Below are 144,179 nucleotides of genomic sequence, written 5' to 3'. Positions count from 1 at the left end.
AAAAGAAGGGCGCAGAGTTATTCCCCCAGTGGTATTTAAAGATGAACACCTTGTGGTAAGATCTTCCTGGTTTTGAAAACTGATCATTTTTACTTAATTGTGCTCTGATTGTGAAACTGCTTTTGGGCAGAGTAGCTCTAAATAAGCCAGCCTGCTCCTATGTTTTAAGCTGTTTGAATTTTGTGAACAATTGCTTGTCTTTGTAACTTTATTACAAGTATGTTAACTAAGTTCCAGGTTAGGGCTAGGTAAATCCTGGGTAAGCGTAAATATTCTATTGTACTAGAAATCCACGTTATTGGTCTGCATCAATGAAATTGTATGCTTAATCTGAAAATGTGAACTGGTGTTTCAGAAACAAAATCAAGAAACGTATTAATGTCATCAAGGCAGTTACTGTACTTTTATCCATTTTGTCTTGTGATTAAGGGGATGCTTACTGTAAGTGTTTCCCAGAACAGAAATGTTGTGGCTGCTGTTTTGATTCTGGAGAGTTGGAATGGTGTGATACAGAACCTATTCCTGAATTTGAACTGTTGTTTTAGACTGTGTTTCAGCAAGACCGTCATGAGGATATCCTTAACATGTGCATTGCTCAGTTTGAGCCAGATTCACCTGACTATATCAGAGTGAGTTCACTTTTCATTTTTCTGGTAAAAAAAAAAAAAGTATTAGCGAAGTACTTTAGGGTTCGTTTTGTGAACATAAGTATTATCTGGGGACCAAAGGTGTTATTCATGTGTTCTTTTTTTCCCCATATAGATTACCTGTTATCCTTGTGATGAGTTTTGGGTATTTTTCCTGCAGAAAAGTAAAACGGGGCTCTGTTTAAGTAATTTTCAACAGCATAGAAAGAACTGCAGATGCATAAAAATAGCCTTTATATAGGTATTTTTGGTATCAAACCAGAATTGATGATAATGCCCATAAGTGGCCACAACCAGAGTTGTGCTACTAAAGTCATGCTAACTAACTGCTATGTTAGGATTTGAAAGGACCGGGTAGATAACCGATGAAGTTAGATAACTGATGAAGTGCACCTGACAGCACTGTATGCAAAGTATTATTTTTGACAAAGACCAGGTACAAAAATATACTTCTAGCTGAAATATTTAAATTTAGTAACTGTAGTTACTGGTGAATAGGTTAGTCTACATTTGCCTTTAAAATGTTTAGTTCTCGTTAAGCTGTAATAATTTCTCAAATCACTGAGAATATAACTTCTGTTTGTTAGGCAATTTTTCAAGTACCTTTTCTTCAAAGTAAAATTTCACCTCTTTGCTCTAGCATTTTTCTCCTTAAAGAATAGATTACAACTTGACAGCAGTGAAATGAAGGTTCAGAGGTTACGTCCCTCCCTCCCTGAATTTTGAGTACAGAGCTAGTATTTAGCTTTCTCTTAACATAAAGATGTCTGTGTAAGCACCGAGAAGTGGGTTATCCCAATGTTACTCTGAATTATAACATGTATAAAGCTTTAAGGTAGCATGGTTCAGCCTGTGGCTTACTCCTGCACTTCAGGGAGGCCTGCAAATAGATTAAAGTGAGAGGGAGAGGAGAGAAACCGTCATCAAGCTCCAGTTATGCTAATGAAACATTTTCTGTGTCTAGGTTCATCATCGGACATATGATGACATTGAGAAACATGGCAAATATGATCTGCTCCGTTCAACAAGGCACTTTGGAGGAATGGTATGGTATCTAGTAAACAGAAAGAAAACGGATGGCTTACTAATAGATATGATCCATCGAGACTTGTAAGTGGTGTTTGTCACTTATTAATTCTGCTTATCTATCTAAACAAATAGAAAACAAGTACCATTGTTCAAAAATAAACCCAGTATTTCTGTAAGATGTACAAAAGTTTTCATTTGCATGAAATTTAGGCTAGCTGTAACTTTTACCTGTATAGATGCTGGATGGAGACACCAACTACAGTCCATGAAGTTGTAGGGTATTAAACTAGGTTTCTGCAGAAATTAGCGTTTGGAATTGTTGGGCTTTTCTTTCCCATGTAGTTGTTGGTACACTTCCAGCTCTGGGCAGCGCTGGTCTTAAAGCCTACCCATTTTATACTACTGAGCTCAATTTTGGCTTTTAAGATTGGCACGCTCACGTTTTAGAGCAATTCCTAACTAGCTTAGGAACAGATAGATACACTTTCATTTTAAATGGATGGATTTCTATAAGAGATGCTGTTAAACTTACTCAGAACTCCCTGACTCAAACACTACTTAATTGTGCAAATGTCACTAGAGCTAGGGGAAGTTTGTACAATTAGAACTGCAAGTTGCAGTGATGGTGGCATTCATTTCCTACTGTTGAAGTTAGAAACTTTTAAACCTGCGGATATGAAGAAATACAGGGAAGTTTCAGTTTTGGAATCAATTGTTAAAGGGAAAACTCTAGTAACTTCAGTTGTCCAGATATTTGAGTTTGGAACATCTTTACTTGCTACCCACCCACTTTTGGCTCATGCTTATGTATGTAAAACACCTGTTCGAGTATTAGATTCAGCTGAGGGCTAGGTATCACAAGATTTCCAATACTACTACTGTAAAACATGCTAGTTTCTCTTTGGCAGGGTTGTTCTGCTAAATACTTGCAATTGGGTAATTAATTGTATTTTAGAGAGACTTCAGCTTTATTACTGCTGAACAGTACATCAGGCTTCAGCTGCAGTAGGGATAAACTTGTGTACCCTGCCTGGTGCACCTTAGTGTTTGCAGGCTTCTGGTCTTCCTTCTCATGAAGAGGTTGCCATTGCAATAGATGATGGGATGCTTGGTTAACTGTATATTCTAATGACTGTATACTCAGTGAAAGCAGAAGTTCATGAAAGCCTGTGGTGTGCAAAGTATATGCTCCAACTATTAAGAGAAAGTAATTGCTACAATGGGGCTTTCGTTCGTTTAGGCTGGATGACACTACAAGCTTAATTACACTGTATCATATGCTTCATCCTGACTGTCAATCAGCAAAAGAAGCTAAAGAAGGGAAACTTCAAGGAGTTGATCTGATCAAGGTATGCTGTTCTACTTTAGGCTACTTAACTACAGAAGAGAAAGCCTATTTAGTAGTCTAAATTTCTCCTTACCTTTAGAAGCAGGTATTTAACTAGAACTGTTGTGCTTGCCAGTTTGTTTTTTTTTTTTCCTTTTAAACTATACAGCTGCACCAGGATTTCAGATCTACCACTGGAATGATGAAATCTCATTATGCAAGTATGCTCTTAATTGTACATTAATCTCTCCCTTGCCATGTTTGCAGGTATTTGTGAAAACTGAATCACAGAAAGAAGGCTATATACAACTGGCCCTCCAGGCTTATGAAGAAGCAATGGCTACTTCTACAGCATCATGAAATAAACCTTAGTTCATCTCAAGTTTTAAGTCTGTTTATAAACAGTCTCTGTACAGGATTCCACAATAAATACTTTAAACAAGTGACTGTCCTAGAACATTTTTTACTAAAATATGTAAGAATCTCTACAGCAGCTTGTTATTTTCAAAAGTTCTGTAAAAGCAGTCATCATGACTTTTGTTTTGAGGTGACAGTTTAATTTAGTTTAATTCCTTTACTGCTGCATCTTGAATGTAAATAATTGCCTACAATTCATTTTACTTACTGAAGTAAGTGTAGGGCGTGGACAGCTTCATTTAGGAAAGTGTCAAACACCACATCCATCCCTTAAGACATATTACTGTTCTCTTAGATGTTTTAGCTAAAAGTGTTGTCTGGAAGCATAACTGAGCTACTGCTGGTTAAACAGATAACAAGCAAAACAGCACAGTGAAAAAGTAACCACAGACATGCTGAGAAAAGTCAGGTTAAAATACTAATGCTTGGCTACTAAGCTCCTGTTTCAAATATTTGCAATACACACAACTGAAGCTTGGTTAAGAATAGTAGAATTACTAGTAAATGGAGAACTGAGGAATAGAATATTTAAAAGGGTTTATTCAATTGCTTGATAAATGGAAACACTTTTAGTATGCACTGGAGCACGCCTACATCTTGAATTTCAACATACTGGAAGCTGATTCTTTTTGTACAGTTGCTGGGTCTACCCTTCTTTCTACATATACATGGTCCACTTGCAGTATAAAAATCAAATTAACTTGGAGCACAGAGTCCATAGCACTTCATTCTTTTGTTTGGAGTAATTGATTTGGTCATCTAAAAAGTATGTTCACTCATCTAAGATATCTTCATCCAAATTGATATCCGTAGTATCAATATCCTCCAGATCCAAGTTATCTAAGTCATCTTCCAAGTCCAGCAGTGTCTAGGAAAAGAAAAGACTAGATTAAGGGGATACGAATATGGTCACACGCTAGCCAGCTTATATGATGTATGATTCTGTATGTTGTATTTGCACATTCTGCAAAACACCAAGCTGAGGCAGCCAGGTGGAACATAAGCATTCAAATAAGATGTAGCGAGAAGCTGCTGCTTTGGTAGGAAAGCATCTCGCAGAGTTGCAACTTTTTACCATGTTCTGACCAACTATGTTTGGACTTCACCCTTCATTCCTTGTAAATCCAGAATGCTGTAGGAACTGGTCTATATGACCGTGTACAGTTTCTGCGTACCACAGGAAGGGAACCATACGCTGTGCTGGTCCTAAGCTGTCTATTAATACAGAAAGTGACATTTTCCAGTAGCTTGGTTTAATCACATTATTAGTTGAAGTCTCTAACGTAAAGTGAATTTAGTGCTTGTACTTCCCTTCACAAAAATGTATTTCAATACCTTTTGATCTCTTGTTGGAAGTAGATCAGAATTCTGCAAAACTGTCTTCATCACTTCTTGTTTAGGAGATGGAACCGGTTCTTCAGCCTTCTTCTAATGAAAAAGAGATTCCTTAAGTTCTTTTGAATTTAAATTCTTTCAACAAAAGCATGTAAACAGCAGACCTATAATGCCCCTCTCCCGGTCGTTCTCTTTCAAAGTTTCCCTCAAGTAATTCTTGAGCCACATCTTCACAGCCGGTAAGCGCTCTAGTCCTCACTCCACTGGAGACTACTGTTTCCCCACCCAGTTTATTTAAAGCAGTTGATGGAACTGATACTTTCTGAAGGTTGTTTTCACTGTATCAGTTAATTTCAAATACTGAAGTACTGTTAGAAAGTAAGTGATTTTCAAGGTCCTCAGCAGGAAAGAGATTAGGTTACATGAGACTGTCACAGCAGTTTTAGCAGAGACAGTAAATCTCAGTACTGTTGCTGGGCTTTGTGTTCCATACCCTATTAATGGTTTAACACTTATCCTTCCCTCTTCACTGCTGCACAAGTTTTATATTAAGATAATTCATCAGTTAGTACCATTACTGAAGCAATGGTACTATTCAATTAACTGTATTTAGATTAATTATATAATTATCTCCTACAAAACTTCCTATATTCAGCCTCAGCTATAAGAGACAACTGTTGTTTAAGGACTTCTATGCAATCATTAACTGAATGCAGAGATCTGCTTCTAACATCAGTGGTCTTGTTTTCAGCTTCTAATGCAAGCTAGTTCTAATTTGTTTTAGATAACTTGCAATGCTATTTCTGTATCATCTTTAACAAATGTGCAAACAAGTTTGATTTTGCTTTTGTACACAAGAAGCAAACAGTTACTAAAGCTACTTGAAAGTAAGCTAACTTCTCTGAACTGTCAATGGAGTTTTGTAGTGCATCTCCTATGACGAAAAAATACAGAGACAGAATGGAGAGCTGTGACTTTCTGTTTCTCTCTCAGTTTCCACTGTAGTTCTTTCAGAAGTTTATAGCCTCAAAGAGCTGTGCCAACATTGTCGTCTTTAAGAAACTCTCACATTCCGATTTTCATGTTAAAATGTAAAGCATATTTGACATGAGCAAGAATTAGAAGTTGTCATCTTCTGTTTAAGCTCTGAAAAGCATTTTAAGTGTTTGTTTCAATCTGTATGCTTATACCTTATATTTAAGCCATGTGTTTTCTCCATAACACTTGGACAACTGAAGTGGTCAAAAAAAAAATTGGTTTGAGTTACATCAGATATTGATTAGAACATATTTTCAAGTAGTTGAGCAGGATTTCTAGTCAGTTATGGAATAGTCTTATTCCATAACCATGCACACTAGCTAAAAATATAAAGCATTTTTAATTGCTGTAATACGCAAGAGTTTCCAGGTTCCAACTACTGAGCTTTCACAAAACTAGCAGCAGTTGAGGCAGTGTTTGTATGTGCAATTGAAATTGTTTGTCTGCAGGATGAATTCAATGGTAAGGCTCTACAATTACTCACACTAACGAAAGACGATCCAAGATAAGTAACCACACAAAAGAAATAATTTCACAGTCAAGAAATCATTAGTAGTTACAGAAGTAAGAAGAGCCTGAGGCAAAAGAACATGCAACTCTGCTGCAGTGCTTACAGTCAAGCCAATAAGAGCAATCTTTCCATTACTGGTGACATATTCTCCAGGGTAGATGTTACCGTACAGTAGCAAGACTGCCTCTTTCTGAGAGTTCATCATTTAGTAGTAACACTGACCTGAGGTGCCATTACTGCAGAAGGCTCAAAGCCTTTTGCTTCTTCAAGTAAGTTTCTTTCTTCATTTGGCTAAAAGTAAAAAAAAACAACACCAAAACACATGTTCATGGAATGTTGAAGTGGTTGCACCAACTTGCTTAAAGCTGAATTTACACAGCACCAAATGTTTTTCTTCTAGAGACAGAGCTCCCACTTCTTACTTACAGTGACGAGGGGGTATTCCCTGGCTGGCCGCAAGTCAGCAAGACTTTGTTTAACATATTCTTCAGCAACAAAAGCTTCCTTTAATCCAGGGAAAAGATTTTCGTATTCTGTAGGATCAGCAAGGGACTCAGCAGCTTTTTGATTGACTTTAGAGAGATTCTCCCGCCACAGCTTAACAACCCTGGAGATGCAAACCATGTCTGTTATATACAGCTAATTTTGACAACACTAGTCACACTCTGCATATGCTTTGAAGTTACCTTGAAACTTGGCTTGGCAAATATGTCCGTGCAAGAAAAGCAGCTTCTGGGAGACGCCCGGTTTTAATCAGGAGTTCCAAACATGAATCAAGCCTAGAAGATTTTAAAATGCGATTTTAACCAGGAAGTTTAATAAAGACAAATTTTTGTATTAGATTAGCTGTTTATTCTATTACTTTAAGTGCTTTCATTTCAGATTTTAAAAGTAGCAGCCATCATAAAATAGCACCAGCTTTTCTGAAAAGGCACGTGCCACAATCTTTCTCCAGGAAGCTTTAAGTTAGCTGTAGTTAGCCATTTGAAGAACCTGAGGTTCTTTGCATTTTGGAAGGCAGAACAGAACAATCTGAATCTCACGCTTGCTACTTACTTTCCCTGCAGGAAGTAGCTCATAAAAGCAACGTTGTTCTTGCCATCTTTTTCTGCTCCCTCAGCTAACTTATTCACCATGTTAGCATTTCCTGAAGCTGTAGCCAGGAGCAGTAGTCCTCCGTAGTCTTGTGCATGGTGGAGACACTCCTGGGCTAAGCCAAACTGGCATTTACTGATGGCAAGCTCAGCAAGTTGCTTCCATTTCTGTTCTGACTAATGGTACAAAAAGGGGAGGGGGAGAGAAAGAAAAATAACACCCTCACATTTTTGAACACATTTTGAAAATCATTTTAATGATTTTTCAGAGCATTCAATATGAAAGTCTAAGTTTACTTGTACCGTATCCCATCATTACACTTGTCTTCCCTTTGAGATACTATTACTGCAGATTCACAGCATGACACAGTGAGTGTTATATGCAGATCATTACACAGCTATACCGTTACATAAACACTTTTTTATTTAAACAGTAAGGATCTCTTAAAGAAAGCTCCCAAGTTAGCCTTCAGAATGTAAGAAAGACATTTGTGTCTGTACTAAGGTAACATTCCTTATCACCAACTTCATTACTTTACAACAGGAACTGTGAAATCAATTCTCTGAATAACGGCTATGGGACAAATCACTGCCTGTCAGTCTTCCTAGTGCATCAGTCTAAGTTTGCCAAGGCTGGAACAAAGGCCCAGAGGCTTCAGTCCCACCAGTCTTCCTCTCACTGTCCAATACTGGAGATTAAGGCTCGATTCTTTGTTCAAGTTTTGTATTCTCCAGGAGTTCCTGTAGTTTTCTGAGCAGACAACATTTTTCTGTCCCCATCCCACAGCTTAGATTCCTTTGAATTACAGGCAGAACAGCTTCACCAAGGAAGTTGGAGGCATTTATATAGTGTTCAGGGAGCCATACTGAATTCCCACATACCATTGTCTTTTCTTACAGGGCCTCAGATTCAGGCTAATACTTGGAATTAGTACAAATCACCAAAAATTACATGTTTACCTCTGCTTCCATTGCAAGCTGATAGGCTATTTTTAATTCTCCAAGTTGAAGAGCAAGTTCAAAACGATGTTCTGGATCTGTAGATACTGCAAGAGCTTGTTGTTTGAAGCCCTAAAATAAAAATCTGAAAGTAAGACTGATCTGTCAGGTCACACAGCATCCTAGATGTTCTAACAAAACTCCTTTATACAGAAGGTTACAGTATTCTCAAGTAAATATGGATGATTAACAAGAGTTTATGCTTACAGATAAAATGATCTGGTTTTGCTTAGCAAATTCAATTAGAAATGTGAATAAACTGATTTACTAAGTTTTTGATAACTAAAAGTAGTTTTCTTGCCTGTTTTTCAAGAAAATGTGCAACTCTGGTTCTCTGTTCTTTTGGAATCGTGGGAAGAACTTTATCAGCCATACTGAAATCTCTTCTCATCACAGCAGTTTGATATTCAAGCACTGAGACCAGCAAAGAGTAGCTAACAATGTTTAGCTCTTTATCACCCAAATAAAGTCGGTTGTCCTTAGGGATATAACCCAAAAGATACATTGTCCTGAAACAAAACAAAGAATATTCATCTTGAATAGATCCACTACCAAATAGTCTATTAAAAAAGGTACAATAGTTCTTAGAGTAGCACAAATACTCACACGAAAAATTCTACTTTTACTATATATGCACTTCCACATAACACTGTTTATTCCCTCCAAGATCACATTACTGCCTCCGAACATACCTTGGCATGATATGCAAGAAAAAGCAGTAATGCAGGGCAAGCAGGCAACAAGGTTCAACCTTGTCCTAACTTCGTTTAAAGAACCTTTAATGCTTGCTTACAACCCAGTGCAGCAACTTACCTGTCTAAATGGGCAATAGTGACAATTTCTCCTCCAACATAGTAGTTGAGTCTGTTCACAGAACTGGTGTAAATGAAGCAGTCGCCTACCCACAAGCCTGTTTTCACAATCTCCTGAATCTCACCAAGAACCTGCACATTAAATTTGATTTAATTAGGTATGTAAAAAAGTACTTTTATATAGCAGTAGGACGATTGCATTTTCAAATTAATATTCTATACTTAAGTAAACAGTTGGGCAAGTTGCAAAAAAGTTTAGATACAGATTGGAATTACTTAAGTAATGCTTCTAGTTCTACAAAAATGCTGTAACATATGAAACCTCTCTTAACTAAACACATTACAAATCCAAGAAACAAGCACCAAACTAAGCGTTAAGATAATCAAAGCAAAATTTCACAAGGAAAGTTGTGTTTCTGGCATTGCACAGCATGAGGTTTTTTAGTTGGTTCTCAAATTTCAGTAACGTTTCAAAACTTGAAAATTGCAGAAAAAGTTTAAGCAACATGAACATACTATCTGAGTGTGTGCTTTAAAAATAACCTCTATAACCCTGTGAGAACAGTAAACAAGTATCTGAAGAGAAATGTAGTCATCAAGGTCTGTCATACTGGGATTCCAACAGGGATACTCTCCCCAGGGAACCCAAATAAAATGATTAACAGTGTTACTCAGGCGGATGTATACTGTATTCCAGTGTTCTGAAAACTAAAATTTAATAGGACTGTGTCAAGGACTAAATTTGCTATACTCTGGGAAGACTTGATTCAATGAGCTCTAATCCTATTCCATTTTTTAAATAGCAGGTACCTCAAAAGCGTCTTCAATTCCATCTTCAGTGACACCTTCATGTGTTTCTTGGGCTGCTGCAACTTTTTCTGATAGGTATTTCAGAATGAAGAATGACTCTTCCGTAGCAATGCAGACAAGCTCACCCGAGTCAGACCAGAAAATCTGTGTCATCAGAATCAATAATGGCACTGTTTTAGACACCCCCAAGTTAATAAAAGAGGATGTGTAAATTAAGGCTAACACACAGTAACAGAAGCTTTAGTATCTGAGAAGCCAACACATACAGGGATTTTTTTTCCCCTTCTGCAATAAGACTGAGATAAACTTAAGAAGTTATTACTTTATGATTGACAGCTTGGCTTCATTCAAGAAAATCGGCAGTCCAGTAAAAAAAAAAAAAAAAAATCAGTAAACACAGACAGGTAAATATCTTCAGTCGCATCTAGAAACTTACGTGTTTGGGCTGAATTTCAATTCTGCGAATCAGTTCTGTGTTTTCCCAATCATAGAATGCCAAACCATTAACAGATCTGACGCCCAACAGGAAGCCACCGTAGATGCCTGCAAGAAAATACAGGTGGAAGAAGTCTACATTGTGCAAAAATGCGCTGACATATCTATTTTAGAAGTAAATACTTACCTTCTGCTCCAAAATCAGGTTTGAATGACTTCTTCTCTTTGAAATTTTTAAATATCTTTACAACACTGTTGCTCTCCCTGATTGCGTATCTAAATAGAGATTGCATTGTAAAAAAATAAAAATTATTCAGCTTCCAAAGTAGCAAATTACTAAAATTGTAAGCTGCTACAGAACAAGTGCATTTCACTTATCTTCAAAAATTAGCAGGGTGCTACAAATGGAAAATTTTAAAGCAGGACAGTTACTGAAAGTTCGTTAGCCACCCAGGTTTTAGTCTTCAGGCCAGTTTACCGTTTGTACAGCCTGAAAATCAGCAGCAGCAAATTTAAGTTAATACAAAGGAAAAAAATCTGCAACACTTACTCTGAAGAATCATGTGCCCATACGAACTCCTGTGCAGAACCAAAGCTCTTGTTTCTCAAAGCCATAGCTGTATAAATGATGTATTCACCATCACCACACACTACCACAAACCTAGAGCAGGAGAAAGATGCATTTGTCAGACATCTGTGTTCAGTTCAATAGGCACGATCAAGTAGACAAACTATCTGAAAAGTTAAAGGCCCCTAGCCCAATATAATCACTGCAAACGCAGACAGAATAAGAGAGCTTCATATATTCAAAAAATGTCACAGAACTGGATTTTCCTCTGCACCGTGTTGCTAGCTACTTGCTATGCCCTCTTCCTTCTCGTATCTACTGAGCAGCTCTTGTACCTTGTATCCCTTGACCTTTTTTTTTTAATTTAGCTTATTTGTTAACAAAAAACCCCCCACAATTCAAGAGAAGTGATAAAAATGTGGTTTGCTGCCATTACCTTATAAATGTTGTTTGCATACTTCTTCCCTTACCTAGAAGGTCCAACTTGTCTGTTTAAGCAGCTCTTACAGGTGAAGCCCCTCTATTACTCTGATTTTACAGTGCCTGGCTCTGATACACCTGTTATCCACAGACTCTCAGCCACCAGCACACATGTAACTCTTTCATTTGAAAAGTTTTCCAATATATTTAAAAAGAAAAAAGGAAGAAATCGGACATGTTTCAGTATTTTGTTCTAAAATCTATTACCGTCCATTAGGGTTGTGCTGAATTGTCTGAGGATAGATTTCACAGCTCCCCATATCCTTTACAGCCAGCGGCAATCTTTCTCCATCTTTGATTTCAGCATCTCCCATAGCTTTCAAGTTAGCCTGTTGGACTTCTGAATGTTTAGCCCAAATAATTTTTCCATTTGCATCCATGGACATGGCAGGTTCTTCACGACCAAGCTAGGAAGTGTAGCAGAAGAATTTAGCAAATGGAGAAAACACAGTCTTGATTTTCTTTCAGTTGATCATATCTAGTGAAATACCCTGACTCTGTCTAAAAATGCCAGTTAAAATGCCAGATTTTCAGTATTGTACATATTATCACAGAATCAGAAATCAGTTGCTCTGTACACAGGACAGTGATGAATCACCATTTCTTATTTCAAATCATTAATTGTACCTTAACAATAATGCTGCCTTCATCATATCCCAAAGCCACATTATTGGATCCTCTTAAACTGGCCACACACCACACTCTCTCCATACCATAGTTGAGGGTACTTTCCAGGCGGTAAGTGCTTGAATGCCAAATGCGCACAGTTCCTAGATGAAAAAGAAATACACGCCTTTTATCTCTTCTCTCAATGCAAGGGCAGGAGGTGCGTAGCCTCACTACAAGAAGCGTTCTCCCGTAAGTTCTTCCCCTGTCCTTTACATATCAAAAAATACAAAATTACCGTCTTCTGAGCCTGTGATAATGATAGGCAATTCAGGATGGAAGCTGACACATGATACATTTTGAGCATGACCTTCCAGTGTTTGTACACATGTTTTATTCTGAAAAAAAAAAAGTCGGAAATACAGATAATAAACATGTTGATACATTTTCACCTTCATTTCTTAGAAAAATCTCCCCCCAAATCCAAAATTTATCTGAAAACATATTTCTCTAGATTTCTTCCAGTAACATCTATCTCCAAGATGCTCAAACAACAGCATTAGACATATTAAAAACGTATGATTGTATTGAGTTAATTTCTCCTCCCCAGAAGAAAATATTTGTTTCCCTTGACATAGTTGTTTTCTGCTATTTTCAGATGGGTTTCTGCCTAGAAGATGTGGTTTCTCAGAGCTATGTAGCACAACAGATTAAAGCAAGATAGAAAGCTGAGTTCACTGCAAAAAAATCAGAGCAAAACATCTATCTGAAACCAATTACAGGTGAGGACAGATCTAATATTGTCTTTAAGAATGTTCATTCACACAGTTGTGAAAGAAAAGTCTACTCTGCTTGAGCAACTAAGATTAGACTACATAACTGATGTATACAACTGTACGTGGTGGCAAAATTTCAAGCATTGTTATGTAACAGTCGCCACTGCAGTGCATATTTAAATTAACAGTGCTAGCTTTAACTTCTGAGCTTGGATTTGCTCTAGGGCAATATGCTTTAACAATCAGAAAGTACTACCTAACAAATTCTGTCTTGCCCTTCTGGCCATTCATACACCTGTACACAGGAAGAACTTATGAGCTCTAGGTTCCAGCAACACAATTGAATCCCTGGATTCAATCTTGCTTTCCTGCAGAGCATTTGAACAAGTCACCTCATGACCCCTGCAAACTGTCAAGCAGAAGCACATGCATGTGTGTGCATGCGCATACATGCCTGTGTAAATGTGTATAGGATAAAAAAAGAAGAGAAGGAAGGGAATAAAAAAAAAGGAAAAAATTAATGAGAAGTGAAATCACGGAAAAAGTTGATACATGAACAATATTTACATTTGAACATAGAAGAGGAGCACCTTAATCCACAAAAAAAAAAAAGGAGTCCAAAAGGCAGGGATTACTACATTACAAGAAAAAACCCTAGCGCTAATAATAGAAACCCTATGTCAAATTTAATTCTACAAATTAACTTCGAAGCTATTTAACCCTTGAGAAAACTTGCTGTGAATTTAACAAATTATTTTTTTTTTTTTAAGGAAAAACATGCCATGAAATATTCCACCCCCCCTTCCTTCTTTCCAATGAAAAATGACAGAAGTCTGTTGGTGTATTCAGGTCCTTGCCTTCTTTTTCTATTTCTTCATTAATGGTTTTGTTATGGCAGTCTGCACAAAAGTTTATGAAGAGTTGAACACATACCTGGTAGTCCCAGATCTTAACCAACCGGTCATCTGCACCTGAAATGAGATACGGCTTGTCTCCTCCACTGTAATAGTCAATGCAGTTTACTCCTTTCTCATGGCCTTCCAAAGTAAAGTTGGGTGAAGAAGAGCCAAGCTGCCATACCTTCCCAGAAAAAAAAAAAAAGTGGAAAAACCCAAATGCATGTAGTTATTGATCTTTTGCATCCAGGTCAATTTTGCCAAACAGAGTAGGTATTTAGATGTACTTTACAATTCCAAAGATATAGAATATGGAATTCCAAAGACACAGTTGTTTTCTTAGGTGAAGAACCTGAACAACTGCTTATCAAACTACCAGTACTCCCCCCACAATAAACAGAAATAAGATGCTGAGTTACACATGCTGTGCTCACACTTCAAAACAATGCAATTGGTTTCTTTCAACTTTTTTTTTTTTTTAAGGACATAAAACCATGTAAGACACTGTTTGTAAGAAGTAGTATCTGTTCATGAAATTAAGTAATAGACCTAGAAAAAGCAATCAACTATTTGTGCATACACGCTTTACCCCCAGCTGTGTCCTGAATTTTATTTTTCCCAGTTACATTAAATGAATGACAAATCTCATGCTAAATGAGGACTCAAAATGAATTGAGTCAAGTTGTAAATATACTATTTTCCCATGATTATCATATCAAATCAACATTTACACACACCTAATCTCAACATCTGAGGACACATGAAATCAAAACTGGCTTTTTACAGCCAATATACTGATAATTTACAGGGAATATGAGGAAGTCTCACTGCTCAGATAGCTGTAAATCTATAGTCCCACATATTTAGTAATAGTTTCACAGCAAATGAGACTCATCAGGTCTACCACGAGAAGGTTGAAGACACCTTTGGAAACAATTAGACAGCCAAGGACATGAAAATAACAGGAGAAACTTTCAAATAGCTTTTGCTATTTTTTTTTTTTAATGCACAGTTAAAGGCTTTACTCACTATATATATTATATATATATATGGTTTCATATATATATATATATGGTTTCAATTCTCCCAAACTACTCATTGATAGTATAACCATTACCCCTCCCCAATATTTCTGTGTAATCCAAATGGAAATGCAGTACTTAACGTTTAGAGGAACATTTCAATGATTAGAGGTGAGAAGTAATCTTGTAAATTTACTGAATTATTTAGTAGGTGCATCGTAACTCAACTGACGTTCAGGCCTTTGTTCTGTTAATTGCACCGGCTTCTAAGAATTCTCACCCACTGTCCACACAGTATTATTGGTCTGTGTACTCTGTCTGATAATTACTTAATGACTAAAAAAAACCCCACAATACAGTTTCTCTACCTTGATTGTCCTGTCCAAAGATGCACTTGCAAACTGATTATTGTCTTTTGGGTTTATGACAATCTGCATGACATAATGGGTGTGTCCTTCAAACACCTGAGAACAAGACCATTTTTTATCCCAGTCCCAGAGTTTAATGAGCATGTCATCTGAAAAAAAAAACAAACAAAAACCCAAAACAAGCTTCAGTTAGCTTAATATATTCTGATACCTACCTTCTTAAACTACATAATCCTTAATAACTTCAAGTTAAGGGCTCACTCATCCCTTCTCCCTTGAAAGGAGGCACTGCTAATACTCAATATATTTTTCATCTGTAAGATTACCAGTCCTTCCTTGCAGAAGGACCAGAGGGAGTGCAAGTTTCTCAAACAGATTGTCCAGTAAAATGGTGATAAAACTAAGTAAGAAATATATCTGTCTTAAAAAGGGAGATTAAGAATTGATATTAAGGTATTGAACTATTTATCTTAAAATACTGGGCAGATATTAAGGAGTTGGACCCATCCTTTCTTCTGCAGCACCTACTCTGATGAGCACCAAGGAATAGGAAGCACAGACAAACAAGCTGGCTTCCTAGTACCTTTATTTCAAGTGTAAGTGTATTAGCTTCAACAGCAAAACACAGAAATATATGGTGCCTCACAAGGCGCTCTGCATTCTTGCAGAGCTCTGACTGCATTAGTAAGGTTTCCAGGAATGACAAGGACTGACTAGCACAATGTAGATATTCTTGGGCAAGACCTGTTGGGATACTGTGATCTTCCAATCCTGAGTAACACAGATCGCCTCAAATAACAGAGAACACAGTAGTATTTTGGGAAAAAAAGATAAAAGTTAGCTGTTGCTTCAAGTTGTACTGCCAGCTGAAAACATACTCCAAACCATAATGTCATTTTTTTAAAAAAAACAGAACTTTAGTGTGGCAAACTCTCAAGTAACAGCTAATGAGAACCTTATGAACCTAATATGAACATTTCCTCTGGCAGATATTAAACAACAAGGTTCTTCGGTCTTCTCTGACAAGAACATAAGCTATCATATTTTAAATTGTAAGTACAGTTGATATTCCATTAAAAAAACATGAATGTACCTGGCAAAGGAATAACACAAAGTGACAACTGTGATGTGGGCTACTTACGCAAGGATTCCTGTTTCAGCAGAAAAAGGAAAAACATGCAATACTTCACTAGACAGAAAACAGAAGCCTAAAAATCGCTGGTTAATAAGTATAAAAATATACCAAAAGAACTCTTACCGCTGCTTGTCAGTATGAAAGGCTGTGTGGGATGCACAGCAATACAACGAATGTAATCTGAATGGGCTTCAAACATGTGAACTCTTTCCAAGGTGTTATAATTAAAAACTCTAATTTGCATGTCATCCTATGAAAGGGAAGAAAAGCCATCATTGAAATAGGTCTCTCTGTATAATATACCTTATATTCAACACCAAGTAGCTAGAAAAAACATTCCACTATTGAAGAGCCTCTAACAAAAAAATGTTTAAGAAAATATATTTTCTGTACATCACTAATGATACAAATTATACTTCAGTTCAGAAGTCTATGAATTACCCAATCCTATTCCAAGGCATTTATGAAATGGAAAAAACTTTAACTAAAATTTCCTTTTTAAAATATGTATTTAAAATAGTCTTCTGATTTAAAATTAAGGAAAGTGCAAAAATACTTTTAAAATTATTAATGCTTTATATGAAAATGAAAAGCAAGGTTGTCCAACATAAAATTTAGAATGACGTTAATGCTGTGGGGCCAGGAAGAAAGAAGTTGTAGCTTTAAGTCAAGTGGAAAGGTGACTTCAACTTTGTTTTTTACAATTGAGATGGGGGTGGGGTGGGGGGTGGGGAGGAAGATATTTTTATTTCAGACACAGTATTATTAAAAGCACTATTCCCAAATATTTAAAAAAAAAAAAAAAAGAACTATTTGACAAGGAATAAAACATCAGCTAAACTTTCAGAAGTGACCATGACTTACAAGACCATCAGAGTAAATGAAACTTAGTGATAAACTCTACTTGTTTTATCCAAAGCATTTACTTTTCCACTCTGTCTTTTCCTTTTTCACATTTGTGTCTGTTTAAGCAGCAACACCCACAGAAAACACTCTTCGGAATGGCAAAAAGGGCAAGCATGTTCTTTTGAGACCACCCTATCAGTGTAATGAACATGGCACACACAGAATAAGCAATGACTAATGTCACATTTTCATAGTCACTGACTCAAACTTGGCCCTGTTGCTGAAAGCAGCTGTCTTGCCCTTTCCTTACCATTTCTCACTACTGCATTGCAGCCTCCCTTGGGAAATACAGCTGCACACTGAATCAGATCAAGAAACTGATCCAGGTGAAATTAAGTTGATAAAAATAAAAACAGAGACTAACTTTCATCAGTTACTAATCCAGTTCCCATGCAGCTGTTTGAACTCTTGTGCTGCCAAAGAGGCAGTGTCGTACTTCTTGGGAAACAGTGCTAACTCATGAGTCGTTGAAGTAACTGGGTCACAGCAGCATAAGACAATGAAATGACAAGAAATTTTTTACTCTGTGTATAGGGCAGAAAGACTAGGAAAAAAAATTGAGACAAAAAATTTTAGGCATTACCTCAATTTAGACAGAAAATATTCATTCCATCAAGAAAAACATGTTACCAAGATTAGAATAAAACTATTCGTCTCAAAGTAGACTCATTGAATAACAGCAGAGTATTTTTCTAGATGTGAGTAAAACTAAAAAAATTTATTTTTAATATAACCAAGAACAAAAGTAGAAAGTAACTTCTAAGTCATCTTACCTAGGATAGTCAACAGTTTCATCTTAAAGTAGCACTACTAATATTTAGGCAAAATTGGGTGCTGAGTGTGTTCCAGTTGACAGTAAAAGTTGAATCTAGATATACCTTGCACTACATGCAGGATTAGCCACCATATTAGGTTGCTCCCCTTTGAAATGAAAAGTTTAAGTTTCTAAGCTTACTTAAAGGAGAAAATTTCTGGGAAACTGTAGTGAAGTATTCCTTTTCTTCTACAAATTGATATCAAATCATATTATTATGTGATGTACAAAGGAACAGCATGAAAATAAATTCGAGAAAGTATTACTGCATATGGAAATCATAAGATGACGATAACTTACAGCTCCTGTAACAACCCAGTTCTTTCTTGCCACGAATTTGGCAGCTCTCACTGGCAGGTCGCACACTTCAAAAGTCTTCACCAGAGTCTAAAAATAAAAATAATAAGTTTATAGCACTGGAGAAAATATCAGTTATGAAATCAGCTCTTTATCTTTTCTTAACAGTGTCCAGTATGTTGCCTTTGGCAACTCTCCCAAGAATCCTACAACACTACATGCACACTTTTTAAAAGGAACATACCTGTCCAAGAAGGGAGATACTTGCCTGTTCTGTTCTTTCAACGTCACCTTTATGTTCTCCCTTCATTCTTAACCCAACCCCACCTCCAAATGTTTTTGGTGCTGCTGCCCAATTTCAACTATACTCGATAGATGGGTAGAAGTCTAACAGTTCCTACAACCTTCACAAATATAGATGGCAAGTACAAGACAGAGGCATCTTATCTTTCAGAAGGAAAGGCATTAGTTTGCAAGGAATCCACAAAGGAGGTAATTCTTGAAAAATAAATTTCTAGAAGATGAAACATCATTAAAGTCCCAGCTGAAGATATTCCTTGCCTATTATAGTGACTTTTGTAATAAGATGGGGAGAGTGCAGTGAATTAGTGGCAGTGATTTAAGATTCTTCTTGTGTATCTAGTATTGAAAAATAGAATTTATACATCTGTCAGTTATGAAGACTTCATAATAAAGGAAAACCAAAATCATCACCTGTGTTTCATGGTTCCAAACACAGACACTGCCATTGTAAAGGCTAGCCAACATCCATGGTTCTGTGGGATGCAAGTCTACACTCTTCACCCGGTCTGACCGAGCTGTTAGTTTCCGTTTTATATCAAGTCGGAGAGGCTAGAGAGGAAAAGAATTGACAATATCAAGTTATTCAACATAAAACTGACACAGAAACATGATCGAAGAAGGAAAGCTGAAGTTAAACTTTGTAATAAATTGAGTCAATCCTGCTTTTCAGGCAGACAGAAGACTACTACTCTTCTCTATCCATCTGCTTATTAGTTTCTGTAGGGGTTTCTAGAAATATCACATCTCCACCAACAGCAATGGGTCCATTTAATTTACTTTTGTAAAATCCAGAATTTTTTCATACTGTAAAAAGTATCTCCAGCACAGTCAAAAAAAAAAAGATGCACTGTACATCTTCCTTGTATCCCTGAACTACTAAAGCAAAGCAAAGAGAATTTCCTTCTAATACAAGTGATAGAAAGTGAATCTTCCTGCTATTTCACCTGAAAAACCAGGTGGAAAAGCCAGTTATCACAACAGAACACAACAATATTTGCCTATTATAAATTTATTTCCATTCACAATTCCAACATTAAGTTTCAGAATGGAACACTTGTAAAAAATGAGGGGAGGGAAAAGTTTAGGTCTTTCCCTTATAAAGAGGGCTTTGACCTTCCACTTTCATCATTGGCAATGTAAAGCCAGAGTATTTAAGAGGCATGAAGTATAGCAAAGTGGTTTTCTAAAATACTTGAGGCATTATAGATTTGTTTAAACACTCAAAGACTGTTGAGCTCACTTAATGCTGCTGACATTTTGTATCAGAGAACTTAATGAGTCATATCTGATCAAAGAATCATGCATGTGTTTAGTAGCAGAATAAAATTAATAAAACCCGCAGTTACATATGTTAGACACTGCAAGGAGAAAAAGATACCTAGCTATCGTGTAGTACTCATAACTTATGGACACGACATCTGACAGTAGAGAATGAACTTGTGGTTTATTTCTCCTGCCATAAATACTAGAAAAGCAGGCAAGATAATTGCATATGATTCTGTGCTTATCCTTAGAACTGCTCTTATCTACTGCTACTAAGGACCAGACTATGGCTGATCTAAGAGGTTAACTGCAACGTGTACTCAAAACACTTCGATAACTGTTAGGTCTGTTTGATGAATACCACACTGGGAACACAGATCAAGGGATCTGCTCTGTGACTTCAGGCATAATCATGCTAGGGGTCTTTCCAGTGCTTGCTTCTTAAGTTATTTAACTTAAATCACAGAATAACACTCCGACTTCTTCAGGTAGCACAGGAACAGGGAAGCCCAGGGCAAACAGAGCAAGAAGACCCTGCACAGCCACCCCTGGCTTGTCCTGCCCCGAGCCAAACCCAGCAGTGCTCAGAAGGGCCCCGCGACACCCAGCCTGGCTCCCGGCTCGTCCTGGCGGGGCGGCTGCTCAGGCCCTCACCGCTGCGAGGCCTCCTGCTCCTCAGCGTCCAGCTGCGCCGTTTCTCTGCAGGCGCGGGGGGAGCCGGCCGGAGCAGCAGCTGCGCGGCGCAAGGCCGGGCTGCCTCACTGAGGCCACGTTAGAACAGCTCAGGATTGATTTTTCAAGCCTCCTGCACCGGGGGCTTGCGCGCAGCGCGCCCGGCCAGCCCCGCTGCCGCCGGTCACTAACGGCCGCGGCACCCACCGGGGCAGCCCCCCAACCCTCCCCACACGGGCCGCCGCCCGCTCTGGGCCGGGCTGCTGGGGCCGGACCACCGCCCCGCCGCGCTCCCCGGGCAGCAGGCCTCCTCCCCCGGACTCACCATGGCCCCGCGTCGCCCCGCGGCAGCGCCGACGGCTGAGGTGTCGCTGCGCCCCGGGCAGGCTCCGACCCTCCGACGTGGAGCTTCCGGACCCGCCGCTCTCGCGAGAGCGGCGCCGAAAGCTCCCGGACCTCGCGAGAGCGGGGCGGCGCCGCGGTGTGCCGGGATATGTAGTCGGCGGCGCCTCGGCGGCGCGGCGCGGGGCAGGCTGGGAGTTGTAGTGGCCGCCCCGTCACCGCAGGGCGGCTGTAACGGCCGCTGCGGTGCGCTTGGCGGCAGCCGACCTGAGGCCGTCCCTGTCCCCAGCCACAGTCCTTTGTGCCACCTTGGGCCTCTCAATGAGATGATGGTGGTGGAGAGCTCCCGGGCTCTGCCCAGTTGTGGGTGGCCCAGAGAAGAGAAGGGTCCTCTGACCCCCTTTGCCCGCTCAGTGTGGTCTCTCAGCGTGCATAATGGCGACGTCGCGCGTAGGGGCCAGGTCCTCAGTGGTGACAGGGTCCTGAAGCAAGGCCCTGGAAGGAGCCCAGCTTGCCTCTCTCTCTCAATGAAAGGTGAGAGCCTGGTCAGTCCTGCAGACCTTGTAGGTGTGAAAGGCTATGTGACACATTTCTTAATCTTTTTGTCAGCTAGAACTACAGATACTGCAACCCCAAACAGCATCTAGTAGAAACGTTACAGGGAATGTGAGATTTTGGGAAGCAGCAAAGCACAAGGAACCACTGTTGAGAAAACTTCTCCTAGCACTGCTGCCAGATTGAAGTTGCATCTTTAATTAAAAATTGCAACCCCCACGTTTCATTGTATAAAGGAGAGGAATAGCACGGAGAATATTGATATTCATTGGGATTCTGTTAAAGACAATACTCCTTTTGATACAAGTGTTCACCTGGGGATTAGGAGCCCTGTGTGCTCTATCCTACAATACCATAAGAAGGATTACATTGCCCTGGAGCGTTTACAGTTTGAAGGACATAAACAAACAAAAGGGTGACAGATTACTTCAACTCTTGCTATTTTCACTCTTGTTATTTTCACTCCAAGAGAGCAAAGACAGAAAAGACAGATACGTAAAAATAAAAAAAACCCACAAGCCTGATGAAAATAAGTAAGAGAAATGCCTAAGCAAGAAAAGGGGCACAATGTTGTCAACTGTTATGGGTGAGTTTAGACTTTCAGCTTTCTTTAAGGCTTTCTTTTCACTTTCAGTTCATTATATTAATGATTGTAGAATAACACTTCAAACATTTGGGTACAGAATTTCAGGATGTAGAACCTGGATAAGCTTGCTTAAAAGTAATGATTTGAGTAAAATTTATTACTTTTGAATCTAATTCATGATTTTTAGACAGCTGAGGTAGAGCACTGAAAGAAGAACAGGCTGGAACACTGAAAGAAGAGATGTAGGGGAAGGATACCCATATTAGAGAATGTAGGTAGCGGGGGACGAACAGCACACATTGTGTATTTTTCCTTGAAAAACTCAACAAGGCCCTGTCCAGAGAGAGACGAGGGTATTACAGGGGAATCAAAGACTGCAAGGAAGGTAAGTGAAAGATGAAGGAATAGAGCTTGTTAGTCAAGAAAATAACAGCAGGGAAAGGAAGAAATTACTTTGCTGTTAGCTTCTCCTGGGAAGTTGCAATAATAGAAAAACTAAAGTGCAGAACAGAGGCACAGGGTATAAGCCAAGGCTGACCTTACAGTAGGAGAGAAGCAATGAAATAAAGCAATGAAATTAAGAATAAAAAATAGCCCTCACAGCTGTTAGATGCAAGGGTACCAGTTCTGAGTCAAGAAGACCATGATCCACAAATTACTGGAAATTAAATGGGTACACAGAGGAAATATTATTATGTATTTTTTTCCCTTTCATATTCTTTCCTATATATCCTGCACTAGCTACTGTTTCCCCAGGGGTTATACACAAAGTAGCTGGAACCATGGGGGGTCTCTAAGAAGACTCTCAATACAGACATTAAATAAGAAAAAAATCTCTACTTTGGGTTCTTTTATGTGACCCAACAGCTATTCTTATGCCTATTTACTGAAAGATATTTTTCAGCTAAAAAAATCCCAACACAATGTTTTCTTCCATAGTAGTGGAACAGAGGAAACTTTGCTTCTTGTGGGCATTACCCTGTTCTGAAGTTCCTCATTGCCCCTTTCATACCCCTGCCTGCTTGGCTATGCAGTACCACTTGCTGCAGCTTACCTGGAGCAACATACATGCATGCTGGGCATTTGGCTATTTCCTCCTGGGCCTGAAAAAATCTAGCATTTTCTTTACCTTGGAGGAAGGGCACAAACTTGTCTATCTCCTGCTACTTTTGTGGCTACTTGATATCTTTAAGACCATAAACAGGGAAAGGGGGGAGGAGAGAATGATGCAGGGCAAATAATGAGACGGCTACAGATGAGTAGAGTGCAATCATAGGCCTTGCTTCCTTAAGAAACAAGAATAAAGCTGTACAGAATATTTACAATGCAGTGTCTTGTACTATTCTACAACTGTCGTCTTTTTAGAAACACAAACAGCATTTCTGTAAAGTGTGGATATGCGTGTATAGTGAAGTGTATAATAAAGGAACTGGTAATACGGTGTTGCAGGACACATTTCCTGTAGGTGAAAATCTACTTTTAAATCCCTTGAAAGTTCTCAACACAAAGCATTAAAAAGGACCTTTTTTATTACAAAAAAAGGTGCTCTAAACAACTGGTCAGCTAAGTGCTGGTAGTTGAAGCAATTGTATTCTGACACTTTAAATTTTGTAAAACTAAAAAATGGACTGGAGTTCTATAACAGAGAAATTTGCACATTTTTATCGTTGGTGATTTAGTTAGAAACACAGCAGCTGTAATGGGATTGCAACAAGAGATACAACGGTTGCAAGGAAGAAGCAACTATGGTACTGTTTCAACCTACTGATAATTTCTTCTTTACAAGGCTCTTGCTTCTCGGGATAGCCAATCCATTTGACCTTACTTTTCTGAGATTTCAGCTTAGATCCTATTGGCTATGAAATTATTGGCAGGTTTTGAATTGGTATGGCAATAAAAAGTTTTCTGGAAGCAGGATAGAGCATTTTAAGATAAAAAATAGTACAACATCGTTCTTCCAAAGAAAAAGGTTGAAGTCGTTTGTGATACCAATCCCAAGCACCTATAGTTTATCCTCAGTGTACCAAATGAATTTTAACAGAGAAGGGGAAGGCTAACAATAAAACACCAGTCCACTTTCTTTTTCTCTCTGGTAAAGACTAGAGGTCTGGAAATAAGAGCCATATCCATAGGGCTCATTCCATATGCTTGGAAATTCATATTCAGGCAAAAATCTAACAGATGCTCTTAGCTAGATCCATACCTGGTGTAATAAATATAGTGTGTCCTGCTGCTTGTTGCAGTCGGCAGCTCAGTCCGGAGGGTCCAAGATTTCTTCGCCTTGATTGTTCTACCCAGGACACTGCGCCTGTAATGTAAATTCCTTGTTTCTCCAGACTTCAGCCATTGCTTAGTTTCTTTACGGGGATATGTGGCACCTCCCAGGATCACTGCATTTCACTTTGGGCCTCCATTTGCCAGCATCTCTGAGCTTGACTAACTTTATTCCCTTGAGGTAGTATTATGGATGGCTTACTGATTCCCTAAGTATTTTGTGAGTTATCTTGTAACCTGAATTACTGTATTATTTTCATTAGATCCTTTCTTTTAGAATATACAGAGGGTTTTATATATTTAGGTCAACTCTATAGAATTGTAAAGTGTTTATTTCATATGCAAAATTAATGTGAAGTGCTGTTCATTGCCAGGAGTTAATACTTGCGGTGCAGTGAACAGAAGTAAAACTCATTGCAGCCTTAACTTGGAAGATAGTAAAGATTGATGGAACACAGTGGGTTTAAAGAAAGGTGTTATTAACATGTAGGTGGCAGAGCTGTGAGACAAACCCCACTGTAAATCTGAATTAAAAGCTCCCTTGAAACTATAGTATTTCACTTTGTTGCAGATCAGGGATACAGCGGTGTTGTGGAACGCAGTTTGTCTCCTTCAGTCTGAGATGCCCAGCCTTTGTCTTTTCTCACTCTCTTGGAAACATACTAACCTTGGATGCAATCCTGACTCATATACAGAGATAAGAGTATTAAACTCACTCGGATAATGAGGAATTAAAATGCCAGTAAATAAATCAGAACTTTTAGCAGAACTGTCAAAACCATGGAATTAATATTAGAAAAAAATAATCCCATCCTCTCCAAAACCTGCACCCTGCCAGTAGCAGCCTGACGGTGCATAAACTGATAGTTTCAAAAAATGGTTGTTGCTTCACAGACAATCATATATGTGGTGCATACAGAGAGAATAGATACTGCAGTATGTAAAGAAGTGATTGGAAGTTTTATATTTGAAGTCACCTAAAATAATATCACTTGACACTTTCATTATAGGCCTGCCTTTTCAACTTACAATTCTGCCGAACTTCAGCCGTGTGGGTTTTGATTTTTTTGTATTGGATGTCTTCATCTGAACAACAGACCTATGTCAGCTTGTATTTTCAAGTTTCAATAGAAAGGTTTAGTCATTTTTTAAAAGGTATTAAGGGAGCACAAAATGTCAGCTTCCTTAAAATTGGCAACAGGATAATCATCGATATTTTTAGCAGCATCTGATATGGACTTAATTTAAGCAGAAAATATAACATAAAGTATTAATCGTGGTAGCACAGTAAGTTACTTATATGCTAATAATGAGGAGAGAGATGTCCATAAACAGGGAACTCTGACAAAAAAAAGGTTATCAGTGAGAGTGAACGGAAGTGTTGTACATAATATGAAGACTCCAGTTCTTACCCTCTTGTGCTACAGCTTCTTTGAGAACATTTGATCCATTAGATAAGTGTTATCTTTATGTCATTTATGTAATCACTTAGCAGGAATGATCTTGATTGACCTGCTAGTGCTTCTGATTTATTAACACTTGCCTCTTCCCATTTTATTTTCTGGAGGCCATAGTCACAATTTTGGCATGATTCCACTTCCATTAAGAATGGTGGCAAAAGGGCAGGCCTTGAAACCACGGAAGTGCTTTGGAATGCAGCAGTATATATCCTCCCAGGTATTCCAAGTTTAGAGCATATAATATTTTTTTTATCAGATTTACAATGCCTTCCACTGTAGCTGAATGTTGGTATTAATGTTCTTTTATTGAGTTTTGAGGCTTCAGATAAACTTATTCCATTTTCTGTGCTCTTCTTTAAACCTATCTGTCAAACTGTTTCTAAGATCTGACTCAGCAAGCAGTTTAGTTTGCCCTGAATATAGTCTTGAGATAACATGAATGAGAAAACCTATACAATTATTTCTTCTTGTCTGAGGAATATCAGTCCAATAGCTACTTAAAAATTTCTATAGCGATATTCATGATTTCAGGACAAAAATATTCATTTATTTTCACTTTTAGTTGCTATTATGTATTATTACCCTATCACTGCTGACCACAGAGTTGGAGTGTGCTTGGGAAATGATTCAGCACAGGATTTTCCATGAGCTTGCAATAAATGTTTATTGAATAGTATTACCACTCATCAGCATGATTTGTTGCCAGCACTCTGGAAAACTGAAAATACTGCATTTGTTTTCTATTAATGTTAGACAAGATTGACATAGAGTTATTTTTTATCCGGATATAAAGCAGTAATAAAAGGAAGTTTAAGAACAGCACTATGGATGCTTAGTCAATGTGAAAGGTTAGTGGCCAGACTTTGATAATTGACTATAGCTTATGAATGAACAAAAAGTTGTTTGTTTTCTTTTGATCAGTTAGTTTTTGTTTTCCAGATGCAGAGATGAGGTTTCAGCCCCTGGTGTAACATCTGCATATACAATGTACATAACAATACAGAATCAAACTGTCAAAGCACATTTATTTAGTTAAAATGAACTGAGCTGTATTAGTATCTAAATATTCTACATTAGGATCTGTTTCAAAGAAACAGTAATGATGTTAAAACTACTTTTATGGGACTGCAGTGATATAAGACAGTATCTTTCAGTTGCATATTTTCTCAACAAGCAAAGGGAAGGAAATTGAGGTTAAAGAGTAGCTGTCACTCTTGTTACTAAGATCCTACTGCTTAGGCACTCATCCTGCACGACCTAATGCTCTGCTATGAGCAGTCTCTTGTTTTATAGTTTGATAGCAGTTGTTTCACCACAGGCTGAAATGCAGCTCAGGCTTGTGATGTGCGAGGCACATAAAACCAAAACCCTGCTGCTAAGTTTTGTTTTCAGGTCAGGCTAATTTATGCAGGGTGTCAGAAGAAGGTTTTAGAAACCCAAAATGTGTCTGTGATCCAGAACCATTCTCTCAAGATATGCCTGAAAAATGGAAAGTGGCTCTGTCAACAGGTTTGGGGCTTTTTTTTAAAATTTATTCGTATTTTTAAAATTTGTTTTCAGTTGTTGTAATATGTAGGGGTGTTTTTTGAAAGGTTAAAAGCATTCTATCTATCTTTGTGATTTGAGCTGCATAGTTACATGGTTTCTCAGTTTTCATTGTAGTTCAAACAATTAGCAATCACAGAATTGTATGGCTTTTCTGTAGCAGTGAATGTATGTCTTTGTATTTGAAGCTTTCTCTTCACAATGACACAGTGACAAGTTATTTATGTAGGAGAGCAGGCAGTGATGAAAGCTATATTAGATTTTATCCTTGCTCTTTTATAATAATCACCCATAAATAACATATTGCCAGAGGCAAATGTAACAATGTATTTATATATACAAGTCCTATACAAGCTCTGTTTCTTTTGTTTTCCCATTTCTAGTAGAACCTGAATCATTAGATTTTTCAGAGATACAGTCATATATGTAATTCAATAGTAACAGCGTGTGCTACGTACCCTCTTCATCTAGTCTGAAGACAGCAAGTTATCACAACCATCCCTGTCCAACATTTGAATTTTTAAACTCAGACTGTAGCAATTAATGCTTTTAGCTTTGAATGTCTCTTTTCAGTCTTTTGTCAATATATTACGTAAATGGAACCTGACACAGGACTTGCAGCATTCAGATCTTCTAGACAAATTCACTCTCAAAGATGAAGTATGTAATCTGTTGATGAGTGAGGATCAATATAAAATCTTAGTTCAAGCTAAAAAAGTTTAGGCATTTAATCCTAGATGTTTCTGGTCCAACTCCTCTAATGCTGCTATTCTTGAAAATGCTACCATTCTCTAATACATAGTCAACTTCCTCCCTCCCTCCAATTAGTAATAATAACTATCAATCACCTACACATGGTTTTATATCCTTTATGAAGAGGCACATTGAATTCTCCTATCAAAAATGGATATGTACTATTTTTATATGGCTATCTAAAATTAAAGCTGATGAATTTTAATAGTATGTAGCTAGTATGTAGTTGGAATTTAATCCCTTCAAAGTAAAAGCGCTTGTAAAGTTGTGATGTGGTTTAGACTACACACATTGTCTTAATAGTTCTGTTCTTAAAAAAATATAAGAATGTTATTCAGTTTACTATGGAGATCTAAAATTAAAATAATGACAGTATTTTTTGTTTTAAGTCTGTGAAGAGGACAGGAAACAGATAATACAACCGCAGGATGCCCCCTTAACTGTGTGTTTAAAAGATTAGCCACTAGATGACGCCTTAATTCTGTTAATCTTATTTTCTTTTTTTCTTGTTACTTAAGTAAATCCCGCTGGGAAAGAATGCTTTTCATATATTTTTAAACGGTAATTTTGAAGGGCTTCCACTGAAGTAAATAAAATTATTTCAGTTTTCACTGATGCTTTTAACTCCAGCCTGTTTTGGTTTTGGTTTTGGTTTTTATCATTGATTTTCTTCTTCTGTTATACTGATAATTTATTTGTCTTGGACAAAACCCCTTTTAAAAATAGTTTTTCTTCATACATTTTTTTTTTCTTTTTTTCATGTCCCTCTGCTTCACAACTGTAACTTAAAAGTAGAAGCAGGTCAGGATAGTGTCCTTTACACCACCTATTTAGCATGTGTGGATAAACACAAACATTTAGCATGTGTGGATAAACGCTTGTGTAAATGTGTTTCATTTGGTGCACGTTTTTCCTTACCAGGAGGGCAAGGGAAAATAAACTATATTTCTGTAAAGCATTTTAATACTGGCATAACTGTATCCATTTTATAATATGCACTCGTACATTTGTAAAAATTATCACTGATCCTGGTACTGACATGTTTATATCCACAAATAATTCCTGTGTGGACCAGGCTAGAGAGAGACTGAGATCTTGTGTTTAACCACAGATGAAGGTAAGCATTGTAGTTCCTACTCCTCATTCGTTAGTGTCTGTGCTAATAAACTTCAGGTCTGTAGTCTGGATTACACAAGCAGGTTACCATAGTATAACAAATTAGCATGGGTCAGCTGCTCCACAGTAAACTGCGTGCATGTTTCTATGTGGCAGTTTCTTGCCATTAATCTAAGGAAAATCACAACAGCCTCCCTTTCAATGAGAGATGGGGAATTTCTTCATTTTTGGTTAAGCAGTACTTCGATGTAGATGTTTGCAGGTGGACGGTTGCATGTGAGCAGTTCCTGGCATCGAGTTGACCAACAGGAACTATTTTCTGCACTAGGCCACCCTTTACAAAAAACTTACTGTAACAGATCTTGTATGATAGGACATTGCTTTGTTCCTATGCATACTTGGCTGTTTTGCTGACAAAATCCAGCCTCATTAGATGGGTTTGTAACTGGAAGAGATGCTATCCACTGTTTGAAACTTTTAAATTATTTAAAAATAGACTTTAACAAAAATGCTATCTGATTTTTTATGTGAACTGTTTCATGACAACTGGTGAATATTGTATGTTAAATGTAACAGAAATTAGTGATGCAGTTGTTTGAGGGGTTTCTCAGAGATGGGACTCAGAAGACTGCCTCTGACTGCAAATAGAAGCTGGGAGCTTATGTAAATGAACACTGGGACCCAGTGTTATTTTGTCAGCAGTATCTCTGGTGACTGTATGTCGGCTGAGAGAATTCTGTTGTTTGGGAAAGTAGATCTGATTTGGACAAGACAAAAATTGGGCTTTACTAGCTTACATCAGATTTGTATTTATACTTTTAGTGACAAAAGGAGGTTTCTGGCAACAAGGCTTTCCAGTGTAGACCAAACTTTTGAGGAAATTTTTCTATGCTGATGATGACAGTATAGAAAAGACTATATGCTTCTTGTATTACTCATTTTATTAAAAATATCATTATATAAATTCTCTTCTAAAAAATAATCACTAAAACATTTGTCTTCAGAGAAGATGCTGCAAATTCTTTTGTGGCTTCAAGCAACTTCATAAAGAGCCATGGAGCATACTAGTATTAAGTATCTAAGAAAACTTACCTATATCATGCACTAGATAGGACAGGCATGTTGTACTTTGCAGCTCATTTCATCATACAGTGACGTAGTTACAATCTTATACATTAAGGACAGCTACATAAACCAAGATTTATTTATTTTTCCCTCTCTAATTAATACTGCCAGATAATAAGACCTGGCATTGAACTAGATATAGAAGTTCTCAGACTGGATCCTCTCCTACCTAAAGATGTTCTCTGGCATCTTTTTTGATACATAATCATTATAATGCAGGGGAAAAAATGGTGATAAAAGCACCAGGCTACCTTTATGCTCTTCAGTCAGTGGAGGTTAATTACTGCTGATGCAGCTGACAGGAAAGGGTAGGAGTAGTAATGGTTTTCATTACCAAAACCTAATGGAGTGGTCAGGAAAGAAGGAGAAGTTGTAGTCTTTTAACAATCTGAGACCAATTGATTGAAATGTTTCCACATTTTGTTCTTTAGTCCAAGTGGAATCCAGAAAACAACTAAAACATGCAGCTCAAATGTTCTAGCATTGATCTAATATTTAAGAAAGTGATTTGGACCGTAAACTGCTTAAGGTGAAACTGAGTGTTCTGCGTGAATCTGTATACAGATGTGACTGCAGAACTATATCCAGAGTGTATATATTTAGAAGTCCTGATTGTTACTACTACTGGTAATTGAGGCAAAGGACTACAGACTTTTTAAATATTTTGCAGGCCCAGATTTTTACAGAAGTTGTTGCACTATTGCTATATCCAATAGAGTGATACTGTTTTATTCTATGAAAGAATTTTAATCTGTGTCTACTTCCATTAGGAAACAAACCTGCAGTGACAGGTGGATTATTTGGGCCTTTTTTAACCCTATTCCAAGGTGCCAAAATATGTTCTGCTTTTCATTGGAAGATTCCTAATATGTTCTAGGTCTCATTTTATTTAAATTACTTGCACTAGGGCAGCTACAGAGTTCTGTCATGTACTTTATAAATAAAAACACATATCTGAGAAGTTATTATAGTGTTTTCATGCACAGCCTTGCTTATAGTTTGTTTATAGTGAGATCTACAGTAAGCCAAACAGATTTTTTTTTCTTTATTTATGACTTTGGGAAGGATTGACTTTCTTCTTTGAAACAAAAGACAAACATAAACTGTATCAACAGAATATAGAGATTTATCCTTATGAAAAAACATTATGAAAACCTGTAAACCCAAGTCTGAGCTCAAGGGCCAGAATCTTCATTGCCTTGCACTTCATGCTGTGTCAGTGGAACATTACAGAGGTTTAAACTACTATACTAAAATATATTCTGCAGTTCGTTTGAGTTAACTTGTTCCATGGAAAGAGTTCAACCAGCTGGTATGAGATCATCTCCTGATAAATATTATCCTCTTGTAGTACTGCATTGCCCCTGTAGAATCTCATAGTACAGGTACAATACAAGCTAAGTGAGGTGAGTCAGGTAGGAAGAGGTGTAACAAAGTCAGTCTGATAACCCTATTGCTGTGAGCAGATGTTCTATCTGGAAGTCCAAACTGGGGCAAGGGCTGGAGCTGTCTAGACTTCCATTGGGGACCACACTGGATCCTGCAGCCTAATGGCCACCAGTTAATTTATTCCTGCCATTGTGATTTAGTCACAGTCAACGTTCATTTTGCTCTGCTGCAGAATGACTATGCAATCAGCATGGCAGTAGAAAGTCTGGTTCTGCTTCCCGTTTTAAATGGCACAAGTTCACTAAAACAGAAATAGTTCAATTATGATCATACAAAGCCCTTCTCTGGAAAACAGTTATTTTCCTTTAGTGACTTTTGATGTGCTAACATTTTAACTAAGTGTTCGTGTTTTCTGTGTATTCAGTTTATGCCATCAAGGAAAGCAATTTGCTGCAATGCTACTCAAGGCACCCATTAGTAGCAAACAGCAATCTGTGTTTTTAGAGAACCAAGGCTGTTATTTTACAAAGGGAGCCATTCAACTCTGCCTTAATCCTCTAACCAGTAAAGCTCATCTTCCAGGTGTTATTCCTGACTATTTTACTGATATTGGCTTCTCAAAAATGTTTAGAAAATGAAAGTCTAATTTAGATTAAGTTGTTGGTGATTTATTTAAAAAAATACAATGTGATATATATCTATATAAATAAATGTAAATTCTCAAATATTTGTTTGATATGACAGAAAAAAATGCCGTATGTCACATGCTTTTATTTTTAGTTGCATGTTTTGAACATCTTAGTGAATGTTTAACTTAAAACCTTGTTCCTAAACATTCGGGAAGTTTGTTGCATTCTTTTGTTGTTGAGACTTTGTAGCAGATCTCAATAACAGTGAATAGTAATACACATTTTTCTGTCTCTGGTAGTTCGAATGCATTAAATTCTGCAGTGTCAGAGTCTATAGTCTGTGTTATCAGTAGATGTGTATGACCTGACTCAGGATCTGATCTGGCTGAATGGAATAAATGACTCCACAGAATTGCTCTGACTTAAGTAGAACTACTTGCAAAACCATCTCCAATTACAGTTAGAGGCCCTTACAATTATTTCAAAAGTTGACATTTAATTAAAAAGGTGTAAAGAAGAGATAAAATTACATATTTTGAGAATATACTGTTGGCTCACTTGTCATGCCATCTGAATTTTAGTAAGACTTTACATGCTTTTGTGACAAAGGCTCAATAGCCTTTCTCTGATCAAGCTAGAATGTATGACCATGGAGTATGGTATTTTTCAGTCAATGAATCAATATGTGTTGAAAAGACATACTAAAGTATTCAGTTGGGTTTTAGGACTACTGCATCGGATGGCATGTTGGAAGACCATTGCTTTAGTCTGGCCGTGAGAAAATTTAAGTAATCTTTGACTTTAGGGCACCTCCAGGAAAAACATGTACTTATTCTTTAGTTATTAAAGTTCTTTTTCCCTACACACGTGTAGGAAGAGATGAACAAATTTTGAAAAAAACAAGTGATCAGATACTAGAGATAGATAGCCAGGAAAAGATAAATCAGAGAATTGAGTAAGTAGCAAAAATATTAACTGTTATAGGGTAGTCAATAAAACAAGTACTACTGTGAGCAGCAGAACTACTGAAGCTTGGTTTCCTATGGATTTTATCTCATGGTTGAATTCATTGGCATTGAGATATGAACTCCAGCTGAAGGTTTTCCATGGTTACAGGCATTTATCGTGTTTTTATCCTAAGTGATTTTTCTGGGACTTGATAAACATGAGTTCACCCTGTAGCCTGTCTTTTACTGAAGGCATTCTATCTGGCCATTAATTTTCATATAAAATTGTAGAACTGTTGTATCTTAGAGAGTCTTTATCCTTTGTCAGATTTGGTTGGTCAATCTGCACCAGGCAACTGATTCAAAAGCTGTGGGAGCGTGGGCAAACAAATATTGTGGACACCTAGGCCTCATTTTCTTAATAAATGAGGCTACCAAACCCGTCTCCCCCCCGAATGTAAATACATGTGTGTGTAAAGGTGCACATGTATAAATCCAAAAGTGAATTAAATAGAGGTGACAGAAAAAAAGAATTAAGAAACTATAGGAAAATGCTTGGCTTCAGGTGCAGTGACAAAAGGCAGCAAAGGGCTCTACGTATTAAAAGCAGTTCAAAGGAATGCCCTTTGCAGCTTTCACAGGGAGATGTCCTATTTAACTTTCATGCCATGGTTTAATTCTGAAGTCATAACTAAGTTTACAAGAAAAGGCTTTGTGAAGGGTTTATCAGATTTTTAGAAAGCCCTTCTGTGACAGACTGTTACCTAAACTAAAAACAGCAGGAACCCAAAGTATAGCAACATGAAAACATGGAAAGAGAATTTCCAATGGTTCTTAAGGCTTGTTTCTGGGTCTTGGTAAACATGAGTTTATGCTGTAGCCTTTCTCTTACTGCAGGTACTCTATTTGGACATTTTTTTTTCTCATAAAAATGGTAAGAATATAATATATTTGAGATCTTCCTGACAGTCTTTTTGTCAACTATTACTAGAGGTACAATGAAAGACTCAGCTTGATTTGCTGATGGAAGAAAGTGGATAGTATGCTTGGACCATAGAGACTCCACAAGGTTATCTGCCAGCCTCTTTCAGTCCTTCATTACCTTTTGAGTGCAGAGGTGTTGCCTAATGTCCACCTGAAGTGTCCATGCTGCAATTTCTGTTACTTCTTGTCCTATCTTTCTTTTCCTGTCTTTGGGTATGGATGATAGTGTGCCCTCATTCCTTTAGCAGCAGCCTTTCATGTTTGTGTTCTTATGCCAAGTGGCGTCTCTGTTTGCTGTCACATAAGGCAAAGCTCCTAATCTTTCCGTGGATTCCTCCACCTCTAAGAACTCTGGAATATGTACTATTATCTATTGCATTCCCATTTCTATTTAATGATGACTGAAGCACTGCAGTGTGAGATATAATTAAAGCAAGTGTGATATTTAGAGAATAACTGACAAAATTTTTGCAACTATTGAAAAGCTTGTCTGGTTAATTTTATTTTAAATCTCATTTTCACAAAATGATTTTTTCTAATCTTCACCATCTGCATAACAAGTGTAATCAGCAAGCTGAAATTAAAATATCTGCAACCTCTGCCCTTCAAATCAATCACAAATTAAACCTGAAAAGAATGTGTTCTAGTGGGAAAAACCTTCCAAAGAAGTCCTTTCTATTAATCTCTCCCCACTAAGGCAAAATATATACCCTTGCTTAAAAAGAATACAAATAAATGTAATTAAACAACTTTTTTTTAGAGAAATTTTATTTGTCTTCATCAGATCTTGAAGTAAAGGCTGTTTTAGAAACCTCAGAATTTTTGCCAGATGGCAGTGGAGTAGAAATCTTTCACAAGCAGCAAATCAGCAGAGTGTGTAGGATATTCATGGAAAATTGGAAAGCCATTCTGTGCACATAGTACGTAGGTGACCCTTCAGAGCTTAATAGAAAGATAGCATCTTAGGAACTAGCCACAGAACATTATTGCTAGGAGCATTTACAACATTATTCTATAGCGTTTGCCTGCAGTGTTACTTTCTACTTTTAACAGTTGATAAGAAAATGCTAGTCGACTTTTAGGGAGAAAAATTGGCTCAATGCAGAGCCAATGCAGAGCTACTCTTTGCCTAGTACTGTACTCACTAGGAAGTGCTTCTGTTATAGTACAGGCTTTTCTGTTTTCTGGATCAGAAGGTTGCTGGTAAATTCCCTTCCTGTTAGCTGTATTTGAGTAACATTCTCTACGAGGAAAAGAATCAATGCGAATGGTAATCCTTCAAAACAGCTGAGACAGCATCGCATGCCCGAGGGCTGAAAAAATGTGAATGAACATTCTCTGATTTACCACCGAGGTCCGTTCCTCCAGTGCAAGTATTTAATCTGCTGACAAGGAGATAAGGGACTTTGTACAGCTTAGAGACCAACCTAACATCACAAATATGATACAAACAACTATACTTTTGGAAGTAATTATAATGCAACATAATGAATATCTACTCTGTCTCCAGTTCTGTGCATACAGTTGTAAAGGATGCTGCAAGTTCTTGCATATCAGTATGTGCAGGAAGAAAGTGTTTTGGAGTGTAAAAAACCTTGCACATTTTCTCACTTCCTGTTAAAAAGTCTGGAATTTTCATTTCCAAAATTGGCAAAAAAATAGAGTCAGATCCAGTTTTCTCCTAATCAAAGTCTACTCAAGTGCCCAATTGCCTGCTTCATTTACTTCCCAACCATATCCATTAGATAAAACTAGTAAGCATAATAAGAAATCAATTGAAGAATGCTAGCGTTCCATCTTCAATCTCATAATTTGTGAATTAATGATAGTTCCTTGTGATATATGAAAGATTTTCCCTTGTTTTATGATTTGGTGTGAAGTTGTGAAGCCCTGCATTGTGCAGGCTTACTCCTGGCAAGAACCAACTATGAGAAATGTCACTGATTAAAACATGCACATTTTGTCTCCTAGTGATTACTTTGTTCTGATAGTATTTTAAAAGCTTAATGAACTGTGTTACTTCTTAGCCTAGTAACTGCCAGAGACTTAGAAATAGGAATTAAATATGTTTTTATTGGAAAGCCCAGGTCAGGGCTGAATAAGAAAAAATGAGTTTACCAATTCCGAGTGCAGTTTCTTCCATGCGAACTAACATTAGAGCATTGCTCAGTTGAAGTACACAGGAAGTTTGATACCAGGTCAACTTTTATCAGAAGCAGCAAAGTCCAATTCATAAAAATATCCCTACATACACACTTATATGCCCATGGCCATGTAAGTATTAGTGACATATTAACCAGATTTGGTTTTTTGCAGATGTAACTTTGTTTTCAGCTGGGAGACTGTCTCACTCCTTTCCTATCCTGAGCTATTGACAGTGAGTAGGCTAAGCAGCAGGTGGGGATGGGGAGAAAGCATATGTTCCTCCATTTCTGCAAAGTTTTTTTCAACATCTTTTCTCCAGTTCCCTACCACTGATCTGTTTAGTGAATTTCCACTCCTGCCGTATTAAATAGAAGATGGGGACCTATGGACAAGAGGGAATTGAAATGGTGATAAAGTTTATGTGAAAGTCTATATATCTGCAAGGCAAGGTTGTAGAAAAGACCGTATATTTTATTAGAATAATTTATATAATAGGGAAAAAAACAGATAAGCTTTTGGGCATACAAGCCTTTCTTCAGTTCTGTGGAACATGTGCACACATTTTGTTGAATAATTTCAATTTCCATCTACTGAAGTAGTGCTCACCATCCATGGTTAACTTAAACTTGCCTTTAGCAAAGAACATGAATTCTTTTGAAAAACCCTAAATAAAACTGAGAAGACTTGTATGGAAATTACTTTTCTTTTTAAAGCCTCTGAAAGGTAGGTACAAGGTGAAGACTGCAGCATGCTGGGTACTCCTTATGCACAGGGTACATGCAGTCTGTGTATACTCTGCAGTTTTCCTCTTATAGCCATAAGTATGCCTTAGTTTTCACATCACAGAGCAACTCTTGAACGTAGATTTTGCTTCAAACAGCAGACTTCTCCACTGGGTTTATTAGTAGGATGCCAGTTCTAACTGGAAGTTAGGAGCATTGTCAGTGATCCACACTAGGACTGTATTAAGGAGCTACAGCATTTCTCATAGGCCAGGAGACATTTATCGGGTGATAACTATGAGCAGCATAAGACCTGGGCCAAATTCAAATGAATAACCTAGATGTGAAAGGCCATGTATCGTGTTCAGTGAGCCATTCTGTTGCCTGAAACTGTGGACTTAGTGATCCAGGACTAAATTAAATAGAAACAGTCCAATGAATGTCCAATTTTACTCAGTCATCCAAATATACTATGATATTACAGCACTGTGGAGAGATATACTGTGGTTGAGATAATTGTGACTGTTAATTTTCAGCCTTGTTGCTAAAGGACACTCCTCTGGAAATGATTACAAAGATGTAGGAAAGCATTATTTGAAAGACAATTACTTTTATTTAAATCCAGACTGAAAGGCAAAGGAATTTATGATGTTTGTAACTGATGTTATTTCTATAAAATGTGTTTGTTTCTATAAACAGGCATAAAATATATTCACATAGCAGTGTCAAAGAATTATTGCAAATCTGGCTTGGTTCCTCTTTTTAGACAAAACATAACAGCAGATTAGTGTGGTGAAGATCTGGGTGGTTTTCTGGTCAATTTTAGTTTTTCTTCTTAAATGTCTGATGGCACACCTGGTCTTCACATGTCAGTTCCTACAGTATTAAAACAATTAGTAAGTATATAGTGGTACAAGTTGTATTTTGCATACACAGCAGATCCCACCAGAAATTACAACTGAGCCACTGCATTAAAAAGATGATAGGCTTATGAAAAAGAGAACAGAAATAATAATGTATTATATGTAACTGATCAGCAGGCATGCACCACATGTTGCAGTAATTAGATTTTGACACTTGAATTGAGCTGTAAGAAGAATAAACATGAAAAATGCATAAAAATTGCTCTTTAATGCAAGGCTTTTTCATGCTCTGTTATTAAAACAATATACTGTAATAGTTTATAATTCACGTTACCTCATAATTCATGAGAAGCAATGAAACAAGAAAATTAAAAAAAAAATGGAGGATGCTTTAAAAAGATGAGGACATTTGCTTCAGAGATGCACCCAGCCATTTTTCAGGGGCCAGAACAATACACCGTTTTTGCCCAGTGTTGCAGCTGACCTCTTAAAGGTTGCCACACCTGCACATTGCAATGGAGTCAGTTTGGTTAGTCTCCTGATTAGCCAGCATTCCTGTGCCAAATAAGACACTGAAGTGAGCTCAAGCTGGCTTTTTGGCCAGTAATCGGCCAAACCCGCAATAGAGTTTCTGAAGACTGTTGTAAGAATCTACTTGGTCTCTCTGTTTCCATCAGTCTTAGCCTGAATCATGGTGCCAGCATATAGAACCTTTGCTACGTCAGTTTTTGAATATGTGTTAAAATAGAGTTGAAAAAGCATACTGGACAGTTGGCTTTTAGTTAGGTGGCAGATAGTGGGTTTTAATTCATTACTTTGACCTTTCAAGCATACAGACTTGAGGCAATGTGGTTGGCCATACCAAATATCTGTAGGGTAAACTTGTGAAGGAGTAGATATATAGCTGCAAACCGCGACAGAACAATGAGCTCTCCTCCATAATCTTTCTGCACCCACCTATTGCACCATCCAACATTACCATGCCTGTTTCTTGACTGCTCTCCCAAGAAACTCTGGAATCATTATTATTATATATCTATTATATAGGTATAATATCTATATCTATAGAAATCTTTCTGGACTTCACTGCCTGCTTATTTCCTGCGCAGGCTCTTCTGTCCTCTCTTGGACTCACCTCATTTACCTTTGGGCTCCAGCTTACTAACTCAGATGTATGAATGTTTTGACTTTTTTTATTGTACTGGCAAAAAATAATTGCAGTCTACGTTGTTTGCAGGATCCTCTTGAGTATCCAGAGTTTTCTGATCTGTATTACAGCAGAGTATGCTAAAATTTCATAGTGCTTCTTTCAGAACAAGAAATAATATTTTTCTTGCAATCTGTCCCATACATTTTTTTTTTCCTACCAGTGATTATATAAGAACGAGATGATAGAGGTGCAATGTAACAAGAAGCGTTAATAGCTGGAGGGCAGTGGACTGGAGCAAAAAAACCACTGCAGGGTTATGACTTAATTGGGAGCAGGTGGAAAGAAATTGGGAGCAGGTGAAAAGAAATTGAGCATTCCTGAGTTGTAGCAGAGGGGGGATTTCCTTAGAGTTCAGAGATCAGAGCTGTCTAAATAAAGACCATTCTAACCAGAACAAATAACAAACCCTTCGAAATGGAAAACCATACTTTGTTGCAGTCTCAGTTATGTGCTATGTATCTGTATAGCAGCCCTTACCAGATGCAGTATGTCTCCTTCAATCCAGTGCTTCCAGCCCCTGTTTTTCTTTTCACCTTTCTGAACACATACCAGTTTGTCACCATCCCAGGTCACTAGTGTCTGCGTGAATCAGATAATTAACTCAGATTTGTTAACAAGAAGTTTATGAATACACGAAAATAATCTCAATAAAACAACAAGAAAATGCAATTACAGTTGCTTCCTACTATTCCCCATCTTCCTCCTAAAAAAACCCCAAATCAATCATTCAACCAAAACCCGAATGTATTCAAAATGACAACAGTGTTTTGATGTGAAGCTTTTACAGTGCTTGGTTGTCATTTCCATGTATTTCTTCACATACACGAATATAAAGTGTTCATACTAACTAGTGAATTGCCGAGTGAATTAACAGATACTTGTGCAACATATGCAAATTGTATTTTTCTTTTGTTGCTGTTTAAAGCCATTAATAAAAAGATTATAAGGTTTCATGAGTGAAGACCTGGGGGCTTATACCAACTAGTGCCGTGCTAACACCTTTTCTAGCTCTGCATAAAATAACAAGAGGAAGTGTATGTTAATATCATCTCATACAATACATTTATTTATGTATTTTCATGCACTTTCACAAAAGACCTTTAAGGAGAGATGATCATGAGCTGGACAATGTGCTCTAGCTGACCCTGCTTGAGCAGAGGGGTTGGACTAGGTGATCTCAAAAGGTCCCTTCCATCCTCAACCATTTCATGATGTGGTGTGATTCAGAAGTCTATTGCTAATAAACAGGGTATTGGATATGCTGATTCTTGTCCAGAAGCAGGATGACCATATCTGTAAGGAAGAGTTGTCTTTACAGGCTAAGTTCTCTACGCAGATACACGAGAGTACATTCAAAGCAACTTTGTTTGAATTGTTCTAGATTTGAACCATTGTACTTTAGGGAGACATTTAACCATGTATCATAGGCAAATCCTCATCAGAGACCAGTTACAGTCAGTGGAAGTTCGGTTATTAAAAAGCTCCAAGACTATTGGGAGCTTAATTAATTTTTTAATTCAGCACTGGATGATTTATTTCTCTTATGAGGGAGCTTTCTATTAATAATGAGACAAAACATTTCAGTTAACTTCTTTCTTATTTATGGAATTTTTAAGATATATGCTCTTTAAATTATCTATGCCCTCTTTACATTTAAATGTTGCCTAGCAGTTTTATTACCTTCATCTAACTTCAATGTGTTTGAGGCATTGTTTTGTTAATAAAATGACCGGAAAATTCTTTTAGAGCAGTCCAGAGAATAATGGCATGACGTGCTTCCTTTTTCCTTCTCCTTGTGTTAGAAACAAATAATATAACTTGTTTGGAAAAGAATATTAGGCAAAAATGATTAAACCAGGTAGAGTTATAATTGTACAATGTGTGTTTCCTTCCTTCCTTTCAAATAATTGATAACGAAGAGGAGAGTCAGCAAGTGAAATGATTTTGCACAGAAAGGCAATGGCTTTGATAGTGGTGAAGAGCACTAGAGGAGCAGTAGTTTATGGATTTAAGGAGTGATGTAACTAATGAGTCCTTAGATCCTTAGTAATGCCTTCAAGTGATCTGAAGAGATGTGGGAGCGATGTTTTAAAGCATGAATTCTGTCACAGGAATATGTCCCACCCAGTGCTCACTGAAAAAAAGGGATAGGAAGAAAATTTAGAGACAGGATTATTCAGGATATTGGAAAAAAATAGGTCTTGTTATTTGATGGCTTGCAGTGCTGTGAATGAGAAATAATTTGGAAGAAGTCCTAGGAATTACACTGCACAAAGTTAGTTTGAGAATGAAAAGTGATCCATAGTGAATAAACAATGTCTTCTGTTAAATTTGTGCCACTCCAGTGAAGGATGATGAATTCAAATGGAAACATGTCCTTTATGCTGCCGAATTCCTGTGGCAATTGCCAAAACAAAACAGGTCTTGTTGACAGTGAGCTTTGATCTCAGCTTCTCAGAGTTTGGCAACAAATTTTGAAAGCTTGTTTATTGAGAAGATACTGATGGAAATGACAGCGTATGGTTTGGAGAAGAGCAAGAGAACTGAGAGCTGAGTGGAAGAATAAAACTGGTAATTGGCAGAAGAATTGATATGGCTAGATTCAGTGAATGATGACAAAGACAGGCAGGTGATGCAAGATTAGCAAGACTCTGAAGGGGCCAGTTAATGGAAATTTAAGATCTGCTGGCCTTTCTACCTTTGAAAATCTTGCTTAACTGTTTTAGGGGTGAGAAGAGAGTAAATCAGAAGCAGTATTGATACAGAAACATGAAGCTGAATTCACTAAGTGAATTTAGTTAGTGCTCATATGTATTCTTTTCCTCACTGACTTCCCTGATACAGTCTTGTTTGAATGCCTCAGTTGACTCTGTCATAGGAGGTAGGGCGTGGGCTAACACACAATATGGTCCTTGATCTAAATGTTACTTGTCCCCGTATCTCACTGAAAGGTATCTGAAGATATGCCCACAGTTCCCTAGGGGAATTTTGAGCTCAGGTTGGTCCTATAAGCCTAAAGATATTAAGGCATGCACTGCTGGGTCTCCTTGCCTGTCTACCACTGCCAGTAGGCCTGCCACCCGTATCAGTGGTAGCTTTGGCTCACATTTTTTTCTTGTCCCTTCCCAAAGCTCCCTTAAGGTTAATAGCTGAGTGCAGGATTATTTTTAACAGTGTCCGACAGTTAAACTGTCCAACTGAGGCTGAGCAGGCTCAGATTAAAAATACAGTGTGAACCTAGCCATTCAGAACTGAAAATTTATATTGACACAGAGAAAGTCCTAAATTCAAAGGGATGAATTTACAGTTTCAGTAAGGAAGATACATAGGTAAAAATACAGTTTTGCTACTTTCTGAATACGTAAAGGTGTATCATAGAAAAGCTGGAAAAATCCCCTACTAGAAAAACATGTAATTAATGATTGTCCTCATGTATCTGATGATTAACCATCCTGATTTGCATTTATAATAAGTGCTTGTAGCAGGAAAGAAAACTGTCTCAAGATGCCAATTATTTCTACTTTATAAAAATCCTCTGATGTCTGTAAAATATTGTTTGGTTTTTGTTTTGGTTTTGTTTTTTTTTTTTCCCCATGTATTCAGCTGATCTTTGGAACTTCTCACTCTTGGTGCTGACTGTAGTGTAAACAGATAACAGGTACCAAATTTTTACCTTTACCACTCGGTTATCCAGTCCTTTGGTATGTTCTTCAAACTCCACTCCCACAGTGTAATTCAGGTCATAGTTTCTGAAAGTACTGAGTGTTTTTGTTTTAAAATTATCTCCATCTTGAATAATCTCCTTTGTTTGTTTCAAGTGTTTTGCAATCTTACGAGTCGCAAAATCAATATCTGCCAAAAACCAGAAGAGAGTATCATGATGAAAATTCCAATATTTGTTACCAAAAATAAAAAACCACAGCACTTATGTTCACACATAATAAAAAAAGCCATTTTATGTGGAACATAGTTCCACAAATCATGCATTTACCTCCAACATGTTGGAGAGAAAAAGATCATTTCAAATAAAAATAATCTTGTGTTTGCAAATAGACTTTTAATTTGAGGATCTGCCACTGATTATAAATTTATTTATTAACAGGATATCTGTGGGAATGTTGTGAGCAGAGCTACAACATACAACCAGTAATGAACAGATGCTGGCATGTTAAATCACCCAAATCTCCAGTTTTTCTTCAGAATGTGAAACAACGGGGGCTATTAAGACTGACATTGCCTTTTTGGCCTCACTCACACACGAAGCTGTGGGATGCCAGGAGTGCTATTCTTATGCCTGGGAGCCATTCCCTATCCTAAGCATGCAGTGTAAATCATGTAGCTCTTTTAGGCATATGAGGGTACTGGTATGTGTCCTGCAGGGTTACAAATGTTGGCCACCTCCAAAAGAAGGATCTCAGAATAATGTTCCTTTTCAGAAAATAAGCATGTTAGAAGAAGTATGTAATCAAGGGGATATTGGCATGTTACTTTTATGATGAACCTATAGTCTGTGGGAGTGTACAAGAGGTTAATTAATTAATTTTTAAAAATAATTTAAATTATACTAATAAATAAAAAAGAAACAATCAAATAAAAGCCTGACTTATCCATTATTGTTAGACAACAGACACATAAATAAATTGTAGTTTCGAAGTTAAAGGGAGACAAATTCAAAGTCAAGTCAAAAAGGTATCAAACTACAGCATTTGACAGTTCCTGTTTAATATTCTCTCAACATTTTATGCAGTACTGATCTCCTTAACATCCTTATTCTGTTCATGATGAAGACTAACATTATAATGTAAACAACTGCTTGCAACTGAATGCATTGAAAGTTACCAAAAGGAGAATATATATTACCATGATGACAGTTTGCCCCAGACAATCCACCTAATGCCAACTGCATTACCATCTGCAATAAATATTTCTGACCAGCTGGCAGTGAATCTTATTATGGTGCTATATGCAAATGAAATAATCTCACATGCTCCTGCAAAAGATTGAAAAATGGTTTTGGTTTGTTAGCCAACCTTTAGTGGTTTCGCATGTGAGTTAATCATTGTCATCTCAGCAATACCACATACTAATGGAGCCCTTTTTCTTTTGGTAGATTCATTATACTACTTGTGAAGTACTAATCGAGTTGATTAAGAGGATTGGCTTGAAAAAAATTGTGACTTTTTAACATGGAGAATAATGTTCTTGTTCAGTATTTATATTCAAGACTTCTTGAGTATATTTTATCTGCTGTGGTATCTCTGGGTCTGATTTATAGCCAGGTAACATAAAATTTAGTTCTCTCTGAGGAAAAAAAAAGTCTAGACTTCTAAAGAAATGCTGCTTCTGACTAATATATTAGTCTTGTAGCTCCTGGAGAAAAATCAGGGGAGGTTTTATTAAAGCATGGTTTTCATAACTGCATTTTGAACAATACAAGCAATAAAAATGATATATTGTTCTATTATAGTAGGTTAAAATACTTTGTAACATGTTTATGAGAAAATCAAAGTTTCTGGCTTAAAGGGCAAAACTATTCTTTAATTAAAGTTTAGAAATGCGTATACATTAATTAAAAGGATGGATGAATTTTAAAAAAAAAAAAAATCTCGGTGTGCTTTGAACCTGAGCACTTTAATACTTAAAATATCAACCACATGTAAAATTGTGAGAAACAGAGACGAAGAATATCTTTTCACCCTTTCCACGTAATTTCTGTCCAATCTGAGAATCACCTATAGCCATATGCATCTTCGCATTGGTTTTGGTGTTGTTTTTTTTTTGCTAATTCATTGGCAGTTTTTGATTAGTATAACTTACAGTATATATATGCCTGTATACACAAAAAAATCACGATGTACTTATGAAAGGCCAGATCCAGACAACTGGTGCAAATAGCTCCTTCATCCCAACCAGTTGCTGGCATTCTTATTTGGAAAGTAGTTTGAAAATTTTATCAGAAAGTTCAGTGAGTACCACTCCAGTACAGTCTGCCCAGGGTAGGCAATGAATCGAAGTATCTCCCAGGAAAAATACATCTATATTGCATTCCTTATTCTAACGCATTCTTCCTCTTGCTTTGTTTCAGGCTATTGAGTGAGTGAAGTTCTTTTATAGTCATGAACTGTTACTATCTCTTTTTAAGCAGTCTTCCCAGTATTGGATGCCTGTAGTCCAGAACCCATTGTAGGCTGCATCCATCCATTTTTCTCCCCATTTCTGCTGGGATATATAAGATCAGAAAGGGATCAAAAATCCACTTGATTTAATAATAATAAAGTCATAATTTATCCACTGACTGAAATGGTTCTAAGGATGCCACTGAGATGCAATGAGGAACTGCTGTAGACCAGCTCATGCTAGCATATATGGTATAAAAAGAATTATAAAATTGGAAAATGGATTACTTATTATAAAAGGATTAGAATATAAGGATGATAATTAGTAAAGTTTAGTTTAAAGCTGATGTAATTAATATTTGTATTATGACAGTTAGACATTAAATTATTACTGAATTTGAGTGAAAATCACAGTTTAAATTCTACAGTGGATCACAGTTTAAATTCTACAGTGGGTAAATTAAAATTCAAAGAAATGCATGTTATTAGCAGCTGGTATCCTTTTCCCTGTCATTTTTTCCTGAATTTTAAGACAAACGCAAGTGAAATGTTATAGCTCAACTGAAATAAGCAGTACAAGACTCTCATCCAATGATACCCTGGAAGGGAAGAAAGGAACAATAATGAGATGGCCACTACAACCAAAGTAAAAGATATCACCATAATTACAAATCCTTTTGGAAAGCAAATATGCACACCACAAGTGTTTAATTTGCATCCTAAAAAATAAGGAAGGAATAAACCTAAAAAGCAAAGAGATCTTTATCAAGATAATCATCAAAAGAGAGTTCTCAAATATGATGAAATTTATCACTACAAAGCAAGGCAGAACTAGAGCAGGATGACCATCATGATTAGTGGTTAGAGTAACACCCCACAAAAATAAGTCAGGTCTTGGAGCAAAGAAAGAGCTGAGACAGGACTGAATCAGACCCAAAGCAGAGAGAACTGGGCTAGAAGCAAGAATTGTAGGTAAGACCAGAAGCTGAGGCAGGCAGTGAGAGAAGCCTGAGGTAGATGAAGACGTCCTGGAATAGTCAATTTGTGACAACTAGGAGTTGACTTAAGTATCATCCAGACCAACAGGCCCCATGGCTCACTTGCAGTTGGCGTATTGAATGCTGAAATCACATTTCAGTTGCATATAAAGTAGTAATTATTCTTTATGCATAACTGTCAAACCCTGGCAGTCAAATCACTTCAGTTACTGTGTATCTTTCTCCTGAAATTCATGATATTGGCTTAACCATTCTTATTTTTTAAAAATGAATTTTTTTGTACCTTGCAGGTGTATGTGTATAGTATTTACAGACTTCCCTACAGTTATTGAGCTCTTCTTCATAAATGCAAAGGCTAAAAACTGGGTAGTGAAACTTGCCTTTCTCTCTTAAAAGAGTTGAAGCTTTGAGGAAATTATAACTATTTTCAATTGTTATCGAATAATGATAAGAGTTTATTTTTATGTGTTTATGTGTATTTCTTCTCATTCAACCTGAATAGGTAAATAAGTTAGGGTTAAGATTCTCTGATGAGAGTAAAACTAGTCGAAAATCAGTTAAAGCATCAAATTTTTCATCTCAGTTAAGGATTTTGTGGTAGTTAATCCCTAAGTCAGTCAGTAGTGTAGACATTGAGAATTACTTGAAAATTGCTAGATTTAATTACCTGATTACCTTCCATGTGTTAGACTCTTCTTCCTAACAAATACATTTTCTTAGCTTGTGGAAGATAGCTATACAGTGTACTCATTGATTTCAAACCACTGAATTGTTTTTATAATCTACATCTTTACAAGTAAATATTTTGGAATCTGAGCAAACAAGTTCTAGATCTCCATTAACTTGACTCAATACCGTTTGAACAAAGCACGAGAAGCCACAAGTCTGATCTTGACTTCTGATGAAAAGTGCAAGGTACTTTGAACTGAAAAAGCTCCTGTTTATCAGCATCACTCTTACAGTGGTGTCAGCTACCGTAGAAAGGCAGAGAAATAAGAAGAACAAATGCTGAACAGAAGATAGATAGAAATCAATGACCACTAGATAGAAAACAATGAGACATCTGGGAATGAGAAGTGCATGGCCCCAGTTGGGCCCCTGAGGACTATCAATTGTAAGCATAAAAATAAAATACAGGTTTGATTTTTGCCACATGCCAATTTATGATTCAGAGCCAGACAGACTCCTCCACTCTAGGTTAAATTAGCCAACTCTAATGACTACTTTTCTTGTAGAAGTTTTATAGACATTTTGTATGGTAAGGAAAAAACGGTCCTTTATGCCCTTCTTCTGTGATGTAGTAGAGCTGGAGAAGATTCCCGACACTAAAGATTACACTTCTCATGCATGTATAAATCTAACTCCTATATTTTTTTGTGGTTTTTCGAATGCAGCTGTATTACTGCAGTGGCAGAAAGGTGATAACTGTTCTTTCAATGCCAATCCAGAGTGTACTGCAAAAATTCTTGAGAAATGTTGAGGTCTTCTATTGTTTTGTCTTTTCAGCAAATTAAGGATCTACATCTCTGCGAAGCTAAGTAGAGGAAGGATTTCCTGCACACTACTTGCATAATCATAATGACCTGGAGCAAAAAGTTTATGCCTTTACAAGAACAAAAATACTTGAAAGGCAATTTATATTGAAAATAATAGTTGCAGCAAAAGAAGACATTTCTCTCGTAAAATTATCTCCAGTCATTACAAAAGTTGAATCTTATCAGTGTGGGGAAAAATAAATCTACAAACAACATAAACTTATCTTGATATATGAATCAAGGATATTGCTTGCATTCAGTTAGCAGTCTTTTGGTATTCTAGCATCTACAAAGAGTGTCCTTAATATCCCATATGTTGGATAGACAAACTGTAGCTATCAGGTCTCTAATGATAAAGAGGCTAACAAAGTAGTAAATGAAAGTTGCCTAAAGAGCAGAACATCTCTTTTTGCATGTATAAACATATTGTCGTCATCGATGATGGTCGTAACCAAGTGAAATTAAGCTTAGTTAACCATGTAAATATATGTTTAAGAACTCCTGTGACCTAAGTAAGTCTCCTTGCTGTGTAAGGATGACTCGCACAAAAATTGTCAGAAATATCTGCCCATTTATCTTTAAATGCTTTTAAAGGCTTTTATTGCTTTTACCATGCAACTGGTACATAAAATTTCTAATAGTTCAAAGCACTAATTAAGTACTAAACACTACTGTTGCTTTAGCGATATAGAATATCCTATTCCTCTTTAACAGAGCCAATCAGGTTGTGGTCTGACTGTTACAGTAAGTATATACCAGGAGTAAAAAAGAGCTTCTCTATCTGAAAGCCTATTTTTTTTTTTCCATCTGTATCTGTTTTTTCATTTATCTAAATAAAGGCTAATATCTTTGGCTACAAGTCTTCCTTTGCTTATATACTTAGATCATTGCAATTATAAGTACATTACAATTACTTGATTTTTAATGTGATTGGCAGAAACCCTTATGCCACAACAGACATTACAGAAAGTCACATCAATTTTTAGAAGGATTTTACTTATAATTGAAACATTTTCTCTTTATGTCTACATAGTTAATATTTTTTCATTTACCTAAAGCAACCATGTAGCCTTCAAAGTTTTCATTGGTCTCCATTTCCCACGTCCCATTGTAATCAGCAGGCATGGTGGCAAGAGCTTAAAACCAACTTCAGATCAAAAGGTGAGGCTGGAAACAGGGTCTGCTAAGAGAATGTTTTATAAACCTTTTCATATCTTTTTTAATAAGGTTTATGGTTTTCTAGATAATACAGTTTAAGGGTCAGAGTGATAACCCTGGAAAACTTCGCCTTCATTAACAAAGTTCAGTTGAACAGCTGGCAGACAAGGAACACTTTCTGAAATATGTAGTAATACAGGATATGATTTTACAGTGACCTTTGTAAAGAACTACTAGCTATTATGGGATAACTTTGAAATATATTGAACACAGTGGCAAATTGTACAACCCAGTTAAAGTTTCCAAGGTGAATTCTCTTTTTCAGTTCCTTTCTGTGTGTCACATATCCCTGTGAAGAACCAGTCTTACAGAGCTGGCACACCCAGAACTCCCATTTAAAATTGATGGAAGTCTTGAATGTGCAACAAATGCAAGGCATGGCAGAAAAGGGAATATTTCTGTTGAAAATATTTTTATTTTCCTTTGATTTTCAAAATATCTATATACCAATAGCTGCACTTATACCAACTGCACTTTCATATTTCTGTTTTAATTTAACAGCAAGCTGAGCAAATGTAAAGTAAATAAAAACCAATCATAATTAGTATCAATCCTACCCTAAGATTATTTTTTAATTACTCTGAAACATAGCAGTTTGTGTTAGAAAGGTATTTTTCATCCAGCAGTGTTACATTGTTGCGGGGAAAAGCACAGATTTCAGTTGTGCACATTCAGAATGTGTCTGAATGGAGAATTTGAATGTGCAGTAGAACTTTATCAGAATTTAAAGTAAGCGCTAAAAGCAAATTAATATAAGTTAAGGTTTTAAATTCTTTAGCTTTAATTAGTCAAGATAACTTACAGATGGCTCTACAGATAGAATAACTGAAGCGATGTGGAGTCCAAAATTCCTCGCTTTTCTTTCTCTCTTGTTTCTTTCTTTCTCTTTTTTCTTTCCCCCCCCCCCCCCCATCTTTTTTATGGGAATATTATTAAAAATTTTACTAGAAAAGTATTAAGGTCTAGAACTCCAACTCAGAAATAAGTAAATTGAAGAGTTACTGATCTTATGTTGTCTTCTGTATGCTTTCACTTTATTAAAATGTAATGTAGAATTCCACAAGTGCTGAAAAATTATACAGGGATTAAAAAAGAAAAAAACTAAAAAAAGCCAAGAGTTTCTAGGAGCTGAGTTCTTAAAATGCCTTAGTATGATACTTAAGGAGCTAATTTACGAGAAGGAAAAGAAGTATCTTAATCTATACCTCCAGGAGATATTAAGAGGGTTTTCAGTCAGACATCAGACAAAGGCTTGAGCAACTGCAATGACAGAGAGTTGAAGTTGGGTGAATTCCTATGTGAATGCACATAGGAAGATATCTGCATTCTTAACTGTAGGGTATAGTTTGTCTATAGACCAGTTTACCCAGGGAAACTGGTAATTGCTGTTTGAAATCTTTAAATAGGCAGAGGGTGGCTTTCTGAAACATATGCCTCATTTCAAGTACAATTTATTGGGCTGAACACATCTATTTATGTATTTGCTTCCACTATAAGAATTTCTAGATGAAACACTATGAATGATGTTATGTTGAAAGTGAAATTTGAAAATCTTTGTGCTTAAAACATTGTTCTGTAGTGATATTATGTAATACTTATGCAATAGGTTTGATTTTACATATCTTTGTGTACTTTCTTTCTTAGCCTCCAAATTGCATCAACATCAACAAATACATTATTATTATTTATACATTTTATGTATGTACTAAAAGATTCTATAAAAACAAGAAAAAGAAAAGGTTATCATTCCCAAGCCGACTGCTCACAACCACTCAAAATCAGCTGTGTAAGCAACATCAGTTCCCTTGAGCACACGCATAATAATCTTTAAGTGCATTATCACACTGTTTTTTCAACTGGAAGTTATTCTCTCCTTCAGTGTACTAAAGAGATGATGTCCAATGTATAAACAGGTACTCAGTTATAGCTTATATCTCCAAATGCCTAGTGGTGGATTTATGAGGAATGAATCAGACTGAATGTCTACAATCACCTTCTAAAATCAGAGCATATGCTAGAAGCTCATGGTGAGAGATTTTATATGCTCACTGATTTTAGTTCTGAAGTAGTTTGCTTCCTATATAACAGTCATTTTGGTAAGATGCAGAAGCGACTGAAACTGTATCATGTGATGATCAACAATTAACATCCATTAAGAACTAATAAAGAAATAGACAGTTCTATTGCTGTAGATAGGCAGAGCTAGGCACATTCAGAGAAAGTAATTATGAGATGAGAACATCCGTTACATATAAGGCCATAATTAATTAACAACATACCCATATAATTGTACAGGTTTTCACCATGATGCTTTGTTTCTGCTCATCCATTATTATTTGTTTAAATAACTTTTTTTTCAGTGTGTGTATTACATAAACTCCATATTAGGTATTCACTAAGCATGTGTTTATCCATCAGCCTGAAATAGCTCCTTTGAGCCTTTTCAGGTAAATATGCAACTAGGAGGTTTACAGACACTAAATGTAACCAATCAAAGAACTGGCTAAGTAGGGAATTAATAAAACATGAAATATTGACTTGACAGAGTTCTGTGATGCTTCATGAGCTTTTACAGAGTGCTGTGTTAAGGTCCACAAAGAGAATTTTCAGTTTACGAATCAGTATCTTGATAGGCAGTAAAACCTGTACCACATTCAAATGCCTGCCTAAATCGTTCAGAGCCAAGAGACAGTACAGATGCTGTTAACACAATTTTTTTTAAAGCCCTGTGTGGACAATTGTAAGTCTGCAGATCACTGACCCACTATATCCTCAGCATTCTCTTGAGTCTGTCCCTTGCTAGTTATACTGACCTGCCTCTCACCACATTTCAGCTTTAAAATTTTGACTTATTATCTACTTCAAATCTTAGAAATTATTCTATTTGCTCTGTGTTTATTGTTTATATACTACATACATAGAGACAAACTCTCAAAATGGCAAAACAATATTTCCTTCCTATGCCACGAGTGCAAGTTTGGGGAAATGAAGAAAAAGTGCCTTCTCCTAATCGTCATGATTATTTTGTTCTCAGCATCCTTTCCTTGCAAGACCACCAGTAAAATCACTAGGGGTGCCATGTATAGCATGTATTGAACCCTGGGAATGGGGGGAGGGAGGTGTCTTCTTCAGGTTTTCCAATATGCATGTTAAAAACCAAAGCTCTGAGCTCATGGCTTGAGTGTCGGGTTTCAACCCGGGGAGAAGTTTCATGGCTGAGTAGTAAGACCTTGGAAATAAAGCAAAGTCATGAAAAATCGAAAAATTTTTGTTAAAAGCCTAAGTAACTTTTTCAGTCTTTATTTGTGTGTGGAGAAACAAAGATGGCTTTTCCTGCCTCCGTCCTACAAATCAATATTGATTAGTGGCAGTTTGAAACAAAACATCTCATAAAAAGAGCCTAGACTGACAAGATTGAAAAGTGAGGCCCAAATGTTGTTTCTGTGGAATGAGTCAGCAGTCATGGATGCTACTTCTAACACTCGCCTCCAGGTCCTCTCACTGTATCTGAGACCTGCCTGGAAGAGAAATCCTATATGGGTAGCTGAACGAAGTTCAGCCTTCTTGCTATCTGAAAGAGCTGGTAATGCACTCTCCTTGGGAAAGACTATGCTGTAAAGCACTGTCAGGAGCACTATATACAGAACAGAGCTACTGGTCAAACAGAATTTTTTCTGTAAACTTTTGGACATGGTAGTTTGAAGAGACAGTAGCATGATTCCCACTCTGTCCTTGCCTCATTTCATTTTCCTTTTAAATTATCTAATATGCATATATAACACAGGAGAAAAATGCCTTGTACTCCCCCAATCAGCCCCTGCACTCCTCATGCTTGACAGCTGGGACTTTTGCCTATAGTTATTTGGTTGTTGTTTAACACATAGAAATATGGCAAGCTGTGTAAGTTGTTCTTAGCAACTGAATTCCCCTGAAGGATTCAGACAGAAGCAGCATGGTCACAGACACCGATTATTATTTTTAACTTGTTAGCACATGTGCACTCACTAGGTTTATTTTTATTTTTAAGAAAATTAATCACTTGAAATGTATTCAGTGGTGGCTGCTACTGCAAAGACTGTCAGAGGTGCTATCTCACCAGGCTTGGGGCTCTGTTCAGCACAAACACGAGTAGTCACATTATGACAACTAAAAGTAAGTTGGAGGGAGGCAATCCACTTCTTGTCAGTGTGTAAGATGGCTTGCAGGCCTTGGGGATTCAGCTGGGTGAAGATAGCTGTCAGCTGCTGGGCAGAGAGTTTACTAAGGAGTGGCGGGAGCGGTAGGAGAGACGTGTACAGCAGGAGAGTACAGAATCAAAAGGTGTTGTTTGCAAAATGGGATCAGCAAATAGTGTTTGATTGCCCAGTTGTTAATGGTTGCCCTCCCCCAGTATCAAATGGCACTAAACTATCTTAGCTATCCCTAGCTTATCAGCTTTCTTGCCAGGTCAGATACAACTAAGTATAACCAAGCCTACCTCAGTGTCTTGGAGTTAGAGTTTTAGCTTCTGACTCTTAAGCTTGCTTGCTTGCTCAGGTCTGGACCCTACAGAGAAGGAATGGAAGTTTGACCAGTTGTACATATGGTTGTTGGCTAAACACTTATTATTTAATGTTAGTTCTTAGCTGATCATGCCAAAACAGAAATCTGCGGGAACAAACGTTTTGTCAACACCTAAGAGAAGGGAGAATTCCTTCGTTCACATCTCAGTAGAGGAACATGTCTGACATCTTGTTGACAGAACAGTGGGGACAGGTTGCAAATGCTGTGGTAGGGTGAGGACGCACACATAGCTTCCAGTTATGCCAGTTTGGCACATTTTGTGTTTACCTTCAATTTAAACAAAGATGCACAAAAATATGGTTTTAATCACTCTTTTAAAAATAAAATAATTGGCTTTCTGCCATTGGATATTTTTTCTGGGTTTTTTTTTTTTTGACCAATGACTGTCTGTCTTCAGTCATTCTTATCTCTCTTACTCCATCTGCTTTTGCTGATGGAGTTGGATGCGGGTGTTACACACTTTATTAATTAGAAGTCATCCTCCTCCCTAACTAAGGAATTTGGCTTAGCTCTTAGAGACTTCATAATGTCACTAGTGATCATGTTACTGAGTTTGATAATAATGAAAAATCATCCAGTGGATCTTACTGTCTTGAGAACTCACTTTTATTAAATTATGAAAAACTGTGCTGTAGAGAAATAATAGCCAATGGATAAAGCTGACCTTGATTTTCAAAAGAAATGGAGAATACTGAATTTATTCATTCCTTAATTCTCCTGAGCACTTATTCAATGCTCTTTATCCACAGGCTTCAAGGAAGCAGGTAAAAATCATTAGCCTTTGTAAAATCAGAAAAACTTAGGGAGCGACATGGTTTGGCCAAGGTCATGAAATAAGCCACTAGTCAGAGCAAGTTAGCGAATATAACCCTTTATGTTATCCACTAAAGCATGCTTCCTCCTGGGCTAACTTTAATGTGGATTGAAAACCTGAATCCAGTTTAAATGCTTTGTCATTGCCATTAAGGCTGCCTAAGTTTTCCCTTCAAAGATTTTTTCAGGATCTGAATTCCCTGCATGAGCTATGCATTAATATCTGTAACTGTAATCTATAACTTAATTGTATTTATTCTGTGGCAAAGTTCTGTAATTGCAACTGCCATTTCTTATCTTCATCAGATAAAGGTTGCATTACTCAGACATTGAACTGGAATACTGATAGATCATTTTTGAATTAAAAGAATCTATAGAAAGCAGTGTGAGTTTTTTTCTTTGATGTTTCTATGACAAGCAGAATTTAGCTAAGAAAATGTGTATCTCCTTTAGCTTGTTCATGCCTGACCATAAAAGCTGAAATGTCATTTTAATGCAGGGTCTCATCCATTAGAATAACATTTTAAAGAATCAATTTGTCAAACAGAAATAGTCCTTTTACTTCATTGAGACAACACTTTACAGGGATACTTTCAAATACCTTAGACCTCAAGTTTTCACGTACCTCATAAGTGGTATAATTTGATGATGGAAAGATTTTGCTTAAAGTTCTAGGATCCAGATGAAGAGAAAAAGTCATATCAGTTGTTGCAATTAGTGCACAATTTTGAATTCACTGTAGCCATTTAGAAAAAGATTAAAACCATTCTTGTGATTAAGGACCTAAAGGTGCTGTCCCACAAGGACTGTAAATTAGGTCCAGATATATTGATAAAAACCCACAATAATATTCTGACTGCTTGTTTTCTTTCACTATGTTGCTACCAGTGTAGAGCAGTTACAGAACTGTTATCCTAGTCCTAGGAAAATTCCTAGATAGGTGAGTGTATCTGTTTCCTGAATGCTTTCTTTTTGCCATAAATCAGTTTTACTGCTTCAGCTAGAAAAAATTACTAGCTCAGTAATCCAGAAGCAAAATCTTCTAGCTAACTGAATGCTATCATCCTGGGTTGTTGCATATCTCTTAGAACATAGGCATAAGTCTCTATTTGCTGTTGATTAAGGGATGCTCTGTGTTGTAAATCTCATAAATTTATTCCTCTCACAGTGCTGTACGGTTATTCTTTTCTGCCTGCATCTCCAGCTCCACAACAGCACTCCTGCTGTGGGAAAGGCCCTGGCTTCATTCTACCATATCCTGTTCAAGAAACGAAGCCAGTGTTTTATTCTCCAGTGCATCCTGGAACCTTTTAGAAAAGAATTTGTTGTAGTAACAGTGGCGTTTAGATGTCTGTCTGTCCTTGTGGTGAATTTCTGGCTTTAAGTTGGCAGTTATTTGATAGAAATAGCATTTAAGACGGAAATTTATAGTCATGTTTAAAAAAATGTAATTTGAAAAATCCAATTATTGTCTGATGCAGTTAAATGAATCGGTATACTCTGTGTTACTAAAATGCAAATGCAACATACTTGTCACTGCAAGATGGCTCTTTAAGCATGTATATAATCAGTCAATTTAAGAATCATTGGTGGTGGGCCAAGCAATATAACTCAGGATGCATTGCTGAAGTTAAGATTTCTCCCAGACATCTGACAGGATAGGTTCTTATTGGCAGTGCTGATACCATGTGGTTTCAGGAACTGGATGCAGATGCATGCAAAGCAGGGGGAAGGATCATTTATACCTGATTTATTGATGTTGCCACTGGATGTCTGAATTGAAATAGGGAATTGATAAATATGGTAATTTCAGTTTTCAATGAAAAGTACCAAGTACATTTAATATTGAAGAAGATACAAATGAAAATAAAGTTTCTTAAAATGTGTATTTTAGAAGAAAATTTATAGATGTAGATGTAGATGTAGATGTAGATGTAGATGTAGATGTAGATGTAGATGTAGATGTAGATATACATATACATATACATATACATATACATATACATATACATATACATATACATATACATATACTAGAATGGCAGACTGTCTTTCACTAGAAGAGTAAAAGAAAAGAGAAAAAGAATTGAACTAGGTGATATCCAAATTGAAAAACTGAGGCCTAAATGTAATCTCAGATTAGGAAAGGATTCCCCAGAAATTCAGTCATGATCATGATGATATGTTTCTCTAGTTTATATGTGAAAAGCAAGTTAACCAACTGATTAAGGGAGTACTTTTAAGAGAGCATTTGAAAGCTACTTTTCCAAATTTCCATTAAAAGCTTCCTAGAAATGGTGAGAATTATACCAGTGAGTTTTTTCATATACTAACTGGGTTTAATCTGGAAGGAAGGAAGGAAGGAAGGAAGGAAGGAAGGAAGGAAGGAAGGAAGGAAAGAAGGAAGGAAAATGGAAGGAAAGAAGGAAAGAAGGAAAGAAGGAAAGAAGGAAAGAAAGAAAGAAAGAAAGAAAGAAAGAAAGAAAGAAAGAAAGAAAGAGAAAGAAAGAAGGAAGGAAGGAAGAATCCTTATTGATGGATGTAAAAGTATATTTTTATCTGTAATCCACTATGAAATTAGTAAAACCGCCTGCCTAGAATGCTGCCAAAAAGAACTTAAGGAAGCTGAATGAACAAGGCAGAACAACCATGTTTATCTCTGTCTTGCTAAAACTATTTGGTACTTAGTGCAAAATGAAAGTATCTACTCTAGTCGCTAGAGATTTTTCCCACTTGCTCCTTCCAGACTGTATTTGAAGTTATAGTTACTAGTTGTTTGGTTTCACCTTGATTGTGTGGGAATTTCCAGATGATCTGAGGTTTGAGCACAGAAAAAAACCAATATGGAAACAAGTATCTCCTTTTTATGAACATAGACACAGAATGTCATGTGTGTGAAAGCTGTGCAAGTGAAGCATCACCTTTGGCCCCTTTGATAGCAACAATGAAAAAAGAGCTTGAGCTGAGAAGTATTTCTTCAGTACCATTAGACTGCTTATGAGGAGTCTTCCTTCATGACAGTGGGAAAACAAATTCCTGTGCTGAAATGAAATGTGTTACTTGTAAAAATATAGATATCTGGGTAGTTTTTTCTAACTTGCCAAACATAAACAGAAGTCTTTGTAGTAAGCTATATATCTGTTAGAATGATGTGTATCATTGCCTTTGTTGCTAGTAAAAGACAACCCTGTCAGGGAAGAGGAAGCGTAGTGGTTATCAGGGTATTGTGCTCCATTGCTTCCCAGTTGAAAGATGAACTTTTTGCGGAGAGGACTGCTCCCTGTATTAGCTCTGTTATCAAGAGATTGCAATTAATGGGCATTTAATGGTAGGAAAAAAAAGTCTGTTAGAACAATATTCAGCATGAGAGGGGAAAAAATAATCCCTTTTCCTCCTTGTGACTAATACAGCTACATCTTCTGCCAGCAGTCATAAGGATTCAAATAGCACCATGTTGTAACAGTGATAGTGACAAAGTACAACATGGTTGGAAGGTATCTGAGCCCTACTAATGGACAGTTGTGAAATTGCTTTATGCCTGCCATTCAGTGGAATATGCTCATTGCCTTTGAAGGCTGATTTGCTATCTCTGTTCAATAACATATCCTTCACTTGTGAGTAAAGTTTATATTACTGCGTGGCAATCAGAGATATCTGAAGTTTCAAAGAAGACATCATATCATTATTATAACCTTTTATATTGTGTGTATTAAACAAACACTCATTGGACTGAGTCTCTAATGGGATGCTTTGAAAGTTCAGATTTATCAAAAGCAGCCCAAAACTCTTTGTTTTCCCCCCATTAATACATTTTTCATTAATGTCTGACCATGCAGGCTGCTGAGTAATCTGCCTTTTATCTAGCAAGCACATCTACATAACTTTTTGCTTTCTGTCAGTGGATAGCATTATGTTTTAATAGTTTTTGTATCAAGGTAGAGATCTCAGTACCTTGCAGAATGCCATTCAAACACATTTGCAATGCAGACAGTAGATTGAATTTAGAGATCTAATTACAAGTAAAAATATTTGCATTAATCTTAAACATGGAAATACCCACTTTGAAATCCTTGGTGCGATTACAGGTAGTTTTGCTATCCTTTCAAGGAAAAAAATAATGAAAAAAATGATTATTTCAGCAAATGCTTTCATTGCGAAGAGATCAAATTATTAGCAAATAAGCACTGAAATGACCCATAGTACAGCTTTACGAGGCTGAATCTTCTAAAAATAAGGAGCACTTGCTCCAGAAGGGAAAGGAATATGAAGAAAGGGAAATCTTCTTGCTTTGCCCAAGCCGTTTCATGAACACTTTTTTTTGTCCTATGGAATGCACGTGTTGCACAACACCACATAATGTGCTCCAAAAAAGCTGTAACGAGTCCAGGAAGAGCTTTGCTTCACAAAGAAATACTTCTTATGACAAGTGCTCTTTTCTGTGGATACCTATTACCTTTTTTTTTCTCTTGACTTATACAGACATTTTTAGGAAGAGGAATTACCAGGCAAGATAAGAAGTCTGCCATCCTGTATTTAGGCATATGATCCAGTGTCTTGAGGTTTTATGCTTCAGAGATGAACTGTAGTGAACCTTTGGTCAGCTCTGTTATTGAAAGCTGTGTTTATTTTGCTATTGATGATTTTGGTGTGGTGGGGCTTTTTAAATTTTCATTGTGTAGGGGGTACTTAAAAGAACAGTGTTATTTGTTTAATTGGGGATGTACTCTACATCTGCCTCCACTTCACTAAGATTTAGGCATTCCTTCTTCAAATCTTTAGTGTCTGATGAGAGAATCTGATTAATCTGAACCGATCTGTTTTTTTTTTCACTGAAAACCATTCACTTACTTCAGGAGAATATGTGACTGAGGAGGCAACTAGATATTCCTGAAGTTACACAAGCTGGAGTGGGAAGTGCTGCATGACACTAGGCCAGCTTTTCAAAGCATTTCTGTGGCTGGAGAGGGAAAAAGGCTCTCCTAAAAAAATCCACATGATGTTCAAGCAAATTAGGTACTTATTACCTGTTAGTTTTAACTAACAGTTAAGCACCTGGTAAGGTTTTTGAATGACCTTCAGCAGTTTAAGTGCCTGTCTGTTTCTTTGGTCACCAAAATACATTTGGAATTATAGTAAAAAATATATGCCATCCTGCTGGGTGTTGGAAACAGAAATGGAATTTTGTGTAATGTGATACTTCAAATGCCTACAAGGCAGATTTGCTGTGTGAGAAAAATACATTATAAAAGATTGTGCATATGTTGCAAATACATTCTCTGAAATAATCCTGCATATGTTTTTGGGAGACATTTGCCTTGTGTTCCATTGCACAAAAGATGACAAGGAAAGTTTCTAATGGAAATTTGGGGTTTTTTGGTCCTTAAGGAGCTGGAACCAGACTGTTTGGAGACTATTTTGCTGTGGAACTCTGGTGGTGTTCTACTTATTTTCTGTTTTGTTTGATAGGGAATGAGTCATCTGTTTCTGCGTCATTTAGGATAGTGTGAAATCTAGTTTACAGTTCCTGTTTGTCTAGCTCCTAAGTCAGCCCCCGTGTCTGAGATTGGTTGAAGCCGATCTCAGACAAAGTTGGTATCACGTGTTAACTGCTGCAGAGTGTTGTGAAAGTCTGTTCTGTGCTTTCAGCTGTTTCTTAGGTATAATAGGTTTCAAACTCACAAGTAATTCTTTCAGAATTCTTTCAGAGTAATCTGTGAGCAGCTCTTAGGAACTGTGAAAGTATCTGTGTTTATATCTGAAATAATGGAACATATGTGTTGGAATAAAGGAGTAGTGATGACTAGCTTTCTAGCTAACGGTATTTTAGACCATATGTTGCCCTTAAGGATTGTCCTGAGTAACTAAGTGTCTCTGATGAACACTGGTATCAGCGATATGGTGGAGAGAACTGACTGCATTACAGTGAACGGCATTGTTGTACCTAAAAATGAGTGTTTGGAGGAGCTGCTTGGTAGTGTATTTGAGTAAGTTAGTTCTTTGCTGTGTTGCTGTAACATATATAAAATGGCGCTTTTCACCCCTTTTCCTCTCCAAAAATAAACTTGGAAATGTCAGCATCAAGAATGGCAGCATGTTTCTTGACAGGATGAGTGAAAGATCACACAGTCATTTCACAGAAGTACTACTGAAATGTGTTAACTTCTGCATGCCCTTAACATGCCCAGCTGGAGAGAAGTGTTGGAAATGTAACGGTTATGGATAATAAGCATCAGTGTCTTGGTAAGAAAAGATAAATTGAATCATGCTGATTTAGAATTAGAGAAGGGGAGCGATGAAATGCTCTGAGTCTTGTTGCACTTGACTGAATGTTAAATTTCAGTGAGCTCGCCCCATATGCTATGGTTCTAAGCCCTAACAAATTATAATGGTGACTGCATTGCATTATAAATACCTCCTTTTTGTAGTAAGTGCACTGACTAGCACTTGAGAAAAATTTGGTGGGAACATCAGGACGGAGAGGCATCTTTCAGTGTAAGTGTAACTTCAAATTCCAGTACAATTTTACACTAGCTCTTTCTTTACCTTTTCTTGTATTTCAGCTCTGCACTTCTGTGCTGTTACTTTGTGTAGCTGAAAGGGGAGGGGAAAGAAAGGCCAGCCAAACAGTTACAGGAAAGCTCTTCAGGTGATTCCGCAATGTTGATAAAAGCATTTTTAAGAAGTGCACATCTTTGCAGTTTAGTGCTGATAATCATGCTCTGTATATTTCTGCACATGCACAAACAAGTTCTAAATGTTAGCTACTCTATATTGCCTATGCACCCATAACTAACTGCTCATGCTTCTCCTCCGGTCTTGAACTGTCAAATAGCCGAACATTTAAGTAAAATATTTTAAATTTGAAATGCTCTTGTCACAATATTGACCTTTTAATTTGCTCAGCATTAGAATAGTGTCATACCATGAGATAAATGGTCTCTTGTTATGTAAATAGCTGTAGAGTCAACAACCAGACCGTTTCCCATCCTTCTTTCCTGCCCTCCTTTAATAAAAATGTGGCCCTTGAAAGAGGGAATTTTATTTTGCCTCCATGGGGTAGAAACTTAATCTTCAGGCAGTCCTATTGAAGGGATGGGTGAAGAACTGAAATGCCATTCTGCTTAAGTGTTTCGTGTGGATACTTATTATTAGCTATTAATATAGAGAAAGTGCTTGCCCTGGTAATAAAACACACGGTAGTGAAGGGACTCTACTTTTGTGTGCACTTTTGCTAGACAGGAGTAAATTACTTAAATAAATATTTGCTTGGAGGTTAAAAAAACTCCTTAAAATAAAAATAGCAATATGACATAGGTAGTATTCCAAGACAAATGTGTTACTAATAGAGGATGAAAGGATGAATAGACGTGAATCTGTTATGCGATTACAGATGAGACTGTCCAAAAAAGAATATAATACAATATGATACATACTAGGAAGTTTTATTAATGTTGTACTGGCGAACTCTTCCTTTTTACTGTCCACTTAAATTTGATATAGTAGAGTCAACCAAACGATAGACGCTGATGAAAGTGGATGCATCTAGTGGAGCACATCATTCATGACATGCCAGTAGACTATTACCCTCTACTGCTCAGTCCCATAAGAGACTCCTTAGGAATCCAATGCACCTTCTTGTTATAAGGTATTTGCCATTCAGCCTGCTCATGCTTATTTTACAATAACACTGATACATAGATCGCACTAAGCAACTCTTTCCCATCTTTAATAGCTAGACTGTTGCAGAAATGTAGACTGCAACCCTAACTCTTATTTCAATTCTGGTTTCCAGGGATTAGATAGTAAGAGTTGCTCCTAGTCCATGTATTTCCATGGAGTATTTCAGTGGTGTGGACTGAAATGGGAACACTGGTGTTTTAAACAAAAGCCTCTGGGAATGAAAACAGTCAAGTTTATACACTGGAATCAGCCTAGTGACTCTGATTCTGTTAGAACACGTCTTACTGAGATACTAGGGGTAAAGAAAATCTGAGTGGCATGGACAAAATAGAGAATGGCTGTTTGCTATCTCTTGCAGTACAAGATTTAGGAGGAATTACATTATAATAGCAGGTAGCAGGTTCAAGCAAACAAAAAGAGGTGTTTTCTCAACAACTGACAGAGGTTGGCTGTTGTGTTTGTTAAAAGTTTACATTGATCCCAAAAGTGACTGGAGAGTTTTATGAAAGAAAAATATGGTGAAGGCTATTAAATACAGAGAGAACATCTTCTGGCTTGAGCTACAGATCAGTAAAGGCTGGGAGAACATTGTGGTACAATGTTAGTCGTATTATGTGTAAATCACAAAGGGTGGTGTTCTGCATACATGGCACTGCAAAATATATCTGAAAGAGAAATACTCTAGCAACATTAAAGGCATTTTCACAAGGTTAATTAATACCATTCATTTAATAATATTAATTAATATTAAAATACCTCTTTAGGTAATGGAATCTGGTTTAATTTGTGTACTTTTGTGCCAGCAAAATATTTTGGTATCTGTTAAAAAATCCTGTATTTCTAGAATACAGAAACAAAAGATTAACAGTCCTTAGACATACATGTATTTTGTATAGATTAGATTAGATTTGCACTCATATCAAATATCCAGTCTTCAAGTACTGAGATAAATGATTTATAATCTTATTTGCCCCACTAAAATTAATATGAATTATTCATATAAAACAGAAAACAAATCATTTTCCAAATGAAAATATCATCTGTACAGATTATGCTATTGGATCAAACATAATCAACTTGTTAAAAAATTAGTGCTGCTAATTTTTCTTCTCTCTTTCTCACCCTTCCCTCTGCTCCTACTCTTAAAAGACCATCCTGTTTTCTTTACAGATCATGCCACTACAAAGGGTTTCATTTCTGTACCTGATCCTTTGCATTTGCAGATACTTTATGCTTTTCAAATCCGACTGAAACCTCTTTTATGTTCTACTCTGTGAAAGCCTTATTTCTTAATCATTGCATGTTCTAAGCACACAACCTGAATTAATCCTTTTCCTGGTTTTGTTATGTAATGACATGGATAGATCAGATGGTGAACAATCACAAATACCATGGAAAAGGCAGCTGAGGGTCACGCTAAATGTTTAATCTTTATTGCTAAATTAGGTTGGAAAACAGGTGAAGAGAGGAGGAAGCATAGGACTCAGAATTGTCCTTTATGTGAGGAGACTCTTAAACTGCTATTCATCTGCTTAATCTGCCATCCACTGTGAAACTGTGGACATTTTACTACTTAAATCTGTAAGAATGTTTAGTACTACTAATGAAGTATGTTTAGAACTCACTAAAGTGACTGGAACCTTGGATTAGTACAATGAAGTTTAAAATAAATGTTTGTGTAATTCTGGCAAGTAGGGAATTTGATATTTCCTAATTTTCATGCTATAAAAAGGGTCTTAGTAGTTTTCTTACCCCTAAAAAAGTAAGAAGTGTTGTGAAGTAGGAGAGACAGAAATGTAATCTGAAAATGTGAAGGGGATCTCAAGACACTCATCTCGGCATTATCTTTTCCCCCCTCCAATGCTAACAAAGATTTTCATAAACTCAGTTAACTTCCTAGGTCCTCCAGTATATTCCAGTTGTTTCTGTTGGTTTCTCAACAAGTATCCTCTTTGGACTTGTCCTTATTACGCTTTAAATACCTTGTTGGATGATGTTGGCTACCATCTGCTACCTTAAGTACTAGAACAGAGGGCAGTGTGTTGCCATGCATTAAGATCGTTGACTTCAAGGTTAGGCAGTTCCTCTAATCTTACTTACATTTCGTACCTGATTTGCACAGAGATGGTAGCATATGCACAGTGATGGACTGCACTTTTCCACCAGTATTCTAGAGCAGTAACACATTAACTTCTAAATTGGCTGGGATCTTAGAACCGTAACTTTAAGTAACTTGGAGAACTCTAAAATAATAATTAATAGTAAATCAGTAATTAGGCTTGGTGCTCAATATATTTTACATGAAATGTTACATTCAGAGTGGAAACTAGCAGTTTCCTATGCCTCATGCTTTAGGAAAGTTTCTAATGAATAGCAGATTAAGTTAAGCCACAAATTCAGTACATTTATGATTGTACTGCCAGGCTTTTTTTTCCAAACTTGGTCTCTGCTTTGATGAAAACTATCCAGTTTCATGTGTATGCCTGTGCCTCACAGTATACTGTGAATACTTGCTAAGAGCCATGCAGCTTAAGGACTCCTACTATTTATATCAGTGGAGCCATCCTAAGAATTGGATAGTAGAAAACTGTCACCAAGCTTATCTGGCCTCTGTGGTCTGAATACTGAAAATGGAGTTTTAGCTAAACAAACGAAGTCTTGCTGCAAGAGGTGGAAGTAACATAATGCTGCAACTACACTTACAGAAGTGAAACTTTAGCAAATATAATTCTTGACAGATCAGTGCTTGAGATATTTCTTTTTAATTTCCAACTGCTATAAAAAAACTTAATGACTGGTTTGTGTTCCTCTGTTCTGCCTAGAGGCCAATTCTAAATGTGTACAACCAAGGATCTGAGATCAAGCAAGCGGTCTTTTGCATTGATCTTGTCTTTAACTACAACTGAATGTACAAAACTTGTGCTTAATAGGTACTGCACTGGACATAAGCCAGGAAGCCCCTTTTCGCAAATTTATACCAAAAACTTGGTTTTATTTTTGAACACCTCCATGTGCCTTGCTTCGACTCTATAGGAAAGACTTTTGTAAAAACAAGGAAGTTAGTGCTTCTAAGCACATACCTCCATGGAGCTCCCTGTTTGGGGACTTTCCCCGGTCCAAGTGGCCTCCAGCCTAGAGTCGTAGGCTTTTGGTAGAGCTGTTAGGGTACTTGGCCCAGTTCTGGCACTGGAACTTGGTGCTATGGAGTGTGCCGCTAATGCAGCACCGTCTGCTCCTCTTGGAAGTCATGTGGGAAATCATGGTGGGGATAAGCCCCAATTTGTATGTTGTCCAAACGAGGAGAATGGCCTCTGCTGGACAGGGCAGAGCAGTAAAGTCATGATCTAATTACTGGGAGCATTCCCTGGGGACAAGAAAGCCTTGTGTACAGTAAGGCAGTTTCCAGAGAAAACAATTATAGAAATGTATGGAACAATCATGAAATTTGGGGGGGGAGGGAGAGGGGAAGGAAGGAATTATGAGAAAGCCAGTGGAAAACTAGCTGTATTCCGGACTTTCTTACTCAGACTATGCAACATTGTTGGACAGTGAGTGAGCTGAAAGGAAAGAGGGAAGAGGAACAGGAGGAAGGTAGGGGAACAGTAAGTTAACGGTAGGTTGAATACCCAGGACTGGAACAAATTTGAACATCTAAGCTGTAGCTACTATGATCTGCAAAGAAAGGACTGAATTTATGAGGAAGGAATAAAGTAGCAGGATAAGAGAGAGATGCAAATCCAAACTTATGGATGCATTTCAGAAGTAGACATATCTTAAGTATAGGGGGCTTATAATAAAAACATCTGCACAAAATATTTCAACAATGTTGCAGAAGGTTGAAGTTGACATTATCAAACCAAAATTATTTTTTTTCCTGGAAAAATCAAGTGAATGCTTGAGAAATTCTGGATGAGCTTATAGCTCTTACTGTTACATACCCCAGGTAGATTTTTTTGGTTTATCCCTAATGTTTGTTTAATTCTCTGTATCTTTAGCAAAGTTAAGCAGGTTGCTCATAGCTGTATTACAAATTGCTGCTTCTGTTTTCCCAGTAAGTTTGGCCATCCTGAACTTTCAGGCTCTGAATTTTGCTCTGTTGCACCATGCTTGGTAAAAACACGGTTCTCTCTCTACTTCTTCCATAAAGCTGAAACTTCATATGCACAACATGCCTTCATGTGCTATAAAGACAGCAAGTATGTATTCTTTCTGTGTGCACCCTTCACTGAAAAGCCACAGAACTATAAAACATGGCAGTGAGCTCTTCAGAAGATCATACCTACCTAGAAGATGAACATAAAAGCCCAAACTGTGGGAACTGAAGAAGTAGAACAATCATGCTTATGGAACACATTGGCCTTAATTTACTTTTCAGCTTTTGTCACCTGGAGTTTTCTGGATTGAGCATAATATCAAGATTGGATTTAACTTTTATAAATGGTGAAATAAACCTTTTTTGCCTTTACATTCACACTGCTGCTGTAAGCACTGGTCTTTCCTTACAAAATTAAACATGTCCATTATCTGGAAGTAATGCAGTTGTGCAGAAATACAGGGTTGGTTTTGGCAAACGATTGCTGAAATTCTGTGGAAGATCAATAAAATTAATATGAAGTTTGATTCCTGAGTGGTAAACAGATCTGGGTATGAATTCACTGTGAAGGTCTTGGCTACTAAGTAGCTTTGAAAGTAGTCATGAAGGCTGATGTTTGTCAAGTAATTGTTGAATGTTATGCATTCAGTTAGCAGCTATTTTATGGAGGAAGTTTTAAATTACATTTTATGATAACAAGTTGTTAAAGGTTTATGGGAACAGCATGGCTAATTTTATACACATTATTTGGAGAACATCATCATGGAAGCAACAAATGAACATAATTTCCTTTTCCAAGGGAGATGGTGGCTGCAGTAGAGATAAGACGTTACAATTATAATGAAAAGCAATTGAGATGATTTGAAGAGAACGCATTCAAAGTTAAATGTTTCTGAAGTTTCTGAATTTTACATATGTGAACTGTGGAAGTACTTCCTGAGCTTGCCTTTTCTCCATAATTAGAAGCAGGTTACATTGCTTCTGGTTGATAAGCCATTAGTTATTAGTAGAGTGCTAAATTTGCCCTTGTACTAAATGACCCAAAGGGGAAAAGCTGTCTGTTTGATTACAATAATAATAGTTTTAACAATTGGATTTACTTAGCTAGATGTTAATTGATCCACTTACAACCTTCTGCAAAAAGAGTTTGTGAATGTTACACAAGACTGCAGGGAGCTGCAGGCAAAAATTAGAAGACATCAGGTGAATTAAGGGTTATGAACTGCCAAGTTCTATTGAAGGAAAACTACATTTCAAAAAAGGTCTCAGTCAGTGCTGAACATTAAAAAGAATTATGCAAAGTTTAATTGTGGATAGTGGTGTGAACCATCTCTTTATTGGGTAGTTTCAGTTTTCACATGAGAAGGAAAATACAGGTGGTCTGAAAAAATTAAGATGTTATAAATGAGAAGTTGGAGTTCATTCCTTATTTTCCATTGTTCTCTTGCTTTCCTTGGGGCTGAAGAGTGGAGAGATATCTGGAGGGGGTGCATGGTTATGAAATCAATAACTTAGAAACTTGAAGGCAAGAAGTTTCTGTGTCCAATAATCTTTCAAGATAAACAAATGACTGATGCACGGAAATTTGGCAACTGGGATATCCCCAACCTTGTGTAAAATGATAAATAACACTTTAAGTAGACAGCTATTTGCAATTTCACTTAAGCAGAGCAGTATTTTTAACCTGAAATACACAGGTTTCTGAGCCTTTTCGCTCCCCCACAACCTTTCTATCTTATTTAACTGTAACCAGTTTTGACCTGTTCCACTCCAAGTACAAGAAAACTTAATCACCATTAACTGCTGGTCTGTATGTCGGTCAGGAGGGATATCCATTTAGCTATGGAAACATACATGGCTAACACACTCTTCCATGAGAGAAAAACCAGCTTCTGCATATATCTGGTTGACTAGGCTCAAGTATAACTCCCAGAGTCTTCCTTAGGCATGAGTATTATGTATTGCCAAGAAAAAAATTACAAGGGAACTTAAAGTAAACAATTGCATTACATATGTCTGTAATTCTAAGGAGTATGAGCCACAGCTGTTGCAATAGTAACACATGAATTTAAATGGAAGGGAGTATTTTTCACCTGTTTATCACATGGGGATGCTTAAGGCTTCATGGATAATATTTTCTGTGTACTTTCTGATGTAAAGTAAAAACCAAAACTTTACAAAATTGAATTAGATGTCCATTGCAGCACATCTGGTGCTACACTCACAATATATATAGTATGGCTGAAATACCATAGTTCAGAAAGTTTATCATCCCTGCTCTACTAACTTTGTAGTTTACAATGACTGTTTCTGAATCTCCATTTCTTCATGTTACATCAGGCTGCTAGCTTTTCTAAACAGGTTTAATAATAGTGCATATTTTAAAACTGTCTCTGATCAGTAGAGAATGGCGGCATTTGTTCCCATTTACGTGTCTAAAATTTCTCTCAGCCTTAGCGCAGGGTTCCAAAGAAGGCAAAAGCAATGCTATGCACAGGAGTTGCAGCAGAGTAGGGAAAGGTATATTCCCGCTTTAGAACACCTCAGACTCTGCCATAGCAACTTCCCCACTGATTTAAGTCCCTGAAAATGGCTAATAACTGTTGTTACAAGAGACAGTTTTAATACTGTGTCATGTCCTAAAGGTCTGATCCAACCAGGCACACTGTATCCTTGTGCCTTTCTGAACTTGATGTGAAGTGGTGGTGCTAATTATATATACGGTGTGTTTACAGACTGAAAATACAACAATTGCTATTACTATAACTAGTGATTAAATCAGCATTGGAAACTGCTGATTTAAGAAAAGATTTTAAGAAAAAAAAAAAAAGAATGGGCAGATATTGGCTAAAGTGTTTAGAAAAGAATTGTCCCTTGGCCATGCTTCTATAAGTACTGTTTTTCCAGACTATTGATCCATACCTTCACTTATTTTGAGAAATCAGATTTTTATTTTTGGTGGAATACTTTCAGTGAAGTACTGCTCCATTGGAGCTGATGGTAAAATTCTCACTGGCTTCAGTGAAATCAGGATTTAAGTGTAAGCCACATAGTACAGCTCTCATTTGCTTCCCTACAACTACAATTCAGCATTTGAAAACAAGACTACCTGAAGGCCCCCTGCTAAGGCTATGGAAGGGTGATTTCCATTTTAAGTAAAAAGTTAGTTTGCAAGGTCTTAAACTCCAGTATCTTGTTTTATACCGAACAGTCCTATTTTGGCGTAGTCAAGAATTGTGGTACACACACATTTATAGTGTTTAGTATCTTTATTTGGCATTTCTAAAAATAGTTTTATTTGCAGTTATTACTTTAAAATGATTTGTTTAAAATATTTTATTCTAACTGTATAGTTCTAATGTGATCTTCATTTCTGTGTTTGCTCTCATCACTGATGATATTCATAACTAGCACTTGGAGATTTGGTGGTAACTCTGTAAATTCTACTGTTCTTCACTTTGGTAGCAGCAGTAGGCTCACTGTACCTTCTTAAAGACCTGCTTACACTTGACTCCACACACTCTTATTTCCTAGGAAGAGAAAATAATTAAAAATTACAACTTTTACATAGGACACATGCATTATACATTCATGTGTATGTCCAGCTTAATTTGAATCCACAATTTTCTATCAAATTAGATTGGGTAGCTTGTATATATTTTAGCCTATTTTTAATCCTAAAAGAAACCAGCTAGTTTGGGTTTGTTTTCTGGTGAAAGGTAGAGTAAGAGAAGTTATTTTGGGATCTCAGATCTTAAAGGGCCAAATATGTTCCTGGTGCATTATTCTCTATTTGCAGTGTGTGCAACTGCTTAGGTCTTTGAAATGGGCATTCTCTATTTTGGACACATAAAGAAGTTATTTGGGGATGGATTTGAATAACCAGTTCTGAATCTGTATGTTGATGACTAGTATTTCAAACCTACAAACCCAGAAATCAGCTGAAAGCCCATTCTAGCAACACAATGATCATGGCTAGAAAAGGATAGGTAGTTGTGTACAGATCTAGGTCTATAAATCACAGCACAGCAGTGAGTTTTGACTGAACTTGACTACACTGGAGGCCTATTTCAAGACAAGACTTTTAATAAAGCTGTCAGAATATTTTGAGGAAACAGGAGGCAGAGTTTGCTGGGAAGTTATGCACATTTTCTTATGGGGGACTTTGATAAAAGGACTTATTAAAAAAACCGTACACTGAGTCAATAACCTTATTGGCATATGTTGCTAGTCCTTAGTAAGAGAAAGTGCTTCATGATGAATTGATGAAACAAGCAGACTGATACAGTGATTTTAGTTAGGACCTGTTTTGTTCACTTCTATATAGGTAACTGGGAAGAAGGAGTGTGCAATAAGGGCTAAGAGATCTGCTGACAATGACAAAAACCTACAGAGCAGAAGCAATCAATACAATAGAAAAGGGCAATAAAACTCAAAAGGAAATGGAGAATGGTCAAATAAGACAATCACATAAAATAGAATCTAAGGAGGAAAAAGAACTAAAAAGTATAGACCATAGAATGAAATGGAGAAAATAGGAGGTGATAAACTACTGAAGGATATGGTTCTACTCTCTACAGAACTGTGGAAAGAATTAAATTAACACTTGGCTTATTGTGTAAAGTTCAATAGGATCATAAAGCTATCGAAGTATCAATTTTTTAGAGGTAACTGCCCATTGTATCAAAGGACTCTCAAGAGTACAGGACCTAGTAATCTTAGCTGGTCAAAAATAAGATATTAAATGGGACTCTTTTACTGTATGTTTAATGGAGAGGGTTACATTATCAAGGATTCAGAGAAATATAGAAGACATCTTTTGAAGTTCATGAAATATCAAAAGTGATAAAATTGAGATATTAGGGACTGACCTCTAAAATACTTGGTTACTTCCTTTACATGAAGTAATTTTGTACTGACTGTTGTGTACATGAGAGACAGATTGTGATAAATTGTACAAGTGCCAATGAGTGCACGGATGCCTGGGAGAGCTGGCAGGTGTGACACAGAACTCTTCGCAGCCTTCTGAAAAAGCAGCCTCTGATCAGTCAGGTTACCTTGGGGTACCGAAAGTGGCACTAGACACATAGGTTTGAGCAACTGAATCTGAACTTATGACTTCTAAAATCAAACTCTTGATGGGGTCAAGTATAGAAAGTGGTCTGGCCTGGAGGTCCATGGCTCGGTTGTAAGGCTAGAGCACGAATCAGAGTAAGGATAGCACAAATCGGGGCTAAAGAAACTGGTGTGGGGGACAGGAAATGGGAAGAGATAATGATTGCAGAGCTGGCAAGGGACCAAAACCAGGTTGCCAATACAGAGAAATCCAAGAGCAACTAGTGCTATTGCTTCATATATGTGCAGATGAGTCCACATGTGCGTATGAATGAGTGCAGCAAGGTGTTACGTTGAACTTCTAGGCCAGACATTGTACAGCTAATTGCAACCTGTTTGCCAGCAGAGAATCTTAAAGGGCTGATGCCTAGTGTCATGGCACCAACTGTTGTGAAGCTGGGAGGTAGTGTGGAAATACTGTAGTGTGTTTGTGTATAGGTAGAGGTAATATGTATACATAGGAAATTCTGGAGTCTCCTTTTCATTGCTTCCCCCCTACTTTCAATGAGAGCATGACCTCAGCTATAAAGTGATCACTTACACAGTAACTTTCTCCCTGCCTGCTTTATATCAAGTATGTAGTCCAGATGGTAAAATCTGTCGTATACATTCCTTTCCCGAACTGGTTTCTGGGACTTCCAGTACTTCCTGAAAATTGTGTTTAGTAATAAGGGGTTTGGGGTACTTTTGCAAAGATTTCATAACTCTGTTACTGATTTGAATATTAAGAGAACATCCATTTAGACTGCTGAATGCTAATAGTACTGAACGGTGAACAGAAATGGAGGTTGGATTTTATTATCTCAGCGGGATGACTGCCTTTTACCCACATTGATGAGAGAGTGAGGATGCTATAAAGAGCTATGTGAGAAAAGAATAGGCATCTTCTTTCAGGTCCTGTTAACTTAGAAAGATAAAAATGATGATCTGAAAGAACATGACATTTCAAATACTTAATTGCTGTTTTAGTTCTCTAGGCTATAATGCAGTCTGGCCTGTAATTATTTTAAAAGAACAATGGTGTATTTTCCCCTTACGGCTTTTTGTTGGATGCATAATTTCACTAGCTCCCATACTGCGTATTTCACAGGCTGTGTGAAGGACATTCTGTTAAATGCCTTCCTCAGTGTAAATGTTTCAAACTGGTATGTCTGGACAGGCAGTTAACACAGAAAGAGTGCTGCTTTGAAATCAGGCAGTCTTTGTAAGGGACATAAAAGCATAATGGCTCCGAATGAAATTGTTGCTTTAGAAACAAGTCAAATGCTGCACTGATACAAAATTATGTCAAAGTAAGCCAAGATAACATAGCACACAGCCTGCTGCATTACATCTAACCATTTTAATTGAGTGGCATTTAAAACCTGTTACATGATCTTACCAGGTGCATTTCATCTCCTTCAATCCACTGGGTCCAACCACGACCTTCTTTTTCTCCATTCTGTACACAAAGAAGTTTATCTCCATCCCAAGATACGGTGGTCTAACAAAATAGACATGTTCAGTGTTACTGTAGTATTCTCTCATATCATGTTTAGTTTCCTTAAAGCAAAACTTCTCTCTAATATAATAAATGATTAATGTATCTCATAAGGAGAATAATTGTAGAGTGTTGTAGCACTTAGGATAATTACAAAAGAAATGAGTTTAAATAGAAAGTCGCCGCCCAACTGCCTGTCAAAACCTGGAAGGATGAGATAAAGCTGTTTAAATGCAAGAAAAAATATCATAAAAATCACGGTGTAAGAGCGCACTCCTCTCTCCGTGCTGACAAATACAGCAGCAGAAGGGATGTGCAGCCTAACCCTGTATTTGCAAAAGGAGATGAAAACTTTAGATTCAGTTTGTTTTTCCACTATAAGGAGGATTCCTGAGCTGCTCTACCTGAAAAAAGTACCCACCTACTGGCAGCTATGGATGAACAAGGCCTTTAAATCCTGAGCTGTTTTTTCCCCATGTCTTAATCTGCCTTCCGTCACCGAGCAGAGTGGTTTGGAAGTATCAGCAAATTGGTAACTTTGTAAGCATCCTGCTTTGTGTGTAACTGTGGCTGGAGAACTACTTGAGCCAGGACTGGCAGAGTAAGACTGAGAGTAAGATGTTGCAGGATTCAACATAGCACTTTTGTGAATATTGGTGCTGTCTTGAGTAGTTCATTAGAACTTGATTCATAAAACTACTTAAAGGTATGAAGGTGCATCCTACAGCTTGTTACTCTGGTTAGTCTTTACTGACAATTTGCCTTTCATGTCTCCTTAAGATATGGAGAAGCAATACTCTGTAAAGCATTTAAAGAGGGAAGGGGTAGAACAGTGACAATTTGTACTCCATGAGGACAGTTTAACATCAATATTAGCACATGGCTTTTAAACCAGCTTGTTTGAAGTGAATCTGAGGACTAAATATGGAATTACTGTCTACCTTGTAAAAGTCTTCAGCCACGGCCTGTATGAGTAGTCAAATATGGAGAGAAGATGAATTCTGATCTGTCATTAAAGGAAAACTTACTGCATCCATCCTGTGTAGTTTCTAAGAAGCCAGCCTACATTTGTCATTCTGAGAATGAACACCACCAGTTCAACATTCAAGAACTACACAGCCCTATTTATTTAATTTGTGTATGTCACAAACAATTAATTCTTAAATGATAACCATGATAGCCACTATGTTTAAATGAGTACAGCCAGCAGTCTCCACCCCTGGGAAGCTTTAGACTAAACAAGCATGGAGAATGAATCACTAGAAAGAGTGCCAGCATAGATAATCATAGGCAAGGCATTGTTATTGATCCCATATAGTCTGTTTGCGCCATATGGGGTCTCTGAAAGACAAACTCATGTATCCTTGCTAAAAATCTCTCCTATTTGGAAAATGCATTCATGAATTCTTCTGTTCGCTCTTGTAAAATGACGTATTTAAACCAAGTAGTAGCTAACATTTTTAAAAAGCCGTATCTTTTTAATGTATAAAATGCCAATGCAGGATGGAACAACACATTTGGGTAAAGCTGTAGTTAATGTGGTCATCATAGTTTAAATCCTCTTCCATATCTGTTTTGAATCTGTAGACATCCAGTTGGAGATAGAAGATGACAATAACACTAGTCAAAGTGAAAAATGTTTAATTTATAAGTTAACATATCTAAGAACTTCTGATGATTCTAAAAAATGAATATATCTAAAAATGAACATTATTTCTACTGGTGACTTGTAGATGTGAGGGATACTGTGGAATGAAGCATTTGTATATGCAGCTTTGCTTAGTAACCACACTTATTTTTATCCATTGAGTATTAGCTCAACATAGTTTAATCATTAGACTAGCTTAATAGTTAAATTTTGTGGGTTTATATGTGAATTCAAAGGCAATATACCACTATAAAGTAAGATCCCACTTTATTAGTACTACTAATGTTCAAAGTCAGTTGTGGAAGTTATTTGTCTTGATAATATTCACTAGCTTAGTACACTTGGGGGCAATTGAGAAACGTTTGTAGCAGTGCAAGGGAAATGTTAACTTTTTCAGCCTCCAAGGGTGATTGAAATTGTTTCATCTCGGAAAACAACACACTTTTTTCTCTGGCTTTCTTGTTTTTCAGTCAAGATTAGATATTGCTTTTGGCAATTTGGTGATAACCACAAAGAGTCTAATACCACAGACCGTTAACCAAGCTGTTTTATCAGCCAATATTCTTGGTTATCATCCTCTGCCTTCCCTTTAAGAAATAAAAATACTGAAGGGATATGAGTAAACCATACAGTTTCTGATTTTTGTATGTGGCTATTTTGCTATGAAGGTTATAAAGGACAGAATATATTGCAGGAGAACATAATGTCCTCTTCTTTGTTAGCAGGAACAACCACTTTATGACAGTAAGATTAATCAGTAGCATTTTTATCTTTTCTTTCTTTAGGTCAAACTGTAATATGTCTCATATAATAAAAGACACAACTAATACAGAAGATGACAGAAACTTCACTTTTAACTCAGACTGCAATAAGTTCTTCCGTTTCAAATATCTCTATTGAGACACACATTGAGTATTAGTTGAGGTTGGAGTTGCTATGGCTGTTACATATGAACTGGCTGCTGTCCACCCTTTACCAACAGCTAAGATACAGCAAGGCTTGCCTTAGAACATTTCCAAATATTTGAGTCAGAACATAATAATAATATTCAAAAAATGCCACTGTAGAGCAAACGTTGGTAAATATGATCTCTTTTGTTGTATATAAGAGCAAAGATTTATTTTTAAAGATTGGATCAGGATATCACCATTGTATAATTAGGACTCAAGCACTTGAATAGACTAGTAAGGCAGTTCCATATGAACCTTTAGTTGCTGGTGTTTTCCTCCCCTGGCACACACTTAATATCAAGATAAAGAAATGCTTTATCTTTTATGTAAAGCAACTTAGAAAAGTAGGCTTTTATAATTAACCTTGTTTGCTGCTGTTTTGATAATAGCATTACCTAAGGTTTGCCTCATTACAGAGACTGAGCAACTGTCTCCTATCTGGAATGACTGAAAATCTTTCCCAGGGTTTGGTGAGCACAGCATCCCCGGGCAGACAGTTCTTATTCTTCATCTTCCTCCACAAACAAGAGGAGGAGAAGTAGACAAACTTTGAGGACACTGGAAAGCTGCAGTTTCCTGATGGTAACAGAACAAACTAGATGAAAATGTAGTATTTCTCTAAAACGGAAGGCTCCTGCCTTTCTGAGCATCTTGTACTACTTGTAGGATAAATGGAAGACTTCATTTATTCCTTTCAACTAGGTAGTACATAATGTAGTTCATCATAAGCAAGCTTACGTTTTGCTTACTTACTACCTGATCATACTTAAACCTAAGATGAATACTTCTTAGGTCTAATGCATATAATCCCGTAGGAAACTTCAACAGAAAATAATGATTAATGCAATTAGTCAATAGTGTCATTAAAAATACTGAGGGAGCACAAGAAAAGTTAATGGAGTGAGATAAATAAGAGTGAGTCTTGCCTCAGTTCAACTTTTCTCAAAAATTCTAACCACCAATATTGCACATCTTTCGGATTATATACTCTTTATTCTTGAGGTGGAATAATAGAGAATGGAGCTCCTCTGGGAGGTGAAGAAGCCTTTGAAGCCTGAGAACACAAAAAATGTTCAGTTTTCTTTAGTTTTATGATATGATTTCTGTAGTCTTACACTTCTTTTGTGTACTTAGGTATTTTCCTTTTATTACTTGGCCATTCACAAACTTTTGTTAGTGATTTTATCTCTTCGTGTTATGAAGATTTAAATACATGCGCATAGCAACACCATCTTCCTGAAAATTAAAGCTAGAACAAATGATAACTGAAGTATTCTCGTTAGTGTTTTCAGTTATGAGACAAGGTAGATTTATTAAATGAAATATTTAGTAAAAACAAATCTATTGACTGTGTATTTGCATTTTCTCTAGTAGCAGTAATAGTAGTGAAGTCTTTCAGAATTACAATAGATACTACTTCCAGCTTCTAGTTGCACGTCATAGTGACCCACAGCCAAAGATACTGACTTTTGTAATTTACTGAAATATTCATCAAACTATTTTATCAAAGAACTCTGCATTTCCCAGTGAGGTCTAAGTGCAAAAACATTCAATTCTGGTTCTGCACAATGTTTCTCATTCCCGTGTTGGCTATTCCTACTGTGCTTGCTTGTGCCATGTGCTCTGCAGTTGAAGATACATAATGTATTTTACAGGTGAATGAAAGAAAATAACATTTTTTTTAAGAGTAGTCCATGAACATTTTTTTTAATGCTACATAGATTTTTGACACATTGCATTTACAAATACGAATTACAGCTACCACCTTCCATCAAAAATATGTTATTGATTTCCCATCTGTAGGAGAAACACAACAGTACCAGTTCTGTTTTTCTTCCCTTCAGAGTGTTGTCTCTCTACTATGGTGCAGCAAATGACTGCAATGTTCTAAAACTGCATGACACACTTCATGCTCCATCTCAGCCCAGTAATTCTCTGCTTATGAGAATGACCAGTCATTTTACAACTGCTATTATGATTTAAGAAGGATTAAACAATGGAAAGTAATTGTTTAGGTCAGATGACACAGGAAAATCCAATTTGAGCTGTGTCCTGCATTGTGTTTACAAATAACACCGAAGAAAATATCCTAGAATTTTTGGTCAAACATGGCAATATATCCAACAAGATATTTAATAGCTTCTCAGGATAAAGCATTTTCATCTGTACTAAGTATCAAAGTGATATAAAAACCTCTGGTAAGCAGTCTGCGCAGGAAATTTTCATCACATGAAGTGCTGATGGAATACACTAATGGTGGTATCACAGAAAAAACCTAATGTAACTGTGAAGGGGCATTCTGTAATGTTGCAGTCACTAGGTATGACCTTCTGTGTAGGAAGCATGTGGCACACTGCTAGCACGAGGGCTACAACCATGTTCAGGGTTTGTCATCTCTCCATCCTGTAACTCTTATATCATCAAATCTGCATCTGGCAGGTTGGTGACAGACAGATAAACTACTGAGAAAACAGCAACAAACCCAACAGAAAAATTAGTGGTAGGATTCCTGGACTTTATGTCCAGATACTGTTGCTGGACAAAGGCTATACATATTTAGCCATCCTGTAGCTAGGTCGAATGATAAAGTCTATACCAACCTTTTCTTTCCTTACTAACTTCAGTTCAACCCTGTAGAAGCACTTACAAATCTAACCTCCCGTTTCATCATTCCTGTTTTTAGCCATGCAGCAACAGAACTCCCAAAGTTAACTGATAGGAAATGGCTGGTAGTACAATACAACACATTTCTCAGCTGCTTGTGGGGCTGGCAGATGTGATGTCTCATAATAGGTATCTAAACCTACAGGACTCTGAAATGTGTTCATGCCATTACAAACTTGCTCAGACTGTTATTGAAAGACAAGCTGGGTATAATGTGGGCATTCTATACCTGACTGATAAGCTTTACTGAAGTTCACTTCAGTCAAAAGATGAGATACTTCTAGAAGCAGTATTTGGCTTCTGTGATTGTCAGCATCTCTGTTGCTAGCAACGGGGCTTAGGACTGGATTGACAGATTTTACATCGAAAGGTAAGCTGCTGTCAGATAGAATCAGATCTTAAATGGTCAAATTCCTTATTTTGAATCCTTGCTCATAAGAGCAATGAAGGAAAGCAATGACTAAAGACATGTCCAGGGAGTAGGAAAGTAAATGTGCCAAAGCTCCAGGGTATGCAGGTGACAATATGTGAGTGGAGGAGTAGAATCAGTATTTTGGACTGTGCATAATGTTTTATTTCTTAGGAATGGTGGAATTTTTTTCCTACTGAAATAAAATTGTATACAAATAATACAAAAATAGGAAGACTTCTGTATATCCTATGCCAGAAAAGAAAGTACAAAACAGCACATCCAATTCACTTTGTACAAGGATCAGAATCGATTCTAAGATACTTATAGTTTAAATTAATGTGTGTAATTGATTTATCCTCTGTGTAATTTTAGCAAGATGCAATTGTACAGAACACTAATGGTTTGTCATTCAAAATTGGATTTGCTAAATCTGGTTCTCAGATTTTCAGCTGATTCCTTCTGATTGCACTTTCTGCATTCATAACTCTCTGAGCTTTTTAGGATTCGCAAAAAACTGAAATGCTAAGCCCATCCAAATCCACCTCCCCTACAAAGCTTCAGTATGTTAGCAGTGGTTTTCTGAATAGCTAGCTCAAAGCTTCTGATCAGTCTTGGGTTATAGACATGAATCCAGCAGTGCAAAATTTGAAGTTAATGACATCTTAAATTACATGGCAAAGGATTCTAGAGATCTCATTTGATATCACTAGGCAAATGTGCTGAGCATATCACTTACAGGTAATAAGCAGTAATGCAGCATGAAACAAGGCAGAAAAAAGGAAACAGCTCCTCTTTACTGAGGCACAGAGACTGAATGAACCAGAGTTTTAGAGAGCCTGAGACAGATTCAAGAGTGGACCTCTGTTCTCTGGAGTTTCAGAGGGGTTGACTGGAGGACTGTTCTTCCTCACTTGTGGACAGCAGTTTGAAAAAGGTCAAGTATCAACAGAAAACTACGTAAGACTACGTCCTTTAAATTACGCCCCCCGAAAGTCAGAGATTATTCCAGTGAGGAGCTAGGGAATTTACAGTACTGCAGAGAGAGAGGGCACTAGATTTGAGAGAAGACTATATTTATATACACAGAGGCAATGACATAAAAACACCTCCTAGCAACAGTCATTCTAGAACAATGCTTGTTCCAACAAAGTATATGAGAAAATACTTACACGACAAAAAGAAAAGGACAGCATTTAAAGAGGTAAAGAAACAAAGCAGTTGAATCAGAAGGATCAAGTAAAGACATATTGCTGATCTTGCATCTTTTGCATCTTACTAGACAGACACAATTTATTCTGAGTCTTCTCACCCTGTGGGGGATCCCTACTGAAATTCCAAGTATTGTTGTTTTTCTGGCAGCAAAGTCTTCATTCCAATGCCTACTCTTAACTAGATTAACAGCTGTGAATTCCATTTGTGGAACAGAGGAACCCTGCTTAAATAGTTAAATAAGCTTCACGAGCCCTGTGATTTTATAACAGGGCTTTATTCTGACCTTGCAGCAGTATAAATCAAATTATATCCAGAACAACTAAACTTCATTGCATTTTTCCTGAATACAAACCAGAGAGGAATCAGTTTCACATCAGGCATGTTTGTTATTTAAAATGTGATCAGTTTCAAACAACTTTCCTCCTTTCACTAGGAAAAGGCACAAGTAACTAGCACTGGTTTGTGTGACAGAAGGATTGGTCAGGTGTCTATGAACAATTCTTATGTGGCTGTCTTAAATGTTAAATGACTATATGTTTTCAGGAAGATACTTCATACGGTAAGATGTATGATAGATCTGATGAGTGAATTCTACAACTTCCAAATCCCCCTCACCCTACCCCACCCCACCCCAGCAACTCTTAGCTATGACTAAAAGTTATATTAGTTCCCATAATGGAACCCTAAACACCAATTTGATAACTTATCCATGGTTATGTTCTGCTTGTATTCTGTTTTGGTTAACTAAATGATTAATATGTACAATTTCCCACCTTCAGTTTCAAATTCTTGCTGTTTTATCTGTTTAGCAATCCCCAGTCATTGTCATTTCCTTTCCTTCTTCAATGTAAGAAGAAAATTACTATGCCAAAGAGCACAAGGCTCTGAACTACTGAAGCATCCTTCACTTGCTTAGCCAAATATTCAATTCTAATGCAACTAACACTGTTCTCAGTTATCCAAGAAATTCTGCTGTTCTATATTTAGAACATAGAATATTCCTTGATTTTTTAAACAGATCACTTGCTTTTAGTCTCTGTCAAAAGATAGATAGGTTCATTCTGGATAGTGCGAGCTAAAGCAATTCAGCCTCATTCAAATGCTTGAGCAGCAGACAAAAATTATACTGCAAAAACCTTCTCTGAGTTTAGCAGCAAAATGATTAGAAAAGTACAAATTTTAGGGAAGTAATTTTTGCATCTGAGCTACCCCATTTTCAATATGCTTTGACTCATTGGGTGCAAAGACTTGGAACACGAAACTTCAGCCTTTGTTTCAGCCTTTAAGTTTTTACAGGTAACTTTTTAATAAACTGTTGAGTGATGTACTAAGCAAACACACTGTGAAGGTACATAAGGCTAACTTCTCTGCTTAGTGTCAGATCCTGCCCCGTTCTTATGTTTACTGGTACATATTTCACATTGCAGTTGCTTCCTCAGCTTCACTGTTTGTTACTGATGGTGAAAAAGGGAGGCAAAACTATTTGGTGATGAATGATACATACTTTTGGAGATGGTTTTCAATTAATTGTTGTTTCAATAAGGTCTTGCCTCTTTGTGCACAGTTAATTTTTTCCACAGCAAAGTTTATGTGCATGAAACAAGGTGCAGTATCTGAGATGCTCACTAAATTAATCACCACTAGAGATTATAGAATTTATCTTTAAAATTGAGGAAATTTCATTATGAGACTGGAGCTTCACTGAGAATGAAGATAGCAGGATCAAATACTCAGTTCAGGAAATACCAAAGCCATAGTTATCTATTTAACTTTAAATTTCTGTCTTTGTACACTATACATCTGATATATGCTACCAATTAAAACCATGAACAAACTCTGCAAAGTAGTAGAAACTTTATCACATGGTCCAATTCAAATTTCACACCGTATGAGAAATAATGTAATACAATAGTAATGTTCTAAACTTCTTTCTACACCATCTAATGTGCACCTTGTAACATTTGTAAAGAATAAAAGATGCTCCTGAATACATAAACTTTCATTTTACCTTTGTAGTTCAAACTACCGAGTTTTTAACAACCCTAAATATTAAGTATGATTAAACTTGCAGAAACACATCTTTCATGAAATTGCCAAACAAATAGAGAAACTCTTATTGAACTTTTATCTAGGAGATAAAATCTCTGGGGAAAAGCTCCAGGAGAAGCACAAGAGCATGATGGAGCTAAGTGAATGCAGATGTCTTGTCTGCATTTTAGAGACCAGGTTGTGCTGCAGCTTGCTCCATACACGGTTTCAGTAATGCTCAGAATGCATCGAGTATCAGCTGTCTTCTTGGAAGTACCTTGCACTGTGATTAGTGATCTCTCCTGCGTCCACACATCTGTGTGGTCAACTACCCTAATCTTTGGTTTTACAGAACAGAGAAATTGCATCTTTAACTAAACTAGTAGGGCTTCTGAGTTTCTCGAGATTCCAAAGCAGCAGATTTTCACTTCCCAACAGAAACAAAATCTTAAAGGAACCGATGTCACCAACCGTTGTTACCTATATCCCTTAAGAAAACAGAACCACCTAAAAACATGTTGCATACAAGAAAGCGACAGTTAAAGGCCAAAAAAAGGACAAACTGAAACTGCTAAGGTTTATCCAGCTCAATTAACTCACTGTTCCAGAAAGTTCAGACAGGCTTCCAGGAGTGACCAACTATAAAAATGAAAAAATCCTAACTGAAATGAAGGAGGGGGCCTATACTATCACAGGAGTATCAATTCCTACTGTCAAACCTTCAACTTACTTCTGAAATAAGTATCAGCAAAACTTTTTAGCCTTTACTCATCACAGACAGTATCGATTTGGAATTATTGTACTTATACTCTACCCTGACTGACTCAAAAGACGTGTTTTACAACTGAAAGGTGAACACAATTTCAGTGAATTATACACAAGATCTAACCTGTTCACCATGCTAATATTATTTTTACTGATATGTTCTCTAGTTAGATGATATATTCTTCAGTAAAAGAAAAAAATATCTCTGCCTATTGGATGAATTACTTCTCAGGTTATTTTTGCTAGTCTCCTGATGATTGCTCTGCTATATAGATTAATGTTTAATGTGTAATTTGCCTTATCTATGTTACTTTGTACTTCTCATACACTGAGCTACTTGGATAAAACTTGCCCAGTGGTCTGCTCAGTCCACTATATAAATAACAGTAATTGATTCACAATCTCTCCCATTACACAGGTTAACTATTAATGATTAAGCCATTTATGGCATGCAGTTTCACAAGCTACAGATGAGCAAAGGCAACACCAAGAATGAGATTCAACCTTTGCTTTTATGGTGGTTTTCTTCATAACACTACTCAGGGAGTGGTCCAGTATCTCTTATACCACCTCCATGACCCTTCTCTCACCAGACTCTTTCTGCACCATTGGAGTTATTTTGTTGCTTAACAACTGCAAGTTTTGCCTGACATGAGACATGATGGTTATCAATCAGATTTGGGCTGAAGTGGCTTCAGAAAAGACAGCTTCTTACGCTGTTTTGCCTTTGAGAAAACTGAGGTCTCATGTAGAAAAGAAATCTTGAAAATTGAACTATGAAGTATGATACATTGCTACAAAGCAAACAGGGAAGCAGTGATCAGTGACCTTAACTGCAGTTGGTACCTGTTGTTGGAGGCCATAAAGGGATATGGAGGATTTCTGAAAGTTTTTATGGAGTTATGTGCCTAAGTCATTCTTAACAAAACAAACAGTCAGGGTTAGTGAGTACCCCTTGGGTTTTTTTGGAAAAGGCAAGATGCTGGTACCTTCTGTTTCCAAGGCTGAGTAAGCATTTTGCTCTAAACAGCCAAGAGATAAAATGTTTAAGCAACCCTTGGAAGTAGGGTGAACTAGGTTCCACTCCAAATCAAATAGCTGTTGCAGTGACTAGAATAATCTTTCTCTAATTCTTTCTGGTTCAACATTTTCAATTCTTCCCCATCACTCAATTTAGCAAAACAGGGTAGAGAATTTTGGCCTGTTACAAATAATGAAATATTTAGGGTATTTGTCAGGAAATTAAGAGTTGTGTGCTAAATCTATTCAGCATTTCAAAAGCAGGACTAGGCAAGGGCCACATTTCCATGTCTTCTGAATCTGATTTTTCAGCACAGTGGTTGTCTCACACATTTTATAAGTACTCATTGCAGGTCCATGCTAGACAGCCTCAGAGCACAATTACTTCTTTCCGCCGTGTAGAGGATGTTTTAGTTCTCCTTTAGATGGAGTTGAATGGTATTTAAGTACAGTTAATGCTTAGATGGAGACAGTTCTGTACACACACAAACCTGTACTTCACTGACTCAAACACTGAGGACTTCACACATTTTTAGCATTTGAGCAGATGTTTTGAACATTGCTATCTTTAACAGTATTTTAGCCACCTAAGTCTAAGTCTTTCTTTGGGCTCGTAACTGTTCAGTGGATCTGGACCTCATTATCCTGATTAAGAGCCTTCCACCAGTCAAAAATGCATTATGACATTGGGGCACTTTCCTATACGCAAATACACATTGCTTCTCCTTTTGGTGAATTTTGTATTCTGTGTTCTGTCATGCTTCTACCTTCTGTAAAGGTAAAAGTAGAGAAGGATTAGTTGAGGCACTCGCTAGCTAGCCATTTTTTTCTGATCTTCATGATCTTTCCCTTTCCTGCCATCAGCAGAGCAAAAGCAAATTTGCACATCCTAGTGTTAGAGAATAGTATCGTCTTTAAATGGCACTATCTTTCTAAGAATGGAAACCTATTAGTTCTCTTTTATGTGATTTCTCCTCTATAGTCCCTCCTGAGACAATTTCCTTTTGCTTATCAACGTCTTCACTGTAGGATATTGCAGGTGTCATGCTTTCAAACTAACAGGAAAGGACTTGGTATTCTCAAGTTTTTCTCCTGTTAATTGGTATTTATCAGTCGTAAGTCAGAAAATATTGTCTCTCTGGCAAGCAAAAAGAGCTCGTAAGGCAGAGTCCTCAGTGTTTGCTTATTGATTGCAATAAGATTTGTTCCAGTAGGCTAATTAACGCGTCTGCACTAATAAATACACCCAGGAAGGAAGGAGCACAGGAAGAAGAACAAGAAAAGCTGCGATTTCTAAGCACTTGCCCATTCTTACACATGGGGAATAGTGCCTGACCCTGCAATCAGTGGATTTCGTTTACTGTAAAACATTACTTAGTGAAGAGATTCTGAAAGTCTGAACCTGAATGTCTTTTTGACTAACAAATATCCCAGTATAATTGAGTAACGGTTCATTGAAGTTACTATTCATTCATTGATAAAATTGTTCTGTGCTCCTGATTAAAATTAGCATTCCTTTAATGTAAAGGCACGCTAAAAACTGTGTGCATCTCGGCAAACCGAGAAGTACAGGTAATTTTAGGGATAGCCACAGAAAATGGTTAATAGATGTGGTCTGCAAAAGGCCTCAGATTATTAGTATTCTTTTTTTTTTTTTTCCCGTTGTTACAGTTCTAATTCTTACCATGCATTTGCGATCATCCACCCCAGCTAAATCCTCCTCAAACTCCTTTCCTACATCAAATTCCATGATGTAGTTTCTAAAAGTGCTTAGCGTTTTAATGATCATATGATCCCCATTCTGAAGGATTTCTTTGTCAGGTTTTAGCAAGTTTGCTATTTTTCTTACAGCAACATTTACATCTGAAAAAGAAAAAGAATTATTTTAATCCAGAGAAGTCCACCACAAAAAGAAGCTTGTAGCTCTTGGGAGAACTAAAATGAACAAAGATAAATAAATGCCCAGATCTTTCAGGCCAGCTGTCTCATCAGGAAAAAGTCCATAACCTAATTCTTTTAACTTAAATAAGGTAATGTTTTGATTTTCTGATTATATGGAATCCTAAAAAATACCATTTGTATTTGACAGTTAATAAAGCCTTCAATATTTTTATAGAAATACTAGCACTTTACAGCAAATGCAAACACACAAAATTCCATTACGTACATTATTGTCTCTTTATTATACATTAAAAATTTACTCTTTTTTAAATTATGTTTGTTTTTTTAAGTTTGAAATCTGCCACTTACCTCTTCAAGCTATGTAGTTTAATCTCTGTTAATGTAAGCTTCAAGATGGTAAAAAGTAGAGGCTGCTTAAGACAAAACAATAAATGCATTTCTGAAAAAAAAATTTCTCACAAAAATGATTTATGACTGTACAAGAAAAAAACAGATTCATGTAAAGACTAAGGTTGCATTCACTGATTATTTATTAAAGAAACATGAAGGGAACCTTACCCAGGGCTTTCAGATACTCCTCAAAATTGTCATTGCTGACCATTTTCCAGTAACCATTGAAATCTGCAGGCATCCCTACTTTAGTAATTGTCAAAATCAAAGTCTCAGAACAGTGTGTTGATTCTGCACCACACAGCTCACTGCCTTTATTTGTGGCGAGTTTGAACTCTGGTTTCTTTTATCTCTTTTTTAGACCATGTAGCTATGCAAGTCCTTCTAATCCGATTATTGCTGAAGTGTTGCCTTTAAATCCTTCCACAAGACTGAACCCCTGAGATTTCCAATGACAGCAGGATGACTCGATTTAAACAGAATGAAACATTCACCTTCCGTATAACTTCTGTAAGGGTACTGATTATCTGGAGATCCATTTTAACCATATTACTCTTCATCTTCCATGGACTCAGAAAAAAAACTTTTAAATAGCTTTAGTTTAGGATATTAGCCAAAGCTATGCAAGTGCTTATCTTTTGTGTTTTTCTGAGGCAAATCCTTCTTCCTTGAATATGTTCCAGCTACTTTATGCCTTCTTTTCAGAAAACGATCATACAGACTCTTTCAGTGAAAGCAATTTGTGTCTGGCATTACTTTAACTTGTTCCACAAGCTCCTTAATTCTAGAGAACTACCAGTGGAAGCTATTTGTCCAACTGAGGGCTCAAAAAGGGCCAGTTAGGTGCACACTTGTATTAAGAAGCAGTGGTTAATTCTGTACATTGATAAATGCTACATCACTACTGAATGCATGCTTTCAGTTAATTTAAGCAACACTGAAACACAGAAGTAGCAGTTTATGGAGACTCTATATTCTTCGAAGGTGTCTTCTGTCAAAAATGTGAGACTGAACCAGCAGAATAGGCAAACAACATACAAAAGAATGGATTTTTCTGGCTAACATTAGGTCTCAAATACTGAGACAGCCTCTTAGCTATTTTCATTTATTTTCCACTGTGTATTTTCAAATGGTAGAGCTGAAGTTCCTCTTGGATATGTTAGCTACTCCAGGGCCTTGGCACGTATTTACTCTTATAGAAGACTCTGGATCAGAGAAGCAAAGAAACCCACTGTCCTGGTTTCATCTGGGATAGAGTTAATTTTTTTTTTTCCTAGTAGCTGGTATACTGCTATGGTTTGGATTTAGGATGAGAACAATGTTGATAACACACTGATGTTTTAGTTGTTGCTAAGTAGTGCTTACACTAGTTGATGACTTTTTCAGCTTCCCATGTTCTGCCGGTGAGAAGCTGGGAGGGGGCACAGCCAGGACAGCTGACCCAGACTGGCCAAAGGGCTAGGCCACCCCGTATGCCGTCATGCTCAGTATAGAAACTGGGGGGAGTTGGCCAGGGGGGACCGCTGCTTGGGAACTGGTTGGGCATTGGTCTGCAGGTGGTGAGAAACTGCATTGTGCATTACTTGTTTTGTATATTCTTTTATTATTATTATTCCTTCCTTTTCTGTCCTATTAAAGCGTCTTTATCTCAACCCATGAATTTTACTTCCCCCCCCCCTTTTTTTTTTCTGATTTTCTCTCCCATCCCACTCGGGGGGGCAGAGTGAGCGAATGGCTGTGTGGTGTTTAGCTGCCTGCTGGGTTAAACCACAACACTCACCTTAAATCTGGGGATGAGGACTGTCTGCCATTTGTGAATCTGGAGGATTAAAAGTGACACGAATGGTGCATGCTTTTTTAAGTGCTTGCATGAAAGAAAGATTTATTTCCATCTCTTGTCCAAACTGCCAGAACACAAAAAGTTATTCAGGGTCCCAAAAAGGTAAAGTTTAGCAGTAATATATATTTAAAAATATATACACAAAGAAAGCTTTGGTTCTTTTTATTTTACTGCTTCAGAACAGTAAGGCATCTTCATGCTAAAACTGTCTGTAGGATTACAGAATTACAATTCAGGAAAGTAAGGGAGGGAACTGGGGTTGTTTAGTCCGGAGAAGAGGAGGCTCAGGGGAGACCTTATCGCTCTCTACACGTACCTGAAAGGAGGCTGTAGCGAGGTGGGGGTCGGTCTCTTCACCCTAGTAACAAGTGACAGGATGAGAGGAAACAGCCTCAAGCTGCGCCAGGGGAAGTTTAGGTTGGATATTAGGAAAAACTACCGAAAGGGCAGTCAGGCATTGGAACAGGCTGCCCGGGGAAGTGGTTGAGTCTCCATCCCTGGAGGTATTTAAAAGACGGGTAGACGTGGTGCTTGAGGACATGGTTTAGTGGTGGACTTGGCAGTGATGGGTTAACGTTTGGACTCGATCTTAAGGGTCTCTTCCAACCTTAACGATTCTATGATTCTATGAAAGTACTGTTTGACCCTTAAGTATCACTGGAGATTAATATTTATTGTTAAGATCTTATTTCTTTTACTTTCACAAGGAAGCTGTTCTTTATATATTTTAAGCTATGCAGCTGAGCATCCCAATTTGCTTAAGCACTACCACACACAAAAAAAAGAATTTAAAACACCACATGAATTCAAGACATTTTGGACTGATGTACTCATCAGTCCTCATCAACAAGAAACAACTTTCTCTAGAACTTTACATGAAAAAACGTCAGGCCTGTCCACTTCACACGCTACAGACATCAGTCATTTAGTGGGTTTACTGTTGTGTTATGCAACTTAAGAGGCTGAAGCAAGTCACCTTCATTCTTCCGCTCACTCTCTTCGGTGTAGATATTATGGTGTGCAATGTAGGATATAACAGAATCTGGTACGAGGTATTTTACACTTAATCCCCTGCACAAGGCATAGCGTATCTGTGTTGCACTGATTTCATTCTGAATCCATTCTTTCACCAGAAAGATATTGTGCTGAAATTTAGTTAAAAGGTCTGATTCATTGATATACTGAGCAGGATCAGAGCCAGCACGGCTAATACAGACCAAACCAAACTTTTCCACTATTTCTTTGATGTGTTCTTCCTTCCAGAGATTGGGTGTCTTAAATGTCTGTAGAAAATCAGCCCCACAGAGCAGCTTTAATTCTGGTAGAACTGGAAAGACAAAAGGAAATGAGAGATATCTATACTTGTTCGGTTTTCTAGGAAGTTTATACTTAAAATTGGTTTTAACTCATCACTTTATTTTCCTTTTCTTTTTAAATCATTTACCTTTACTCTAGTTTTCTTTCAAAAGGTTGCAAGAAAAATTCAGCTTGGATTTTATGTGGCTGGTCACAATTACTTTATCACATACTTCATTATCACTCACAGCATATCAAATATTATCTGTACAATGTTAAAGAATTATTCCTCCACTCAAGCAAGCCAAAAAGGGAAAGAAGCAAATAAAGAAGAGAATTATTTTAGCACAAAGACCAGACTTGGTTGAACCTGGCTACTACACCCCAGCCTGCCCTGCTCGCTGTGCTCAGGTACTGTGGTACCAACCCCAGCTAGCGAGGCCCTTGCCTGCCACTGTGTTACCACATATGGCTCCCCATCCCTTAGGGAGCGGCTGCCCTACTGCGCTCTGGCACACAGACACGTTTGCATACTGTCACATTAGCCAGAGAACAACCTAGAATTTCGCCTGGGTTTGTGCACCTATATCATCCAAAACATGACGGACTGTATCTAATCTAACTACCCTTACTGGTACAATAAGTTAGTTAGTTGACCTACTAAGTTTTATTTTATTTTTAGAGAAATTTGAACCAGCAGAATATTATACAGATAATATTTTGTGTCACGTAGCCATGGCATTTTCGTTCTAGAGAACGAAGAGATCTAAAGCCAAATTTGCTGTACCTTGAATAATGACCAAGAATGATACTTCACTAGCACACTTTTTTTGTTTTCTCTCCATTTATTTGCTGCCCACTGCCTAAGCCCCAGTACAGAACTATCTATCTCTTTCCTCAAAGTCTATTCTACAGCACTCATCATTATACCGTCTGAGTATTCTACAAACATTGACTAGGTATTTTCACAGCCTTGCATTCATGTGAAATGAAGGGGAAGAATGGAGGTATTGGCTGCATTTTACATTTATTTGTGGTTGTAGATGGTTAGCACATCTGCAAGTCTTATACAAACAACACCTTAAATAAGCGATTCGAAAAATAAGAAACATACCAGTCATGATGCATGAAAAGCATACCTTAAGTGACTTAAGATACACTCACTTTTGCAGAGGTTTAGTACGTACCATTGAGTTAACTACAGCAAGCATTTCTTCTCTTCTCACACCCCTCACTACATACCTTCTGACTCCTACAACAAAGGTGGCAGGGGTACTGCACTGCACTTCCCTGTACTCTGAATGCAGCATTACTACAGAAAGAGGACTGTATGAGACAAGGCTATCTTGAAACATTCATGCCTGACAGAATCACCGTAGACTGTCCACATACTCAAAAATATAATTCTGGGGTTTTTAGAGTTTATAATTAGTGTATTTGGTAGGAATGTGAAATTTTTGTAACAGCACCCTCCTCCACAAACCACCCAGTAAATTTTATTTTGATACCCACACCTGCAAGGTTGGAACGTTCAGATTCAATGCTCTCATCTCCGACACTTGAGCTAGTGCAGAAGTACCTGCAAAAGTTGTCTGTGATCCCTGTGTCGACCAGGGCTACAAGAGTATGAAACTCTGAAAGAATGACCCGGATACTTCTGACAGATGATGAACACAGACACCAAGACCCTTAGGATTCACACAACCCTGGAAGCTCTGTCATGATAAAGCTGATCTTTTCTGCTTCATCCCTTCTGAGCTGTCCTCTGCCCATCTATCTCCTCCTGCCACTTCCAATCTTCTTGTCTTTCCATTCACAGACTCTACTCTTCTTTTCCAGTTCCCTGTCCTCAGTTCCACGTTTAGACTGTTTACAGTCCCCTGCTTTCCAGAACCTTACCTGGGTTTTATGTCACAGCTTGCTTTTTACTTAACAGCAACCTCCACAATTAAACAGTACTCTGTCCCAAGCTGTATTAGAGCTAATATCACACCAGAGCTTTTATAGTGTTAATGGGTTTTCTCTGAATGTAAATGCATTGCAGTTCTAGGTTACTAGAAGCTAAATTAACAGATTGCAGGCTTTACAAAAAGGCTGTCAATTTTACAAATATGTCTCTGCATATCCCCACATCTTCTGCGCCAATGAGAAAAATCTGTCTTGGGCCTTTCAAAGGCACTTTGCTAAATGATGATCTGCAGCTTCCACTATAGATAATGGTATAAAACCCAAACGCTCCATTTTTTGCTAAGTACAACAGCCTTTATTTCAGGCCATGGTATGTCTGGATCAGGGAAATTTTTCCTTGTTTTGGATTAGCGCAGCTCAGTCAATGATGGTGGAGGGAAATGAACTGCAGTTCTTTGAAGTGTTGATGAGGGAAAAAGGAGCGGGTAAGCTAAAGGAGAAATAACTATTAACACAAAGGAAGTAGCTGGATTTAAGGTCTGATTAAGGGAGACTGCTGTTGGAATATGCCAGGGAAAAGTGTTCAAGAGGTGACAACAAAGTTGTTCATGTAAGGCAACTGAGACACTAGAAGCGCAGGGGATTCAATGAAAAATGAAATGACAATCAACCATCTCTTGCAAGCAGGAGAAGAAATATTGCAGGTAAAGCTATATTTGGTGAATCAAGGAGGGATGGCAAATCCCTGGACACTGAAAAACAGAGAAAAAGAACTCCATAATCTTGTTGTTTTCATCTTTGTCCTGAATGATTAGCACCAATAAGCTATTCGAAGTTTATTAAAACTGCAATCATTTATCTATACCTGTCCTCAGTGAACCTTTTTATTTGCAATATATATAAAAGTGACCTGATAATTTCATGTGGAACAAAATCATGAGGTTCAGCAACATGCAAAGAAGTCTTACAGTTTAGCAGGCATACCTTTAATAGAAAAGTAGTATATTATGGAATTTTGCCACTGCTAAATTCAGCCATCAAGCTGATCTTTGTGAAAGCTTCCATTAGGTGACTGAGCCTTTCTACAAACTTCACAGAAAACCCCAGTTCAACAGATTTCACTGTCGGGAGGTTTTTTTTTTGGGGGGGGGGAGGGCAGAGGAATTGGGTAACGGTTGCCTGCCATTAGAAAGTTTGTACTAACTAACATTTATTTATGAGAAATGGGAGGAACTGTACTCTGCTCTGGAGTTCTCAGTAGCTCTTGATCATTCCCTATGCCCCAAACCCTATCATGCGAGTGACCAAAGGAAGTGGGGGAAAAAAACATTCTGTTCCTTCTGGGTGGGCCACCTGTTTAATATAGCCAAATCCATATCACTGCCCAGTCAGTCAAAGCACCGAAGGCAGAAAAAGTAAGTAACAACACGATACTAGCCCTTCTCTGTTCAAACTAATGGATTGTTCTTTGCAGATAGCTGCCAGATAGAATTAAAAAAAAAACAAAACACCAAAAAAATCCCCCAGCCACTATGTATGAGACAGAGAGACTTATTTCTTGCCTGTCCTCCTTCTCACCTAGTTTTTGCTATGCCTTTTGTTTTTGACTGTATAGGAATCCTGTGATGATGACTGATGAATTCTAAACTGAGAATCTTTATTGGGAAAGAAAGACTAGTTTTAACATTTGTTTTCTTGACCATTTTTACATAAAATGCCATAGAGTTTGAAATAACTACAGAAAGAATTTTTTGTCAAAAGAATTTTTTGTAATGGAAAATTATAATAGTCTTTACTACTTCCACACTAATTTTCCTTACTGTGGCAATGTGGAATAATCTGACTTGTCATTTGCCAGCAGTCATTAACCCCATCAGACACAATTCCACTGCAGTTCAAACACCTTGAGACTTTTTTTCCTCTACCATCTATAAAGATACAACAACTCATATTTTGGAAACTTTTGTATAACCACGAACAACTTAAATGTATTATTCATGTCCAAGAAGTGCTGCAATACTACAGGAAAAATGTAATGTTTCAAAAATGTAGCAGCATCCTAGCAAGTCGTAGGGCTAGGGAATACGATAAAATAGAAAACTCAAAACTGGGTGTTTCCAGAACCTGCCATACTTCTAATGTCAACAGAAGCTTTTCTGTCTGGAAATGCTTTAAACACGAATGCATCAGCATCACTGGTGTGGTATCCATATACTTTGTCTGTTGTCTAACACTAGAATTACAATTCTAAGTAATTCCTATATTTTTGGATATTTTTTATTCATATATTCTATGCTTTGCAAAACCAGCAGGGCCACAACACAGCTGAAGAGATACTTATAAACCCAAGAATTAATACAAATCCAAAATAAGTCTCCTGTCTATGTGGGACTTAGTTAATACAAAATAAGTGCGCCAGCAGTCATGCTGGCATTTGGCATGGATTGTTTTTGTCAGGCAGCTCCAACCCTCAAAACTTACCAGCTACTATGTTCAACTTTTTCATCAATTAGTCTAGTCTGGTAAAGCTGTATTGTTTTTAATAGTAAACAAACAGTTGTGTTTACAGTTATGAACAAACCTGAGTGCTGGTAAGAAAGGGAATCCTCTGTAGATCTTTCTATGGGCCGTTTGTTTTTCATGAGTTCATTCTTGGACTGGAGCAATCTGAGTGATTCATTGTAATGGTGCCTGCATTTAAAATAAAGGCTTCTGTGTGAGGTAATCCTCTCAGAGATGCACAAAGCGATTACCTGGCACTTTCAGATTCAAGAACACAGTCTGCTTTTATGCACTTTGCATTTGAATACAATTTGTTAAGAATTTAGCATATTCATTCTACCATGAGATTAGTATCAATGCAGTTAACATTTCGCGGAATTCACAAGCAATCTCCATAATGGCATTCTGGTTTTCAATTCCTTTGTGAAATTCTACCATTATGGCAATTTTGGCAGCAACATTACATTTAAAATGTTGTGGAGGTTTTTGCTTGAAACAGGATTAAATCACACTGCAGTCACTAGATTTAATTTCTTAATTAAATACAACTCCTCATGATGATGTTTCTACAATGTGTTTTCAGGATGAGACATTCTTGTTCCCTCTCATCCTCTTCTCCATAAAAACATGTTCCCTGAGTTTTCACCTTGCAGTTTTCCCTTTCATTTTAATTAAAAGAATCACAATCCTGAGAAACTCAAAATATACAATTCTCATGAATTTTTTGACATCTGCTATGCTTCTAATTTTACTGAGTTCAGATCCATGAAGGCGGGCAAGGATCCTTTTGTCCATTTTTCCAGGTTTCTATCACTTTGTTCTTTTACTGCTCCTGGTCACTGGTGCCCCACTGCAATACTGGTACTATTACCTCATGGTTGTGGCCCCTTCTTTGATCATGAAGGCAAGTGCCAATCTTAGATCCAAACATCCTTCCGAATCAGCATGGCCTTCCCTGTTTAGAATAGTCCCTGACTTGCACCATCCTGAGCCATGCTTAGGCATTGCTCATATTGGCACAAGCCAAAATCATTTCAGGAAACAAGCTCAGGGTTAAACAGGACAGGTAGACACAGACTCAAGGCAATGTCCCATCTCTGTCTAGTACAGATATAGCCAAAGTGACCATCAGGTCTTATATAACTGTATCAAAGCAAATATTATGAGTTACAAGGTACAGTCCGAATTCAGTATGTGTACAAAGCAATACGTAACCCTTTGAATGTCTGGCCTAAGGAATGAATTTATAGTTTAGTGACTTAAATGTACACTCTTCAACTCATGCAAATACTTTTAGCCACAGGAATAAGTTGCACAAGTGTCAAGAACCTACACTTAGACAGGCTGCATAACTATCTCCAGTAATTTTTGATGCTCAGCCATTGGCTCAAGAAACTGCATAGACAAGAGGTGAGGGACATATGGTAGTAGAGAGTAGGTAGCAGTAGATTGGCCTGTGCCTTCCTACATTTCTATTTTTAATCCTCCCTTGTTGTAAACAGGCTGATGCTATGTATAGTCAAGTACACTAACTTTGTATCATGGACTGACATTCTTGGGCCACGATTCAAAAATAAGAGCTCTTGGCAAAGAGCTCACTGCAGGACTAACGTTACAAGTACTGCAAAATCTTAACTGCCAAAAGGCCTGTTCAGCAGGCATTTCAAGTGCTGGGGCAGGGAGGTTTACATTATTTTAAAGATACACCAAAAAAGACAAACCAATCTGTCAGTTTATCAAGCATTTTCTGAACTGCGTATGAAGCTTTGAATAACTATATAATTAAATCACAAGCACAATTCAATGGAAGTTGGGTAAAAGATAGATCTTTGCCAATTCTAAGTTAATTCATAGTATTTCTGCATCACAATCAAATCTACATTAAAAGAGGAATGAAGGTAGTTCTTTGGTTACTGACAATACTGTTTTCTTGTCTAGGAAGAATATTCAGGAATAGCAGCTAAGAGGGAAATAGCTCTGTCATGTTCCCTCCTCCTCTCTAAAAAAAACCTTGGGATAGTCTCCAAAATTTCCATACTCACTTAATGTAACAGGCAACTTACAGCACCGCCACAAGTGAGATACGAGCTTTGTTGCTTAAAACTCTTTTATGTCGTAACTATTTGGGAGCCTCTGCAAAATCCACAGATTTTGATGGAATATGACATTTTCATTGCACTCAGGTAAAACAAGTACTGTAGGAAAAGGCCATTCATGTGTCTCAGGACACAATGTTGTACTGCAGTTAAGTGTGCAATTCAAAATACTGATAAGAAGAGACATTTAGGTACAAAAATATTTTTTTCCTTTGCCTTGCAATAGCAAAATCTCTTTCTATTGGTATAAAGTTTCCTACCTGAGGGAGCTTATAGCAAAGGCAGCAATTGGTTCTTGATTCTTTGACCAGGGAAGAATCTATAGATTAACCTTCAACACTTGTGAAGAAGCACAACTCCACAATAAACCATTGCCTGTTTATACTTGGTAAGGATCTAGCCCTAAAGCCACCTCCTTTTTTAATATTCACACATGACAGTTAAAATACAATATAAAGCCAAAATACCTACATATGCTATTTCATCAGGATGCTGCTTCCTCATTCAAGGGACGGGGTTCAGCATTAGATTATAGCACTGGTTCAGCTCATTAATATCAGTCATCATTTGGGAAAAAAGTTATTTAAGCTCATTTCTCTCCTTAACAGGCATCCGTTTTAACATTTTGTGAATTTATTTATAAAACTAGAGGATCACTTTCTAGGCAGACAGGAAGTTTGGCTGTTCATACCACATTGATACTGCTTTGCCTGAGCAGAAAATGATACATATAGGTTTTATTTACTGTACCTCTTATCCTAAAGGACTCTGAAGTGGATTTACAATTTAAAAACCCAATCTTGCAAGTAGTACTCCGTTCAGTTGGAGCTGTGCAAGCAAGATCAAAGCCTTTGTAAGTAGGTTCACCTGATCTGTAAGATTTGTGGCTGCTTCTCTGGAGGAAAATAGTTTTACAAAACTGAAGTTTAGGAGAAAAATCCCATACCCAACCAATACTGCAGGAGAGACCTTTTGGTGATTTCTCACACTCGAATATACAATTGTGGTTAGAGAAAAGAACAGAGAAGTTTTCTGCAAAGACAGGGTGGCATTGCCTAGTCTTCCTCCCACCCCGATCCTATTCTGCTAGCTGGAGGGAAGGGGCAAAAGAAGCAACTGGATGTCTGTGTTCACTCAGCGAAGCAAATAAAAGCAGAACTAAAAGGCTCCACTAGCTGTTTTGTAAGTATGTAGGGTATTCTTATGTATGCTTTTGTAAAGTAACAGGTCTGTTTTTTAACTGCTTTCACATAGAGCCATAAGAGCTTTCTGGGCAGTTGTTGGAAGGCACATTTTAGAGCCTTAAGCTATACAAACAACTGTTTCCAGTTAGAAAGTAACCTAGAAAATGTGGACAGAAATGAAGAATCATTGATAGTTCTTATAGCACACTTGCTTTCTTGAAAGACATCCATGAAGTCTTTCACTTTACCAATACCTGTTGACTTCTGTAGCATCTATGTTTTCAAAAAGTGGCTAGTACAAGAAGTTTCTGTTTTCATACCTTGCTCCATAATGCATTTATTACCAAGACCAACCATATGGGAAAAAGGCATGTTTCAAGGTCCTTCTATCAAGTTAACAGGTTTTGGACAAATGGTTTCATTTTTCCTTCCAGCACAAAACCACAGCAAACTCAGTGATTTTGAAGAAAACATTGGCAGTTATGGTTTAACTTGCCATTAGAGTTAATACGAAAACTTTTCAAGGATGTGTGAACAGATAAACCTGCAGGCATAATAATGCCAACATAGCTAATCTGGAATAGGGATGCTCCTGAAGAACAGGTTGGTTTGTAAACTCTCTTACTTTCTGATTAAGATCTCTGTATTACCTGCTTAGAGACTTAAAAACAAGAGACATAACACAAGAGCCAAGAACTTTTCTGCAGAACTCTCAATGACTATAATTTTGCAGGACACTTTCTTGGCAGAGGCTTTCCACATGCATCTAACTACTTAAATGGCACAAGTGCAGTACTGTGGAGTATTGCATAGGTCTGGGGAAAGCCTATCTGCTTTGCACTAGGAAAGGACTCCAGATGGGGAATACTGACTACACAGCCTTTCTGAAGGAAAGTGATGTGAATTTTCACTGCTCGCAGATATAATACTTCATCTCATAGCAGATGATGCCATAAACAGAGATGTTCTGCTTTGCTTGGGTGTTTTACAGGAGCGAGTTCTGTGCATTGACCTGGTAGCCTGACACATTTTTGGCAATCAGTAACTTCATAAAGAAAGGAAAAAAAAATGTAATTACCTTAATACTTTTACTGTCTCTGTCCATGTCTCCTGCTCACTCTCCCATGGATCAACTCGAATCCAGTCAGATGTCTCCAGTGCGAGTTTAGCCATAGCTATCCGGTGCCTTGCTGAAACCAAGCCTTTCTTTCTGTAGTCATCATTAACAGGAGACATTATGCCTTCAATCACCTGATACCTTCCTTTTGGGAAAAAAAAAGAAAAGAAAAGAAAAAAAGAAAAATAAGTCATCTTCACAGAATCTTGAAAATTTAGGGTGGATGAGACCTTGGAAGCTCATCTAGTCCAACCTCTTCAAAACGTGGTTAACTTCAAAGTTGTAAGAGGCTATGAACAACTTGATCTAGGTATTATTTTTAACTCAGAAACAGCAATTTAAAAAATTGAAAAACAGCTCTCTTGTTCCTCTGTGAACTGCTCACAATTACTATCAATATGTTTATCCTATTAGATGACTGAAAAAGGAAAGCTGGATGACCATACAATTTTCAAGCAAGCAGAGATGATTATAATTTATGATGCAAACTATCAAAATTGCTAGATATAATTAAGTTTTATATTCCAGTAAGTATAGCTTTTATATAGCCAGAGCAATGGATGACTTAACTGACCACTGCTTTGTTCTTAAGCATCTGATGCTTGTTATTTATCAAAATCATTGTGCCTTTTCATTCTGTTAAAGAAAGAATTACAGCATATTACTGGGGCTGTGATTAATGTGATTCAGACAAATCAGAAGATTCAAGAACAAAGATGGGGCTAATGGAGTCTAAAATGAGACTTAGAGCACTATAGTCCAAACATCAGCTTAGCAGCCATTATAGACCCTTTCTATCCAGCTGATCATGTTAATTAAATTTGAAAATATGCCCGTATTTTTCTACTCTTGTAACATAATGTAATCATTAACAAAACAAGCTCTTTTCGTTAGACTTTGCAGTTCTGGCCTCAAATCAGAAACAAAAATGTAGTGCTCATTTTAATAAATCAACAGGGAAATAAAGCACTGATATGACCTGCATCCCTCAAGAAATGGAGAGGAGAGAAAGGGTGTTGCAAATAAACAGAAATGAAAAAAAATGATTTCTAATGTAACAACACATGCATTTTAAATAAATATGATAAATATGATACTGAAGGGGGAAAAAAATCCTCTTCCTTTTTTCTAATTCAATTGTTTCAACAAAGAAACTTAAATGCAGCAAGTTCCCTCTCTTGCTTTGTAATGAAAATTATATGCCTGGACTTATAATTTCTGATACTGGCACATGACAATTTAATATTCTAAAATGACAATTTAGTAACTTCACATTTATTTTGATATAATAGGGTAAAATATTCAAAAGAACTTAAGCAAGTTGGACTTAAAAAAATAGCATTAAGATTCAGTGAGATTTACAGGCCTGTCTCCTGTTAAAATGTCAGTCCAAGCTATCCTCTGTTTTAAAACATTCTCATTATAGGCAAAATGGTCAATAGAGCAAGACAAAATTTTCCAGAAACATGCAAAGATGTGTATATAATTAAGTCCATCTCTTGATCTGAAATTGGAAATAATTTCACTTGACTTATGAACAACTATTCTCCAGTACTTTGATAATATACGCTATATCAAATTCTCATTTAAATGGAAAGAAATTACATTTTTAATTCATTAATATGGTACGCTTATTAAAAGGGGGTTACCCTTACAAAATAATTTTATTTTCCACATTTAAGTTCCCTTCTTTTCAGTTTCTACACCTATAAATTGTTCTCTTATATTTTAAATGAATATATTAAATGTAAAAATTAAAATTGTGTGAGATCATGCTAGCCAAGAATGATTGCAACTCTGCCATATCTTCGCAAGCTGTAAAGATTTCAGTTTCTAGTCTGGCCTAGAACTGCATAGATTGGATGAGATAAGAGCTTCTGATGCCGTATCAGCTTGTTCCAAAGCAGAAAGGAAACCAACTGGAAGAGAAAAATCAAGGTTGCTGACACTTAAGGTACCGAAAATCAAATACAATAACTGTTTGAGATGATTCACAACAACTGAGTAACCCAGCACTATGCAAACATGAGGCACATGAGAGTCTTCCACCTAAAAATACAAGCTTTATCATTCAAAATATTTTATTACTGGCTCTAAATAACTTGTGTTCTCTTCAGTAATTTAAAAGTTCACCTATTCAAATATGCCCCCCAATTTTGTCAGGCATGCAAAGAGAAAACCATTAAATTCTGCCACCTTGTTTTTTTTTTTTTTTAATTTCCACTGCAATTCTCTTCTCTGTCCCATAAAGTATTACAGCTAGTTTCAAACCTTCTTTGGTCCAGACTTGTCTTCAAATTCTGTTTCTTTGGAATTCTACTTGTTTCCATCATGAAGTATGTTATTATTGCTTGTCCTATGTGTAAAAATCTTCCAGGCCCTTAAGTGGCTTTGTTTTACAAAATATACCTATCCAAAGCAGCAAAATATTTCCTCTTGTGATGACCTTATGTTCTCTAAGAACTGCTTACGATAACTGGTTAGAAAACTAAATGTAACAAAAGTAATGAAACAAAAAATGTCCCTTGAACGTGTTAAGGTAGTATTATTAAGGAAAACAGGTATTTAGTATTCTGTTATAAAGGTCACTGTAAATTGTCACAAACACTAACACAAATTGTAATGCTGAATTAGTTTATTAATACTAAAGCACATTTATCAAATGCCAATTTCATATAAAATTGTATGTGTACTTTGGCGGGGCTTTTAAGGATTAATTTATTCTGGCAGTAAGTCTGGGATTTACTATTAGAAACTATACAAAAAGTAAATAATAAAAGTAAATAACCACTATAGAAAACCAAATAAAAGAAATGCTTCCATACATTTAACTCTCGCCCACCACTCATCTTCCTCTCAGTGTCATACGAAAATCCACAACAGACTGGGAAGCTCTGCAGCTTTATGGTGTTATCCTACCCAGCGAGCAGGAATGACCCCATTGCTGTTCTTCCTTTTGTCATCTCCAGAGCAAGTTGCAGTAAGACTTTGTGCCCGAGTGCTGCTTTATTTCACTCCTTTTCCAAGATGCTGATAAATAAGTATTATGAAATAGTACTGTTTTAGCATAAACAAAGTTTCTAGAAACTTTACTCCCTGCTGAACAGCGCCTAAAAAACCTAAGCCTCTTTTGCACTTTGTGACAACTGAGAATTAGGCACATCTATTTATCCAGCCTGATTCTTTACACCAAAGTTACTACCCCAAGTAGTATCTTCTAGATAAGAGTTTAGATTTACAGCATGACACTATAAACAGGCAGTAGCAATGTACGTTAGTCATGACAGTATCAAAAGATGCACGTTTCATTCTAAGTTTACTGTCTGGAAGATTTTATGGTTTTGTATGACTGAAAACAGCAGATGAGCCAACACACTTATTTTAATTTAGTTTGGTACCTTTCTGTTAAAACTCCAAAGCTTTAGAAGTTTCACTGATGTAGGCTTACATAAAAATATTACAAATGCCAATCTCATCTCTAGGTTACAATGAAACTCCTTACCATCCAGTATTCACCTCTCCCAACTTATACTTTATAATAGAAAAAAAACAGAGTTAGACTTGCTGGTAGCTTCTATGACGTCAATTAAATGTGACACTAACTTAAATACACAAATTTTCCCTTCCTGCAGATATGGACATTAGTTGAAAGACCATATAGCTCTCATCCACAGGAAAAATAAAAACCAAAACCCAACATCCCCTCCCAAAACCAAACCCAAACCCCCCAAAAACCCCAAACCAAGACCACCAAACAAAAAAAACTCAAACACCAAAAAAACTAAAACCACTGCAAAGCCCAAACACGCCCCCCAAAAACCCAAACACCAAAAAACCCCCACCAACCCAAACATCAAAAAAACCCCTCCACTGAAAAACAAACACCAAAAAACCTCCCCGCAAACCCCACACACCTTAATCGAGATGACAGTTTTTAGCTTATCATCTGTCTAAGGTTTCTGTCCTATGTATCCAAAGTCTGTGAGCATGAACCAAAGAAAATTCCCTGGGCTTTATGTTTTTTTTTCTGGAGCCTGCCCCCATTTCCTTTTCAGCAGTAGACAAGAGTCTTACTTCTATATATTAGTGCATTAGTGTGAACAATTTCAGGACACAGGATTGCAAATTTTTGGTTTGGGTTTTGGAAGGCTTATCCAGGAAGAAGCACTTTCTCTGCTTCATTAAACCTGTTCTAAGGGCATAAAGTTACCTACACGTCTACGATTTAACAAACAGAGTCTGATGAACAGTTTAAATTTTACTGCATAGTACACACACAACATCAAATACAGAAATAATAAAAATCACTTTGATTGCCGAGGAGTGAGTCCTTTGTGAGGAAAGCGGCAGCTATTTCAAAACATAAAATGATGTAAAACTTGCTATCAAAAGTGAACAATGTTGATAAATAGTTACAATACAATCTCATGTTCTAACCATCTAAGATGCAGCAAGAGCTTAATGTAAGTTTTCATTTCTTCACTGACACACTTTTACGAATATGGTTAGTTAACTGGATTATTTAATTACTTTTATCAGCCTTCTATGTGTGACTACACATACGTCAAAATCACATGATAAAATTCTGTATTGAAGTAATAGTAATGGTTTCCCTTGAACCCACAAGAAATCAACAGTTATCCTCCCAGAACTCTCAGCCTACTAACGCTAGGAAAACAAATACAAGGATTTTTCATTGCTCCATTTAAACCAAAATGTTAGTTTTATTTATAGGTTATAATTAGCTGGGGCGGAGGGAGGGATAGCTAACATCTTTGTTCAGATTAAATACCAAAAGGATACCATCCTATGCTTACCTTCCCATGACATGTATGTAGAGATTGCCAAGCATGAAAAAGGAAAAGAAAATAGTCAAGACTTTTTTTACTTCCTGTTCAGTCACCTTCTGTGACGGGAATTCAACAGAAGGAAAATTAAAAGGGTAAACAATTCGGCAATCATTGCATTGAAAGTCAACATAAACAACAAATACATCAGAGCAGTAATGGACAATCTTTTAGGATAGCTCTCCGTAGGACGGATGACTTTACCTTCACCACTTCAGAGTGCTTGAAAGATGCATTCACTGAATTAGATGAGCTGTGCAAAAACTGTAGTGACAGATGCCATATGAGCACGTAGACAAACATAAATCATATCCACCTGGTGGAGTGAAGTACAGGGCCTGAAGTTGCAGATTTACCTCTGTAGTCAGACAGTCACTCAAATACATTGTGACTTCAGGAACTCCTCCAAAAGCTGAGTAACCGAGCATGCACAATGATCAGTCCTCAAATAAATGCTGAATGATCTCCACACATCACATCGATAATAAACATTTTGTATCAAGACCTCAAAATACAACTTCACTCCTACAGAGTTCACTGGATTTGGACAAAAAGAAGGAAAGGCAGTATCTTGACAGCTACGAAATGAGTATTTCCTCCAGAGAGGAAGGATAAAACCACCATCTGGAGAGTAGCAATGTGAATAATAAAGTATTGTAGCTCTACTCACAAGACACCTTATTCTGAAATGCTCTCATCCCAGCTGACTTGGCCAAGAGCGCCAACCATGTCCTGGGGTGCACCAAGCACTGTATTGCTAGCCAGTTGAGGGAAGGGATTATGCCGCTCTACTCTGCACTGGTGTGGCCTCATCTTGAGTACACTGTGCAGTTTTGGGCCCCACAGTACAAAAAGGATATGAAGCTACTAGAGAGTGTCCAGAGGAGAGTCACAAAGAAGATAAAGGGTTTAGAGGGGAAGCTGTATGAGGAGCAGCTGAAGTCACTTGGTCTGTTCAGCCTGGAGAAGAGGAGGCTGAGGGGAGACCTCATTGCAGTCTACAGCTTCCTCACAAGGGAAGGAGGAGGGGCAGGCGCTGATCTTTTCTCCCTGACGACCAGTCATAGGACCTGAGGGAACGGCAGGAAGATATGCCAGGGGAGGTTTAGGTTGGACATTAGGAAAAGGTTCTTCACCCAGAGGGTGGTGGAGCAAGGGAACAGACTCCCCCAGGAGGCAGTCATGGCGCCAAGCCTGACAACATTCAAGAAGCATTTGGACAACGCCCTCAGACATATGGTGTGAATTTTGGGGTTGTCCTATGCAGGGACAGGAGTTGGACTCGATCCCTGTGGGTCCCTTCCAACTCAGGACATTCTATGATTCTATGATTTTGCCACGTTATGTGACTGGGAAGCAATGGTTCTCTTCAGAGATGCTACAAAACAGATGACTAGGATTCCAAAGTCAAATACAGGCCATAACCCCAATATCACTGCAAGCAGGGGACATCCACCCCTTATTCCGCTGGGTTTTAGAGTAAGACAACAAAACTTGTGGAACAGAAAGACGCCTACACTTCTTCCACTTTGAAAAGCGTTCCTTAAATTCAGAAAAAGGTTAGGATCTAAACTGTATGCACTGATAACAATATTCAGAAAACGGAGTTTTATGTAACAGAAGCATTTTCTTTGGGCATGTGGTATGTCTTGAGGTGTCTTAAGATTTATGGGTTTGCCACGTTGATTTGCACCTCTGCAAAGTGCACTCTATAGCTTTAATTCTTTCTGAATGCTAAGCCACACATGCATCCCTCTTCATGCATCTTCCAAGGGTAAAGTGTAACACAAATAACCAAGTACTGCTCTATTTAAGCAAGCACTGCTGTAGATCTTGTAATGAAAAAAAAAATCAAAGATTTGTTTCCTTTTCATTTTTTAACTTCAGTTAATTTTAACTAATGCCTGTCAATATTTATTGTATATGTAGGGAGTAAGTACTGCTTATCTGATGCTATTCCAATCATGTATCTGTATTGCTATACACACGATCAAAACAGTAGGAACAATCTGGGGTTTTTGTGCTGTTTTCAAATTCCAGTTATCAGAATTGTTCCAGGAAAACAAACTGGTCTGCCTTTATGCTGACTTGCTGCTGTTACAATCTGTTCCTATCCCTTTTGTGAAAATATCAGTCCATTTTAATCAGATGCAGCTGTTGAACAACATAAACTTCCAGATTCTCAAGGCTGGTTAGTGACTCGGGACTTCTCAGCTCTGCTGCCCAGTGCTGCATCTGACACAACCCATTGATTGTGTCACATTTTTCCCAAGTTTTCCCAAGACAGTAACTCATTGTCCTTCACCTCCCCCTTGCATCTGTCTTGTCACAGACAGAAACATCCTGTCTTTCATAGCCCCCTCCTTTGCCCTCTATCCCTTTTGGTCTTATCTGGAAACTTGGTGATATAAGTGTCCTCTACTGGCAATACTTGGGAAACAAGGTTTTCAACATCTTACATAGACTGATTCTAGTACTATTTCTTTGGACTTTATGGTCAAATAAGAAATACAGTCAAAGAAAAATAAAAGCATCTGGCATTAGGTATTAACAGACTGGAAAAGCATTTGCCACAGTCAGTGCAAGTTTCAAGAAACAATTTTACAACAAGGGATTGAATCTGAGAAAATTCTAGCTATATGTGAGGATGTGTAAAGAGTCAAATTCACATGAGTAGAGACAAAATCCAGATAAAGAGAATCATTATTCAGTCACATGTAGCTATGTCTGTTGTATTTAAAAGGCAGCATGACAAGATTTGTTGACTGATATTAGCAGAAAAAGGATGAATTACTTGACATGTGGCAATGAAACTGCAGATACTGCTTAAACCATCAGAAACTCAATGAAATTCCCTACTTAAAATAGGGATGTAGGAAAAATAAGATTAGACAGCATTTGAAACTGAAGTGATGTGCAAAAAGCTGGCAGACAGAATTACTGGAGATGTCAGTCAGGATGCACATCAGGGACAGTCATGTCGTTCGTAACAGTAAAACTTGACTGTGAAATCAACTCCAGCCAAGCTATTGCACAACTCAGTGTTTCTGCATGATTTGTGACTGAGCAGAAATCCTGAAGTAGCACCAGAATTAAGTAATTCTCACAGCCTAGGAAACATCACCCCTCATGCTAGTTAATTCTTCACTCATGCTAGTTAGTTACCTTTTCAGTCATTCAGTGTGTATGTTCGCTCGGAAGTGCAGTGTTCTCACTGAGAAGGGCATCAGTGTGAATACAGCAGACCACTACCTCACTTCAAACAAGCTTTAGTCATGTATAACCACTGTCCTCCAGCCCCACTATCAGCTCCCAGTCTGCAACTAGTTCTTCTTCTCAGCAAATAAGCTCCAATTTCTCTTCTCTTTCCCTGGGTAACTGCAGAAGTGGGAATAGGACTAAAAACATGAGAGAATGACCAATTAATTTCCTGGGTGGGAAGGGTTCTGCCATAAAACAGGCATCCAGAATTGACCATTTTTATAGCATGTTGCCAACCCCTTCTGTTTGAGAAACTGTCTTCACCGTAGCAAGGAACACCATATGCCAGATTTGTGTATCCGTACATATAAACACATATATCTACATTTACAGTTACTTCAAAAAAAGCTACCTCTACTTGGGATGGGTGAAGCTTCCACAAGCTAACTGAGGATTCTTGCTTTGCAGACATTCAGAAAGTGCAATGATGACACTGTAAGCAACCCAGAGACAAATGAAGTCCCCTTCTTTAATGTATGAAGTACTTATACTAGAAGACTCCACACATTAAACTAAGAAGTTAAAAGGCAAGACACATCCTATCCAGAACTAAGCATTGATGTTAGAGAGGTGCAACGTAATGCACAACTTTCATTTCAGCCTTTCAAAATTTAATTTTTAATAGGATTTTCACTAGACTTGTTTAAGTAAACTGCTCTCAGTAAGGGGTGGAGTCTTGTTACACAGACCCTGGAGCAGACCAGATAATGAATTGTGATTCAGACAGAACCATATTTCATTTCCCAGTTCAATCCTTCCATAAGTTACTGGACTGTAACATATGACTTAAACAGAAGCAGCAATTGCTCTCACATTACCTTTCTGCTCCTTGCACACCTGGGCAGCAGAAGCAGTTATAAAATTACAGTGAGAAAAGCCAATTCAAATCCCTTTTTAACCCTTTATTTCTAGCCTTGTGGGAGCAACAAAATAATTTTACAGTTACAGGACAATAGAGACTTGTAGAGGCAGCCCTCAGAGTTGGTTGTGTAATTCTTCCGCATGAAAGCCAAAGTATTCTCACAGTACATGGCAAGCATGTAGTTGCTACTTTTACTGCACAACTGTATCAGTGGGTTACCAGATTCTCCACCCCCCACCCCCAATCTGACAGCCAAATTCCTTTTACTATTATTTTCTGTTCACGTTCCTACTGAATCACCTCCCTAGGATCTTCTCTGCCAGGTTCCAATAAACTATGATTCCCTTCCAACCTCTTCCAGGAACACCTCTGTATATTTTAGCTGACAGATGGAAAAAAAATAAAAGCCTCAGCAACTGAGTAGTTGATCAAGCTTAGAGTTCAATGCTTCTCAGTAGCTTTTCTGATTCTTGCTTAAGTTCCTGATGTTACCCACCTTTCTCCTTTGTTGCCAAAACTTTCTGGCCTGCTGACATCTAGCTTTTCTGATCTCCTTTATGAGGAAATTATTTTGCTAGGGGAGATAACTTGTACCTCTTAGTGAAGATGGATAATGAATAATTAACGTTTCATCTTTTCTCCAGTTTCACTCGGCTGTCAAAACTGCTAACTGTAACACTTCTTCGTATTAAAACACAATGTATCATAAAAGCATGAAATTCGAACAGAAATGTTTCTTCTCAGTTTCAAAATCGTTAAGTATACTCTTTCACAAGGCTCAGCCTGTTCCATGAATATGATCCTAAAACTGCTGATAAAACTTTCACTTTATTTGCATGAACACTCACTATGATACTTGTTTATGTACTAAGCCAAAGGGAAGAGGTAATGCTAGACATTCTATATTGAATATGCCAAGAAAGCCTCGTATTGAATGATCCATAAAGAATATTAAAATTAAACCACCTGTAAAGTGACAGCTTATCTACAGCAAGTGTTAAAAATCTTTCTTCCTTTTCACAGTAAACCACCACGTGTGTGTGATCCTAACAACACCTTACTGACCTGTTTGGTGCAGGTGATCTCTAGCCAGCTCAAATAAACGCATATGCATGTTTGTGATGGGGTTAAAGGAGCCACAAGCTAGAAGAATGAGAGGTATCCTGCTCTTCATCCTGACATCAAAACATTAAAACTCCACCCTAAAGAAAAAAAAATATTATTAAAATAAAAGACAAACTTGACAAAAAGCAGTCTGCCCATTGTTCCTCAAACTGAGAGGAGCACTGTTTTCAGCACTGTGTACTCCTGGAACACTAGCAGAGTACCAGAAGATCAGTCCTCTGTACCATCACAGCATACAGGAAGTGCCGGCTCAGAAACACATCTGTTCTTTGAGATTAGCTAGGAAGGCATCAACAAATTCTGGTTCCCCACATACAGAGATGGCTAGAAAGTATTTCTAGAAATTCATATTGTCACTATTATTAAAAATTGTCAAATTTTTTACATGTTTTTTATTTTTAACCTGCTTTTGTCAGAAAACAAGGTTTTGTTCTGTCTTTCTGTCAACCCCCTATTAATAACTTTGGAACCTGTAGACCTGCTACAAAAGCAGATTTTTTTTTTTTTTCAAATAAGTTCTTACAATGGACCTTTGCAACATATGACAAAACCCCACACGCAACACCCAAACCTACAGGTCTGACTTCCTTAGAGGCGGGCAGGCAGCAGCTGGTGGGCAGGCAGCCAGCCGGCACATACTTCTAGCCAGATTATCGGCAATTGCCTGTATAGTTTCTTTGTTGGATGGCAGAGTAAGTGATGGTGGATCAACGACAGGGAACAGCAGGGAGGAGAAACGATAGCTGTTATAGGAAAACACTGGGGACATTAAAAAGCTATGAATAGGGTGAATGGGTGGGGAGCAATGCTGTTAGGAGCCTTGCAGGTGCATTTACAAACAACCCTTATATAATTTAATTAAAATGTCAGTCATCTCAATAAAAATGCAGCGGAAATCAGTTTAAGTTAGTTAGTCACTGTGCTTGGAGCTACTTATTTGCATAGCTCTTTTTACAACTGATCCAGAATATATACAGCATGATAAAAACAGTTGTGTCCCCCATACATATCTGTGAATCCGATATTTAGATGGGGCTCTCTTCCTAGGATTTGAAATCTCTACAATGCTCACACCCATATATCATACATACACCATTCTCTTCCCTTCCCCTGGCCTCCAGCCCTCTCCATGAACTGTAACAGTCTTCCTGAAGAAGACACTTGCATCCCAAACTTCAGAAGCCAGTCTGGGGTTAACAGACCAAATCCAGTATGGATTCTGTGGTCTGTTTAGCCAAATCCTGTCTGCCATCTGCAGTGTACCAAAGCACTATAGCTCAGCGCCTACCTCTCACTGTTCCAAGCCCTTATATCCCCTTATATTTTTTCCCCTTTTTTTACTTAGAAAAACTTAACAATAATGGTTAAATCAGTATCAAGTTGATGTATTATAGCTGCCAACTCTATCAGTTCATTTACACAGGATTTATAACTCTGAAGACTAGGACTGTACCATTTAACAGCACTCAGTGAACCTAGCAACAAGTTTTAGTATTTTTACTTCCGACACGTTGGCAGTTTGCAAAATTTTACAGAGAAAATTCTTTGAAGCATATGTGCTGTCTGTACCTTGACCATCTAGTACTGAATATACATATTAAGATTCTTTTATACTGTTTTCATTTTACTTTACTTATTTCTCATATCTCCCATCATACTAAGGGAGATATACTGGGGGAGAAAAGACTCACTGGCTGTAGAGCCATTGAAAGTTAGCTACAATTTTATGGTCTACAATTGTGGCAGCTGCAGAAAGCACATTTCACAGCACTCTCTCTCTTTGCTCTGATTTACTATCCCTGTACAGACACTAACGAACTCATATGTGAAAATTGTATGCAAACTTTACAGGTTCTTCCTTCAGGAAAACCAAACTCAAAGTGTTCTTTTGTTCAATATCAGCAATTCTGTAAGTGTATCTTCATTGTATGGGGAAAGGCCTTTTTGCCTTGAAACAGGCAGCAAAACATTAGTATCTGTGATTAACTGAAAAAGAAATCATTGCTAGAACACGTCAGTGTTCTCCTATAGTCCCAACTTCTTGCTAGATAGATTCTGTTGCCACAGGTTAGTCAATGCTGAACTCTCAATGATACATCAATTAATTCTAGACTAAGAATTTCCTAGAAGCAGAAACTTTTTACAGTAATAACTACAATGATGTTGCTCAGCATCCAGCCCTGCAGACAGGCTTATACAATCTTATATGACAACCTAAAATCAATGACACGATCATTTAACACTACCCAATTGCCAAGCAGCATCAGTCAGCACCTCACTCAAACAAATACATGTTCAGGGGGAAAAACACATACCCATTCTTCCCTATTACACGTATCAATAGCAGCTCTAGCTCTTACATCTGCTAGTTGATGGCTCTGATATCCTCTCTTCTGTTCTGATGAAGTGTAGTTTACATTTCCTTTGCTGTTCTTTTCTTTGCCATCTTAAAAGTTATAAACGGAATGATTTCTTTTGTTTTTTAAAAGAAGCTTTTAATTCTATAGACTTCTCTATTTCTCACCTGAAACAGACGTGTTGGATGGTTTGATTGCAGCTCTTACTCATTTATACCTCGGAGACTCTAGGGAAAGACTTCAACCTGTAATTCTTAAAGATAACCAGATGGTACTGCCAATGGAAACCCAAAACCCGAACCAAACCAACAACAACAAAAGACAAAAAGAAAAAGAAAAAATTCAAATGAAGAATGTACTAATAATAAACATGTAGCAAAGAGGCATTTCAAAAGATGTTTTTATACATATATACACCCCCCATATATGTAAAATATCTATATATGTAAATAAAAATCAAAACAGCAGCGTTTTTATTCCTACTATCCCCTACATAGTGTATCCTGAACTTATTCAACAGGTATAGTACAACTTTTAGGATACCAAAGAAAACTTTCTGATTCAGCTGCTATCTATCTCGGCTGTTATTAATTAACTAAGGGCTTAAAATCATTAGACCACCACGCAAAATAACACAAAAAAAGAGAATTAACTGATTTTTCACCTAAGCTCTCTTGAAAAATCAAACAGAGGAGAAAACTTTAAACACAGAACTGTAAACAGAGGAGAAAGCCTCCTGACCTTCTGCGATGCAGCAGCAGTCACAGTTCCTGTAAGTGCTACAGCATCCCAGTGTTCCTGCAATTATAGGCTTCTACATGCAGCTCAAAGCCATATGCGTTTTACCTACACACATGAAGCAGACTGTCCTTAACTAGTTTCACCAACTGAATACAAACTACAAACAAGTAGGTGACCATGCTGTTATCAGGCATTTACTGAGTGTGCACACTGTGCCAGGGGAATATATTTCTATTTATTTCATGTGTTCCATAAAAATAAGCCATTAAGCCAGTCCTGAATGTTGTCTGTCACTGTAAGCCAGTAAGTTGTGTCTCTTGCTAAATGGCCTACAGACTAAGAAAGCGGTAGTTTCTGCATCAATTTAAATATGCTAATACCAATTTGCACCTATTAGTTCCTATATGTTTGCAAAAAGTCACCTAAGTGTAACATCAATAATGTACTTTGTTAAATAAATAATCTATGATTAATTTGTTCCCTAGCAATTGTCCCTACACAATGCGTATTCCATTAATGGCGCCCCAGAAAGCATGGAAGTGTTTCCTCCTATTGCTGCTCCCAAGTCTAGCGAAAATATGAAGTACTTCTGAAGAAGCTGTGCATGGATAATTCAACTGTTAATCCAGTCTTGTTGTAAGGCTGTAAAAAGAAATTCCAATTAAGTCAAATATGTATCTTGATCTCCAACAGGAAAGGAGAATTAAAAAGGCACAATGCACATAGATTGGGAGGGGAATAAAGGACAGAGTGTGACATCTAAAAGAGGGCTGCAACCAAGAAAGCAAACTTTCTCTCTGGGATTTCCTTGGTACCCAACTTTTAGGAGTGCTGCAATGTAATGATGTTATCAATCAGCAGAAATGGCAATTATTCAGCCCTTCTAGAATTCAGGTCCTTATCTCTGTGCTTCCACTTCCATAACTGTGAAATCAGAACTAACGTTCAGCTCTTTCAGAGGCTGGACCTGGCTTCACACATGCCTTAACTGAAGTGATTAGACCTGTAAATACCTTCTTCATGTCTTCTTCTCCCTAATCCTCCCTATTACATCTGTGACAAACTACTGCTTTTATGTATAAGCTACATACATGGAAGTGCTCCATAATCATTAAATGATCATCTCAAGAATCCTTTCCTTCGGCTGGGGCTGCACGGCTAGAAGGCACGTCCCCTGGGTGGTGGATAGGGGATCCCTCTCTGGAGGGTGCACCGGATAAAATTGAAGAAGGTGCCGCGAACCAACGCAGCCTAAAGGAAGGCCACCCTGACAGAAAAACCACTGGCCCTCCAAGTCATGGGGGTTGGGCAGGAGGCCAACTACCTCCTCCCGGGAAAAAAAAAAAAAAAAAAAAAAAGTTGCAGAAACGATGAGCATCAGAAATGGCGGGGATGGAGAAAATCGGTAACGAAGTGAGGAGGAGGAGATGGAACTGGATCGGTCGTGTCCTGAGGGGGAAACCGACGGAAGACTGCGCTGTGGCCCTTGACTCCAGAGCACGCAGCAGTGGACCGACCGAAGTGGAAGAACGATGTTCGCGCCTTGTGTGCCTCCTGGCACTGAGAGAATTCAGATCAGATCAAGAATCCTTTGAGATTGATTAATTCTATAAAGGAATCACCTTTGTACTCACAATCACTCCTGCATCAAAATGTTCTACCTACCCAGGAATGGAAAGGAAGAGAAAAATCTAGATATGAACAGGCAGTATTTATTTTGAAGAAATTCCAATACTGGTATCACCCCTATTTTAATAAATATACTATATGCATTACAAGGAGCAATGCATAAGCAATGCACATGCAATTTTAGGACCTTTTCTGTCCTACCCAACAGCCCTGTGTACCTTCCCAGTATATTTAGACATTGATTAAGCACAGGCTCCAGAGAAGGACTGCAACCAAAACTTCCAAGAACAGGCGCTTTGTTTCACATAATTTTCTCAGCATTCCCTTATTGAGTTTATAAAGCGGTATTGTTAAGAAATCAAATTTATTATAGCAAAGAATCCAACCTTTTTCTTTTACAGCCTCTCTCTTGTTAGTACTAATTAGTAATTTTTAGGTGTTGGTGCTAAAAAGAGACAACCCCCCACAATTCTTCATTTACTGCAATTGCCAAACTCTTACTCAAGAAGCAGAAATAGTAAATTGTATGGTAACATTTTATATTGATTAGGTATTCACCACCTGGCAAACCAGTTTCAAACCCCCAGTTTCTTGAGAAAAGCGGCAGAAAATCATTGAAAAGTTACATTTGTACATTTTTCCCACCCCCTCAACTACTGTGCCTCTGAACTATCTTCATATGATTGAAGTGATTTGCTGCTGCCTTGCTTAAAACCAGCAAGATTTTAGCAGAGTCCACCCTGCTATTCAAGCGTTTGCTGCATCAGTACTATGTCTATGTGTGCACCTCAAAGGATCAAATCAAATTCAAAGCACCTGAAATCCCAATAGGAAAAAAACGCATTGTATTTCAGAATTCTAAAGAAAATACTTATAGTGTGTTAGTGAAAAAAGCTTGTTAAAGCAAGAGACACACATGCCAACTGAGCTATGAAAGCATTTTTTGATTGATGTGATTAATATTTTTAATAATTGCCTATAATATTTCTACAGCAAGATCACACCTTCTAGTTTCAACTAGGTTAAAAGCATTTGACAGAAACCTTGGGAATAAGTCACTTAACATCACTATTATCAAGCAGTATTAGTAAGATTTATATGTTTATTTTAAGAGTATAATAATTGAATTAATTTTTAAAATGTAATTCTAGTTTTAAAAAGAAACAACCACGTTTGATTTTTCAATAAAGAAAAGTCAGTAAACTACGTACATCTCCTGTTAGTTCAGTTTTCCTCCTGACATGGCAGACATTGCCTTTTGTTGTACTTCCAATCAGTAAAAGATAACACATCTTTTGTCATCTTTGCTGTGTGTCTGCAAAATTCATAAATAATGGAAGAGAAAGCACAGCTCTGACCAGAGGCTGTGAAGGTTTGCTGCTTTGGAACATTGTTGTTACTGTTTTTAACGATGAAAGAGATGACTTAAAGAATCAGGTTCAAAGGAGACAAGTTACAGTATGTTCCCATTTCATGCACTAACTGTGTATGGCTCCTTCTGGTGCGCACTTCTGAGTCTGTGTGCTCTGCCCTGGGCACATGTTCAACAGCCTTGGCCAAGCAGGTGTCTTCTTATAAGTGCCAGTTACCTTACACGTGAGTGTCTGCAGTTTAGAAAGCTTTCAACAATATGGTTGGGCATACGAGGGCAGATACCTTCAAATGAGGAGGCGACACTTAAGCTATATAAAAAAAGTTTTATGATGGAAAAATCATTGTAATTTTCATTAGAAAATTCCTGCAAGTTCTTTTTCTGTTGCCTATATTCTTACAATATGTCAGTAATAGATGATGTTACAGATGACCACAGTTAAGTTCTGCTGAAAGTCAGTAATTAGAGCCATATCTGATTAATTATCAGAAGCACAATGGAGTGTTGAGCAGTGCAGTCTGATTCATGAGCTGTTAAATTAGTAAACTGGAGGAGAAGACACTGATATGTGCATGCTACGAGGCAGACTCACCCTTGAGGTAAAATTTCTGCAAAGAGCAGAAATAAACAGAATCCTAGCACAGGATAAAAGTGTTATCTCTTCCTGTGAGGGTGAATCTAGACTAATTTAGATGAAATTTAGATTTGAACAAGTTCAAGGCTGCCCACATCCATTCTTTTACTGGGCCACATCATTACCTCCTATAAATTCATGTAGCTGCACTGAGCCCAGCTGAGTTACACCAGGTGATGTTAAGGATGTTATGGTTGCAGGACACATTTTCAAAGTCAGAAAATAAAAAGTACATGTTAGTAGATGACCCAAATCATAGCAAACCACAGTACACAAATATCCCTTAAAAATATGACCGGATATCAGATTTTCTCATGCTGTTACTAATGGGAGTCACTGCCGTAACAAAAGTTACTCCAGTCAGTAAGTTCCCAGCATGTGCTGTCACTGAAATCAATCCTTCACAACAGTGACAAATATTTACCTGTATATCCCCACCTTCCACTTTAATAATGCACATAACATAAATATCTGGGTGAGAGAAAAAATGAAAAATGTATAATCTAGGGTGATATTTTATTTGCTCATCAGAAAGTTACTCACCCCAGCGAAGAAGAATTTTACAAGGTGCACATATATATCACACATAGCCTAACAGGACACTCTAATCCTCTAAAATAGCTTTTTCAGGGCCACCTGATGGACCATATTATTGTTAAATTCCAGTGACTCAGGTGCATTTCATTTCTTTGACTTTCATTGGAAAGCCATTAACAAAGTATGGGATAGGATACATGGTTTTCCATCAGATTCAGCATATCAGAAGTATGAAGTTGCCCCTTCCAATCCTCACACCAGACTTTGAGTCAGAAAATGCAAGTCCCATCGCAGTTTCTAAATCAGCTTCAAAGAAACCCCCAGACTTAACCACCCCCAAGCTCGCTGCAGCCTTCACTAGAGCAGCAGCTTACACAACTTTATAAAAATCATCTGCGCTTTTTTACATGTGTCTGTGAAATTGGCCCAAAGCACAACAAATATTGTCTTTAGTAATGCATAGGGTTCTTTTGCTTAAGACAGAAGACCAGCTCAATTTTGGGGTACTTGCCATTCTTCCTTCAGCTTTGTTAAGGCAGCAATTTTCCCAGCAAATGGTAATGACCAAAAAGCTGTCCACAGACAAGTTACCTCACAGAAAACTGCAGTATGTCTGGGGCCCAAATTCCAAGTGCCTGGGTGGCTAACAGAGAAAGCAGCCTTAGCAGAATTGTCTCTTCCTCTCCTGAGATTAGAATCCTTCAAATCACACTACGATACTTCATGTTCTTGCAATTTCTTTATTTCAATCAGTGGGGAAAATCCCTTTCACAGAAGAGCCAACAAGACCTCTTCATCAGTACATCTCTGAAATCAGTTTAAACATGATTTATACTTATTCTGTCCTTTTAATGATTTTTTTCTTCCAAATAAAAACTAGTTCTCTGTTTTTAATATCCATTCCCAACCATTTCTGCTCCATTGCTAAAAAGAAACTACAATTGAAAGGCACTAAATAAGAAAATTCACCATAAAAAGTGCACATGGACAAAGCAAGAAAAATATAAATAACAAAATAACCAGAGGACTCATGCAGTCTGAAATACAGGCTAAAATTGAATCTCCAGTTAATAATGAACGTGGTATCACCTTAAATGATTTTCAAGCACAAAAAAATTGAGCAGAATAATTCCTTAGCACAACCTCAAAAAAAAGGTATTCTCAACACACACAGAACAGTGCCACTGAATTCAACTCAACTACAAAATAATTTTTTAAGCCTGTGAGTTGTTGCAGGTTTATAACCAGAATTACACAGTGCAACACAAAAGTGTCTGGTCCCCAGAGTCTAGCGATAGGATGTCCACAGAGATGCCCCCATGATAGTATTCTGTAGGATGTATTTTTCTCAGTATTTTTAATCTGGACCCTCATCCTGCAAAATAATGATGCTTACAGGCTGCCTATTGCCTGAACAGCAATATAGAATGCAATGACTCAGCAACATGGAATTCAAAAACCACCATTCATGTACATCAACAGTAAACTCGCATATTGTTAACATGCATATACATGTGCATTTACTAAGTATTTTGAGGTTGTCAGATTTATCTGTTGTCTTTAAACAGTAAAAATGTAAAGACAAACCACAGCATAACGATCTTACGTTCTTTTCCTGTATTCTCTGGTGAAATCATGGAATACACCCCATTTTGTAAAAAAGGCATTTCATTCTAACTGCCCAGAAACCACTCAGCAATGCTAAGACACGGAGCCCTGTAGCAGTTTCATCTGTTTACATAATCACTTGACAAAGCCAATGACACTACACTAACCCAGAACTACGCAGAAAATAAGTTAAAAAAGACCAGCTTGGCAACCCACACACGTTCAGTGTTTGCTGGGTAATGCAGGATCTCGGCATGCATTACACAACAGCAGTCCCTGCACCTTTTTGTAGCATTTCAACAAGGTCAAGAGAATCCAATCAGCTCCTGGCATCTTCTTGTATTTACTGCAGTACAATCTTTATAATTACTTGTTCAATAATCCCCAGTGATCTCTCAACATCTAACACTCAACTCCTTTCCTATTCCTTCTGCCCTTAGCACACAAATCAATAAGTTTTTTCTTCTTCTACAGTTGTAAAACTATTCTAAGTAACCAATAGTCACCCGTCTATTTGCATGTATGAGTCAGTCATCCAGAAAGAACAGGGTATTGATTTCTAGAAAAAGAGGATACATGCAGAACTGCAACCTAGGATGGCTATTTTTAAGCAAACAAACTGCTTGAATTAGTGAAAGCACCATGTCTGTCAAAACAAACTCTTACTAAAACTTCAAGAGTTCCTTTTGAGAAGCTATTCCGAGTGATTTTTCTTCTATCAACATCTTCTGCAATTTTCTTACAATTAGCAAAATACATTTAGCAGAACCTAAGGCAAATCTAGTAACAGAAATAGAACTTGCACACAAATGGTATATATTTAAGTGGTAAAGAAAGCATCTTCAATCACTAAAATCTTTTCTTATAAAGCTGGCTTTAAAAAGTAACAAACTAATGAAACCCATAGAAGCACTACTGCAGAACACTCAGATGCAAAATAATCATATATAGCAACCACAGGGTAATGCAGGATTTCCAGAACATCCAGCAAGACCAGAGTTAAAACATCAACATCCATAATCCCACTGCTTACTTTTCTGTTTCAAAAAAGGGATAACTATTTGCTATCTACTGTATTAGGACCAACTAACTCCCGATACTGTTTGTGTAGTTAGGAAAGAACATCTCACTGGCTCTACAGTTACATGGAAGAGGTCTTCTAGCAAAGTAAAGAATTAAAATAAAATTAAAAACTTGACTAAGAGTCAAGTTCTATGCTTCAAGGTTTACCTGACCACCTCAAGGAAGCAAGAAGGAATTCTTCTGCAATATATAGAACTGCTCCATTTGTTAAGTGCATAATAGGTTTTCTCATTTTCCTCTGAAACTTCATCTATTAGTTACTGCCAGAGGAAACAAACCCAACTCCACAGTTGAGGTTAATAATGAATATATAAAGCTGCTGCTTGAAACAACATGCCCTCCTGCACCAGTTCAGTAGCATCCCAGTGCCCCTACGTGTAGCATACTTGACAGTGAGAAGGCTATTTGCAATTAAATTTTTAAGCCATCAAAATGAAAAGCATTATGTGCATTTCTTACACTAATGTATGAATTTGCCTACTAACACTGAAGATTCTGCATAGCAATGAGGCAGTTTAAGCAGTTTAAGTAAATGGCTCCTAGGCTCAAGAGTTCATTGTTGTCCTTATATTTTAATTAAATGATCCGTTTAGAATTTCTACTTGCTTCATCTTGTACAACCAAAGAATTGAAGGAAATGATACAAACATGTATGTGCCCTGACTCTTGTCCAAAATATTTTGCTTGCTCTTTAAGAATATCTTACCTGTATGGGGATTTCTATCTATCCAAAGAAAAAGAAGTGAGATTCTGAAACAACGACACCGAAATTAGGTACCTAATTATCACTGCAGTCACATCATTGTAACTATCAGCCTAAATAAGTTCTCATAATAATTGAAATAAACATTACTAACCATACAGTTATACCATCTCCAAAACTTTGACTGTACCTCCTCTGTTTTTTGGTGGCAGCCAAAAATGGGCATCATGAAGAAAAGTACTGAGCCCATCACGCAGGGTATTGTTTTAGCACTACATAAAACCTGGATGGGCCTACGTCTTGACTACTATGAGCACTTCTGCTCTCAGCTGAAGAAGGGCAGTTCAAATGGTCAAGTAAATGGAGCTACCACTATTCAAGAGAGGCAAAAAATGTCTGGGACTGTTTGGGCTGGAGACGAGGAGTCTAGGGGAGGCTGCAATTGAGATTTACAAAATGATGAGGGCACTAGATAAATTGAATGCAAAACTTCTCCCTGCAATATTAGATCTAGGGGGCAGCCGGTGAAAGCACCGAACATTTTACAGCAGGCAAAAGTGCACACTGCAGAGGATCCACGCATGTATGCTGTCCCTAATGAAGCAGCTGCGGCTGGTGGCAGGGAAGGCAAGGGGAAGCAAGTGGCCAGGTTAGTTGCCCTAAATTCCTCTCTCCATTGCCTGAGACAGATCGCTGGGCTGGACAGGCCATTAGCCTGACACAGTACAGCATTTCTGATGTTTTTGAAGACTGCTATTATACTTTGTAAGCCTAATGGCTAATTTCTTATTTCTTCGTGTTACTGTTCAGAAAAATACACAACGCTTGGTGAGCAAAGGGGATTCTACAGCATTTTTGAGTGGTGCATTGCACTAAACCAACAATATGGGAGAAAAACATGTAGTTGTGAAGTTGGCTCTTGATATTCAGGCAGCCCTCCTTCAGGGCAATGGTGCCCTGCTACGGACCGGCAGACAGCTGGGAGCGAACGGCTTCCCCCGGCCAGTTTAATCTGCTGCACCAGATGCAGCAGTAGCTGCTTATACATTTTATGAATTAAGACCTTAGAAATCATCACTGCAATGAAATCCCCTTTGTCTCATTAAACTATTTCAAAAGGCAGAGCCTCACATAGCTCAAATTCCCCTTTGACAGGACTGTCACCTATTGTGTCCTCAGTGGCCCCCTCAGACATCTCTAGGCTTCTCTAAGGTCTTTTAGATCATCTGAACGCTAATTAGCTTATCATAGCTACGCTGAATTCTAACATTTGCATTTCTGAAGTTAAAGGCATGAAACTAATTTATTGCTAGAATCATGCAATGTAACTAGACTTAAGTAGCAGATAATAATGCCTGAAAAATGAACTACTTGCACATATTGTATTGCTACAAAGCTTGAAGAAAACAAACATCAGGGATCATTTATAAAACCAAACAACAGCTGTTGCACAAGGGGGGGAAAACAACCTCTTAAACTGAAGTAGAGAAGAAAGATGAGTAAGTTACACAGTGAAAGCCAGATAGATTTAAAAAAAAAAAAAGTAGTCGTCACATATTCTCTTGTCTTCTGTAACTCCCACTGGAACTTGAGCAGGTGTTCTGGGGAGAAAAAGAAAAAAAAAGAAAAAAAGAAAAAAAAAGAAAAAAGCTTTACTTTGCTATTTTAAATATACATGCGTGGCCCTGGTTATGTGTTTATCATGTATTTGACGTGGAGAGCGCGACAGACTTCCGTCCCCGCATTTACAGGCCTGCACGTTTGTTGGCGGCGCTCCAGGGACAAGCCGCACCGGCAGCACCGCCAGCCCCGCAGGCACCCGCCCGGCCCCGCAGCTCGGCTCCTTCCGAGCCGCGAGGCGCCGTGCGCGCAGCCCGGCCGCCCCCCTCGCCTCCCCGGCCGCCCGGCCCCGCGCTGGGCGGCACCACGTCAGGGTTCTCCGTCTCCCCCTCCTCCGGCAGACGGGGCGGCCGCAGCGCGAAGCCCCGGGCGCGGCGGGGCTCAGGGCCTTGCGGGGAGGCGGCGCGGAGGCGCGGGCCCAGCGCCGCCGCCAGCCCGCCGCGCTCCGGGCTCCCCGCCAGGCCCAGCTGCCTCCGGAGGGACGAAGCCCGAGCGCAAGCGGCGCGGCGGCAGCCGGAGGGCCTCGCCCGGCCTCCCCGCAGGGACGCGCGGCCCCAGCTCCGCGCCTGGACTCCTTCCCGCCGCCGCCTCCTCCCCACCTTCCCTCCTTCCTTACCGCGGCTGGCGGGGCCGGGCCGGGCCGGGCCCGCTGCGGCCGGGGAGCGCTGCGGCCTGCGGCGGCTGCCCCCTCTTGCTGCCCCCCCTTCCTTCCCCGCGGCGCCGCTCGCCCTCGGGGTGGCTCCGCGCTGCCACCCGCGCCCGCCAGCGCTGCGCCTCGGGCATCGCCGTCTGTCCTTTACCGAGCACTGCTAGAGAGAGGGGAGTTGATGTTTTACCTCCTTTATTCACCTGGAGGTGACGTTCCAAACTTCTGGCTTCCTGCTGGTACTTCTGTTTTGAGGGACGGGCTCTGCGGCTCCAGGGTTGTGCTTTCAGGGTGGCGAGGTCGATTTGCAACCGAAAAGAGTTTGTGAGTTCTTGTGGCTTTCTCAGGGGCTTGCAATAGCGAAGCTCATCTTTCTCTGTTTGATGAATAGCCTCACAGAGTCACTTTCTTCTCTGTCAGCTATTGAATATTTTGCAGAATACACAGATGTCATAAAGTGTGTGTTAAGCAGATTCTAGCAAAAAGTGAAGTCCAGAGAGTTTTAAGTCATTTGCTTATTCTCTTTAATTCTTAGGCAGGTAAAATCCCGTTTCTTGAGATGTCAGAATGTCACCAGCTAGTTTTAAAATCTACTCCAAACCACCTAATCTTCAGAATGTTAAAGGGAGACACAGCTATTCCTCTTGTCTGACACTGTGGTAAAAAATAAATAGGATCGTGGATTGTATTTTTAAGCTTTACTGTGTAAAATGCACATGCAAACAATAAAACTTCACTGCTGCATGGAGGCCATGAGCTGTACTTCAAATCTTTGGTTGGCCTTGCCGAAGGCTGCCCAAGGGATGGTTTCAGCATGTGGGTCTTTGGCTTGTGACTGGGAGCAGGGTACATACTTTTTAGGCATAACTTCAGAAAGTCTGAAATGATAAATTGGACTCCCAAGACAAGGCACAAGCTTAAAAAAAAAGATTCAGATATGTAGATAAAGTATCATGTCTTCTGCTTTTAAGCGTATATAAATGTGAGTTTGGGTCTTTCTCCCTAATGCTAAATTTCTCACGCAAGCAGATGATCCCTGGAGCTGATGCTTTAGGATGATAAAAGTGCCAGTGTGGGCAGTGCTGAAATTGTTGTTTACCTGTGTGTGGCTATGTATTTATCTGTGACATTTTGTTGCTTTTCTCTGATCCTACCCTGTTCCCATGAAGTTTTATTTTAGAATACAACTTACAACTTAAGATGGCAGGGAAATACTATTGTTAGTGGTGGAGTGATTTTTTTCCCTCATTTAATACAGGAAAAATGTTTGACAAACAGACTACTCAAACAATTTCTTACATATAAGCCCCCTAAACTATAGGTGCTCAGGCTTTAAAGCCCTATGGGATTATGTAGTGATGAAAGGCCAGATAGGCAGTTTTGAAATTAACTAATGTGTATGTGTGAATAATCTTTCTTATCAAGGGATCTACAATGTTATAGAAACAACCGTTCCCCCAACTCCCTTTGAGGGAGAAAAGTCCATTTTAAAAAACTTTATGAAGCTGACATCCTAGTGCACAATGGATCATTTATTTTTGCTGACCAGGCTTACTAAACATATAAAGCTTATTCTGAAAATGAGTAGCCAGAATTAAAACCTCCTCTTTGTAGATTTTTAATTACCGTTACGTGTTTGGGGAATAAAGTTAGTTCCCTATAAAAGGAAATGTGCTTCATTTACAAAAAAGAAAACCAATCCAAAGATTAAATCTTGTGCATCAAGCTTGAAAACTAAGAGTGAGCATCTGAGTTGGCACAAATTAATGTGGCCCCACTGATCTCTATGGGAACTGTTCTATGCTAGCTGAGGATCTATCTTTCACCATTTTTGTTGTAAACTGAATCGTAGTTGCAGTAATAAGCATTTCTTGCTTGTTGCCATTAAACATAAGCTTTCCATTTCAAATTACAGTTTTTAAGAAACCGTTTAATAAATAAAATGCTTTTTGAACTGAGTTGTATCTAGAATAATTTTCTAATTGTAAACAAGTGGAACAGTAGGTCTGACCCTAAACTGAGTTCTCCATTGAGCCCTCTTGAAGTGGATGAAAATGCAAATCGTGCCTGAAGTGCAGTCATGTAAAAGAGATGATATGGGAAGAGATGAGTATCAGACAAGAAAGCGTGCAAGAGCTGAAGCACTGAGATGCCATGCTGCAAGGGAAGAACAAATGACCACAGAAAGTTCCAAGATGATTATGAAAGATGAACTAATTAAAACCTGTCTTCCAGCAATTAAATTAAGACGAAGTTGCCACTACAAAATCGTGTAACATTCTGACAGTTACTTAAAGATAGTGGTAATCACTGGACCAGCTTCTGCTCTTTATCACAGTAGTCTTATTTTCATGGGTTTCAATTCTGGACTAGTTCCAGTGGGAGTTTGGAGCAACAGTACTCTTCTGTTAGTCTTCTATTACTATTAGGTAAAACATAAGTTAGAATACCCATGTCAAGGTGTAAAACTATGAGTATGAAATTCCAAGCCAAAGTTGTTCCAGATGCTATGAATCGGTAGCTGGATGAAAACTTGGCATTCGCTACAGTTCTTGAGACACAAAGCTCCCAGGGTCTTACATAAGTTATGCACATCAAGGCTGTAGAATTAGGCCTTGTAATTGTAAAATCTGCCAAAACAGCAGCATGGCAAGTCAGCATAATCTTTTAGTTCTTGGCATCTGGCCTTTACTGATGAGTATTTCAGATCTGAAAAAAATTCTATTGGGAGGAGTTGGAGAAGAGAAACATGAGAGAAGTGTTCATTAACCTTTACCCTCCGTAACAGAATTGGAAAGCATTAGCTTGAAGTCTTGGCTTGGACAACAAGGCGATCATTCACTCAGCTTAATCTACGAAGTAAATACACAAGCTTTTATTTTTAAATTACTTAAATGCTGCAGTTACGGTTAGTTTGAACATTAAATCAAATATTAGAAATATGGGTGGACAAGAAAATTAACTTTCTGTAAATGAAAATCATTCAGTTGCTTGATTGCTATTGGAATTAAAGGCAAACATTAGCAAATCCTGTATTACTGAGGTGAGCAGTAGAAATCAAAAGGCTAAAATGCAGTACAGAAACAAAGCAAAGCAGGCTTCAGTGTGCTATATTCCTCTGAAGCTGCAGAAGATAAGATAACTTAACCCTCATTAAGTTTGCAGACAACAAGTTGGGCAGGAGTGTTGATTGCTGGAGGGTAGGAAGGCCCTACAGAGGGATCTGGACAGGCTGGATCGATGGGCTGAGACTAATTGGATGAGGTTCAACAAGGCTCAGTGCTGGGTCCTGCACCTGGGTCACAGGAACCCCATGCAACGCTACAGGCTGGGGGAGGAGTGGCTGGAGAGCTGCCTGGCAGAAAAGGACCTGGGGGTGTTGGTCGAAAGCTGGCTATGAGCCAGCAGTGTGCCCAGGTGGCCAAGAAGGCCAATAGCATCTTGGCTTGTGGATGAACTAGTGTGGCCAACAGGACTGGGGAAGTGATTGGCCTCCTGTACTCGGCACTGGTGAGGCCGCACCTCGAGTACTGTGTTCAGTTTTGGGCCCCTCACTACAAGAAGGACATCGAGGTGCTGGAGTGTGTCCAAAGAAGAGCAGTGAATCTGGTGAAGGGTCTAGAGCACAAGTCTTGTGAGGAGCAGCTGGGGGAGCTGGGGTTGTTTAGCCTGGAGAAGAGGAGGCTGAGGGGAGACCTTATTGCTCTCTACAACTACCTGAAAGGAGGCTGTAGCGAGGTGGGGGTTGGTTTCTTTTCCCAAGTAGCAACTGATAGGACAAGAGCAAATGGCCTGAAGTTGCGCCAGGGGAGGTTTAGTTTGGATATTAGGAAACATTTCTTCACCGAAAGGGCAGTCAGGCATTGGTACAGGCTGCCCAGGGAAGTGGTTGAGTCCCCATCCCTGGAGGTATTTAAAAGACGGGTAGATGTGGTGCGTAGGGACATGGTTTAGTGGGACTTGGCAGTGCTAGGTTAACGGTTGGACTTGATGATCTTAAAGGTCTTTTCCAACATAAATAATTCTATGATTCTATGATTCTTCCATAAATGAGCAGAGGTAGAGACAGGGCAGAATACAAAGCTTTATTTGGAAGCTAAGAAATGTCCCTCCAAACTTAAAAGGGCCTAAATAACAATCATAAAACTTTTTAACTTGGCTGCAAGGAAGACTTGTCTAGAAGATAGATAAAATACAAACAGTGAAAGGCAGATAAATAAAAATTTTTCGCTTGTTTTAGGCTCCATGACAATCAAAGCAGTTTTTTGTCACAGGTGAACAGAATGGAATGTTTGGTTCATTTCTTTCTTTCTCTCTATTATTAGAGAGTCTGTCACAAATGCATTTTTAATTGTTTTGGTTTTTTTTTCTCTGTCTCTCTGTAATCCTCCACTGATTGTAAAATTCTGTCAATATATAGCGGTTGTGTCTTGGTAGGCATTGTCTTCTGTTCATTTTGTCTTTTCCTTTTGGTCATTGATTTTACTTGCTTGTATTTTGAATTCTAGTGAAGTTAAAATAGCTCATTTTGTTTGAGTAATGTTTCAGATAACATTTCATATTATGTTTCCAGCATAGCGGTATTATTGGTTGATAAAATCTCAGGATTAGGGTTATGTTTGGTAATTTAATGACTCTTAAAAAAATTGTGCAGGGTTGTATCTGGAAGTAACAACAACAACAACAACAACAACATATATGCAGTCCAAGAGAATTTTTGTCAGCTCATTTAAAAATCAGTTTTTTAACGTAAGAAACTTGGTAGTGTTTCTTTCAAGTGGATCTTATAAAAGTATTTGGCACCTTGCTTTTCATTCTTAAATTCATTGGTATATCTGTTGATGGATGTTAGCATGCTACTGTATTCTTCCTCTGTAATTTACAGAATTTTACTGCAGGTATTTTTAATAATTTTACTGGAAACCACAGCATCATTTTTGTCAAATGTCAGCTTTCCTATACCTAAAGCCTCTACGTAATTGGAAGTTTGAGATCTAATAGTTCTGCTGAGCTGAAAGTGGGAGTAATACTGTTATCAAAAGGAAACCATTCCTGTTTTCCTGGTATGGCTCTGTTCTAATTCAGAGAGGACCAAGACAAAAAATACTTGTACTTTAATATGTTTTTGTACAGCAAAGTTACTGTACAGCAAAGGTGCTGTAATGTCCCCACTGTGGTACATGGGTAAACCAGCAGAGGAAAAACTCCTCTCAGTGACATGATTCAACATTGTCACTTGCTGGATCTCTGCGTGTTGATGCGGCTGGACAGACGTCCCTGTGCTGAGTGGGGCAGGGGCCTCCCGAGAGAGAGAGGTGGCAGGAGCACGGCTGTGAGCAGAGCAGTACATGGGGAGGGCCAAGTCAGCAGAGTCTCTAGAGCGGAAACTCCAGGAGTAAAATAAGTTGTAGTGAGAATACAGTATAAACTTTACATCTGTTTACCAAGAATGCAATTGGATTGAAAAGACACATTCACTTCTATACTGAGAGGTGACAGTAACTTACTTCTTTGTCTTCTTAGCCCAAGCAGAACCTTTCTAACTTTACACTAGTATACGTGAGAGGAACAGCAAAGCTTTGGGCGTTAAGGTTCTGTTTAAAGTGCAAGGAAGAGTCCTGTAATGATTGGAATAATTTTAATTAAATTATTTTTAGTGAAAATATAGCACTAGTCAAAATTGAAATGTATCATGATGGCATACTTGTTCTGATAAAGTTTTGGCTGTATAGTACTTGCTGATCTCTTGCACAGATAGGGCAGAGAGAAAAGTAAACAAGTCTAATACTGAAAAGCATGTGGGTTTTCATAAAATTGGATATCTGACACAATTCCGTTCTACAAAGATACTGAGAGGATTTTGTGTTCTTTCAATGCAGAACAAAGACTAATTTCAAAACCTTGAAGGTTTGTTGTGAAACAGAGTTGTCATCTTTTGGGGAGCTCTGTAATTTTTAGAATAGCTTCTCCATAAGACGGAGTTGTGTAACATAGAAAAATGGGTATAGTATGTGGATTTCATTATTGCTTATCTGAGAGGAATTGCTGTGAAGGCTCATCATTTCCCCACTCTAAGTAATGGAGGTAATCCAGGCTTCAATTCCTGCTGCCATAGCCACACAGATTTGCTGAAATGCTCAAGTTTGTTGCTATTTTCTGAGAGCAAACTATAGTTACAGAGTTTTTTCCCCACATGACCTCCTTTTCTTCTCCTCTCCTACTGGTGTCAGGAGGAAATTGAGGGAGTTTTTGCCTGCTCATAACCAGTCTTACAGTTAGTACACTGGGATTGTTGTGGACAAACGAAGTGGTCAGTAGTGTGGTTTTTGTGTTTTCAGGAGGCATTGCAGTGTCACCCTTCCCACGAGGGAATTCCCTCTGTGCATATGTAGTGACGGTACTCATGCTCTTAGAAAGCCATCCAATTTCAGCAGGCAGTGGAAAGTGTTACTCAGGCGATGGTCAGCTGCATCCCCTTACTATCAGTCGGATGCCTGCCTTTCCTGTGTAGCTGATATTGCCATCCTCCTCAAGGACTATTGATGCACAACATGGTTTTAATTAAAAAAAAAATCAAATTTTTCTTCATATTTTTACACTTTTTGAAAACATGCAATATTGTACTTCAAAGCATAAAAACTAAATGTGATGTAAATATCACATTTTACCTACTTTTTAATATAGTTTTCTGTCTTGGTTTCTGTTATCTTTGTCAGCTAGGGGATTTCTCTCTCTCTCAGCCCTCACCAGTCTAGTTTTTAATGACTTGGCTAGAAGATTATTTAATCTGTTTTATATAAACTTTAAAATGATATGATGAGGCATAAGTATAATGCTCAAAATCTTGATTTCAGTATAATTTAATATAAAGAATCTTTTACAAAGCAATATTGTGCAGCGCAAAGCATCAAGGCTTTCATCCATCTTTATTGTTTCTCATTTAGGCCCAGATCCACACTTACATGCCAGATGGCAACTGCAGAGGAGTTTCAAGTTATAGCTGCAATAGATGAGAAGATAAGTGCCTCTTGAGAAAGGGAGAGCCAGATTGCATATTCCTTTCAATTGCACCTGATGACTTATTGCTAGTCACTAATTGGCTTGTCCATACACAGGCAATTCAGAATCTGACGGCAGTGCCTAACTTTTATCGGTAGCTCTGTTCTTCCTGCAGAGATCACTGGTGAAATAAACCCTTGCAGAGAAGAATATTTTATATGAAGCTCTGTGAAAAGCAGACCTAAGGGTTTTTTTTTTTTCTTTTCATTACTGCTGTGTCAAGATTTTTTCTTTCAGGAGAGCCATAAAATCTTGCGTAACTGTCATTGTTCGTTATTATTGCAAAACAGAGTAGCTGACTATGATGTGCTAACTTTCAATTGACAATATATGCATATTAAAAAAGAGACAGCAAACTGCGATAAGTAGGGCTTGGTCTATTTTTCATTAAAGATATGAATGTTTTAATAGTGATCATCCTTTGCCACATATTTTTGAGTGCATTTTCATTTTAGTCCTGGGTGGGGAATTTGACAACTTATTTAGACTGCATATAGAGAACCAAGAGAGCCAACTATGGAGAGGGTAAAATAACTCAGAAAGAGAAACTGCTGGTTTATTTTCACTACTTAGAAGCCATCGGCAGCTGAAATGTCTCTAGAGCTTTAGAACAGTGTTGTTGCTTCCCATTGTTGTTGATGAAAGACAAAATCTGTGTGTAATGGTACAGCGCATAGCCAACCTTGTAATAAGCCCTTTAAAAGGTGAAGTGTCCACTTAGAAAACAGCATCCCTCATGCAATGAAATGTCAGTAATTTTCCAGCTAATGCAGAACCTGCATTATCTCCCAAAGTCTTCAGTTGAAGTCATTTTCCCTTTTATCATTTTCCCTACATACATTTTCCTAAACGCAATCACAACTTAACAGAGTTATATACAAACATGGAAAAAAAGCTTTCTGTCTTCTAAATGAATATTATTAGTTGTCCTGGAGAAAAATCAAGGAAAAACAGGCTATGTAATTAAGATCTTAATGTTCAGTATCTTTGTTGCCCATGTGTCTGTAATCACAGTCCCAACAAAAACAGAACTATAGGGTGAAAGTGCAACATATCAGGGCTGTAATGCAATATAAATAGGTAAAGAGAGTCTCTTGTTAAATAAATGTGAAGTAAAATAAATCACTGGGAATCAATGGTACTTGTCAAAGGTATTCTCAACAAAGGTGTGAAAGAGTAAAAATATTCTTAAGTACAACAGGACCACATTAAACATTAGAAAAATCTCTGAGGAGATTCCCAATGCTTTAACTGGACTGTGAATTGAGTCAACATCTTGTAACTTATTGTTTGCCTCAGACAATTGCTAAATTGACTTTTCCTGTTGAGGGCTCCACCAGTAACAGGTGAGACACAATCACAGACAAGCATTCAATCAAGAATGAAACTGTTTAACACTTGGAGAGCTGCATAGTCAAACCAGAAGTCCTCAGAGAAATGAAATTTAGGCATTGCAAATGTGTTAGAAGTCAATGAATGTAGATTCAAAACAATCCTGGGTCAGGTCTTTTCAGTGGCTGAATGGCTGGGCCCAAAGAGTGGTGGTGAATGGAGTTAAATCCAGTTGGTAGCTGGTCACAAGTGGTGTTCCCCAGGGCTCAGTATTGGGGCCAGTTCTGTTTAATATCTTTATCAGTGATCTGGATGAGGGGATTGAGTGCACCCTCAGTAAGTTTGCAGATAACACCAAGTTGGGTGGAAGTGTTGATCTGCTGGAGGGTAGGAAGGCCCTACAGAGGGATCTGGACAGGCTGGATCGATGGGCCAAGACCAATTGGATGAGGTTCAACAAGGCTCATTGCTGGGTCCTGCACTTGGGTCACAAGAACCCCATGCAATGCTACAGGCTTGGGGAAGAGTGGCTGGAGAGCTGCCTGGTGGAAAAGGACCTGGGGGTGTTGGTTGACAACCAGCTGAATATGAGCCAGCAGTGTGCTCAGGTGGCCAAGGCAGCCAATAGCATCATGGGTTTTTTATTGTCTACATGGGATCCAGATCTAAAAGATAATGGGTTACTTGTAGTGGCCCCACTGCTACAGCTGAGCCAATAGTTGCAGCTGACAAGACTTTAAATCCTTTCCATATATGTGAAGGAATTACCTTGCTCATCAGCAGCCACAGGTGGGTGACAAATAGCACTTATTTAATAGAATGCAGCAGCTCTGTTTTGTTGGTTTGATAGCAGCTGTGAAAGGTTATTTATCCAGCTGAACACACAGGGTATCTGTAGGTAGCCATAAAATAGAATTTAACAAATGTATCAGGTTGGGTATACCTTGAACTTCCAAGCATGAGTTATTGTTGTGATTGTATGCCCCTTTGAATGGGGCTTTTGAAACAGCGTGCTTGCATAGGAACTTTGAAGAGTAATTATCATAGTTGTTTCTATCACAGCTTTAGCAAACTTGTGGTCCAGTTTAATGAAATCCCTCTCAAGATATGGCTGCATGTAGATGGATACAAATGTTGGCAGTACCCTTAGTCATCTTGCAAATTAAGGGGTATTCTGTAGTCTAAAGCATTCCTTAAACCCTCTGAGGGAAAATAAATAAGTGCAAAGTAAGGGAAGAAAGTCTGTTATGGTTTGAAGCGAGCACATTAAGAAGTTAAAAACAAGGAATTGGGATGGATGGCTGGGAAGACAGCAAGAATTAAGGTAAGCTTGACAAGAGATGTTTGAAATGGAGTATACTCTGCAGTTATCTGAGAATAAACACTTGGTGATAATAATGATAAAGTAATAGCACATTCTGTAACTGTAATCTCTTAAAATGCTAAATTGAATATTATTAGTTGTTTAGCATATATTATAACATGATTTATGTCAGCCTGTATATGTTATAAGGTAGTGTAACAGATCAAATTATTAGATAGAAGCAAGCTTTCACCAGACTTGACTGATGGAATTAAAAGTATGAAGGGTTCACTAATTACTAGTTAATCTTTCTCCACCCCAGTGACCAGAAGCAACCCAAGGAAAAAGTGAAGACGAGCAAATTTGGAATAAGTAAGTCAAATCACTAAGACTTCCTGTAGTCCCTAATCATTCATAGGATATCACTCACCTATTGCTGTTTGGGGGAAGGGGCTAATAAATTTAACATTTTTGATTTTACAAATCACAATAAAAGTACCTGAAACCTTACTTCAGGGCATTGCTGTGGTACTTCTGAAGCATTAGGCATTGCTTATAGTTGAAGGAAATTCAAAGGCACCCTTGGGCCAATAGTGCAGTTATGGCAAAGTGACATGAATAGTTTTTATGTGAATTTATTGCTCTTAAAGGTGCTGGCTTGACTGACATACTACAGACCAACTTCACCTTTAGACATACAGCTTACAAAGTTGAAAAAGTAGCTTGGTTACTGGATAGCTAAACAATAATTTTTCCCAATGGAGAAAAAAATCCCTGCTCTTTCTCCTTGAAATTAAATGTCGTTTGTTGAAAATTTTAGAGATTGTTTTCTTCAGTCTATTTTTCGTTCTCAGCTAATGCTGACGGAATTCAGTGGGGTTATGTGACCTAAATCAGTAAGTTTGTGCTCAAAACTACCAAGGCTGATTGATCTTGGCTAGGATTATTTGGAGAGAACAGAGGTGATGGAGATGCTTATTTTTTGGTGAGATGGAACATCCTATATTTGTGAATAAGCATTTTGTTACAACCTTTTTTTTTTTCTTTTCTGAGTTGGCAATGGTGGGGTACCAGGTCTGCATGGAACAGTGGAGACTTTCTTATGCTTGTTTTTCTGCCACAGAGATATTCATATGTATGAGTAATAGCAATTTTTCCTGTGGCTTTTTTTTAACTTGATGTTTTAGATACTCTAACCACTGTTTTTATTTGTTAATATGCCATGTCACGCACATCTCTGCAAATAAAGCAATGAGTAATTCCATTTTTGAGGTTAGGTCTGTTACAGGAGGTGCTGCTTTCCAGATAAAGGTTCAAGGTGATTTTCAATGAATCACTACTCTAATAAATCATTTTGTATATATACTAGCATATACAAGTTAGGATATTAATTTCCAAGCAGTGCCTGTCATGAACATGTAGTTTAAAAAACCTGAGATGAATAAAGCATATGGCCTTTACATTTCACGACCATATCTGTAATTCACTGTACATTCATGCTGATACGCAGACAAAGGTGAATTAGTTCCAGACAAAAATGCATTAATGCTCTATTGAATAGTCAATTATTAAACACATAATGGAATCTGTGGTTATCAAGACATGCTCAGAATGTGCATAGGATGCATAATTTGCACCAGAATGGAACAGAATCAGTCTATTTCTAAAAAATCCAGGCAAAATTATATTAACATGGGATTAAAATGAGTTACTGCTTCTGCTATACAATGAATGGGCTTACTTTACTTCATTTACCCTCCAAAGGAGCTAATTTCAGAGTCTTATTATATGTACAAACCTAGAAAAATAGCAGTAAACAACATTATTTTCATTGCCCTCAAGAAATAATCTATCCAATTTTCAAAGTTCCATTTTGTGGAGAAATAATGTTTTTGAGAACCACGCATGAAGGTAAATGTTACATCGTAAATGTCCTGGCATCTGTTCTTGTAGCAATTTGGTGGAATAAAATGAAGAAAAAAGTGAATAAGTTATTGCTGAATGATGAGAAAAATATCTCATGAATGTCACCTGCATGAAGTTTTAAATATTGTTCATTCCCCTGAATCTACAGATTTTATTTGGGGGAAAAAAAATCGTTTAACAATTGACTGGAAAAGCATTGTCAACAAACTATAAACATTATTCAGGCTGTGGCTGTTTATTATTTTACTGCAATTATATACCATGATTAATGCATTGGATCATTGGTCTAGTGGATATTTTTGATTAACATTTGGCAAGCTGCAGGTTTATTGCAGTATGTCTAAAGGCACCATTTAAATCACCAAAGAGGTGTGTCGGACTGGCTGTATCACTTCAAGTGAGTTTTAGAACTTCACTCTCAGTTGCATTAAATGTAATCATGGGTATAGTTAATTGAAATATTACTATATGTATTTTCATGGTTTATAAAAAAAAAAATGTTTCCTGATCTGTGACTTTCAAAAATACTTTTTACTAACATTTTTTGCAGCATAAGTAATTATAGTTATTTGCATGCTCCAATAAATATTGCAAAATGTCTCCTTAGCAAGATTCAACAGGTCGCCCTTAGTTTATGTTCTTAAAACCCCTGGACAGTATGTGAGACCATATTCAGTTATTACTGACATTTTGTGTATATTAAACAGGCAATAATTGTGATGGAGAACTTTATACGTATAAATTGGTATATCCAACAAAAAGAAAAAAGCAGAAATTGCATAACTTTGTAAGATATTGCAAGAATTTCATGGCTAATGAGATTACAAGTGCGAGTTAATTTATCTGTATGAAAGTAGAGGAATTTAGAAGCAGAAGTTCAGAAGTGGAGACTGTCCATACGTTGCTTTCTGATTTACCTTTTCTTCTAGAAATTTCTGCTAGAATCCTAATGTGAAAATTAGTTCTTCATTCTGCAATCTGTAATTCACTAGGGTATCCTCGTAAACATGCCGACCCTCACTGCGTGATTGTTGTTTTGTGAAAGACGCTTAAGACCAGCATGATTTATATGGTTATGTGTAAAAAATTCTTAGCTGAGTTACTTGATATGTAAGAACACAAGAGAAGTTTGAAAAAGAAGTGGGATAACATTTCTCCATTTCTGCATAAGGTGTTTAAATGCATCTCCAAGTGGATAATGCAGGTGGGAGCTTTAACTGCAGTAAAACACAGAGAGAACATGCCATGATTGTGTACAAGTTGGTGTATCATCTTTCTCTTCATGATATGAAATACTTAAGTTATGCTTAGCTGTTTAAAACAGCTATCTGAAATAGCATGATATCTTGCGATAACTTCTTGAAGTTAACTCAAATGAAGTAGACTTTAACAAAAGATTTTAACAAAAATTTAGCAAATGAGTATAGCTAAAATTACCAGTCCAAATCCTCAACATATAACACACCATTAAATCCTAACCCTCAATGCATCAATGTTCTAGCAAAGCTCTGAGAAGAAATATCTTTATCGCTAACCATTCGTTCCGCTGGGGATTCTGTAACTGAGGCCTCCAAGCAGGAACCCGCCATTAATAGTAATGAACTTCAAGCACCTGTAGTCAAGGCATTTGCTATAGCTGTCAGTCAACTAGGCTTTCACTGATGAGCTCATTTATCCTTCTGCTCCAGTCATTGATCAAACAACTTCTGATGCCATTTTTTTGAGTACCTTGTTGGTACCACAGCAGATGTAATTGCTTGCTATTACGATTCATGCTGTTACTTCTGTTGACCTTTCAGTATTGTTTTGTTCTTCCCAGAGAAGAGGATATTTTGTTAGCTATGGGACCTTTATGATTAATGATGTGATCAGAGTATGGTGAGAACTGTCTGGAATATGAAAGGATCTTGGTATGAAGGAGGAGCTCCTTTATGTCAATGAGGTTTTTTGCTCAGATTTTTGTAGCTGCAGGTGTAAACCTCAGAATAAGTCCTCATCTGCCTAGCTGTACTTCAGGCAATGATTGTCTCTTATGTTAAAAGCCATTCAGGAGGGCGATATTGCTCCAAAAGCTTTCCCACGGGTATTCTATAATGTCCTCTGAAAGAAAAGGTACAGTTCCACTCACAAATTCATTAAGTCCTGGAGGAAGTCCTGAGATAGCTCAGATGTTTGGGAACAGCGTGTCCTCGTGTTGGCCCTAGCTTTGGTCCCTCTGGAGGGGAGAGGAAGATGTGACCAGTTACTACTTCCACTTTAGCATGAAATCTGCATGGTTTTTTATTACCTATTTGAGTCTTGGGGAAGGTGGTTATCTGAGTTCTGCCCCTGAATGAAATGTTGTTTCCAGGAGACCAAGAGAGTCTGAAAAGATATTTCAGTATCCTCTGTTTAAACAGTGCGATACTCCAACGTAGTGGCTCCAGTGACTAAGGACTACTGTTCCTCCTTAGCTCAAGTCTCATTTTGCTTGCAACTTGCTCAAGTCTTTCCACGTAGCTTTAGGTTTTTGCCTATCTGCGTTACCTGTATTGTTCTTTCAGGTTCACTTCCCTCGTCCTCTACTGAGCAATTTTATTGTTTTGTCTGATGACTGCTTATGCTAATCTAGAAAATGTTTATAATAAGAAAAGTCCTCCAAACATGCAATCATAATGACGTGGGTTTTTTAATGCAGCAAGACAGACAGAAAAATCAGGATTTGCATACTTTGTCAAAATTATAAGCTAAGGCTTGTGTAAACTAGTAGCTGTTGTAGGAGCAGAAGGAAATTCATCTTGTTTGAAAGATATTTCCTCAGTGCTGCTTAGATCAGAAAAGGAGAGAAGAGGAAAAGAAACAACAATTCTGCTGAAAATATTCATAATATACAGAGCAGACTAGTTAGCTTGCCTCTTTCTCCCCCTTAGACATCTGTAATACAAATAAACAAACAAAAAACAAACCAGCAATTCATTTGTCCCAGCATCCCCTGAGCTTTTGCAGGCTGCAGTATCTTTACCTTAGCAGAGCTTCAATCCTGTTGTTGGTTCGAGGTGACTAACCCTTTTACATGAGGGCCAATCTGCCTCTCTGGATCTTGGTGCCTGCATGGTCAAAGATTGCATAATTGCATAATGTAGAGTGGTGAAACATTACTGTAGTGTCATTTCTTCATGCTGCTTATGTTACAGAGAGAGAAGAAAAGAATATGCTAAACCAGCTCTTCATCTCTTTCTTCTGTCCTATCCAGACTTTTCTGCAAATGTTTTTGAGACTCATGAGTATAACAAATAGATTTTGATTTTTGTTAAGCTATGGTAAGTCTGCACCCTTCATGTACTGCTGGAATTTGGTATTTCATTCCTTCCTGCTTTCAGTTTCTCTGTGTTCCTCCTGGTAGTAGTATTTGTTGGGAGCAGAGTATGATGCCAGCACAGAGCCCTTGGAGTTGCGTAAGTGAACAACTTCAGTGCCAGCTGCAGGACTATTAGTCTTTTGGAATCTAATACTGAAAACCCCAGTGGAAACGATGACAGATTTCTTTGTAAGATAAAAGTTATGAACCTTCAAGGTAAAGCATGGCATTGAATAAAGTACTAGTTAAAAATAAAATTGCAATTATTCATGAGGAGCAGTGTCTCTTTGGAGGAAATATTACTTGCATATGCAAAAACGTTAGAACACTTGTGTCTCTAACCTCTAATTTTTGTTTATGTATACAATACAGATGGTCAAACAACTACAGAAAGGGCTGGCCTCTTTCAGAAAGGAAAGAAAATCAGAGAGTAAAACAGCAGTAAAGAGGAGGGAAAAGAAACCCCAAAACTTTAATGTATGTCAAAACTGAAATGCAGTGAGTGAAGTTCAACAGTGCCATATTTAGAACAACTCAATTTCTTTGCAATTTGCACGAAATGGCACAGCAAGGTGAACAAGATTGAAGAAGAAAAAGTATGCCTGATGTTCTTAGAGTAAATGGACTTTCCTTAAGGGAAGTCTTAAAAAACTCCAACAAAATACCCAGGAAAAAAAAAAAATGAATAGCTAGGGAATATAATACCTGATTTAAATCTTTTTACATCTAAAATAGAACATCTTAAGCCAAGAATGGTACAACCACCTATGGATATGATATTCTTAGAAAGATGTATATTAAGGGAGGGTTAGGTTAAAGGAAACATAATTAACATTTAATTTATTCTCCTCCAGAGTTTCCTGAACCTGTACATGCTGAATTGTGAGCTAGGCAGTAAAGGGCTCCTCTTGTAAAGTTTTCTGCAGTGAGGATGCAGGTGCTCATTATCTCTGAAATTGCTGTATGGAACTGAATTTTCATTTCCTACTAATTTGACTTTCTTTAAACATGAATAATTTGAATCAAAGCAATAGTAGGAAAGGTGGGGGTTTTTTTTGGTGGTTTTTTTTTTTTTTTTTTTTTGCCAAGGCTTGCAATTCAGTGAGGTTAATGACAGTGGTACTACTTTGTTCAGGAAATTAATTTGCCCTTAAGTTAGAATAAGAATTTGTCAAAAGAGATGCTTCAAAAAACCTAGGTAGCTTTTCCTCCTATCAGTCATGGGCACTTGTTACAGAGGAACTGATGATCTTCAAAATGTTTATTAGCTTAACATCCGTATCAGGTAAGGATATACTGTCGACATTTTAGAGAGGAAAAAATGGATACGGATTCTTAAAACTGTTTAGGTAGATAATGCCAAAGTAATCTGTAGCATCTGGATAACTTTTGAAGGCCTGGGTTTGTGTAATTTGGCCAAGGTAAAATAGCAAATTTGTGAAATTATAGAAATCCAAATTTGAGTCTCAGTCTCAGTCTCTCTCTCTCTCTCTCTCTCTCTCTCTCGGGCAATGGACCATCCTTACCCTATGGAATTCCTATGGCTATTGAGTAACAGACTTCTCTGTGTGAAGATGACATTCGGATGCCACCAGTGTCAGTAAGAAATAATTTTTTTCACACTTTCCTCTGAAATATTTATTTAGTAAACAATATAAATATTTTTGAAAAACATAATTAGAATTTCTTAGAGTAGTTGTGAAGACTGACTTTTTTTTTTAATGCCATCTGTAAAAGAGGCTATGACAGTATGAGATTAGAAGCAAGAAAGCATCTAAGAAAATAGAATGCAACTATTTTAAAACATGGCTGCCCCCATCTTGCCAAAGGAAGTGTTAAAATAGCTTTTGACTAGCAGATACAGAAGCAAAGTATGTAACACCATAAAGAATAACCGAGTCATGTCATTCCTTTTAGCAGTAATAACAGGCAATGAAATCTTGGTCTGTGTCATTCAGTATTCATCCCTATGCTGTACAGCGTGCAACACCTAAAATTAATACCAAAAAAGGAGATAAGCTATGAAAAGTTAAAGCAACCGATATCGGAATTAGTAGGAAATTGTACCAAATGCTTGTAGGATGAAGTTTATTGGTAGCTACTTTCTATACATGTACCCTTCTGCAGCTTTATATACTGCCTACCAGACTGAATTGTCTGAAAAATGTAATTTGGTTCATGTATCTGCAAGTGAGAATGAAAGAAAACCCACTGTAAAAATCAGAATATTATGAATGCCTCCTTGTAGAGTCTGTAATGGAGTATATGTCTAACTTTGTTAAAATTATACGTCAGTAAAATCCTTGTTAGCATTGAAATTGTGTCAGTAGTGCAACTTATACGTAAGGTCCAGTGAGTGATCATTTGCTCCTCGGATACACTTACTGGATTAGCATGGAAAGTACTGTATAGTTTGATTTTGATACATTTAGAATTCTCTTTAGCAATATTTTAAATGAAACATTGGCACCACTAATAAGAAATCCATACAATTGTTACAAAAAGCCCATAACTAAAGAAAATGTGAAGTGGGGAAAAGCTAGATTTCACTCACTGGAGAACAGAACAATAATAAGCTGCTTCAGAGAGAGGACTGAATTAATGAGAAACGCAGCTCTGAAAAAATGCATTTACTTTGTAAGGAGGTGATTCTTGTATATGGCATTGAGCCTTCAGTTCAACACGAAATAGAAAAGCACACAGCTATCCTTCCTGTTGTGGGTTGCTGTGTTAGCTTCTGTGGGGCTTTGCCCATTATGGATGCACTTTGGTACTCCAAAATGAAGTCCCATATGGGACATCTATGTGCTGTTCCCTGATCCAATTCTAGTGTTTGCATGTGGCAGTATGTGATATTAAAAGTTAGGCAAAACTACTATTGCCCAAGTGAAAAGGACAAACATAATGATCCCATTTTTTTTGGTCATAGATTTGCATTTCACGTAGGTACTTGTGCAGTTCAGTGTAAGTGCCAGAGCTGGTCTTACTGTATATGCAATGGTAACGGTATGGAAAAGGGTGGTGAAGTGAGAGGACATGTTTAATCTGCCCTGAAAATAGAGAAAGCCCCGAAGTACCACCAAGCTTACAGATACTGTGTTTTTTATTTGATGTATGGTCTTTCGCCATTTCTCCCCAAGTCTGCAAATGCCAGCAGTTTTCTTGCACAACAGATACAAATGTACTTCAGTCCATATCATAAATTTCAACAGGCAAATAATATGTTGTACTTCTAATAAATGTGCGTGACCATTCTGCTAACAGCTTCATATACAGTTGACACTGAAAAGTCCCTATTCCTATACCAAAGAGTTGTCATAAGTGGTATGGTCCTGCCGTAAGGGATGTAGGATATATTTGTCTCTTCACTTTTGAGCCGATTAATATAATCATCCTCTCTGAATTTGGAAAGCTGGAATAGGCTCACTTTGTGATTCCCTGCTTTATCCATCCATATTCTCACTGACATTTACAAATACAGGTATCCAAAACAGTTTAATAAGCTGCATCACTAAGGGAAACTGTTTCCACATCTTTCCTGTGCATCCAGTCGCTTTCAATTGGAAATATCCCTTTTTTACCATTTGTGTTTTACTGTTGCATCTTGCTGAATGTTTGGCTGTTAGGAAAATTGTATGAAAACAACTAGCTCAACAAGCTGGGATCAGCTGCTGAATTAAGCAAAATGCACACAGCAGAATTCCCAGCGCTGTACTGGCATTTTGTCTGATCTTAGATTCAGCTGAAGATCTTGTGCTTTAGTCTTAGAGCTTTTGCAAGATATTTCAAAGGCCATCCCTCAGCAATCTGCTGTAACAGCTGTAATAAACACAAATAAGGACCTTTGTAGAACAACTACTATGAGAGATAAAGAGGCGAAGTCTAATTATGCTTAAAGTCTCCTGCAGGATGTCTAAGTCAGAATTTCTTCACAACATCATATTTTCTTCAAGTTATTTCTCACTGAAAACGTTCAAATTATCCTAACTGAGAAATGACCCAAAATATATGGAAGGCTGTCATATGCTGACCTGTGCTTTTTAATAATATATGTGAAATTAAAATACTAGGACTATTTAAAGATATTAGCTTCCTACAAAGATAGATGTAAAAATTACCTATTTTAATTCTAAGAAAATTCCTGTTTGTTTACATTTCTCCATTGTAAATTTTCGAGGCATTATTAGAACCAGTTATTTCTCTACAGTGGAAAGTAATACTGTTTGGTCTGTTCTAATCCATGGGACTAATATTACTGCTCATTGCACATAAGGAGGAAGGACTTTAGTAAAGCCTTTCACACCATTTCCCACAGCATTCTCCTGGAGAAAACTGGCTGCTCATGGCTTGGATGGGCGTATTCTTTGCTAGGTAAAACACTGGCTGGATGACTGGGCCCAAAGAGTGGTGGTGAATGGAGTTAAACCCAGTTGGTAGCTGGTCACAAGTGGTGTTCCCCAGGGCTCAGTTTTGGGGCCAGTCCTGTTTTATATCTTTATCAATGATCTGGACAAGGGGATCAAGTGCACTCTCAGCAAGTTTGCAGACAACAGCAAGTTGGGCAGGAGTGTTGATTGCTGGAGGGTAGGAAGGCCCTACAGAGGGATCTGGACAGGCTGGATCGATGGGCTGAGACTAATTGGATGAGGTTCAACAAGGCTCAGTGCTGGGTCCTGCACCTGGGTCACAGGAACCCCATGCAACGCTACAGGCTGGGGGAGGAGTGGCTGGAGAGCTGCCTGGCAGAAAAGGACCTGGGGGTGTTGGTCGAAAGCTGGCTATGAGCCAGCAGTGTGCCCAGGTGGCCAAGAAGGCCAATAGCATCTTGGCTTGTGGATGAACTAGTGTGGCCAACAGGACTGGGGAAGTGATTGGCCTCCTGTACTCGGCACTGGTGAGGCCGCACCTCGAGTACTGTGTTCAGTTTTGGGCCCCTCACTACAAGAAGGACATCGAGGTGCTGGAGTGTGTCCAAAGAAGAGCAGTGAATCTGGTGAAGGGTCTAGAGCACAAGTCTTGTGAGGAGCAGCTGGGGGAGCTGGGGTTGTTTAGCCTGGAGAAGAGGAGGCTGAGGGGAGACCTTATTGCTCTCTACAACTACCTGAAAGGAGGCTGTAGCGAGGTGGGGGTCGGTCTCTTCTCCCAGGTAGCAAGCAACAGGGTGAGAGGAAATGGCTTCAAGTTGCGCCAGGGGAGGTTTAGTTTGGATATTAGGAAACATTTCTTCACTGAAAGGGCAGTCAGGCATTGGTACAGGCTGCCCAGGGAAGTGGTTGAGTCCCCATCCCTGGAGGTATTTAAAAGACAGGTAGACGTGGTGCCTAGGGACATGGTTTAGTGGGACTTGGCAGTGCTAGGTTAATGGTTGGACTTGATGATCTTAAAGGTCTTTTCCAACATAAATGATTCTGTGATTCTATGCCTTCACACCTGTAAAATATTGTGTCTTCTGCACATAAGAGTTTAAGATTCAGCTTGGCTTTTGGGACCTTTATTAAGATATTTTCCATGCTAATATTTTGAAAACATGTATTTTTCTTGATTTCTCTCAAATATCAGTATGCCTACCTCTGTCTACCTGAGAGTTGTGCTCTGAGACTAAATTCCTTCTGGTACAGAAGAGATAAAGAAGCAGCAAAAAAGACAGTCTCACAAATACGTAATGAGATGGCCTGCAAAAGTGAACAGCCACATTGGAAAATACAAGAAATGTTCCAGCTATACTCCAAAAAATGAAACACAAAGAATGTGGCAAATGTCACACTCGCTGCATGTTGTTTTCAGTTCCATAATACAGTTAAGTTTGTTATCTCAGTGGCACCAGTATGTTTTTGAAGCTTTGATCCTCTTTGATACAGAGGAGCCAGAGTCCTTGCTATTCATTGAGCTAAGCAGGGTTTATGGCTGATTTGCATTGCCACAGCGGCTCAGACCATTGGAACATGTCAGCAAATCTGATCTTTCATGTCTCATGTCAGAATGAATCTGGGATAATCTCACCTGTATGAAATTGTCCTAGTACAACTGAAATCAGGAGGTGTTATTTGTTTGGCTATTGATTAGTTTTCATTGGTATTGGCTGTACAGAGCTATCTGTACAGCTTCTGCCTTTTTAGGGGAATAGTAAATATTAACAATAAGCTGTGTAGTTTAATGTATACATCTTTTACAGATAATAAAATACTGCTAAATCAAAACCTGCAGCATTTAGATTTTAAAAGGTTAAATGAATTTCACTCAAATAGGTTCAGAAGTGAAACTTGCTTCCAAATTAGAGCCTGGGTGCTGTTTACAGCCTCTGAAGCTGCTGCAGCACACCCTGCTGCCTACACTTGCTCTGTGGCCCTGTTCTTGCCTGTCCTTCCATCCCATCTCGTCACTCTCGTGTGCACAGGTCAGGGGCACAGATCACTAGGCCAGCACAGCTGCTGTGTCTTCCCCCCCTTGCTGTGTGGAAGCCCCAGCTTTAATTTGCACTTTGTATCTGCCACCTGTGCTATGCCAGGAAGAATTTTTCTCTCTGAACAGCTGGTGGTAGAGAACAGAGTTCCACTTAATGTGAGATGAGGCACTCGTTTGCTGCTTTTCACTATATTGTGTCAAAATACTTTGAATGAAACAGATCCCTAGGAATAGGATATTTCCTCAGGCCTTCTGGTTAGCTTGGTTAGCTAAGCACTAGAGGAAGAGGGGTGTGCCACAAGCAGACATGCGAGCTGTACAAGGTGTGGCAGGTGGAATGGAAGAACATTTATTTTGCTGTGATGGATGATTGGTGTCTCAGATTCAGATCTGCTTTTAGGTTATGTTAGGAATTATCTTTGCACTCCACGTTTCACCCACATTATGAAATCCTACATTGCTTTCTGTCTTTCCTTTAAATCAATGTGTGTGTGTTTTTTCTCTGACTAGTATGATTTTCTTTAATTATAACATTAAAACTTGATTTTCATATGATGTTATTAATTATTTAATGCTTTTACATAATGATGAGATAAGAAATGTATTACTAGGGAGACTGAAATGCTGAGCTCTAACGGCTACTCGTATAAAAAAGGTAGGGCTGTGTAGGATGATAGAGTACTTGAGAGCTTAAATTGCACAGCCTAAAGAGGCTGAAGTCATCTGCCAGGGTCCTAGTCCCCACCAGATCTGAGGGACAGCAGTGGAGTTGACTATGAAATTCTCATTCCTTAAGGCAGGGAAATGGATCCCTGTTGCTATTCCTACCGGAGCCCAAACACCTACAGAACACAATGGAAATTTCATTTCTTTGAGAACTGGGCCAGAAAAATTCTTCTACTCTGAGACAGTGCAAGAAGTGAAGTTTGACACAGAAAACGTACTCAAGTTAGAAATGGAAATGAAGGTCCTTAGCCATAAAATAGTCTCTGGAGCTATAACAAACCCAGAAATAGATGCCTTTATTTTTATATCACTAAGTAACTCATGCCTCATGTTCCTCTTGATAATTGTCGAGGATTTCTGTAGCTCCTGGTTCCTCTGACAGAAAAATGTTGAAGACCAGATGGGACTGATGGATGCCATCCTCCAAATCACACAGTATAATTCAGCAGTAGGAGCGAAATAGTGATAGCCCATAAATAGGTGGTTTGTGTCAACTGGAAAACAATCATTTCACAATACCTATCTTTGCTGGATAACACTTATAAATTAATCCATTTACACTCTAGTGGCTTTTTTGGGTTTTGGTTTGGTTTTTTTCTGTTTTGTTTTGTTTTGGTTTTTTTTTTAATATGAAAGGGGAGGAAAGTAATATGAAAAGAGACAGGACAGATCACTGAATTTCATTTCATATAACTGCATTTAATAAGGGTGAGTAAGAGAGACTTTGAATCACTGTTTGATTACTGTTGTCGTCTCTATTCCCTGAGTCTGGGATACAGCAGGATGAGTCCTGCCCCAAATCGTGGTGGCTCTAAGGATCCTAAGGGGACTTTCACTGTCCAGCAGTGTGTATTTCAACTTCTCATGGTGGCCTGGCTTGGAATTCTCCCCAAAATGCACAGGATTTAATTATCTTTTCACCACGCTGGCCTTTCCCCTCCCCTCAAGAAAATCCTCACTTGTTTCCCATTTGAAGAAATCTTAAAAAAAAGCACAAATGCAGCGCAGGTAGAAATCCACGACAATAAAAATGTCTATAAGAAGGTCTTCTGCAAACACTGTCTTTTGTGTATTAATTAGAAAAGCAGAGAATTTATTTCATGACTAATTGCTTAAATTTATCTAGTTTCTGATATAAGGGAGTTTCAGAATGAGGAAATTTGGTTTTCATGTGAGGGAATGAATGGAAGAATATCAGAAACGCAGCTTGAAGTTGAGATCAACCAAACCCCTTATTATTGAAGTGTTAAAACTACCTTGTATACACCAGGAGAGGGAGCCCAGCAAGTAGAGCCAAAGTTAACCTGTCTCAACATCAC

The 144,179-nt window shown here is 37.8% G+C and overlaps 5 protein-coding genes across 6 annotated transcripts in view; 1 reads left to right on the top strand and 4 right to left on the bottom strand.

The window, feature by feature from the left end:
• MRPS22 (mitochondrial ribosomal protein S22) overlaps nt 1-3,440 on the top strand; it is a gene marked incomplete at its 5' end in the record, with an annotated part of 6,284 nt that extends 2,844 nt beyond the window's left edge. The window contains 5 exons of the mRNA XM_082319954.1: nt 1-55; nt 546-629; nt 1,612-1,757; nt 2,917-3,025; nt 3,271-3,440. The exon at nt 1-55 is cut by the window's left edge and continues 89 nt beyond it. Coding sequence (XP_082176080.1) covers nt 1-55; nt 546-629; nt 1,612-1,757; nt 2,917-3,025; nt 3,271-3,363 — 487 coding nt within the window. The 3' untranslated portion in view covers nt 3,364-3,440. The remainder of the gene's footprint in view (nt 56-545; nt 630-1,611; nt 1,758-2,916; nt 3,026-3,270) is intronic.
• Nucleotides 3,441-3,573: 133 nt separating this feature from the next.
• Nucleotides 3,574-21,003, bottom strand: COPB2 (COPI coat complex subunit beta 2). Of its 2 annotated transcripts, none has more exons than XM_082319303.1 (22): nt 20,886-21,003; nt 19,037-19,174; nt 18,326-18,412; nt 16,429-16,555; nt 15,171-15,319; nt 13,818-13,964; nt 12,407-12,506; nt 12,130-12,272; nt 11,710-11,909; nt 11,005-11,115; nt 10,642-10,730; nt 10,456-10,562; nt 10,020-10,163; nt 9,211-9,341; nt 8,699-8,906; nt 8,359-8,469; nt 7,361-7,575; nt 6,991-7,083; nt 6,731-6,911; nt 6,527-6,595; nt 4,756-4,848; nt 3,574-4,288 (listed from the first exon to the last, which is right to left on the bottom strand). In XM_082319303.1, exons 1-22 carry the CDS (start codon nt 20,886-20,888, stop codon nt 4,193-4,195), a joined length of 2,742 nt encoding a protein of 913 aa, XP_082175429.1. In that variant the 5' UTR covers nt 20,889-21,003; the 3' UTR covers nt 3,574-4,192. The 2 variants fall into 2 exon arrangements, with proteins under 2 accessions (XP_082175429.1, XP_082175430.1); XM_082319304.1 differs by having other exon boundaries at nt 4,756-4,845.
• A 16,951-nt stretch (nt 21,004-37,954) lies between these two features.
• RBP2 (retinol binding protein 2) lies at nt 37,955-48,979 on the bottom strand (the record flags this gene model as incomplete). The annotated part of the gene is made up of 4 exons (XM_082319591.1): nt 37,955-38,008; nt 39,683-39,784; nt 42,879-43,057; nt 48,907-48,979. 4 exons carry the CDS (start codon nt 48,977-48,979, stop codon nt 37,955-37,957), a joined length of 408 nt encoding a protein of 135 aa, XP_082175717.1.
• A 20,718-nt stretch (nt 48,980-69,697) lies between these two features.
• On the bottom strand, nt 69,698-86,048 carry RBP1 (retinol binding protein 1; the record flags this gene model as incomplete). Its single annotated transcript, XM_082319590.1, has 4 exons — nt 69,698-69,751; nt 72,718-72,819; nt 85,200-85,378; nt 85,976-86,048. 4 exons carry the CDS (start codon nt 86,046-86,048, stop codon nt 69,698-69,700), a joined length of 408 nt encoding a protein of 135 aa, XP_082175716.1.
• A 2,006-nt stretch (nt 86,049-88,054) lies between these two features.
• On the bottom strand, nt 88,055-120,038 carry NMNAT3 (nicotinamide nucleotide adenylyltransferase 3). The gene is made up of 6 exons (XM_082319188.1): nt 119,979-120,038; nt 110,370-110,476; nt 107,786-107,922; nt 97,712-97,895; nt 93,433-93,542; nt 88,055-88,974 (listed from the first exon to the last, which is right to left on the bottom strand). The coding sequence occupies exons 3-6, from the start codon at nt 107,892-107,894 to the stop codon at nt 88,565-88,567; spliced, it is 813 nt and encodes a 270-aa protein (XP_082175314.1). The 5' UTR covers nt 107,895-107,922; nt 110,370-110,476; nt 119,979-120,038; the 3' UTR covers nt 88,055-88,564.
• Nucleotides 120,039-144,179: the final 24,141 nt, after the last annotated feature.

This window comes from Platalea leucorodia (assembly GCF_965183815.1).
Source record: "Platalea leucorodia genome assembly, chromosome: 8".
Taxonomy (NCBI): Eukaryota; Metazoa; Chordata; class Aves; order Pelecaniformes; family Threskiornithidae; genus Platalea; species Platalea leucorodia.
This window is presented reverse-complemented; position numbering and strand designations above follow the sequence as displayed.

Bases quoted from the DNA above. Each gene is read 5' to 3' on its own strand.
- COPB2 (XM_082319303.1), bottom strand. The intron at 18,413-19,036 runs GTGATGATTTTG...TTTTATTTTTAG, and splicing joins TTTGGAACCATGAAACACAG to ACTCTGGTGAAGACTTTTGA. The intron at 10,731-11,004 runs GTAAGTGTTGCA...ATCTCTATTTAG, and splicing joins TGGGCACATGATTCTTCAGA to ATACGCAATCAGGGAGAGCA.
- NMNAT3 (XM_082319188.1), bottom strand. From the start codon at position 107,894: ATGAAGAGCAGGATACCTCTCATTCTTCTAGCTTGTGGCTCCTTTAAC. The intron at 97,896-107,785 runs GTCAGTAAGGTG...TTTTCCCAAAAG, and splicing joins AGATCACCTGCACCAAACAG to GAAGGTATCAGGTGATTGAA. The intron at 88,975-93,432 runs GTTTGTTCATAA...TTGTCTTTCCAG, and splicing joins CCTTTCTTACCAGCACTCAG to TTCTACCAGAATTAAAGCTG.